The sequence below is a fragment of the Marmota flaviventris genome, chromosome 20, assembly GCF_047511675.1.
Source record: "Marmota flaviventris isolate mMarFla1 chromosome 20, mMarFla1.hap1, whole genome shotgun sequence".
In the NCBI taxonomy this organism is placed as follows: domain Eukaryota; kingdom Metazoa; phylum Chordata; class Mammalia; order Rodentia; family Sciuridae; genus Marmota; species Marmota flaviventris.
The window spans coordinates 22,264,341-22,408,519 of NC_092517.1; the positions used below are offsets into that span (position 1 = coordinate 22,264,341).

General features: G+C 36.9%; 1 protein-coding gene and 1 pseudogene across 1 annotated transcript; both read left to right on the plus strand.

Annotated features, from left to right (window-relative positions):
- The first annotated feature begins 30,090 nt into the window (after positions 1-30,090).
- On the plus strand, positions 30,091-82,015 carry LOC139703063 (zinc finger protein 431-like; annotated as a pseudogene).
- Positions 82,016-82,135: 120 nt separating this feature from the next.
- LOC139703065 (zinc finger protein 345-like) lies at positions 82,136-107,594 on the plus strand. The gene is given in 2 exon segments (XM_071605979.1): positions 82,136-82,216; positions 106,365-107,594. Coding segments are annotated over 2 exon segments (1,311 nt in total).
- Positions 107,595-144,179: the final 36,585 nt, after the last annotated feature.

A 144,179-nucleotide genomic window follows, 5' to 3' on the forward strand; every position in this document is an offset into this window, starting at 1 on the left:
AAGAGTTTTTATCTCACAAACCTTCTCTGTATACAAATTTTCCCTTACAATTTTTAAAATTTCTTACTCTTTTTTGGGTATAAATGACAGTAGAGCAAATTTTGACATATTATTCATACATTGGGTAATATTTTACTTAGCATTCCATTCCTGAGGTGTACATGGTGTGGACCTTCACTGGTGGTGTATTTATATATGAACATAGAAAAGTTGTGTTTGATCCATTCTACTGTCATCTGTATTCCTATTTCCCTTTACTTCCCTTCATTCCAACTTTGCTAATCCACTCAATTTTTATTCTCTCCCCCTCCCTTGTTGAGTGGTTTAGCATCCATATATATTATATATTATATGTAATGTCTGTTTCATTCTACTATCCTTCCTATCCCCATATCCCCTCCCTGCACTCCTCTCTAAATAATCTAAAGTAACCATTCTTCTCAACCCCCCATAGTGAATTAACATCCGCTTATCAGAGAAAATATTTGACCTTTGTGTTTTGTGTGTGTGTGTGTGTGTGTGTGTGTGTGTGTGTGTGTTGGCTTATTTCACTTAGAATGATATTCTCCAACTCCATCCATTTACCACCAAATGCTATAGTTTCATTCATCTTTAAAGCTAAGTAACATTCCATTGTTGGGGGGAATACATATAATCACATTTTATTTATCCCTTTATCTGTTGAAGGACACCTAGGTTGGTTCTATGGTTTAGCTGTTGTGAATTGTGGTGCTGTAGACATTATTGCGGCTGCATCCCTGTAGTATGCTGTTTTTAAGTCCTTTGGTATTGTCCAAGGAGAGAGATAATTGGGTCAAATGATGGTTTCATGCTGGTTTTGCAAGGAGTCTCCATACTGTTTTCCATGGTGTAACACAAATTTGCAGTCAGTCCCATGAGCAGTGTGTGAGTTTTCCTTTTCCCCCACATCCTCACCAACATTTATTGTTGCCTGTATTATTGATGATTGTCATTCTGCCTAAAGTGAGATAAAATCTTAAGTTTTGATTTACATTTTCCTAATTGCTAGATGTTAAATGTTTTTTTCATGTATTTGGTAATGGATTATATTTCTTCTATGAAGTATCTGTTCAGTTACTTAGCCCACTTGTTAATTGGGTTTTTTGTTAAGTTTTGAGTTCTTCATATACCCTAGAGATTAATGTTTTATCTGAGGTACGTGTGGTAAAGGCTTATATACAAATCTGTAGGTTCTTTCTTCACATTATTTTTTTTTTTCCTTTTGCTGAGAAGCAGCTTTTTAGATTGAATCTATCCCATTTATTGATTCATGATTTTTACTTATGGTGCTGTAGGGGTCTTGTTATGGAAATCAGATTCTGGACTAACAGTCACCTTAAATTTTTAAATGGCATCCCAAGTTCATGAATGTTTCACTTTTATTGTTTCTCTTACTATCTTGCCTTATAGATCTACATGTTCTAAAGAGTCATGAAATGATCTAGCTTCACATGCATGATTTTCTGATGACTGTTATTTTTCAATATGTTGCTGTGATTATTTAAAATATCTATCTACTATTTCAGACACTTGAATTAAAAAATCCATGGCTTGTGTAGGAAATATCCCATTAGTAGCTCAACATCAAATCTATATTACTTATAAAAGCCTGAATTCAAATGCCTGCACATCCACTCTAGAGCTTGGCCCATAATACTTATTCTATACTAGCTTTACATTTTAGAACCTCCATGAAAGTATGACCCAGACATTCTTTCTTTTGAGAGAGAGAGAGAGAGAGAGAGAGAGAGAGAGAGAGAGAGAGAGAGAATTTTTTAATATTTATTTTACATTTTTAAATTTTAGGCAGACACAATATCTTTGTTTTGTATGTGGAGCTGACGATCAAACCCAGGCCACATGCATGCCAGGCTAGCACGCTACTGCTTGAGCCACATCCCCAGCCCCCAGACATTCTTTTTTTTTTGGGGGGGGGATGATGAAGATTGAACTCAGGGACACTCAACCACTGAGTCACATCCCTAGTCCTATTTTATGTAGAGACAGGATCTCACTGAGATGCCTAGTAAATCTTTCCCTGAGCCTGGATCTGAGTGCTCTACTGTTGAGCTACAGCCACAGCCCCAGAGATTTTAATTTGTTGTTGTTGTTGTTAGTATTGTTAATGAAACTATGCTATGGACTTTGAAATACTTTGTTCACATTATATATGTTTTTTTTTTAACTATATAAAAGTAAGTATTAATGTGCCTATACTGTTCTGTATGGAATCATCATGTCACAGATATCAAACTATTCTACTTTATTAAATGTTCTTAGTAACAGATAGTAAAAACACACTATTAGGTAAATAGTGGCATGACATCTCTATTAATTATTAATTATTCAATTTATTTGGAGAATATTATTCCTATAAGTCATATTTTGTTCATTTTTTTCTGCTTATAATTATTGGAGAAATAGAGACAGGTGTAGATAAGGTATGGGGATAAGAAAGTAACTTCCAGATTTCTGTATCTTGAGTAACAAATTTTTAAATTTTATCCTGCAATTCTGGAGAGTCAGATAACCTCCCAAACAGGGTAATTATAAAGATCTCAAAAGAAGAGAGTAGCTGGTGCATATTTAGGGAAAAGGAGGGTCAATGGGGAGAAATACTCCCGATATTTTCAAGAGAAATGTGGTTAGTTACATGTTAATCCTTCCTGGCTCTTGACGCTTCATGTACAGAAACATTCTGAAAGAGTCAGGCAATCCCTAAAAGTAACCTCTGAGGATCTTGAGTGACTTCAAAGAATGTAGGAAAATATTTCCCCCAAATATTGACTTCCTATTTATTCTTGAATCCCTAGCAGGGAAATATAACCAGGAATGTGTACAATAATGTTGATAAGAAAGAGACATACCCATGGAGGACTTAAACCTCCCACACAATTTACTTAAGAGTCTCATGCTCTACCAACTGAGCTAGCTGGGCACCTCACAATTTACTTAATTAAATATCTTTGTACTTTTCCTACCTCTTTTATTGTACTTTATGATATATAATGGTAATTATACCCTTGGGATGGCAGGGCAGACAGTATATAGCATAAACTCCCCAAATTTCTCTATGAAAAACTATTCACAAGATACTATAAACTAAACCAGTCCCTTTTTTCATCTTACAGGGACAGGAGCAGTCCTCACACTGAGAAAAACAAAATTTTTATTCAGATAAGCTGCTAACTATGTTCAATCTTGCTCAAAAGTTAAAGCACATGATTACCCTATATTTTTTCATGTGTTAGTGCTTTGGCTCAAAAAAAATATTTCAAACGTTGATTTAAGTTGACTGGAGTATGTAAATGTTGCAATATAATGATCTATTTTAGCGATAAGAAAAACAAAGAAATGGTAATGATGTTTTTGTGATCCTTGAGTTTTGGTTTCAGATATGGATGTACCATGGTCATTCTTTTTTCTTCCAGGGGTCGTGCCCATACCTTTCCTCTTGTATTCATTCCATGTCATTTCGCACAGGATAACTTAGTTCTCAGGAGTCATTTTAGTTTTTTTTCTACAGAAAGTGTACATTGTAATTTGAGAGTCACTGGGGAGCTCTTGCGTTTTTAAATTTTCAGTCTCACATTAAGATGTGTTGTGGGGAGTCACACTGAATGACCACGCCTTCCAGTCCTGAAGCAGGAGGCTCTGACAAGTCACTACATTTGTGGTGAGTCGTGGGATATTACCCCCATACCACAGGCCTAATTTTGGGATTTAATGATTTAAATATGTAGTTCAGGTACTGCCGGGAGTGATTGATCCAAATTTTTGAGATGAGTTTAAAATTGCTGTGCAACCAGAACATGGCATCTGGCTCTCTACAAGAGACTATCATGTCATTTGAGTGATTTAATTAAGGGTTTACTCCTAGGGAAATAGAGGGAGATTTACAGGAAGAGTACCTACATGTAACCCAATCTCTCCAACAGAGATTAAATAATGCACTTAGCCCAAATTTTTGGAAGGTACCCTGACCTTATCCCTAACCCGGAGAACAGAATAATAATAATAATAATAATAATAATAATAATAATAATAATAATAATAATAATAATAATTGGCTCACAGAAGGGCAAATATGGGTTTGTTGGTGACCCCTAACAGGGGAAAAGTAAAAATAGCCCACATGTTAGTTGAGGAACAACTTCAGGCTGCTCATTTAGAGCCTATGCTCAGCCCTTGGAACACACCCATCTTTGAATTAGAAAAATATCTGGTAAATGGAGATTATTACAAGACCTGAGATCTATTAATTGTGTTATATAGCCCATTTGAGCACTACAATCTGGGCTTCCTTCTCCTGCAGCTATTCCTTTAGATTATTATTTGATAATAATAGATCTGAAAGATTGCTTCTTCTCTATTCCTTTGAACCCAGATGACTGTAAAGAGTTTGCCTTTAGTGTCTCAGCAATTAATTTTAAAGAACCAGTTAAAAGATATTGCTGGAAAGTGTTGCCTCAGGGAATGTGTAACAGTCCTACCCTATGGCAAAATATTGTGACACAGGTGATCACACCTGTGAGAGAGAAATTCCCTGATGCATATATTATTCATTTTATGAAAGACATACTTTTAGCTCATGATAATCAAGATGTACTCTTAAAACTTTTTGCCCAATTAGGAACATCACTCACAGCAATGGGTTTCTGCATTGCACCTCAAAAAGTGTTAAAGACATCTCCTTTTCAATATCTAGGTCATGTGATTAAAGAACATACAATCAGTCCTAAAATCTTACAAATGAGAAAGGTCAATCTCTTGTAGAATGAGCTCATTTATCTATTAAGATTCTTGGTTTTAATTCTTGTGCTATAGGAGTCTTATTAAAGAAGTTGGGGCCTAATCCTTCATGATGAAGATTAGGGCCTACTTTTGCTTCTGTTAGATGCAGAGTCTCTGGTTTGATTCCTATGAACTTGATCCATTTTGAGTTAACTTTTGTGCATGGAGAGACAGAGAAGGATTCAATTTCATCTTGTTGCATATGGATTTCCAGTTTTCTCATCACCATTTGTTGAAGATGCTATCTTTTATCCAGTGCATATTTTTGGAAACTTTGTCTAATATAAGGTAGTTGTAATTATGTGGGTTGGTCTCTGTGTCCTCTATTCTGTACCATTGGTCTACCAGCCTGTTTTGGTGCCACTATCATGCTGTTTTTGTTACTATTGCTCTGTAGAATAGTTTAAGTTCTGGTATAGGGATACCTCCTGCTTCACTCTTTCTGCTTAGAATTGCTTTAGCCATTCTGGGTCTCTTATTTTTCCAGATGAATTTCATGATTTCTTTTTCTATTTCTATGAGGAATGCAATTGGGATTTTGATCAGAATTGCATTAAGTCTGTATAGTGCTTTTGGTAGTATGGTCATTTTGATAATATTAATTCTGCCTATCCAAGAACAAGTTAAATCTTTCCATCTTCTAAGGTCTTTGATTTCTCTTTAGTGTTCCATAGTTTTCAATGTATAGATCTTTCACCTCTTCTGTTGATTCCCTAGTATCTTATATTTTTTGAGTATATTGTAAATGGCGTAGTTTTCCTCATCTCCTTCTCAGAGGATTTGTCACAGACATACAGAAATGCCTTTGATTTATGGGTGTAGATTTTATATCCTTGTACTTTGCAGAATTCTAGTTCTACAAATTTTCTAGTGGAGTTTTTTGGGTCTTCTAGGTACAGAATCATATCATCAGCAAATATTGCTAGTTTAAATTCTTCTTTTTCTATACTTATTCCTTTAATTTCTTTCATCTAATTTCTCTGGCCAGTGTTTCAAGAATTATGTTGAATACAAGTGGTGAGAGAGGGCATCCCTGTCTTGTTCCAGATTTTAGAGGGAATGCCTTCAGTTTTTCTCCATTTAGAATAATGTTGACCTGGGTCTTAAGATAGATAACATTGGATATGTTCCTGTTATCCCTTGCTTTTCTACTGTTTTGAACATGAAGGGGTGCCGAATTTTGTCAAATGCTTTTCTGCATCTATTTAGATGATCATATGATTTTTATGTTTAAATCTACAGATGTGATGAATTACATTTATTGATTTTCATATGTTGAACCAACCTTATATCCCTGGGATGTATCCCACTTGTTCATGATAAACCATCTTTGTGATATGTTATTGTACTTGGTTTGCCAGAATTTTATTCAGAATTTTTTCATCTGTCTTATAGAGATATTGGTCTGAAGTTTTATTTTTTGATGTGTCTTTGTCAGATTTTAGAATCAAGGTGATTTTGACCTCATAGAATGAGTTTGGAAGTGTTTCCTCTTTTTCTATTTCATGGAATAATATGAGGAATATTGGTGTTATTTGTTCTCTGAAGGTCTTGTATTAATTGAGTCCTGGCCTTTTTTGTTTGTTTGTTTGTTTGTTTGTTTGTAGGTGTCTTCTATTTCATCCCTTGAAAGTGATCTGTTTTGGGGCTGAGGATGTGGCTCAAGTGGTAGCATGCTTGCCTGGTATGTGCGAGGTGCTGAGTTCAATCCTCAGCAACACATAAAAATAAAATAAAGATGTTGTGTCCACCAAAAACTAAAAAAAAAATAAAATAAAAATAATAAAAAAATCTCTCTTTTTATTTAACTTGTGTATCATCTTCACTCAGTTTGGGTAAATTATATGACTCTAGACATTTGTTGATGTCTTCAACATTTTGTTTTATTGGAGTACAAATTTTCAAAATAATTTCTAATTATCTTCTATATTTCTGTAGTGTTCATGGTGATATTTCTTTTTTAATCACGGATTTTAGTAATTGGAGTTTTCTCTACTTCTCTACATTAGCATGGATAAGGGCTTATCAAATGTATTTATTTTTTCACAGAGCCAACTTTTCATTTTGAAAATTAAAATTAAAAAAATGGCAACAGAATGCATTACAATTCTTACTATACATGTACAGCACATTTTTTCATATCTCTGTATATAAAGTAGGTTGACACCAATTTTTGTCTTCATACATGTTATTTGGATAATGATGTCCATCACATTCCACCATCCTTGTTAATCCCCTTGCCCCCTACTTTCCATTCCCATCCCACTGCACTAAATAGAGTTAATCTATTCCTCCCGTGCTCCACCTCCCTACCCCAGTATAGTTAGCTTCCTTATATCAGAGAAAACATTCAGCATTTGTTTTATGGTGATTGGCTAACTTCACTTAGCATTATCTTCTCCATCACCATCCATTTACCTGCAAATGCCTTGATTTTATTTTCTTTTATTGGTGAGTAATATTCTATTTTGTACAAATGCCACATTTTCTTTATCCATTCAACTTTTGAAGGGCATCTAGGTTGGCTCCACAGTTTACTATTGTGCATTGTGCTGCTAAAAACATTATGGGTGTTTCTGTAGTATGATGTTTTTAAGCCCTTTGGGTATAGACTGAGGAGTGGGATAGCTGGGTCAAATGGTGGTACTATTCCCAGTCATTTTGTCAATTTTTAAAGTGCTTCTATTGTTTCAATTTTATTGATTTCAGCTCTGATTTTAATTATTTTCTTCCCTTTATTGCTTTTGGTGTTGATTCATTTTTCCCTAAGGCTTTGAGATGTAATTTTAGGTCATTTATTTGACTTTTTCTTTTTTTAATGAATGAACTTCATGCAATGAACTTTCCTCTTAGTAATGCCTTCATACTGCCCTAGAGATTTTGATATGTTGTATCTGTGTTCTCATTCACCTCTAAGAATTTTTAAATCTCCCCTTTGATGTTTTCTGCAACCCATTGTTCATTTACTAGCATATTATTTAGTCTTCAGGTGTTGGAGTAGCTTCTATTTTTATCATTGATTTGTAATTTCATTCCATTATGATCTGATAGAATGCAGGGTAGTATCTTTACTTTTCTGTATTTGCTTAGAGTTGCTTTTTTGGCATAATATGTGGCCTATTTTAGAGAAGGATCCATTTACTGCTGAGAAGAAAGTGTCTTCACCTGTTGAAGGATGAAATATTCTAGTATGTCAGTTAAATCTAATTTATTGATTGTATTATTGAATTCTATAGTTTCTGTTTGGCTTTTGTTAGGAAGATCTATCCAGTGGTAAAAGAGGTATTTTAAAGTCACTCAGAATTACTGTCTTGTTGTCTACTTGGCACCTGAACTTTAGAAGAATCTGTTTGAACATAGATGCTCCATTTTGGGGGGCATAAATATTTATAATTGTTATGTCTTGATGGTGTATGGTTCCCTTAAGCAGTATGAAGGGTCCTCCTTTATCCATTCTGATTAAATTACAATTGAAGTCCACTTTATTTTACATAAGGATGGAAACCCCTGCTTGCTTCCACAGTCCATGTGAGTGGTATGTTTTTTAATATTAATTTTTATAGATTGACACAATACCTTTATTTATTTATTTTTATGTGGTGTTGAGGATCAAACCCAGGGCTTCAAACACGCTAAATGTGCACTCTACCGCTAAGCCCCAGCCCCAGCCCAAGTGATATATTTTCTTTCATCCTGTCACCTTCAGGCTGTGGGTGTCTTTTCCTAAGAGATGGTCTCATGGAAGCAGCATATTGTTGTGTCTTCTTTTTAAATCCAATCTGCCAGTCTTTTGATTGCTGAGTTTTGGAAATTAACATTCAGGGTTATTATTGAGACATGATTTTTATTCCCAATTATTTTTGTTTATTTTTGGTATTTAACTTGATTTGGTTTCTCTTTGATAGGTTTTTCCTTTAGAGTGATACTTCCCTTTTCTAATTTTCAATTGCTCCTCATGGAATATTTTGCCAAGGATGTGCTGTAGTACAGGACTTCTAGTTGTAAATTCTTTTAACTTTTGTGTATCATGGAAGGTTTTTATTTTGTCATAAAAGTAACATCTAAATCAAAATTCAATTGCTAATCAAAATTGAATTTTGCTGGGTATGATTCTTGGTTGGCATCTGTTTCTTTCAGAGCTTGGTATATGTTGTTGTAGGATCTTGTAGCTTTCAGGGTCTCAGTTGAGAAATCAGAGATCCTGATTTGTTTCCCCCATATATAATCTGATTTTTTTTCTCTTGTGGCTTTTAAAATACCCTGCTTCTCCTGCATGCTAGGTGTTTTCATTATGATGTGCGTTGGTGTGGTCTGTTGTGATCTTGTTCATTTGGTGTTTTGTATGCTCCTTGTACTTAATTTTCCAATTCACTCTCCATGTTTTGAAAATTTTCTGATATTTTTTCATTGAATAGATTGTCAGTGTCTGTAGTTTGGACCTCAATGCCTTCCTCTATGCCAATAATAGTTAAATTTGTTTTTTTCATGTTATGTCATAATTCTTGAATCTTCTGCTCATGGTTTCTTACCATCTTCACTGGGGTCAACTATATTTTTCAAGATTATATATTTTTCCTTCAATGTTGGAGGTTCTGTCTTCCAAGTGATCTCTTCTGTTGGAGATGATTCCTATTTAGTTAGTAATTTGCTTTACTGTTTCCTTCATTTCAAGGATCTCTTTTTTTTTTTTTCAGAATCTCTATCTCCTTATTGAAGGAATCTTTTGCTTTCCGTATTTGCTTATGTAGCTCTTTATCAAAATGATCCTCTGCTGCCTGTATTTGCTCTTATATCATCCGTTAATTCACAGAAAATTATGTACCTCCTCCACTCCTTCTCTGTTATTTCTCCTGTTGTTCTGACCATGGATTCTAAAATGTAGCATCTTTGGGGCATATTCTGCTTGGTTTTTCATGTTGTTCATGCATCTTTCCTTCCAGCTCTGTGTTATCAAGGTGTTACAATTTTTACCCTATTGGCTTATAGTGTCCCCAACGGGTTCCAATACCTTTCGTTTTTTTAATTTATTTTAAATACATGACAACAGTGGAATGTATTGCAATCTTTATTACACCCAGAACACAATTTTTCTCTGTATATAAAGTATGTTCATGCTGATTTATGCCATTCTACATGTACTCATTTATTTCTTCATTACAACTGTTATATAACACAATTTTTCATATCTGTTTGTATATAAGGTATGTTGGCACCACATTCAAATCTTCATACATGTGTTTTTGAATAATGTTGATCATATTCCACCATCCTTGCTAATCCCCTCCCCCCATTTTCTGCTCACCCCTCTTCCCTATCTAGAATTAATCTAATCCTCCCATGCTGTCCCTCACTATCCCAGTGTGAGTCACCCTACATATATCTGAGAAAATACTTAGCATTTTTTTGGGGGGGGGGTTGGCTAACTTCACTTAACATAATATTCTCCAACTCCATGCATTTACTGGCAAATGCAATGTTTTTATTAGTGCTGAGTAATATTCCATTGTGTATATATACCACATATTATTTATCCATTCATCCACTAAGTGCATCTTATTTGGCTCCACAGTTTAGTTATTGGGAATTGTGCTGCTATAAACATTGATGTGGCTGTGTCCCTGTAGTGTGCTGTTTTTAAGTCCTTTGGGTATAGACCAAGAAGAAAAATAGCTTGGTCAAATGGTGATTCCATTCCAAGATTTCCAAGGAATCTCCATATTGCTTTCCATATTGGCTGCACCAATTTGCACCCCCACCAGCAGTTTATGAGTGTACCGTTTCCCCCACATCCTCACAAACAATTATGGCATAATGGCTGCCATTCTGGCTGGAGTGAGATGAAATCGTAGTTTTGATTTGCATTTCTTTAATTGCTATGTTGAACTTTTCATATATATTTTTGCTCATTTTTATATCATATTCTGAGAAGTGCTTGTTAAATTCTTTGGTCCATTTTTCGATTGGGTTATTTGGTTATGGTTGAGTTCCTCATATACTCTAGAGATGAGTGCTGTATCTGACGTGTGAGTGGTACGAATTTGCTCCCAGGATGTAGTCTGTCTCTTCACCTCATTTGTTACTTCTTTTGCTGATAAGCTGTTCAGTTTTGATCCGTCAACTTATTGATTCTTGGTTTTAAATTTTCTGCTATAATAGCCTTATTAAGGATGTTGGGGACTAATCCAACATGATGGAGATGTGGACCTACATTTTCTTCTCTTAGGTCCAGGGTCTCTGGTTTAATTCTCGTGTCCTTGATCCACTTTTGGTTGAGTTTTGTGCATGATGAAAAGAGGGTTTTAATTTTATTTTGCTGCATATGGATTTGCAGTTTCCCTAGCACCATTTGTTGAAAAGGCTATTTTTTTCTCCAATATGTTTTTGGTACCTTTGTCTAGTAAGTAATAACTGTATTTATGTGGGTTATTCTCTGTGTTCTCTATTCTGTACCATTGGTCTACTTGTCTATTTTGGTGCAGTACCACACTGTTTTTATTACTATTCCTCTGAAGTATAGTTTAAGGTCTGGTATAGTGATGCCACATGCCTTCCTCTTCTAAGGATTGCTTTGCCTCTTCTGGGTCTCTTTGTTTTTCCAGGATTAATTTTTATTTCTTTATATTTTTATTTCCATGAGGAATATCATTGGGATTTTGATTAAAATTGTATTAAATCTTTATAGTGCTTTTAGTATCATGGTCATTATGACAATATTAATTCTACCTATTCAAGAACAAGGTAGAACTTTGCATCTTTTAGGTCTTTTTTAATTCTTTTTCTTTATCATGTTGTACTTTTCTTTTTCTTTTTCTTTTTTTTTAGTTTGTTGCACTTGTCCCTTTTATTTATTTATTTTTTTATTGTTCAAAACATTGCAATGCTCTTGACATATCATATTTCATACATTTGATTCAAGTGGGTTAGGCACTCCCATTTTTACCACATGTACACATTGCAGAATCACATTGGTTACACAACCACGTTTATACATACTGCCATACTAGTGTCTGTTGTATTTTTCCGCCTTTCTCAATTCTCATTACCTTATTTTTCCCTTCATTACTACCCCCCAATATTCTCCTTCATCTATTTTATTAATATTCTATTTATTTATTAATTTATGTTTGATGCTCTCTACATATACAGGAAGGTGGAATTCACATTGGTATATTTTTATATACCCATGTTTTTTAAAATTCATTTGATATTCTCCTTTCCTGTCACTACCAGCCAATCTCTTTATACTCCAATAATCTTCTCTATATCTTTATGATGTCCAATTCTCCTTTCTCCTTTCCCTTACTTTTCTTTTTTTTTTTTTTTTTTTTTGCTGTAGGTAGCTATAACATGTGAAAGAAAACATTTGACCCTTGATCAGTCTGATTTATTTTACTTAGCATGATGTTGTTAATTTCTGTTCATTTCTGGACAAATGTAACAATTTAAATCTTCTTTATATCTGACTAAAAACACCATATTTTCTGTATTGCATTTTATTAATCAACTCATCTATTAACAGGCATGGGGACTGCTTCCATAATTTGGCTATAGTGAATTGGGATGCTAGAAACAAAAATGTGGCTCTATTAAAATATAGAATAAATTACAATTACAGATATCCAATATTCATGGCTACTCGAACATGCTTTACTGATACAAATATAAGTCAGGCATAAGAAAACAATCCACTCTTGATGATTATATATAGGCAGTAGCATATTGAAATAAATGTTTCTCATTATGGAAATAGTGTTATTTATTGGGCAAATATCACTTGCATTTTTATTTGCCTTTTTAATCTTTTATTTTTATATACTTATTAGTATTTTGCTATGGTTTTTACTTTTTTCTTGTGCCTCTTACAAAAACTAGTTTTTATTCTAGAAAAATATAAGTAAAATCTAATTTACCATTTTTGAGGTTACAATTCCATAGATTTTACAATAGTAACAATGTTTTAAAAGGATCACCAGTGTTTAGTTTCTGATATTTTCTTACATTAAAAATAAGTTCCTTCTAACACCCATTTACATTCTCCCAAAGAATTATTTTTAATTTTTGCATCCCTTGACATTTTTAAATCTGTTTTCTCACATTTTTAGATTTTTGTGCAAATTTTAATACTGTTTTGTTCACTAGACAACAAGGTTTAGAAAGATAATAGGCATAACAATTTGTTGCTTATGGCTTTGACTTTTTAGAACGTAGTGATACATGGGCTCATCTAGGGCAAGGATATCAGTGTAGATTCCCTAAAGGGGCTGTTTGTACATTTCAGCTAGAGTTTTTGGAACCATGGTGATTGAACAGGAGGAATAACTTGGGGATTTTATGAACACCAAAGTAAATAAATTGGGCACTAAGGAGAAACATAAGAAAAGTAAAAAATGAAAGTTTAAATAAAATTTATGCTTAAGGTACACTAGGCTCATGATTGATTGTTATAACTTAATGAGATTAGAAAATAAGGGTGATTGGTAAAAAATATTTCAATTAGAACTTTTCAGACATAGAAGGTTGTACTACATATAGGAGACACAGAAACCCACTGAATTCTGTGGTTTTCCAAGAAAATGTGTTAGAGTAGAGGCATGAAATATCTCTCAAATGTCACTATGTTATCATGGCCTTACTGGAAACGATTGCATTTGTTTTTGTGCTGCTGGTAATCAAAACCAAGGTCTTTCACATGCTGAACAAATTATGCACCACTTAATTACAACCATAGCTCCATAAACTATTATTGTGTAAATGTCTCTGTAAGTGAAAACCTTACAGGTTATTCTATATTTATGCATAAATTACATATAATTAATAAAATATAATCCATTATGTCATATAATTCATTAATTAATATGACTCATTATACTAAAGGTTTTTAATGATATATGCTTAAACTATGTAAATCTGCAGTATGTTATATAATTATAAATCTATGTAAGTACATATACAAACATCTATAGAAAAACAAATATAGATACACAAATCTTAATTCCATGGATCTGTATATATTTTTATAGTTTCTAATTATATTATTCTTACTATTGCTCCTTATGAGTTTCTAATAACATTATATGTGATACTGCTCATTTTAAAACTGGTTGTTTATATGCTCAGTTGTTTTTTTTAAAAAAATATTTAGTTATCAATGGACTTTGTTAATAATTTATATTGGTGCTGAAGATGAAACCCAGTGCCTGATACATGGTAGAAAAGCACTCTACCACCAAGCCACAACTCCAGCACCTTTTGCCAAGTTTTAAGAACTCATTGTATATATATATATATATATATATATATATATATATATATATATATATATATATATATATAGAGAGAGAGAGAGAGAGAGAGAGAGAGAGAGAGAGAGAGAGAGAGATTTTATTCCAGACCTTCATCACACATATATTTGGCAAATATTTCATCCAGTTTCTTCTCATTCAGTTAATAGCATACTTCAAAATACAGAAGACTTTTCAACAGAGTAAAAGTGTATTAACTTTCTCATTTATAGATCCTGCTTCTGGCTTTGAATGTTCATGTCAAGGACAAAGCCATATAGAATTTCTGTTATGTTGTCTGAAACAAGCTACAAATTTAACATTTTCTTTCAGATGAATGATTTCATTTTTTAAAAGTTGTAAGTTCTGCGTCTAATTCACTTCTTTGCATACAGATGCCAAGTTGTTCGTAATTCATAGAAAAGATTATATCATCTACAATGAAGTCCTGCCATCTCTTGTGTGTTTTTTGAGTTTATTTCTAGGTTTTCAGTTCTATTCCACTAATCTGTTTGTATACTCCTTGCCACATAGCTCACCTTTTGGGTTACTAGTAAATCTCAGTGTCAGATATTTCAGTCCTATAAATTTATTCTACAGAATTGTTGACCATTCTGTATGCCTGTTGTCTCCATATATCCTTTAGAAGGCCAGTTTTTTTTTTATATTTGTGCAATAGGTTGGTACGATTTTACCATGGTAGTATTTAATGCCTTTATTAGAGTTGTAGATAACTAATATCTTAATATTGAATGCTCCTTTCTATGTTTGGTGGTTGTAGGGTCCCCCAATTTACAGGAAGTTGATCAGCAGTGTAGATGACATTCTGGGACTTACAAGTGGTATCAGAATGAGGTGAAAGACTGCAAGTTTGAGACTTGAACTAGTGACATTTGTGCCAACCAATGTAAAAAATATGTTCTTTTTTAAAAGTATTTTTTAGTTGTTCATGTACCTTTACTCTTTATTCATATGTGGTCCTGAGGATCAGACCTGGTGCCTCACACATGTCAAGTGCTGTGCCACTGAGCCACAACCCCAATCTGATTTTCTGCAAATTCACACATTTTCTTTTAGAAAAATATTTTTTTAAAAAATATTGTAGGTGAGGACCTTAAGCTGACTCCAGCTATGTTTCTGTTACCTGGTGAGAATTGTGACTCTGGAAGACTAACCATTTCCTTTCGTTGCAAAAGGGATCTGAGGTGTATGGACTTTACAGGATTATTTTCTTACCTGCCCAGGATTACCTCACTCACTGCTTAGGAATGAGCCTCAGAAGGCTACAGTGTTACAGTGAGCTTGCTCCACAGTTTGGAAAATATATTTATTCTAACATGCCAGGATTTTTATTTTTTGCGTCTTGTGAACAGTGACTATAACCATCTACTAACATAATTTTTCATATTGTTGTTCCTTTAATAAAATCTTAATACCATACAATTCCAGTTGGATCAACTATTTAAATATTTTGCTATTGAAGATTTTAATTGGTTGTTTGTGTGGATGTGGTTGTTTTGCTCTGGTGTCAAGGTAATTCTTCCAATAAAGTAGCTATGTTTAAGTAATTAGGATCCCTCCACACTTAGAGTTCCCAAGTGGAAAACCTGTGTGAACACTTCTGGTGTGTCTTACTCATTTCCATTTTGCACACCGAGATGATGACAGTTCTGTGCCTCTTTTATCACTAATAATTTTATTATGTATTTCTCAAAGCCATCATTTTCCTTGATTATATTTCCTTTTTGTATGAGTTTTTAGTAACTTATTGTTACCATTATTATTCCATTACAATTATATTAAAATGTCATTTTTTATTAACAATTTCTTTGTCTCAGACTTTTGAACACATATGTGCTGCTGTCTAGGCCTCTATTGTACCAAATTTATTCACTCATTGAACTGCTTATTGAATTTGAAATATTTCAAGTCTGTCTTTTAACGAGGTGGAAGTGTCACTTCACATGTCTCCATACATTAATATTTTATGAATATTATACACATTGGGAATGTGTCATGGATGATACTTGAAACTACTTGTATTGGCGAGCTCAGTCTATTTCATGGATACAAAGCAGAGAGAATAACTACCAGACTGTTTTCAAAGTTTTTTACAACATTTTGTCTCCCTTGGGCACAATCACCTTACAAGAATATCTTTGACAAGTTTGATTTGCCTCTGGAATGTCCTCCAAATTTCATATTCACTGATGGCAGAAAAGTTAGGAGTTGAGCTTTTATTCAGTGTTTGGATTATGGTATATATCCTTCTCTGATATAGAATACATATACTCTTTTTGGACTTAAGTTTTTTCCTCTGAAATAGATAATGGAAAGTATCTTATTACATAATTAAAGTCACTCTCATATATGACCATCAGTTCTACTAACCCTTAATTCCAATTAAAAACTGAATAATGGTTTTGCCCATGTTCTGTTGATCTAACAATTTTTATTTCAGGACAAATTGACATTTGGGGATGTGGCCATTGATTTCTATGAGGAGGAATGGAATTTCCTGAATCCTGCTCAGCAGAATTTATATATAGAAGTGATGTTGGTGACCTACAGCAACCTGGTCTTTGTGGGTGAGCATAACTTTCCTTCAAAATTCCTATTTATCATTATTTAATTTTCTTCCTTTTAAGTATATCTTTTGGGTACTTCACCATTAAAAATGAGATTCAGATTCATGTTTTCAATAAAAAAGGTGGGGTAGTTCTTGATGCTGACAAGAAAATATTAATGATGTTTCTTTTTGTCTTTAATGTTTTCCTTTGTTGGCATGATATACATCCTTCACTTGACATATGGTTGACATAGAGGAATGCAGTGATGTCAAAAACTGTGACCCACCTATAGCACAGGGCATAGTTGAGATAGAGGAGGAAGCCTAAATTCAAAAAATTAATTTCATTTTATCCAGCAGAAAAGATTTTTGAGAAGCTTTGATTTCTTTCTCTTGTTATCATAGAAGAACCTGTCCTGTGTTTTGTGCTTGAAAATTATCTATTCTCCTGCTTTTCCTCCAGTAATGTCTCTGTACATGCAAATTAACAACAAAACACTCCTCTTACATTGTGAGTCTCAATATTATCTGACAGCTCTTCCACAATTTTTTAAAATATTTTTTTAGTTTTTAATGAATTTCCCATTTATCCATATATGGTGCTGAGGATTAAACCCAGGGCCTCATACGTGCTAGGCCAGCACTCTATGACTAGTCTACAACTCCAGCCCCTCTTCTATTATTTGCAGAAAATTTTTGCACGTTTCTGGAGACCTCTAGGTCAACCCGTTTTAATACATTACTATCATAAGTCAGTTTCTCTGATCTTATCTGTACATCTTTTTCAATAAAATTTCCTTCTCAGTCTTCTTTCTGATATGTGTAACGGATTTTCTGTGAAATTATCTGCCATGGAATGAATGTCAAGATAGACAATGACTGCTGTTTTTAGAGATGGTGTAAGTTGTAGTTGAATAAGAGGATTTGTAAAATAATACATCTTTGAATATTCACTATTTGGTTGGTTATTTTTTTTTCTTTATTTTTTTATTATGTACAGTAGGTTCCATGTTACAGACTGGGTTTCCTCATATCAGTTAATTGCTTCACAAATTAAGATATGAAAGTCTCTTGTTTGTATTGCTAATAATGTTATATGTGCTTTGGCTTGTATAAATATTAAGCCGTTTTTGTCCATTACTTTTGTATTTCATCTTGATTGGGTTTTCATTCTGCCCATGTACGTAGAAATTGAAGTTTCCTATATACAAATGTAATGGAGATTGATGGCAGTGATACTTGAATGCTGAACTACACCCTAAGCTCCTTTTCATTCATAGTTGGAGAGAGGTTCTCACTAAGATAATGAGGATGTCTTGAAATCGCAATTCTCCTGCCTCAGACTTCCTAGTAGCTGAGATTGCATGCATTCCCATCATTTGTATATTGATGAGTTTGCTCTTATTTGTAGGATAATGACCACATTATTTTAAATGTAGCTTTGAAAAATTTAGCAATTTTCTTTTATATGTTGTTTGTAATTTTCATTGTAATCAAAACCAAAAAATAAAACTGTCTCCAAAAATTTTAAATATACAGTTCAGTAACATTAATTCAAATTGTTATGCAATGTGTCTATAACACGTTTACATCTCAAAAAAAAAAAAAAAATCAATTCCTAGGAAGCAAGTGCTCATTTCGGTCTCCCCATCACACAACCATTCTCTTTTGTTCAGAAAGCTGCTCCTTTAGTTTAGAGATGTCATGTTCATAGAATTCTGCAGTGTTCTTTCTGTGACATTTCAGTTAACCTAGTGTACATAGATTTTGTAAAACATATAATTAGAATAAATTCTTTGACATCAAAGTTCTAGTTTCCATATTCAAAATTGGCTCATCGTTCTTTTCAAGGGATATTTGGGTTGCATACCCTATGATAGCTCTGTTGAATAACATTGCAACAACACTGGTGTGCAATGTTTTTAATTTGCTATTGATGTGAAGGTTATTTCCACACTCACTAAGAAGTCCGTCTACCTATCCATTTCTGCATTTACAATTGAATGCTGTAACTTTTAGTATATTTTTAAGCAGGGAAATAGTCTTATTTGTATTTTGGGGGATATTCATACAATTTAAAAAAATAGATTTCTCTGCAAAAAAAAAAAAAAAAAAAAAAAATTAACAACGGGAGTTTGATGAATACTACCTGGAGCCTCTAGTTAACTTTAAGTAGTGTAAACATCTTTTATTTTATCTTTAAATTCTTGAACAACAGCATGCTCAAGAGTGTTCAATAACTGACACATATTTAGGGATTTTTGAACATTTCTATCACTTTTGACTTCAAATTTTTATTCCATGTTGGTTACAAAATATCACTTAAATATTTATTAGCCTTTGTTTTAATACATAAAATTGGTCTATCCAACATAATATGCCACTTGCAAATAAGAACAGGGATTCTATAAGTCCAATAGTTTCAAAATATTTTCAAAGTCTTATGCTTTGCAGTTACCATTTTACTTCACTGTATTTCCCTTTTCAGTAAGTGGGGATTGATGTCTCCTAGGATGACAGTGATACTTTGTTTTAATTCAACTCTCTCAATCTTTTCTTTGTGTGTTTGGGAAGTATGATGTACATTGTGAATGTATTTACTCTTAATTCAGAACCTAGGGAAAGGTTCCTTTTCTCTATTTTATGTCTTTTCAAAGGCTTTTTTATATTTAAAACGTATTATGTGTCCTATAACTGTCTTAAATCATGTTTTGTGTACTATAATTTAGAAGTCCCAGGTTTTGTTCAGTCACTTTTGTGTGTGACATTCTTATATCCTTTTGCTTTCAATATGTGTGTGTCCTCAAATTTAGAGTATCTGTGGACTACCTACATTTGTAATTTTTAGAGTTAATTCAGATAGCAAAGGTTTGTTTGATCAGAATTTTGTAATCTTGAACTTGCCAACAAAAAAAATATCTAAAAATGAAGAATCTCCTACACATATTTTGTATGAGTATCAACTTGACTTCACTTTATTAAAAATTCAATATATTTGTGTCTTTTCAAACTATATTATTGTTACAGGTATATATGCCTATTAACAGTTTTGTTTTTATGCTTTTGTATTTCAAATTCTATTGCAAAATTACATGATTTGTGACCCATCATTACAATAAAACAGAATTGTTTGTGCCAAGAAATTTTTAGAATTTCATATGACATGTGTGGCTGTGCACACTTACATTTCAGTATGAAGGATTAACATTAGTACTTTTTGGAGAACAGATCTAGTGTTGATGAATAGTGTGTGCATTTATATCTTTAAATTCTTAATTTTCCTTCTCTTTTGAAAGATAGTAGCTGTGAATATAATTTTTTGGTTGACAATTTTATTCTTTCATCCCTTGAAAATAGCCCTGAATTCCTTTCTGTGTTGTGAAGTTTTGACAAAGTATTTCACAAGTATATAGTTACACATTTCTAGGTTACCCATCTTTTTATCTTGGATGTTCTGAATATTCTCTGTAAGTTTTAAAACTTGGATTAAAACCTGCTTTGAGTCTTTACAACTTGGAGATAATTGAGCTGCTTGGATGTTTTATTTTATTTTATTTTTATATTCTGAGATGCATTTATTAGTACTGGAAAGATAACTACCACTTTACATTTTTTACTTTGGCTGGCCTTGAAATTTTGATCCTTCTGGCTCTACTTCCTATGTTGCTATGTACAACCACCCCTGCCTATTTCAGACATTTTCTAATGAAAGTCTTTAAACACACATTTTCTGCTTCTTACTATTAACCATTCTTGACTACATTTTGTTCTTTTTTTTGTGTTGGTTTAGTTTACTAAACTTCTTTTAAATGATAATTTTCTATTCCCTTTGAGTAATTCATAACTTACTTTTCTTACAGTACTTTAGCCATGTTTTTTTTTTTTTTTTTTTTTTTTTTGTGTTGGTAAGCAGGAACATCTTTTTGAACAGTCCCCAAATATTCACATGTTTTATATTTCTTTTTTAATGAAACAGAAGAAAGTTGGTAGATTTTTTAAAATATATTTTGTAGGAGGAAAGGCTTTGTGTAACACAATGTATTTTCTCTACTATATTACTCTTCATAGTAATGTAGTCATCGTGTATACTGTGAGCAATAAGATGATTTGGGAAGTTCTCAAAGTAATTTTCTGTGTACATTTTTATTTGATTTATTTATATCTGCAGTACTGATGAACTTGGATGTAATAATCCACTCCTTTGCTGATGTTTCCTTATTGGTGTACTTTCCTATGTTTGAAAAATATACTCAGCCCAGTATAGTAAGGAAACATGATTGTTATTTTTATTTATTTCAGGCACGACTTATGATCCTCGAGAAATTTTAACAGAGCAGGGAATAAAAACCGGAGAGGGAAGATATGGAAAGTGTGACCTTGACTATTTACAACTAAGAAAACAATGGGAAAATATAGGTGAGAGTAAAGTTCAAAAAACGTATTATAATAGACAAAACCAAGTAGTAGTCCCTATTTATGACAAAAATTGTATGGTCAAAAGACACCAGAAACAATTAACATATGAAAAAAAATTCAATCTACTTGGCCCTTGAACTTGAGAAAAATCTGTTTACACATAGATGCTCCATTTTGGGTGGCATAAAAATTTATATTTGTTATGGATTGATGGTGTATGGTTCCCTTAAGCAGTATGAGGGTCCTCCTTTATCCCTTCTGATTAACTTACACTTGAAGTACACATTATTTTGTTTAAGGATGGAAACCCCTGCTTGCTTCCACAGTCCATGTGAGTGGTATGTTTTTTAATATTTATTTTTATAGATGGACACAATACCTTTATTTATTTATTTTTATGTGGTGCTGAGGATCAGACCCAGGGCCTCACACATGCTAAGTGTGCACTCTACCACTAAGCCCCAGCCCCAGCTCACGTGATATATTTTCTTTCATCCTGTCACCTTCAGTCTGTGGGTGTCTTTTCCTAAGAGATGGGTCTCTTGGAGGCAGCATATTGTTTGGTTTTCTTTTTAACTCAAATCTGCCAGTCTTTTGATTGCTGAGTTTTGGAAATAAACATTCAGGGTTATTATTGAGACATAATATTTATTCCCAATTATTATTATTATTATTATTATTATTATTATTATTATTATTATTATTATTTTGGTATTTAAATTCATTTGGTTTCTCTTTGATAGGTTTTTACTTTAGGGTGATACTTCCTTTTCTAATTTTCATTTCCTCCTCATGGAATATTTTGCCAAGGATGTGCTGTAGTACAGGACTTCTAGTTGTAAATTCTTTTAACTTTTGTGTATCATGGAAGGTTTTTATTTTGTCATAAAAGTAACATCTAAATCGAAATTCAATTGCTAGTCAAAATTTAATTTTTCTGTGTATGATTCTTGGTTGGCATCTGTTTCTTTTAGAGCTTGGTATATGTTTTTGCAGGATCTTGTAGATTTCAGGGGGTTGAGAAATCAGAGATCCTGATTTGTTTCCCCCATATATAATCTGATTTTTTTTTCTCTTGTGGCTTTTAAAATACTCTGCTTCTCCTGCGTGCTAGGTGTTTTCATTATGATGTGCGTTGGTGTGGCTCTGTTATGATCTTGTTCATTTGGTGTTTTGTATGCTCCTTGTACTTAACTTTCCAATTCACTCTACATGTTGGAAAAGTTTCTGATATTATTTCATTGAATAGATTGTCCATTTCTGTAGTTTGGACCTCAATGCCTTCCTCTATCCCAATGATAGTTAAATTTGTTTTTTTCATGTTATGTCATAATTCTTGAAACTTCTGCTCATGGTTTCTTACCATCTTCACTTGGGTAAACTATATTTTTTCAAGATTATATATTTTTCCTTCAATGTTGGAGGTTCTGTCTTCCAAGTGATCTATTCTGTTGGAGATGATTCCTATTGAGTTCTTAATTTGCTTTACTGTTTCCTTCATTTCAAGGATCTCTGTTTGTTTGTTTGTTTTTCAGAATCTCTATCTCCTTATTGAAGGAAACTTTTGCTTTCTGTATTTGCTTATTTAGTTCTTTATCAAAATGATCCTCTGCTGCCTGTATTTGCTCTTATATCATCCTTTAATTCACAGAAAATTATGTATGTCCTCCACTCCTTCTCTGTTATTTCCTCCTGGTGTTCTGAATATGGATTCTAATAATGTAGCATCTTTGTATGGGGCACATTCTGCTTGGTTTTTCATGTTGTTCATGCATCTTTCCTTCCAGCTCTGTGTTTTCAAGGTGTTACAATTTTTACCCTGTTGGCTTATAGTGTCCCCAATGGGTTCCAATACCTTTCTTTTTTTAATTTATTTTAAATACATGACAACAGTGGAATGTATTGCAATCTTTATTACACCCAGAACACAATTTTTCTCTGTATATAAAGTATGTTCATGCTGATTTATGCCATTCTACATGTACTCATTTATTTCTTCATTACAACTGTTATATAACACAATTTTTCATATCTGTTTGTATATAAGGTATGTTGGCACCACATTCAAATCTTCATACATGTGTTTTTGAATAATGTTGATCATATTCCACCATCCTTGCTAATCCCCTCCCCCCATTTTCTGCTCACCCCTCTTCCCTATCTAGAATTAATCTAATCCTCCCATGCTGTCCCTCACTATCCCAGTGTGAGTCACCCTACATATATCTGAGAAAATACTTAGCATTTTTTTTGGGGGGGGGGTTTGGCTAACTTCACTTAACATAATATTTTCCAATTCCATGCATTTACTGGCAAATGCAATATTTTTTATTAGTGCTAAGTAATATTCTATTGGGTATATACACCACATATTATTTATCCATTCATCCACTAAGTGCATCTTATTTGGCTCCACAGTTTAGCTATTTGGAATTGTGCTACTATAAACATTGATGTGGCTGTGTCCCTGTAGTATGCTGTTTTTAAGTCCTTTAGGTATAGACCGAGAAGAGGAATAACTTGGTCAAATGGTGGTTCCATTCCTAGATTTCCATGGAATCTCCATACTGCTTTCCGTATTGGCTGCACCAACTTGCATCCCCACCAGCAGTGTATGAGTGTACAATTTCCCTCACATCCCCACAAACACTTATTGTTTATATGCATAATAGCTGCCATTCTGGTTGGAGTGAGATGAAATCTTAGTTTTCATTTGCATTTCTTTAATTTCTATGTTGAACTTTTCATATATATCTGTTGCTCAATTTTATATCATATTCTGAGAAGTGTTTGTTAAGTTCTTTGGTCCATTTTTTTATTGTGTTATTTGGTTGTGGTTTTTTTGTGTCAAGATTGTGTTCTTCATATACCCTAGAGATGAGTGCTGTATCTGACATGTGAGTGGTAAGAATTTGCTCCAAGGATGTAGGCAGTCTCTTCACCTCATTGATTAATTCTTTTGCTGAGAAGCTGTTCAGTTTTGATCCATCCACTTATTGATTCTTGGTTTTAAATTTATGGTATAATAGTCTTATTAAGGATGTTGGGGCCTAATCCAATATGATGAAGATGTGGACCTACATTTTCTTCTCTTAGGTCCAGGGTCTCTGGTTTAATTCTTGTGTCCTTGATCCACTTTGAGTTGAGTTTTGTGCATGGTAAAAAGAGGGTTTTAATTTTATTTTGCTCCATATGGATTTGCAGTTTCCCTAGCACCATTTGTTGAAAAGGCTATTTTTTTTCTCCAATATGTTTTTGGTACCTTTGTCTAGTAGGTAATAACTGTATTTATGTGGGTTATTCTCTGTGATCTCTATACTGTACCATTGGTCTACTTGTCTATTTTGGTGCCAGTACCACACTGTTTTTATTACTATTCCTCTGAAGTATAGTTTAAGGTCTGGTATAGTAATGCCACCTCCCTTCCTCTTCTAAGGATTGCTATGCCTCTTCTGGAACTCGTTGTTTGTCCAGGATTAATTTTTATTTCTTTTTTTTTTTATTTGCATGAGGAATGTCATTGGGATTTTGATTAAAATTGCATTAAATCTGTATAGTGCTTTTGGTATCATGGTCATTATGACAATATTAATTCGAGATCAAGGTAGAACTTTCGATCTTCTAGGTCTTCTTTAATTCTTTTTCTTTAGCATGATCTAATTTTCTTTTTTTTAATTCTTTTTTTATTGGTTGTTCAAAACATTACAAAGCTCTTGACATATCATATTTCATACATTTGATTCAAGTGTGTTATGAACTCCCATTTTTACCACATATACAGATTGCAGAATAACATCGGTTACACATCCATGTTTTTATATACTGCCATACTAGTGACTGTTGTATTCTGCTACCTTTCCTATCCTCTACTATCCCCACTCCCCTCCCCTCCCATCTTATCTCTCTACCCCAACTGCTGTAATTCAATTCTCTCCCTTATTTTTTCCCTTTCCCCTCACAACCTATTATATGTAATTTTGTATAACAATGAGGATCTCCTATTTCCATGCAATTTCCCTTCTCTCTCCCTTTCCCTCCCCCTCTTGTCCCTGTTTAATGTTAATCTTTTCCTCATGCTCTTCCTCCCTGCTCTGTTCCTAGTTGCTCTCCTTATATCAAAGAAGACATTTGGCATTTGTTTTTTAGGGATTGGCTAGCTTCACTTAGCCTAATCTGCTCTAGTGTCATCCATTTCCCTGCAAATGCCATGATTTTGTCATTTTTTAGTGCTGTGTAATACTTCATTGTGTATAAATGCCACATTATTTTATCCGTTCATCTATTGAAGGGCATCTAGGTTGGTTCCACAGTCTAGCTATTATGAATTTTGCTGCCATAAACATCGATGTGGCAGTATCCCTATAGTACGCTCTTTTAAGGTCTTCAGGGAATAGTCCGAGAAGGGCAATAGCTGGGTCAAATGGTGTTTCCAGTCCCAGCTTTCCCAGGAATCTCCATACTGCTTTCCAAATTGGCCACACCAATTTGCATTCCCACCATCAATGCACAAGTGTACACTTTTTCCCACATCCTCGCCAGCACTTGTTGTTGTTTGACTTCATAATCGGTGCCAATCTTACTGGAGTGAGAATGGTATCTTAGGGTAATTTTGATTTGCATTTCTCTGACTGCTAGAGATGGTGAGCATTTTTTCATGTACTTGTTGGTGGATTGTATGTCCTCCTCTGAGAAGTGTCTGTTAAGGTCCTTGGCCCATTTGTTGATTGGGTTATTTGTTATCTTATTGTTTAATTTTTTGATTTCTTTGTATACTCTGGATATTAGGGCTCTATCTGAAGTGTGAGGAGTAAAAATTTCTTCCCAGGATGTAGGCTCCCTATTTACCTCTCTTATTGTTTCTCTTACTGAAAAAAACCTTTTTAGTTATAGTAAGTCCCATTTGTTGATTCTTGTTATTAACTCTTGTGCTATGGGTGTCCTATTAAGGAATTTGGAGCCCAACCCCACAATATGTAGATCAGAGTCAACTTTTTCTTCTATCAGATGCAGAGTCTCTGATTTGATATCAAGCTCTTTGATCCATTTTGAGTTAACTTTTGTGCATGGCGAGAGAAAGGGATTCAGTTTCATTTTGTTGCAAATGGATTTCCAGTTTTCCCAGCACAATTTGTTGAAGATGCTATCCTTCCTCCATTGCATGCTTTTAGCCCCTTTATCAAATATAAGAAAGTTGTAATTTTGTGGATTGGTTTCTGTGTCCTCTATTCTATACCATTGGTCCACCCGCCTGTTTTGGTACCAGTACCATGCTGTTTTTGTTACTATTGCTCTGTAGTATAGTTTGAAATCTGGTATCGCTATACCGCCTGATTCACACTTCCTGCTTAGAATTGCTTTTGCTATTCTGGGTCTTTTGTTTTTCCATATGAATTTCATGATTGCTTTCTCTATTTCTACAAGAAATGTCGTTGGGATTTTGATTGGCATTGCATTAAACCTATAGAGAACTTTGGGTAATATCGCCATTTTGATGATGTTAGTTCTTCCTATCCATGAACAGGGTATATTTTTCAATCTTCTAAGATCTTCTATTTCTCTCTTAGGGTTCTGTAGTTTTCATTGTATAAATCTTTCACATCTTTTGTTAGGTTGATTCCCAAGTATTTTTTTTTTTTTTTTTGAGGATATTGTGAATGGGGTGGTTGTCCTCATTTCCATTTCAGAAGATTTGTCACATATACAGGAATGCCTTTGATTTATGTATGTTGATTTTATATCCTGCCACTTTGCTAAATTCATTTATAAGCTCTAGTAGGTTCTTTGTAGACCCTTTTGCGTCCGTTAGATATAGAATCATATAATCCACAAATAGTGATAATTTAAGTTCTTATTTTCCTATTTTTATGCCTTTAATTTATTTTGTCTGTCTAATTACTCTGGCTAGTATTTCGAGAACTAAATTGAATAGAAGTGGTGAGAGAGGGTATCCCTGTCTTGTTCCAGATTTTAGAGGGAATGCCTTCAGTTTTTCTCCATTTAGAATGATGCTAGCCTGAGGCTTAGCATATATAGCTTTTACAATGTTTAGGTAATTTCCTGTTATCCGTAGTTTTTCTAGTGTTTTGAACATAAAGCGATGCTGTACTTTGTCAAACGCTTTTTCTGCATCTATCAAGATGATCACGTGGTTCTTATTGTTAAGTCTGTTGTTGTGGTGAATAACATTTATTGATTTCCGTATATTGAACCAGCCTTGCATACCAGGGATGAATCCTACTTGATCATGGTGCACAATTTTTTTGATATGCTTTTGTATTCGATTTGCCAGGATTTTATTGAGGGTTTTTGCATCTAAGTTCATTAGAGATATTGGTCTGTAGGTTCTTTCTTTGAAATGTCTTTGTCTGGTTTTGGGATCAGGGTGATGATGGCCTCATAGAATAAATTTGGAAGAGTTCCTTCTTTTTCTATTTCTTGAAATAACTTGAAAAGTATTGGTATTAATTCTTCATTGCAGGTTTTGTAAAAGTCTGCTGTATACCTATCTGGTCCAGGGCTTTTCTTGGTTGGTAGTTTTTGATGGCTTCTTGTGTTTCCTCCTTTGTTATTGGTCTGTTTAAATTGTGTGTATCCTTCCTGACTCAATCTGGGCAAATCATATGACTTAAGAAATTTATCTATGTCTTCACTATCTTCTATTTAATTGGAATATAGGATTTCAAAATAATTTCTAATTATCTTCTGTATTTCTGTAGTGTCCGTTGTGATATTGCCTTTTTCATCCCATATGTTTGTAGTTTGAGTTCTCTCTCTTCTTCTCTTTGTTAGCATGGCTAAGGGTCGGTCCATCTTATTTATTTTTTTGAAGAACCAACTTTTAGTTTTATCAATTTTTTCAATGTTTTTTTTTTTTTGTTTCAATTTTGTTGATTTCCACTCTGATTTTAATTATTTCTTGCATTCTACTACATTTGCTGTTGTTTTGCTCTTCCTTTTCTAGGGTTTTGACATGAAGTGTGAGCTCAATTATTTGTTGGCTTTTTCTTTTTTTTTTTTTTTTTTTTTTTGAGGAATGAACTCCAGGCAATGTATTTCCCTCTTAGAACCGCTTTCATTGTGTCCCATAGATTCCGATATGTTGTGTCTGTATTTTCATTTATCTCTAAGAATTTTTTGATTTCCTCCTTTATGTCTTCTGTAACCCATTGATCATTCAGTAACATATTGTTCATTTTCCAGGCGATGCAGGATTTTTTTCTTCCTTCTTTTATCATTGATTTCCAGTTTCATTCCATTATGATCAGATAAGATATATGGTATTATCTCCACACCTTTATATTTACTAAGGGTTGCTCTATGGCATAATATATGGTCTATCTTTGAGAAGGATCCATGTGCTGCTGAGAAGAACATGTATCCACTTGATGATGGTTGATATATTCTATATATGTGGATTAAGTCTAGGTTATTGATTGTGTTTTGAGTTCTATAGTTTCATTATTCAACTTTTGTCTGGAGGATCTGTCCAATGGAGAGACCAGTGTGTTGAAGTAACCTGTAATTATTGTGTTGTGGTCTATTTGACTCTTGAACTTGAGGAGAGTTTGTTTTATGTACGTTGTAGCACCATCATTTGGTGCATACATATTGATAATTGTTATGTCTTGTTGAAGAATGGTTCCTTTTAACAGTATATAGTGTCCTTCTTTATCCCTTTTGATTACCTTAGATTTGAAGTTGATTCTATTCGATATGAGTATGGCCACTCCTGCTTGCTTCTGAACACCATGTGAGTGGTATGATTTTTCCCAACCTTTCACCTTCAGCCTGTGTATGTCTTTTGCTATCATATGAGTCTCCTGAAGGTAGCATATTGTTGGATCTGTTTTTTTTTTTTTTTTTAATCCAGGTTACTAGCCTATGTCTCTTGATTGGTGAATTTAAGCCATTAACGTTTAGGGTTACTATTGATATATGGTTTTACTTCCAGTCATGCTTATTTATTTATTTATTTTAATTTGGCTAGTTTTTCCTCTTTGGTTATTTCCCCCCCTTTACTGAGGTACCTCCCACTGTTAGTTCTGGGTGTTGTTTTTCAATTCCTCTTCTTGTAGTGTTTTGCTCAAAATGCCTTGCAGTTCTGGTTTTCTGGCTGTGAATACTTTTAACTTTTGTTTATCATGAAATATTTTAATTTCATTGTCAAATCTGTGTTGGGGTTTGAGTGTGCAGAGTTTAGCTCCCTCAGGCCAGACATTTTGCAAGAGCTGTGGCTGCAATTTAGGTCAGCTGAGGCAAACCTCAGTTAGGAGGAGGAAACGTTCTCTTCCCCTTATCACAAGTCACAAGTTCTACATGGTTTGGCCAAGAGGAAGAAGCTTCCTGCATACTTGTCCTGGGAACAGTACATTCTGAAGAAACAAATGCATCCTCAGGGGATTAGATAATGTCTACAAAGAACTTTAAGAGGGTACTTATCAAATAAACAGGAACGATCTGAATTTAGCTCTGTGTATCCGCTGAGGCATGATATTTGGGCAATGTGGGTAAAGTGTTATTGAAGAATTGCTTGCTTTGTTAGAAGAAGAATATAAAAGGAACATGCAAATAAACCTCAGCATGCAGTTGCAATTGCTGCCTTTGCTCTGCATCCCCTGTGTCCTGGTTATTTCGCGACCCTTACCCAGGGACCCGAATGCTCTAGACATTCACAATTGGTGCCCGAACAGGGACCCTGCTGGATTGACAGGAAGGGTAAGTTCTTTTTCTTTATATTACAGGGTGATGGGACAATCTTCATCTTCTCCTTTTTTATGTATTCTTAGGCATTCACTTGCCTTCTATGGTATTAATATTTCCCATTCTGATATAGAGATGTGTCTTAAGGTGGTCAGAGAATGGAATCCCTTGTTCCCAGAGGAAGGATCTATGGATGTGGATAATTGGAAACGGGTCCGTCACAATGTTGAAAAGGCTATGAGGCAAGGCGAAAAAATTCCTATTTGGTTTTGGTCTATCTGGTCTATTTTATATACAATGTTTAAAGCTATGGAGGAAGAAAGGTTGATTGGCAATTTACAAAAGGAGCTAGCTCCCTCTATTCTAGATCTCCCTCTGGATATTAGTGAAAAAGAAGAGGTAGTAAAAGATACGCAAAAATTGACTCATAATTCTTCACAAAATTCTGCTGATTTAACTGGTAATGATACGGAAAAGAAAACGAAAGTAAAAACGATGATCGATGATCGCTCCGTTTCGGAGCAATTCAAACTTGTTATGGAGGAAATTCTGGGATGTCTTAATAAATTAGAAGCTAAAATGGACCCTAGGCCTTTATCGGGAACCAGGCCCTCTGCCCCTCCGGCCACCAACCCTTTTTTGGCAGCTTCTTTAAAGGCTGTCCAGGAAATGGACTCAGAACCTTCTGACGATGAGGACGAAACTCCCTTCTTTGCTTTTCCTATAATCAGGCCTGATCCAGCTAATGGAATGGCACAGCCACCTCGGTATGAGGGGATTGATATTGATCATATTGGCAGATTAAAAAAGGAAGTGACAATGTACGGACCTCAATCCCATTATGTAAAATAATTGCTTAATGCTTTTGCTACTCATTACAATAATTTTGCTCCTGAGGATTGGAAGATTGTGGGCCGTGCTCTTCTACGGGAACCTGAATATCTTCAATGGCACATGTGGTTTTTAGAAGGATGTGCCACTAAGGCTAGAGAAATTGGTAACAGTCAAAACCCTGTTATTCGTGCCATAGGATACCCTATGTTATCTGGCACTGGTATGTATGATGACATTCAACATCAAATTAATATTCCTCCTGAGATTCATGAGCAATTGATGGAAATAGCTTTAGAAGCTTGGGACAAAATTAGACCTACTGGAGAACATTATGGCTCATGGACAAAAGTTTCACAAAAACCCAATGAACCTTATGTAGAATTTTTGTCTAGATTAAAATTGACAATTGAACGAACTGTGGTAGGAGAGGCTGCCAGGCAACAATTACTACGTTTGCTGGCTTATGAAAATGCTAATGAAGATTTAAATGAGCCATTTTACCGATTAAAGATACAGGAGATATTCATATGTACTTAAAGGTGTGCAAAGATATAACATCAGAATCGAGAAAGATGCAATTATTTGCTGAAACCATGGTCTCTACATGGCATGCTTTGCAGAATACTAATCGAAATTTGGCTAACATTAAGTGTTTTGGGTGCGGCCAGACTGGGCATCTGAGAAAAAATTGTAAGCAAAAGAATGAAAAGGAAACTAGGGGACCTGGAATATGTCCTAAATGCAAAAAAGGTAAACATTGGGATCGAGAATGTAGAACAAAAAATGCAGCCATTCTTGCAATTCAGGGAAACGGTCCATCGGGCCGGACCCCAGGCCCTGGACAAATAAACGGGGGCAACCCACAATCTTTTCCCTACAACCCGCAACCCAACATAGTGCCGCTGTGGACATCCCAGCCTTAAGTGATTTTGATCTCCAGGGTGGTGCTATGCCTAAAAGAATACCTACAGGAATATTTGGGCCACTACCTCCAGGGACTTTCACTTTGCTCACAGGACGCTCCAGCCTTAATGCTAAAGGTATTACTGTCCATTTAGGCATTATCGATGCAGACTATGAAGGAAAAATTCAGATTTTAATGTCTTCTCTTGCTGATGTTCATTTTTCCAAAGGAGAAAGAATTGCCCAACTTCTCTTATTACCTTACCTCCCTATAGGGGATTCCTCTAATCAGAGGCAGGGTGGATTTGGCAGTACTGACACACAAAGTGTTTTTTGGGCCACACAAATTACTAAAATGCAATCCCTTATAAAAGTGAAGCTAGGGACTAAAATGATTAGTGCTTTAATTGATACAGGATCTGATATTACTATAATAAAAAGTCAAGATTGGCTGTCTAATCTTCAGTATCAAATTATACCCTGTCAAATTAAGGGGGTTAGCTCGGCTCCCGTCCAAAGTATTGGCCAAGCTTTAAACCATATAACTATTCAATCAGAGGATGGACAAATAGCTGTATTAAAACCCTACATTCTAGAAGTTCCTCTTAATATAATCGGAAGGGATATTTTAGAACAATGGAGAGCTTATATTCAATTTTAACTAATTCTAGATGGAGCCACTGAAAATTATGTGGAAATCCAAGGACCCTTTATGGATTGAACAATGGCCCTTAACAAAAGAAAAGTTAGATGCTGCTCACCTGTTGGTCAAGGAACAATTACAACAAGGTCATATCGAATTCTCTACATCTCCATGGAACTCACCTATATTTGTCATAAAAAAAGAAGTCTGGTAAATGGAGATTATTAACTGATTTAAGGGAAGTGAATAATTCCATGTACCCCATGGGGGCTTTACAACCTGGAATCCCCTCTCCCGCTATGTTACCAAAAGATTGGCATATTGTAGTTATTGATTTACAGGATTGTTTCTTTACCATTCCTGTTCATCCTGTTGATCGTAAGCGTTTTGCTTTTTCTTTGCTGCAAATTAATCATAAAGGACCTCATCTTCGGTATCAATGGAAAGTATTACCCCAAGGAATGATGAATTCCCCTACGATGTGTTAAATTTATGTCGATGCAGCATTAAAACCTATCCTTAAAAATTGGCCTCAGTTATATATTTCTCATTATATGGATGATATTCTCTTTTCAGGACCTGATAAGCAGGAACTTGATGATTTATTACAAAAATTGCCAATTTATTTTCAACCTTATGGGTTAATAATTGCCCCTGAAAAGATACAGAAAGAGGATGTCATTAATTACTTGGGATATACAGTTACTAGGCAAAAGATAATTCCTCAAAAATTATCAATCAGGAGAGATAATTTAAAAACACTTAATGACTTTCAAAAATTATTAGGGGATATTAATTGGTTACGACCTTCTTTGGGGATACCTACTTATCAATTAAGTCATCTGTTTTCATTGTTACAAGGAGATCCTGCACTTAATAGCTCTCGTATAATTACTAAAGAAGCCTCTGATGAATTGACCTTTGTAGAACAACGCATTAAAAATGCATTCCTTCAGAGAATAGATTTACAAGCCCCTATTTCTCTTTATATCTTAAATACATTTCAATACCCTACTGCAGTTCTGGGACAGCATGAGCTTCCTTTAGAATGGATTTATACAAAACATAGATTCTCCAAAAATATTATGCCATATGCTGACCAGATCGCATTATTAATTGAACAAGGAAGACAGAGAAGTATAACCTTGACGGGCAATGACATTTCTCACATAATTACCCCATTACCTAAAGACCAATGGACTTACTTGGTACAAATGACTGAAATGCTACAAATAGCGTTGGCTGAATATACCGGAGGTATTTCCTATCATTTCCCCAAGGGCAAATTATGGGACATGCTAAAACGTCAACGATTTGTAATTAATAATATTATTAGTGAATATCCTTTAGGCAATGTTGTTACTGTGTTTACTGATGGATCAAAAACTAAAAGTGCCTATTGGACAGAGAATCAATATTGGGTTCAAATAACAAACTATCAATCTGTCCAACAAAATGAATTATTTGCAGTCATTCAAGTTTTAAATGATTTTGATAATCAAGACATTAACATTCTTACTGACTCTGCATACACGATGGGAGTAGTTAAAAATATATTTACTGCAGTAGCCTATTCTAATAAACCTGCTCTACAAAATCTTTTTCTTACCTTACAAAAACTTTTACAAGCTCGTAATGCTCACATATTTATAGATCATATTAGATCACACTCTAAATTACCAGGATTTTTGACATATGGTAATGCTCAGGTAGACAAATTAGTGATGTTCAAAACTCCTCAAGAAGAACATAGTCTGTTTCATTCTAATGCCAGACATTTACACATTAAATATAAGATTCCATATAAACAAGCAAAACAAATTATTAAAAATTGCCCAGTTTGTCGACCTTTACATCTTAGGATTGTACCTTCCGGAGTAAATCCCAGAGGGATTCAACCTAATGAATTATGGCAAATGGATGTTACACATGTTCCCTTGTTTGGACTTTATTCTTGTGTTCATGTTACTATTGACACATACTCTAAATTTTTGTGGGCTACCGCTCAAATTGGAGAAACCACCCGTCATGTTATTCAACACTTAGTGGAAACATTTGCTATTATGGGAATTCCCGCTATGATTAAAACTGATAATAGTCCGGCTTATACTAGTAAAAATTTTAAAGATTTTTGCAAATTATATGATATTATTCATCTAACCAGAATAGAATATAATCCACAAGGACAAGCTTTAGTAGAACGTGTACATGCTATGCTTAAAACACAAATTAAAAAATTAAAAAGGAGGAAAATGACAGATTTAAATATGCACTTGTTTAGACATTTACAAAATCAACCTAAAGCATTGTTACATCAAGCCTTATTTATTTTAAATTTCCTTAATCTTCCACAAGGAGAAATATTGACAAGAGCAGAACGAAATTTTGAGCAAAAAACCTTAGAAACAGTTCATGAACTAATTTGGATAAAAATTGTGGCAGATGCTGAATGGCAGCCAGGGACTTTACTTTATAGAGGAAAGGGCTATGCTTATGTTTCAACAGAAAATGGACACCGGCAGTGGCTCCCAGGGCTGTGGATCCAGACCTGTCACAATCAGAACGGCACCAAGGGGGGCACCCTATCCACTACCCCAGCTGAGGAATCAAGATCCTGAGTTTGATGTTCCGGTGGCAGCAATGGTGTGTCTTCATCTTGGGGCCCGACGTCGTCGACGTCCTAATTTCTCTCCCTTACCTACGTGGGGTCAAATTAAAAAGCTGAGTGGGGAAGGGCAAAAGGTGCTGCAATGAACAGGGAAGAGTTGCACCCCAGAAAATTTATTTCTGGCCATGTGTGCATTATTGACAGTGTCTTCCGCTTCTGAGGTACAAAATACTAATACTCACTATTGGGCCTATATTCCCAATCCACCTTTGTTGGAACCTGTTACTTGGGTGACATGGATATTACCTTATATACTTCCCTTGCTCTTTTATCTCCCCCTTGGAACAATTTAACATATATGAATATTAATGATGGAACACCATTTAATTTCACTTATAAGAATAATAACAGTAAACCTATATGCTTGGGCATTCCTCCTTGCTTACAATTAGATTGGCAACATTGGATACTAGTTGGAATTTGGAGTAATGGTTCTCGAACCCGTTTACAACGGTTGACTGCATGGTCCGTCAATATGACCTGGGATAATATAACTGAACAAAAATACCCTATGTTCCCCGAGTGCCCCGATTTTACTTATCAAGACTTGAGATACTCCCCTTTCATATGGCAGGAATGTTTAGGCAAATTTGGGAAGATATTTCAGAATATTATCATGTGGGGCCCTTACGGGATGTTCTTAAAAAATTGTTCAGAATAGAATATTACTGCTTGTGATTTATCTTCTACATACAGAATCCCGCCAAAAGAGAGATGGAATGAAACCATTCGGAACGACAAATTGATGGCCTAGGATGATGGCGGAATTGCTGACCCACGCTTGGCTTCAGTGCAGTACCCTCATCATTTACAAACACATTTATGGAAAATTGCTGCTGCAACTAAAACTGTAATTTTGTCTAATGGCTCTTTCTCTGGGACTAGTCAATCTGCTGCTTCTTATAATTTTACTGTATTTAAAGAATATAATATAACCACATGTGTGCCCATGCCATACTTGTTCTTTTACTTTTGATGAGGGAATTTTATGCTTTAATTGTAAATTGTATACCTGTATTAATACATCTGTTTCTATTCCTTCTGGTTATTCCATTGTGCTGTTACAACAGCGCTCTCACATTTGGCTTCCTGTGAACTTACAAAGACCATGGTCCCAAGATCCTGTAAATACTTTGGTTCTGGAATTTTTTAGACAATTGTTAAAACGTACTAAACGGTTTGTGGGAGTTGTTGTTGCTGTAATTCTAAGTCTTATTGCAGTGGCTACAGTTGCTACAGTTTCAGGGATAGCTTTACATACTTCTTTACAAACAAAACATTTTGTTGAGGAATGGCATAAAGATTCGCATGAGTTGTGGCTATCCAAGGCTCAAATTGATTCTAGACTTCAAACTCAAATAGATATTTTAAAACAGCCAGTTAATTGGTTAGGAAAAAAAGATACTCACCTTAGAACAAGAAATTAGATTAAAATGTGACTGGAATTCAACTTCTTTCTGTATAACTAATGTACAATTTAATCAAAGCTTACACGAATGGAGTGCCATACAAAATTATCTCGATGGTAATGAAACAGCTCAATTAATGATTGATTCTTTACAAAAGGATATATTTGAAATTTTTGGAAAAGGGTTTCAACATGATGATGCTGCACAAATAGCTGAATTGTTTTTAAAACAGTTAGAGGGATTAGATCCCAAAGGAATTGCTCAAAGTCTTACCCATATGGCTGGAGGAGTGGGAATAGTGTTATGCTTAGTTATTATCCTGTTTGTAATTATATATTGCATGTGCATAAGACCATCTCAAAATTCTATATTATCTTTGTGGAAAACTGTTTTAGAAAAACAAAATAAAAAAGAAGGAATTGTTGGGGTTTGAGTGTGCAGAGTTTAGCTCCCTCAGGCCTGACATTTTGCAAGAGCTGTGGCTGCAATTTAGGTCAGCTGAGGCAAACCTCAGTTAGGAGGAGGAAACGTTCTCTTCCCCTTATCACAAGTCACAAGTTCTGCATGGTTTGGCCAAGAGGAAGAAGCTTCCTGCATACTTGTCCTGGGAACAGTACATTCTGAAGAAACAAATGCATCCTCAGGGGATTAGATAATGTCTACAAAGAACTTTAAGAGGGTACTTATCAAATAAACAGGAACGATCTGAATTTAGCTCTGTGTATCCGCTGAGGCATGATATTTGGGCAATGTGGGTAAAGCGTTATTGAAGAATTGCTTGCTTTGTTAGAAGAAGAATGTAAAAGGAACTTGCAAATAAACCTCAGCATGCAGTTGCAATTGCTTCCTTTGCTCTGCATCCCCTGTGTCCTGGTTATTTTGCGACCCTTACCCAGGGACCCGAATGCTCTAGACGTTCACAAATCTGAAGCTTAATTTTGCTGGATACAGGATACTTGGTTGGAATTCATTATTTTTCAGCTTTTGAAATGCGTTTCTCCAGGATCTTCTCGCTTTCAACGTCTGTGATGAAAAATCAGCCATTAACCTAATTGGTTTACCCCTGAATGTAATCTGCCTCCTTTCTCCCATAGCTTTTAATATTCTCTTCATGTTCTGTATGTTTGATATCTTTATAATTATGTGTCTTGGAGTTGGTCTGTTATGGTTTTGTATGTTTGGGGTCCTGTAGGCTTCCAGGATTTGGCAATCCATTCCATCTTTCATATCTGGGAAGTTTTCTAAGGTTATTTCATTCAACATATTGTTCATTCCTTTGGTTTGAACCTCTATACCTTTTTCTATCCCAATTACTCTCAAGTTTGTTTTTTTATGACATCCCATATCTCTTGGATGCATTGCTCATGATTTCTTACCATGCTTTCTGCGTTGACTATATTCTTTTCGAGTTAATAAACTTTGTCTTCATTATCTGATGTTCTGACTTCTATTTGATCTAGTCTATTTGTAATATTCTCGTTTGAGTTTTTAATTTGGTTTATGGTTTCCTGCATTTCTAGGATTACGGTTTGATTTTTTTAAAAATCTCTGTCTCCTCCTAGAGTTCATGTTTTGCTATTTGAATTTGTTTATGCAATTCGTTTTCAAAGTACTCTTTCATTTTTTGGACTTGCTGTCTAATGACTTCTCTAAGATTCCATTCCATCTGAGTCAGGTATGCCTTGAGTTCTTTCTCTGTCCATTTTTCTGATGCCTCTAGGTTCTCCTGTAAATTTAAGTTGTCCTGCATTGTTTGTAATCCTTTTTTCCCTTGTTTTTTCATGGTGTTCATGTTACTTTCCAACTCTTTTTACTGCTGTGTTTTCGTTTTCTCCTATAAATTTGTTTTGGTTTTGTATATCTCTGTGGTCTCTCCTTTGTGGTGGGAGACTATGCCTAGAAATGTTGGGCTTTATTGTACTTTAAAGCTGATTCATTCAATTCAAAGAAGGCTTATGGATTCTGTATGCATAAAGTGATTTGTTGTTTGGTCTTAGGACTTTGTTTAGGTTAGGTGCTATGATGGTATGAAGGTCAGTATGTCTTGGCTACTTTGGAAGATTGCTCTACTGAAGGGGGATATTAACAGGCGATTTCCACAGGGTATTTGGTAATAGCTAGGTATTTAGGAGCCTTATAGACTGCCTCGAAACAATCACCTACTTGCATTTAGACAATTACACTTAATGGAAGACGTAATGCTTGGGATGAAAGTTGGGGGGAAGGGGAAGGAAGGAGCTCTTAAAAAGAAAGAGGGAGAGAGAGATAGGTAGAATAGAGGAGAATGGAAAGAACAATAAAACTTGAAAAGGGAAAGAAACAAGTAGGAAAAGAGGAAAAAAAACTAATAAAATAGAAAATAAAAAATTAGAAATTAAAAAAAAAATGAAGTCTTAGAGATCTCTTTTCTTCTCTTCCCGTAGGCAGAGCTGTGCCCTCAATGTGCCGGTAGCAATCCCTGTAAGGCAGCTCCTGGGAGGCTCTCAATCCTGTTAGTCCAGAGCTGTTTCTCTTCTCCTGCCCCTCCCCCCCTTCTTCATGTCAGACAGCTGGAGAGCCGCTCACCGGAGGTTCTCTCCAAGGATCTGGTTACACTTACAGCCCCACTGCTTGACGTATTTCCCAAACGACTGAGCACTCTCTCTGTCATTCATCCAAGTCCCAGTGCTGTGGAGTGGTGATCTGGGAACCAATAGTTTAATTTGTCCGGATCCCTTTGGTGGGCACACCCCTGGGAACTGGTGGCTAAGACCTTGGGTGTCGCCGCTGGTGGTAAGGGGAGTTGGGGATCAAGAATCCCCTCTGCTTCCCTCGGCCCCTACAGTCACACCCACGCCACTGGCGGTAGTGGGAATTGGGGTCGGGAGTCTCCTCCGTTTCCCTCTGCCCCTACAGTCATGCCCACGGAGCTCTGGGTGGAGATTTTTGAGGTTTCCTGGATGTATGTATCTGGTGGGGGTGGGAGTCACACACCTGCTCAACCTGATTCTGCTGGGAAGGAATCCCACCCGCCGACCTCTGGTGATGTCACCTCTCTGCTATGGCAGGCCCCAGACTCCTTGCAGGAGTGTCTGAAGGAAGGGGTGGGTCTGGCCTGTCTCTGGTCTGACCCAGTCTCGGTTGGTTTCGGTTCCAGTTTCCTGTTTCATGAAGGCTTGGTTAGCGACCTCTTCATAGGGTCCCTGTGTCGAGCCTGCTGAACCACCTCTTACTGTGCTGGTCACTACGCAGCAGTGGTGGGTGGTGGGTCTGGATCTCCATGCCACGTGGCAGAGATTCACTCATCTGGGGCAAACTGTCACCTCCAATAATCCTACAAATTCCCCAGCAGGTCTCACTTCAGCAGAATTTTGCTAGAAGTTTCTCAGCAGGTAGAATCTGAATGTATTAATGCATCTTTCTGACCCTGTTATTGAGGAGGTACTGAAAGTGCTGCCTCCCAGCCCGTTGCCATGTTGGATCGGAAAACAAAAAATATTTTCAATTTTTTGAAAAGTATTTTTTGTTGTTGCTGTAGTTGTGCACAATACCTATTTATTTATTTTTATGTGGTGCTGAGGATCAAACCTAGGGCCTCTCATGTGCTAGGCAAGCACTCTACTGCTGAGTCAGAATCCCAACCCTACTATTTCCATTTTTAGATATAGTTTTTCTTAAGTTTACCTCCAAAATACAGTAAAACATGCCCTAAGTTTCATAGAATTTACTGAAAAGCTTAGTGTTTTTTCAGAGAGTTTAGATCATGGGAACATTCAGTCTTCTTTGTGAGAAAGTGTGGTGTCTTTCCACTGAATTTGATGTGTTTTTATGCCTCTAATTGTGTACATTTTGTATTATAATCATTTTTATCTCTCATTACATGTATTTTACCAATCTACTCTCCAGCCCAACAGAATTGTATTGTAGACTGTTGTTTATTTTTTGCTTACTTATTGAGTGATGGGAATTGATGCCATGGATATGCTCATGCTTCGTTATCTTCCAGAAATAAATTTCAATTTGTGAGCAACGTTCTGGAGTTGGGCAGGTGTTTTACTGGGGAATAAACCTACAGGCACTCAACCACTGAGCACATCCTCAGTCCTTCTTCTTCTTTATTTATTTTTTCTTTTTCTTTTTTTTTATATTTTGTATAGTTGTAGATGGGTAGAATACCTTTATTCTATTTATTTTTCTGTGGTGCTGAGGATCATACCCAGTGCCTCACACATGTTAGCAAGTGGTCTGCCATTCAGCTACAGTCCAAGACCCCCTTTTTATTTTTGATGAAGACCAATCTCACTAAATTTCTGAGTGTCTTGCTATGTTACTGATATAGGCCTCAAACTTTTGCCATTTCCCTGCCTTGACCTCCCCAGTGGCTGAAATTACAGGTGCACACCACTACACCAGCAGTTGGAATGCGTTTTGAAGACTTATCATCCAATTTTTTCCAGATGAAAATAGTATTGAAAATCAGTTTTCTTGCTTTTGTTCATATTTTTGAAATTTGTAACTATGACTTTCCTCTTTGCTTTACTTTTGCATTATTATGATAAAGGTATTTAGCATATTAATATTGTTTCTTATGTATACATTTTTAAAACTTCATGGCTTGGTAGTTTATTTACTTCTTTATTAGATAAACTTTGTTTTTATAAGCAATTTTAGGCTTACATAGTTTATTAGTCAGTGTTCTCTAGAGGAAAAGTATCAAGAGGAAGTATGATTATCAAAGGGGATTCATTAGATTGGCCTACTTGACGTGAAGGTGGATGTCCACAGTGGCCATCTGCAGGCTGGAGAGCTTGAGAAGTAGTAGCTGCAGAGTCCCAGAGGCTGAAGCCTCAGAACAAGGGGGATCAATGGTGCTGCCCTAGTCCAGACTAAAGATTCTGGAAACTCCCTGGAGAATCACTGGCAGAGTCCACTTTGGGAGAGTGAAGAAGGCAGAGTCTGATATCCTCAGGCCACTGCAGGAGCAATCAAGAACCCATTTGAGAAAAAAGGAGCTTGCTCTGCTGCTGCTTCCTTCTTCTTCCAACTTTTGTTCCACCCAAGACACTGTCCTATTGGATGGTGCTGCCTAGCTTAAGGAGGTTCTCGAGTTTGGCTCACTATCCCATATGCCAATCATTTGTAGACACACCCTCATGGACACACCCAGAAGCTCATTAATCATCAGCATCCTTTAATTCAATCAAGGTGACAATTAAATGTGCCATTACACATAGTATCAAATACCTCTTCTCTCCAGCTTATAGTCGCCACTGTTTTCAACATGTTGCATTGGTGTAGAGTGTTTGTTAGTTACTAAACCAGTGTTGAACATTTGATAAAGAGAATGGATGAAGCAACATGTTAGGATAAGCCAAAGTTCATCCTTTACCTTAGGGTTCCTCGTCTGTGTGATGTGATTGTGTGTGTCACGTCGTATACAAGATAATGTCATACAGAAGAGTTTCACTGCTCTGGGAATCCTGTGTTCCACATGTTCATCACTCCTCCTCATTCCTTCCTCCTATCTGCTCCCTAAGTCCCTGGCACCCATCAGTTCTGCTAGTGCATCTATAATGTTGTCTTTTCCAGAATGTTCTTGACATGGAATCTTACTGCACTTGGCCATTTCAAACTGGCTTCTCTCACTTAACAGTCTGCCTTTAAGCGTGCTGTATCTTTCCAGGCTGCAGAGCTCATTTTCTGGGTGATGCTCTTTGGTGTGGTTAAACTTCAGCTTGTCCACTCAGTATTGAAAGGTGCACCTTCCTTGCATCTAGTTTTGGGCAGTTCTGGATATGGCTGCTGTAGTCACTGCAGTGAGGGTTCCTGTGCCCATAATTTTCACATCATTTGCATAGACACCTGGAGTGTGATGACTTAATTGTACAGTTTTTTTGCATTTATGATTAAATTTTGTATTTATGATTATGAGCATCATTCATAGTTTTCTTTTCTATTTAATAATTTTATTTATTTAATTTTGATAATATGGTAACTTATGCCTCAGGAAGACTTAGGAGGTGTTAACTGAGCTTCTATCTTCTGGAAAAAAAAAATAGAAAATTGGTGGCAGTTCTTATGTGTCTCATGGAAGCCTGTTTGAGATGTCAGAGCCTTGCCTTGCCTTTTTGGGAAGTAATTAGTTACTGAGTATGTCTTTTTCAATAGCCATAGGCTCATCTATTTTGTGTATTTACCCTGGTATGTAAGTTGTAGGAGATTGTCTCTCTCAAAGAAATGGTCCAGTTTCTGCAAGTTGTCTAATTTGTGTCAAGCACATTTATGATAATCTTGAAGTCCCAATGCATTGTTGATGATGACACTTTTAAATCTGTTAGTAGGTTTTCAGCCCTCGTTGCTTTTTTCTTTAATATCATTGTATATTTTACACTTTTATTTCTTTATTTTTATGTGGGAGTGAGGATTGAACCCAGTTTCTCCCAAGCACTAGGCAAGTACTCTTCCACTGAGCCACAACCCCAGTCCCTGTCCTCTGTATTCTTAGCCTTTTGTCAGTTAATCAGTGATGCTGATGTTCATGAAGAACTTGATTTTGCAGACTGTGGATTTCCTGATTTTGGTTTCATCAACACCTACTCTGTTACCTCCCTGTGGTTAATTTAGGTTTACCTTGCTCTTCTTTCTCTGGTTTTTTGAAGCGGCAGTTTCATTGATTGCTTTTAGCTCTTCTTTTCTGAAATGTGTGTTGGATGACTTAGATATCAATACAGCACCACCTCTGGTGTTCTCTATAAATTTCCTATGATGGACTTTTACATTTTTTTCTTTCAAAATGGTCACCTTTTCTCTTGAGTCACCTCTTTGCCCTGTGTCTGTTCAGAGCCCTGTGTTTCATGTCCCCTTCCCTGGAAGCTTTTCACTTTCTTCTGATCTGATTTCTGCTTTAGCTATCATGTTCTTTGAGCATACATGGGATTTCACTGGTGGTGCACTTGTAGGGGTATGGTTTATGTCCTGTGGAGTGTTGCTGTGACCCTGAGACCTCACTGTGCTTCCCGTTTGGATGAAGGTTCATGAAGCCCTCCTGTCTGCATCATTGTCCTGACAGAGTTGGGCTGATGTCTCTGAGTGTAATTGTGGAATCTTCATTGTTTGAGGTGGTTCTGTATGTTTTCAGTCCTTGAGTATGCTTCTGTGTAAGTGGCAGGGACATTTTCTTTTTGTCTGTTCCATCACTGTGCAGACATCATAGCATGCTTATAGATGTGAATGGTGGCCTCTTTCACACGCAGACTGTGTGGGATAGTTCAGAATTCTGGGCTACAAACTTGTTGCTTTACCACACTCTGGAAGAGCTTCTGCCTTAGGTTTGTTTACACCACCATTGCTACAGGCAAGATGAATCTCTTTCACAACAGACAACCATTGCATATGTGGCCCAACCTTGATCAAAATGTCCTTGAGCAGAATATTGGTATGTGTCTCATGACTGTACATTATGGTAGTCAACCTGCTGCTGTTAAGAAGAGTTTGACAATCATTGGATATTCATTGTTGCAGTGAGACTAAGAAAAGTAGTGCCTACGGTTTATTAAGAAGATTGTTTTGAGAGTTATAAAACTTTGTAAGGCTGTTATTTAGACAAGGTGACATTTTTGGGTCATTGAGTTATTTATAAGACACATGCCATCTTTCTACTTACCCCATTCTGCTTTGACAGTAACCACAAGAAATTTTCAAATTGTTGTGTTTATTAATAAATAAATTAACTTAATCAAATAGAGAACTCATGTTTCTTTTGGTCATTTAATAGTAAGCTAGTTGACTAAATTTGTTCTGGAGTAAAGCACCTGCAAACTTCTAGTTGTTCTTGGTGTAATCACACAGAATGAGCTCAATCTCCAGTTAACACTTTGTGACCACCTGTGTGAAATGTTGTCTAAATGTTGCCTATGAAGGAGTCTCCTTAGTGACCCCATGCCCAGAGGATGGGAGTGGGGGCTGGTTCTAGGCATTTTTTTAAGTATAGAACGATAGACTTTCAGAGGAAACAAGACATCAGTAAATACCATGTTGCCTATATTAAACTTGTAGGTACAGGGAGCCATTGTAGTAGGCAGAATCTCTCTCAAATGCTTAGTTTCGTGATTCCTGCATTTTTCTACTCATCACCTTTCGTTTCTAAAGATAAGTACTATCAGAAGTGCTTATATTAGCTCTGTACCACACAGGACGTTTCTAGGACATGTAATAGAGGTGCAACCATTAAAGAAGTTAGGAGAGATATGGAAGCCTGTCTTGCTTCCTGTGAACTCACCAAAGGAAGGGTATAAATCACTATGATGTTTGCCTTCTGAGTACCCAATTTCTAGTGTTGGAATGGGTGTAAGAAATTGAGTGCAGTAAATATTTGATGGACCAAATTGTGGAATTAATCAGGAGGCCAGGGAATCGTGTGAACATCATGTATGTTGAGTGCAGATTTCTCATGCTGTCAATCTCTCCTGGCCTCCACTATACATTTGTGGTATATTTTAGATCTCAGTGACCTTTGAGGATGTGGCTGTGAACTTCACCAAGGAGGAGTGGGCTTTTCTGGATGCTTCCCAGAAGAGCCTTTACAGAGATGTGATGCTGGAAGTCCTCAGAAACCTGGCTTCTATAGGTAATAATGTTGGTTTTAAAATTAATCAAATAGAGAACTCATGTTTATTTTGGTCATTTATGTAGAAGGTGAAAAGGAAATCAGTTGGTGAATTATTGAAGCATAAATGCACCTACAATTTGGCAAAGCACTTCTAGCTCCTAAATATTCATAAAGATTGTTATGTTCTCTCATTTTAGGAAACAAGTGGCAAGACAAGACCACTGAAGATCATATTGAATATTCTGGGAGTAACCTAAGGTAACTGTACTCACAAGAGGAATTCGTGAGGGAATCTGAGAACTGTCATATAATTTTTAAAGCAAAGCAACAGAAGAAGAATGCATAATTTGAAATGTATTTATTCTTATAATATTTTTTACCAGAAATATATACTTATCTCTAACAGGTATTCAGTCTTTTCAAAGGATTTGACATGCAAAAAGTACTGTGAAATTGCATATTTAAATATCACTATTTGAATAATAGCCATAGAGAAGCTGTGTTGCAAAGGACTGTTTCCTTTCAATCTGTTTATTTTCAGGCAACTTTAACAAGTCAGAAAATCTAGCCTTTACCTGATGTTGGTAGAAATGTAAAGACCTATAAATAAATAGAAAATTGTGAATGAGTTAGGTATCAATTATGTGCTAGTCACTTCTTCTTCAAAGAAGTCCTATGGTAAACTTCAAACTTTCCCCACAGAATAGTGTGGGGAAACCTTCAAATTGATTCCAATTCTTAATCAAACAAACAAAAATTTTAATAGAGTATATCCATGTGACTTCATTATGTGTGCAAAAGATTTCATATGTCCTTCATTCCTTCATAGGCACATCACATCTCACTCTGGACACAAATACTATAAGCATGAGGAATGTGAAGAGAAGCCATGTGAATTTAAACAATATAGGAAATCTCTGGTTTCTCTCAAAAGTGTTCACACACAAATGTTGTTACAAACTGGAGAGAGACCATATGAAAGTACACTATGTGGGAAAGTCATCAGTTGTTCCAATGACATTCAAAGACATGAAGAAACTCATACTGGGTGGCAACCCTATGAATGTCAACAATGTGGTGAAGCCTCTTCTTCTCTCCCAGGTGTTCAAAGACACATGATAACACACAGTGGAGGTAAAACTTTTCAATGTGAGGTATGTGGGAAAGCCTTTCATTTCTCCTCTTTATTTAGAAGACATGAAAGAACTCATTCTGGAGAGAAACTCTATGAATGTAAACAAGATGGTCAAACCTTTATTTCACACACAAGTCTTCAAAAGCACAGGATCACACACACAGGGAATGCACATTTCAAATGTAAGGTATGTGGGAAAGACTTTGCTTATCCCAGATTACTTAGAACACATCAGAAAACACATACTGGAGAGAAGCCCTATGAATGTAAGCAGTGTGGCAAAGCCTTTGATAGATCTGGTGGCCTTCACATACATGAAAGAACTCATACTGGAGAGAAGCCCTATGAATGTAAGCAGTGTGGTAAAGCCTTTGCTAGATCTGGTGACCTTCACACACATGTAAGAACTCATACTGGAGAGAAGCCCTATGTATGTAAGTAGTGTGGAAAAGCCTTTGCAACATCCCATCAGCTTCATACACATGGAAGAACACAAACTGGAGAGAAGCCTTATGAATGCAAACAATGTGGAAAAGCCTTTGCTATGTCCCATCAGCTTGACAGACATGGAAGAACACACACTGGAGAGAAGCCCTATGAATGTAAGCAGTGTGGAAAAGCCTTTGCTACATCTAGTTACCTTCAGATTCATGGAAGAACACATACTATAAAGAAACCCTTTGGATGTCAACAATGTGGAGAAACATTTGCTTCATCCCATCATCTTCACATACATGGAAGAATGCATACCAGAGAAAAGACGTATGAATGTGAACAATGTGGAAAAGCCTTTACTACTGCCTCTTACCTTCAGATACATGAACGAACTCATACTGGAGAGAAGCCTTATGAATATAAGCAGTGTGGGAATGCCTTCACTCAGTCCTCTCACCTTCACTCACATGAACAGAGTCATACTGGAGAGAAGCCCTGTGATTGTAAGCAGTGTGGCAAAGCCTTTGCTAGATCCAGTGAACTTCAAATACATGGAAGAGTGCATGCTGGAGAGAAGCCCTATGAATGTAAGCAGTGTGGCAAAGCCTTTGCTAGATCTGGTGACCTTCACATACATGAAAGAACTCATACTGGAGAGAAGCCTTATGAATGTAAGCAGTGTGGCAAAGCCTTTGCTACATCCCGTCAACTTCATAAACATGGAAGAACACATACTGGAGAGAAGCCCTAGGAATGCAAACAATGTGGAAAGCCTACACTAGTGCCTTTTACCTTTGGATATATAAACACATTCATACTGGAGAGAAGCCCTATGAATGTAAGCAGTGTGTCAAAGCCTTCACTCAGTCCTCTAACCTTCACTCACATGAACAAAGTCATACTGGAGAGAAGCCCTGAGAATGTAAGCAGTGTGGAAAAGCCTTTGCTAGATCCAGTGACCTTCACAGACATGGAAGAATGTATACTGGAGAGAAGCCCAATGAATGTCAACAACGTGGAGAAGCCTTTGCCACATCTTGTCTGCTTCACACATGTGAAATAACACATACTGCATAGAAATCATATGCATGAAAACAATTGGTAAACTCTTCTGTTATTATTGTTTCACTCATATACATATAGGAAGTTTACTGGAGAAAAATCCTTTGAATGTGAAATATGGTAAATCAATATTTCATGTCATCCTCAAAGACAAGAAAGGGCTCACACCACTGAAAATGTGTGTGTGTGTGTGTGTGTGTGTGTGTGTGTGTGTGTGTGTGTGTGTGTGAGAGAGAGAGAGAGAGAGAGAGACAGACAGACAGACAGAAAGACATGGAGACCCACTGGGGATTTAGTCTGGTGGTGCTCTGCCACTGAGCTACATTCCAGTTCTTTTTTACTTTTTATTTTGAGACAGGGAATTGATGAGTTTCTTAGGGTCTTCCTAAGGTGCTGAGGCTAGCCTCCAACATTGATTCTTCAGAATCAGCCTCTCAAGTCTCAGGAATTAAAGGCATACACCACCACATCCAACTGAATAACTCTTTTAATGTGAAAAATATCACAAATCATTCCATTTTCCCTGTTGCCTTCAAAGGCATTTAATTCACATTGAAAAACAAACCCTCTGAATTTGGGGGATTTGCTACATTTTGTCAGCTTCGTTTCCTTTCTTATATATGAAAATACTCATGCAGAGAAACCCTGTGAATGTGAGAAATGTGGGAAATCTTCTAGTTTCCTCATTTTTTTCCCTAAAGACTGGGAATATTGTTTTGGAATAAAAAGAATAAATCCTATGCAAGTAAGAAATATAAAGGGTTCAGCCATTCTAGTTTTGTTCAGTTGTATGAAAGGACTCATACTGTAGAAAATGCTGAGGATAAGCCATGTGGGGCAGTATTCAGCTTTCAGAGTTTTCTCCAAAGGCATAAAAGAATTTACATCGGTGAAAATCCTTTTTCTCTCTTTAAAAATTGCAGTAACACTTTAAACTTTCCAGGTACCTTTGAACAGCATTTAAGAAATCACACTGGAGAAAAGTTGTGTATGTAGAAATGTGTTGAGACCTTTGCTTGTTTCAGATCCATTTGAACTTGTTCAGACTTGAGGTAAATTTTATTGTATTTCATTTTATTTATTTATTTTGAGATAACCACTGTAGGTGTGTGAAAATGGTGTGTGCCTTCATTTCTTTTTTCTTTTATCTATTCAGAGGTAACAAAAATTCACCCTGGGTTGGAGAGGAGCATTGCATCAGCATGAAGATTTGAAAGCAACATGTTTTTTGCTGGGTTAAATCTCTCTTATTGTTAGATTCCATTTTCCTGGGTTAAATCTCTCTTATTGTTAGATTCTATTTTCCTGTATTTTAAGTCTTTTGAGTCTAATGTTTAATTACATATTGTGTATGTTAGTTTAGACCTCTCCACTCCAGCCTTTGGTACAGATTGGTGAAATGGCTCTTCTGAACTTCTTTCCTCTCTTTCTTTGTTCACATTTCACCCAGGAGTGCTCTACCACTGAGTTTCTCCATAGTCCTTTTACTTGTTATTTTTTGAGATGGGGTGAGGCTGGCAGCTGGGACCATAGGGATGTGTCTATGTACCCTGTAGCTGGCCTCTTCCTTTTCCTTGATTGCTTATTGATCTGTTGATGACTCTGGGACCACCACTCTTGTCACTTGTGCTTGTTCTAAGGCTCATGTATTGTGCTGTATGTAGGCACATTAAAGAGCATTATAAAATAATGTCATTTGTGTATATTGTTTGGAGAGGCACTTTCTCAAAATATATTTTGCCCTATACTTGAGTTGCATTCTCTTTTCTTTTCCCAGTTCTGGGGACTGAATCCTGCCTTGTGCATGCTAGGCAGGCATTCTAGCACTGAACGCTCCATAGCTCAGGTGGTGAGTTTGCTGCTGCTGTGAGTGTGGACCCCACTGATAACCACATCAGCAGATGTAGCTCTGCTGGTGTTTCCTCCACAATTGCAGCTAATCTCTTCCTTCTTAAAGGTCTTTTATACCAGTGAATTTAAAAAAAAAAACTATATCCAACTTAGGTTTTCTCCCCATGAATAATACTTAGGTGGAATATGCCAGAAAACCCAGGCTTGATTTCTCTCTGTGTTTAGAGTACCTCAGTAGTCCTGGGGAAATTGTGTGATGGTTTTCTTAATACACACTACATGACCAAAGGCTTGGTAAGGAGCATCCCAGTCTGATGTCCTAATATAGCGGCACTCCCTTCTCCACCAAATAATCTTAAAAAAGCTTCTCAAGAGACCTTCACTATAATTTTCTTTCAACAGAATGTCAGGAAAAAGATTTTGCAAAGATCTCAATGTGGGTTATAACAGACTTCTGCTTTTGTGGCAAAGCTTGGAAGACCTCTGACCAATCTTACAATTCATACACAAAGCACTTTCTGTGAACTAATCAAAACAACAAAAAAACACCTTTATGTATACCCCTACAAAAAATATAAACCTCCATCCCTGTCCCACTGGATGTAAATAAAGATCAATGAAATTCCAAGCAGTGATCCAAAAAAAATTAAGTGATACCCCTCAGAACCCTGCAGCTAATCAATGTGCTCCTGGAACATTCCTTGGGTGTCTATCCTCATGTGCCCTACATCACTAATAAAGCTACAGCCTCCAATCAGGTGATATTGTGCTGTACTTGCTGTGGAGAGGGCTGTTTCTGCTCATGCTAAAGGATTCAGTTACTTATCCTAAGGATTCAAAGAATCCTGAGCAAAACCTCACCTACAACCTATTCAGGTGCCATGGATCTTGTGTGATCATTGGTAAGAGTTCCTTACATACTTGTGTCCAAATATTGAAGTTTGCCAACATGCCAAAGATGGGTTGATTGTCACTGCTATCTATGTTCCAGGCTTTTGCTGTGTCTCGGTGTTCATTTGGAGAGGAAGGCCAAAAGAGTGTGCTGTGGCCCTTCTGTTTTTGATAAATACAGCGTAAGCCATCCAGTAAAACTTCATCTTTAAAAGATAGTTTTAAATGCTTCCCAGGATTTCCAAAAATTTTCTTTGCAGCTAATGAGTCAGTGTGGCAATTTCCTAGTTTTACATTTTTGATTTAGTAGAAATATTGCATAGAGGTGTGTGAGCACTTGATGCAGTCTGGACTTCTTTGTAATAAATCCATTTGCCAAAGTCAGTAGTTGCAGGCTTGTTCCTGGGCAGTGTGAGGGACTGGAGTGAATGCAACTCTCCTGGGGTGTGTGCATTCTTTGTAGGAGTTCAGTCTTGGTGAGTACATCAGTGTAGGAATCAGACTCCTAGGAGGGCTACAGAATCTCCTGATAGGACCTGCCTGTCCCTTTTGGACAATAGTGTTGTCATGTGAGCTGGCAGGTGGATGGCTACCTTCTGATGGATTCGGGTTTGTAGCTGAGCAAATAGTGAGGATGTACAGTGATTATATGAGAATTAAAATATTCTTTGTCATACCAAAGATATAATTTGGGGGCCAAACATAGTAACAAGTAACCTCTTGGACCTTGAATCACATATTTTCCTTCATGTATGCATTTTATTACAAACTTTTGTAGTGTGATGCTTATGTGGAACAAACTGAGATAAACATGGAGAGGTTTATTTAATGGTACAGTGTACTAGAAGTTTTAAAGGCTTGCAGCAGGCTTAGATTCCACTATTGTTAAAATTTTATGAAAGACTCTGAAATTCTCAAAATTCTTGAGAATCCCCAGGTGCTGTGGCATACACATGAAATACCAGTGGCTCAAGATTCTGAGGCAGGAGGATTGTGACTTTTTTTCACTTTTTTTTAAAGAGAGAAAGAAATTTTTAATATTTATTTTTAGTTTTCAGTGGACACAACATCTTTATTTTATTTTTATGTGGTGCTGAGGATTGAACCCAGCACCCCACGCATGCCAGGTGAGCATGCTACCATTTGTGCCACATCCCCAGCCCATCTTTTCATTTTTATTAAAAATTATATATATTTTCCCTATGAATCAAACCCAGTGCCTCACACATGCTAGGCACATTGTCAACCACTGAGCCACAACCTTAGCCCAAGGGTTGTGATTTGTAAGGTGGCCTCCCTGGATAATAAGGAGTAAAGAACTCAGTGAGACCCTGTCTCTAAGAAGTAACTCAAATAATAAATAAAAAAAGAAGGCTGGGAGGTGGCTGAGTGGTTGAGTTCCACTGAGTTTAATTCCTAGTACTCCAAAGAAAAATGCATTAGGAACCAAGTTTTAATAAACCGTATGATGGGTGGATGGGCTTGTCCATTATATTGTTTTCTTCTTTGGATTCTCAGGCATGGTTTATTAATTCAAGAACTCTGTAAAATTCACCAATTCAATACAAATCAAGTGTATGGTTTAAAAAAAATAATATAGCAAGGTCCATGAGGAGCAGCTTCCTGCTCTGGGAACCCTCAGTAATTCGTAGTCATCACAAGTGGCCATAATGTCCTTATCATAAAGAGTTTGTGAAAGCTTCTATTGTGCAGGAGTTTCTGAAGGTGATAAAAGTGCCTGTCTTTTCAGAACCTTTGGGTGGAGGAATTCCATATGGAGGTCTCTGATTTGTAGATGATGTCATTGGGGAGCTCAAGTGAAACTGATAAGTGAAGAACACGTTACCACCTGGTCCAGTGCAGTCTAAAAGATGTCAGATTTTCTTGTCTTCAAGGAGTGTGTCAAGCAAACTTGGAGGAGGATGTCAGCAATTTATGATGTGCTCCTGCAAAAATGTGATACTGTGAGTCTCTGCTCAGGTTATTTGTGAGAAGCTGATGAGTAGTCTGAAAATTTATTTGGTCCTGTTAGTGATAAGGACAATTTGCATTAGAATGCTTTTGAAGTAGAGAAAACAGAAAATATTAGCCAATTCTGAGGCCAAAATATATACCAGTTGTTGATTAGATAGGATTAGTAATTTTCATTATATTTGGTATTGGGTATGGATACTTACAGATGGGACCAGATCATCAAAGTAGCAGAAATCTACCCAAGGCAAATGTTGAGATAGAGAATATCTGTGTTTCTGTAGTTGGTGTTTTATTTTTTCCTCTGTGATTATCAGTGACTGTGTTTAAACATTTCAGGATGCCCAGATAGAACTCTGATTTTTCCATATTTAACGAATTAGAAAATGTTAGACTATTAAATATTCTGAGAAGCACATCAGATTTTATAGGAATTTTTAGTTTCCATATACCTTGTTTTAACATATCAAAAAACATATGAAGTGATTTAATTAGAGATTGATGGTGTTTATTTATTTATTTTTGCTACTGGGGATTGCTGTGACAAGCGTGAGCAAACTAGCAGGTTCTGGCAAGGTTTGATGGGACATTGGAAAAAAGAAAGAGTCACACACGCAGAAGATACAACATCTGGGATCGGGTGGGGCACTGCTCTATGATGGAGCAGCAGGTCTAAAGAATTATCCTGGGGGGGGGGGAGGTGGGGATGTAGCTCAAGTGGTAGCGCGCTCACCTGGCATGCGTGGGGCACTAGGTTTGATACTCAGCACCACATATAAATAAAATACAAGATGTTGTGTCCACCAAAAACTAAAAATATAAATAAACAAATATTAAAAATCCTCTCACTCTCTCTAAAAAAAAAAGAATTACACCAGCAATCTTTATTTTATATCTTTCATTGATCACATTAAAGACTATGCAAGCATTATTCTTTGTATTTATGAAAGTTACACAGTTAGCAACAGTATGCAGCTATTTCCTGAGTTACACTCTATAGTTGGAATGTGCAATGTTATAGCACTGTGCAGCTCTCAAGAAAGTCCATCCTTTAAAGTTAGTTTAAAGCATCCTTTAAAGCAGTGGAACTGGTGAAACATTGTGGTTGACTTAGCAAGGAACTTTGTGCCTGAGAATAGGGTCAAAGCTGAAAAGTCTCCCACAACAGAGTCACCCCCATGGAGAGCATTGCCATAGCAACCAGGAATCCTATACTTTTGCATAGAAACTTTTCCAGTCACCTAGCATGCCACTGCCATTACATCATTAGAGACCTCCATCTCAGAAACTTGTCTCCCAATCACTGTCACTGGTCTCCAAAGGGGATTGAACCCAAGCCTGTTTTACCACTGAGCTACACCCTCACAAGGCTCACCCCTTTTTTTTTTCTTTCTTGAGACAGTGGTGGACTCGGTTGCCCAGGCTGACCTCACACTCATCTAATACTGGAGGAATGTTGTGTCTGAACCGTTACCCCAATGGCAGTCACATTTGATGGGAACTCAGCTGAAGTGGTTCAATTAAAGTAACGACTTTGGAATTCTATAGGATGTGACTACTGTTTCCAACCCATTCTACCATGCCTGGTAGAAATTTGCAAGTCCATTTTTATGTCTTCAGATCATAAGAAAAATATTTTTTTTTCAAATTTTCACAGATGGACAAATATCACACAGACCCTAAGTACTTGGTAATGAGGGCAGGGATTATGGGAAACTTGTTGGAATTGTGTGGATCCATCCTGCCTTCTGATTTGTCTTCCCTATTTTCTCGCTCACTCATTTTAGTACAAGGGGTTCTTAACCACTAAGCCACATCCCCAGACCCTTTTTCATCCCCATGACAGTAGAATGCATATATATATATATATATATATATATATATATATATATATATATATACACTTTGGTATATCATACTTGGATGGGATATCATTTCTCATTTTTCTGAGTGTACATGTTGCAGAATCATATTAGTCTTGTAGTCAAATATATACATACAGTAATGATGTCTGTTTCAATCTACTACTATCTTTCCTATTCCCACATCCCTCTCCCCTCCCTCCCATCACTTCCCTCAACCTAATGTAAGGCAAAGCTATTCTGCCCCAGTGCCCCCTCCCTCCTGAATTAACATCAGCATAATAGAGAAAACATTTGTCTTTGGTTTTGTGAGACTGGCTTATTTCACTTAGCATGATATTCTCCAACTCCAACCATTTACCAGAAAATGCCATAATTTTAGCCTACTTTCAACCTGACTAATATTCCATTGATTATATATACCACATTTTCTTTATCCATTCATTTTTCGGGAACCACCTAGGTTGGTCCATAGTCTAGCTATTGCAAATTGGGCTGCTATAAACATTGATGTTGCTGCTGAGGAGGTCATACATGTGAAAATATTAAAAAAAAAAAAAAAAAAAAAACAAGTTGCTGTGCAGGAGAAAATATTTTACGTTACATATTTAATTATTTCATAGTATTCAGACTATAAAAGGAACTCTAGTGACTCCATAATAAAATGATCAACAAATTAAAAAAAATGAATTCCGAATTGTGAACCCCTCAGATATTTCTGCTACTCTTTATGGAGTTTTCTGAGAATGATGTTCAAAATGCCAATTGTTACTTTTTTCTCCCAGTCATCTGGAAGTTTCTAGAGAAAGGGCACCCCTTTCCTGCACTAGGCCTAAGTTCCAGTGGTTTTGCTAACTTCTGTTGCTGGAAGAATTGCTTCTCTCTCAACTCAATTATAGGTACCAAAGGGGAAAATTAAACAAACTACCGATAGACTCAATAATATTTGAGCACTTTATGAGGCCTGACCTACCCTTGTTCACTCCAGTAATAATTCCAGGCCTTCCAGTTGTTTTGAGAAGTAGTTTCTCCATGTACTGAGCATCTAAAATTAGTGACTTCTGTTCCAGGGAGTATATCCTAAACATCCAATTTCTATAAGCAACAGAGACTGAGCATGTGCAAATATTCATACATTACAAATAGTTGGATTTACATTGTTTGTAACTACTTCCAAAAACTAAAATTTGCAGCAGTAGTGTTAAAAATGTGTTAGAAATCACAGATTCCTGTTTCACCATAGAAAATACAGTACACTCTTCTTCTAGCTACTTGGCAGCCTGGAATATAACACACTTGCCTCAGAAATTTAATGCATCAGTCAAATGAAAACTTTACTTCACCCTATGCAGTCTTGTCAGAATGCCTATAATAAAAATCTGAAAGATAGGGGCTGGGGTTCTGGCTCAGTTATAGAGTGCTTCCCTAGCACATGGGAGGCACTGTGTTCAAGCATCAGAACCACATAAAAAACAAATAAATAAAATAAAAGTTATTTGTCTATCTATGACTAGTAAATAAATAAGTAAAATATTTAGAAGTAAAACATAAAAATCTGAAACATAGTAGGTATAGTAGGTAATCCAGAGCATATGAGCATGGATATAATGATTCACTTGTAAAAATGCTGGTGAGAATATAAATTGAATAAAGCTATTTTTGAAAGTAGTATTAAGGTTCTTCAATAAGTTAAAATAAAAATGTCATATGATTCAACAGTAGTAATTCTGGGTATGTATCTAAAAAATTGGACTCATTAGTTCATAGAAAAGACTACATTTATATTTTCCTTGTAGTATTTTTTACAGAACCTGGTAAAATAACTGAAGTACCTTTAAGGTATATGGTAGGTTGGGCATGGTGCCACATACCTGAATTCCCAGCAGCTTGGGAGGGCGAGACAGGAGAATCATGAATTTAGAGCCAGTCTCAGCGAAGTTTCAGCCAGGCACTAAGCAAATCAATGAGATCTTGTATGTAAATAAAATATAAAAAAGGAGCTGGTGATGTAGCTCAGTGGTTGACTAGCTCTGATTTCAACACACAGCATAATAAATAAATAAATAGGCTCAACACATTGACACTATGCTTTATTTTCCAAGAAGAAATTTACTTGCACCCTTTCTGGATTAACTGGACAGGATGTGTTACATTATTTGACAAACTATTATCTGCAGGAGAAATGCAGTTTCAAAATAATGTTTGTAAGAGGAACGCAAGTTACACTAAAGGGGAGACTTTCGTGATCTTGTTAAAGACCAGATTCTGGAACTCAGGGAAATAAAGATAATTCCTACTAACCATAAAATCTGCAAGCGTTTATTATTAAGAATTCAATTATAAATCATGAACATGAGGCTAATTAACCTAAAGTTTTCATGGCACTGGATACTTGAGAGTTTGATATTATCCTGCTGTCAGTCCAAAGTCAAGAAGTGTACCTGGGCAGGATTCTTTAGAATGTTTTTTAGATCTCTAATAAAATTGGAGAGAAAGAGAGCCATGCTCTTCTCTTTACAGAGATGACACATTCTCTCTCTTTAAAGTGTCACCTTTTTCTTCCTTCATGTCATTTTTAATAAACTCATTGTGTCTGCTTTTTTCTCATGTGAAATGCTCACAAAGAGAAAGCAAAATCTATAAACTGCCATCCAGTTCTTGGAGGAAAAATTAGAAATACTGCATCCATTTGAAATATAGCATAAAAATAGTTGATAAGGCAAAGAGGGATGCTGGCATTAAAATTGTGAACAGAGCTGAGTGCAGTGGTGCACTCCTGTAATCCCAGGGTCCTGGAAGGGTGAAGCAGAAGGGTCATGAGTTCAATGCCAGCTTCAGCAAGGGAGAAGTGCTAAGCAAATCAGTGAAAGCTCTTTCTTTAAATAAAATACAAAATTCTGCTGGGGATTTGGCTCAGGGGTCGAGTGAGCCAATAAGTTCTAGAATGACTTGTTATCCAGTGACAATTAATTGACCCACTATAGGCTGGAACTCAAGATTCAATCACAAGTTCCACAAAAGTCATATGGAAAATAGCTGGTGTCTTATAGATAATGTGGTTAAGTTTTTCCTGCACCCTCTGTCTGACAGGGTCACAGCATGGGGGATGCCATGGCAGAGCTACACCATTTGGAAACTGAAACCATGGGGAAGGTTAAATGTATTGTTTATGATACTCATGATATGGATAATAGGGTATACATCAATCAATAATAAAAGTACACATTGACTGAAATGGCAGGAAAATTCCCAAAATGAGACTAAAGATACAATTAAGGCATGCCTGGAGATGTGTTTTAATATCTCTCAGGATACAAACAGTAGTGTTATTTCTCAAGAATTTATGAAGAAAATATTACAGATCTCAAGGTTCTTGAGAAAAACTTAACAATTTGCACTAAGCCTCACATTCTAAATCTACAATCTGTGCAACATACATTTCCCCCCACTAACAGGCCCTCCTTTGCCTTTCACAGGAATTCATGATAAACATGGAAAACACATTGTTAATATTAATGGTAAATGGGTTGTGTTGAAGAGCCTGCTCTTTTGTTAAATATTACAAAAACATAAGAATAGTTGTATTTGGGGGCTGGGGATGTGGCTCAAGCAGTAGTGTGCTCGCCTGGCACACGTGCGGCCCGGGTTCGATCCTCAGCACCACATACAAACAAAGATGTTGTGTCTGCCGAGAACTAAAAAATAAATATTAAAAAATTATCTCTCTCTCTCTCTCTTTCTTTAAAAAAAGAATAGTTGTATTTTGAAAAAATATCAAAGAAACTCTTAAAGAAAGAAGTTAAATAGGTCATATGAAAAAGAAAATTACCTTTGAAATTAAAAATAGAATAATATAAAATTAATATACATACATTTTAGAAGCACTTCAGAAAAGTGCTTTTAAGTAATAGGCTATAACTACTTTAAGTGTTTTATTGGGTCTTGAGAAGTAAGAAAGCTTACCAATAATCATAGGTATGCTTTAAAGTTAAAGGTTAATGATATAATTATACGTATGCTTTAAAGTTAAAAGTTAAAAATAGGTCAAGATACATATAGTTGAGTTGTGTATTCCAGCACTTATTGATTGAGGTGAAAATGTAAAAGTTTAATCGTGATTGGCAAAGGTTACAGGAAAATATTTTAAACAATGTACTCAATATCTTAGGTAATTCATATATGTCTGAAAATATTGTAACTCTTAAAAATTACGTAAATCAAAGAAATTTTGAGCTTTGAAGCTATCTGTTAACTACATGAAAAAACACTTGTAAAAAATGTTTAAAAATAAAGGCCCCTCTAGGGGCAACAGGTACTTCTGAAGGCTGCTCATAACTTGCAACTATAGTCCTGTCTCCTCTTCTTTCACCTGAGCCACTCATCCTTCAGGAACCCTGGATCTCTGGTAGCTAGGGCTTGACCTAAACAATAGAGATTTTTTTTTTCTTTTAAATTTAATGTTTAGTTTGTTGATGGGCTGTATTGAAATATGTATAAATCTGTGATTTGTGCTCATATTCTCATAGTACCCCATACCATTGGGGGGGGTAGACATCATAATCCTACCACTATGCTCAAGGCAAAATTGCCAATAAGCCTGTTTTTAATTGCTTATACTCCAGAGTCTAGAGATCTGGCACCCTCCATCTCTTTTTCATTTTTATCGTTAATACTAGAAACTTTAAATTTTACTTGTACTTTTCAAGTACAGCATAAGGTGTGGAGAAATGGTGGGTATATTTTGGACTGGTCTCCTAAAATTGACAAAAGGCAGTTATGCAAGGGTAATGCCATGAATCCTGGAGGATTTGTTAGTAGCATCCTTACCTTCAGGGAAGGTGGCATTCAGAAAGATGTTTGGCACTTAATTGTTGCCTCAGAATTCTTACATTTTACTGACAAACCTTTACCAGACTTTGTAGGCAACAACTGTAACAGTAAGGTTCTTGCTATGGCTTATGGGCCTGTGTTCAATTTCCTTATGTTTTAATTACAGGAAATGTAAAAGTTAAAAGGGAAGATGATAGATATCTTGTAACATATAGTAAATATAATTTAACTAATTGTATCACCAGAAATAATAGAGAAAAAGGAACGATGATGATCCATCAGCCCTCCTTTGTCTTATTACCAGGAAATTTTTCAGAGCCATGGTAGGCTGATGCTGCTTTTCAAGTCTTACAACAAATACACGCCCAGCTACCGAGACCTAAGTGTCCTCTTGGACTCATAATAGTGAGAGTTGTTCCCTTGGTTTCTTTTATTGCTTCCATGGTGACAGTTTTAGTGGCCATATCTCAAATATTCAACATGCAAATTTTCATAATTATTTGGCTCAGAATACTTCCAAGGCTCTTCACAATCAAATAAATGTTGATGAAAGGAATGAGACCAAGCTAAATGCCTTAGAGACTGCTGTCATGAATATAGATAATGAACTTTCCACTTTGAAATTCAAGGAAAGACTTAAATGTCATGCTAGCTCTAAGTATGTGTGTGTTACTGCTGCCAAATGCAATGCTTCTTAATGGTATTGGAAGAAGCTTCAAAACCATTTGTTGGATATTTGGCAGAATAATGCTTGGATCTTTTGGAGCTGCATCATCAGATTCAAGATACAAAAACGTAAGATTCATTTTTCAGATCCTACTTCTTTAGCTGATCAAATAGTCAAAGAATTAAACAGCTTTAACCCTGGAAACATTCTTAAACACTCTGCATGGTATATCCTTGTATTGTTCTCGTTGCTACTTATTCTCTCTTGTGTTGTAATTGTAGGATGTTGTGCCCCTAGAAGAAGAATTCAGGGACTCAAAATAATGACCCATCACCTGCTTTTTCAAAGAAAGGAGGACGGATATGTGGGAAGCCCTTCGGAGTGACCCATGCCTTTCAGTCCTGAAGCAGGAGGCTCTGACCAGTCACTACATTTGTGGTGACTTGGGCGTTGTCCCAGCTTAGATCGAGAGGCAGGTCTTCAGATGTAGGCATTACTCATGATGGTTGACTTACCCTCTTGGTCCTTGTAACCCTGCTCCTCTGGCCTTTTTTGAATAGAACTTTCTAAGAACAAGAGTCCTCCAATAAAAGCTCTCTTCTGAATGTGGTCACTTTCTCACCAGCCTCTAGTGATTTTTCTCTTGCCTTCCCTTTTGGGGGGGCTGAGGCCAAGAGCAGAGAAGAAGTCCTAAAGCTTGTGTAAAGGTAAAGTGTGTCTATGTTTTATTTTGTGTCCCTGGAAATTCACATGGGTGCCCTTAAGTTAAGCTGACTTTGCAGGTTGTGGGCCGCAATTTGTAAATGTGTGGGCAGCAATTCGCCTGACCTGCATGGGCAGCAATTTGTAACTGGTGTTCAGAGGGATTACACACACACACACACACACACACACACACACACACACACACACTGCTTATATTTTTCAAGAGTAAAAGCTAAATCAAAAATGTCCCTGAGATGACTAGATATCCACAAGAAGAAAAAATGTATTTGGATACGTACCTCACATCATATACAAAAATAAAATTTAAAAAAGGATCAGCGTCCTTTGTGTAATAGCTAGAAGAATAAAAGTCATAAAAACATTTGAGGAAATTTTCATTACTTTGGATGTGGTTATGGCTATATAATATTTGTATTTATTTTAATCATGCCACTCAGATAGAATAATCCCCATTTAAAAGTGGTATGATTTCATGTCAAAATAAACCTTAATGTTATGTGTAACTGAAATTCAAAAATAAAAAATAAAATTTAAAAATGAAGAAAGGCACTGGAGATGTAGCTCAGGAGTAAAGCACCCCTGAGTTCAATTTTCAGTACCAACAAATAATTATTGAAGGAACAAAGACATTTCTCAATGTAATAGGCTTAATCTTGACTCTGTTGACACTTCTGTAAGTTCGGTGAAAATGAGAACCTTTTCATGATAATTAATAATTTGTTAAAAAATATGCCCACAAAATTATAAGATTTCTCTTTTTTTGAGTCAACAATACATTCATGAGTACATGAAGAAGCGACAAGTATACAGATGTTATTTGGGGTCAGAAGTTAATTAGTTAATAGCCCTTCAGCTAATATGATTCCACACAATGCTATGGATCATTTGGCTCCAGAGGAATAATCTTTACTCTTGGGAAATTTCAATTTTATTTAAGTGTATAGATTAAGAAAAATGGATGTCCAGGTTTGACTTATACAAGGTAAATGTGGTTGGAGTTTTTCTGATAGAAGCCCCCATTGGGGACAGTGAAATTTGAAATTTCAAATAGTATATATGGAAGCCTAGATGAAGTCTATAGTTAAAAAAAAAAAAAAAACATATTGGCTAAATTATAAATATATTTTTCTTTACCCTTCACAAAATTTATTATGCCATATCATAAACCTCATATCTAAAATCCTGTAGATACTTTCTAAATATGTGGCATTATAAGCAGTATCTTTTGGCACATGCCTATAATCCTAGCAGTTTGGGAGGCTGAGGCAGGAGGATCACATGTTCAAAGCCAGACTTAGCAATTGGTCTTTAAGTAAATTTTTTTTAAAGGGCTGGGAATGTTGCTCAGTAGTTAAGCTCCCCTGTGTTCAATCCCTGGTACCAAAAAGAAACAAAGAAAATTTGTCTTTTCTAAGAATCTTTTGTTCAATTCAGGGTTTTGAGATTTTTACATGTTTTCTGCCAAGAATCTTGTAGTCCCAATTCTCATATTTACACTTTTCTTCCATTTAAAATTAATTGTGTAAAGTGTGAGATAGTGTTTGAGATTGTGTTCCAAGTTTTATATGGATAGTTGTTCCAGATGATATTAAAACATTTTTCATATAATGTTTTGGCATTCTCCTTGAAAAATAATCGACCATAAATATAAGGATATATTTCTAAATTCTATTCCATTTACTTATTTCTTTTTGCAGTAATGAATTTGAATCTAGGAACTCTCTACCACTGAGATTTATCCCCAGTTTATTATTATTATTATTATTATTATTATTATTATTATTATTAGTTTTGAGACAATATCTTGCTATGTTCCCAAGGGTGACCTCAAATTGTCAATTCTCCTTCCTCAGTCCCCTGAGTTGCTGGTACTATAGGCATCCACAACCACGCCTGGAATGTTATTCCATTTAATCATTTTGTAAGTGTGACTCAGTACTGATTACAGTAACATTTTGAAAATAGCTTTCATGAAGATGTACTATATATACATAATAAAGGGTCTCTGCATGGTATTTTAACACATATGCCACATCCACTGATGAAATCCCTTTCTCATTTCCCACCTCCACTTTTTAACCTTTAAAAATCATCAACCTAAATTCAAGTTTAGCCTCCCCTACATTAGGGACAGCATGCAGTGTTTGTATTTATGTGTCTGGTTTTGTTTCATTTTACCACTCTACCCTCCAATTTCACCCAATTGTTTGCAGGTGGCAGGATTTGATTTTTATGGATGTATGCATACGTATATGCCATATTTTCTTTATCCATCTGCCCCAGAATTCCTAGGTGATTCTATATGTTTTCAATTGGGATGTGCCTCAATAAACATGGGCATCCAGGTATCAGATGAAGGTTTCATACTTGTTCATTACATACTCCCAAGTGGGATACCAGAATCACAAGGTAATTCTATTTTAGTATTATTTAGTTGAGATACAAAAGACTTAACCAAAGGCTCATGTGCTTGGCAAACATTTGACAATTAGACTACATCATAGTGCCTTATTATTATTATTATTATTATTATTATTATTATTATTATTATTTTATTTATTTATTTTGAGAGAGCATTACATTAAGTTTCCTATCCTCGCAGCAAATTTAGGATCCTCCTCCTGTGGTCTCCCAAGTTGCCTACTTTACAGGCATTTATCACCATTCCTGGCCTCCAGCATATTTCTTTTTTATTGGAGACAGGGTTTTGCACTGTTTGAACTTGAACTTGCACAAGCTGGCCTTAAACTTGCAATCCTCCTTCTTTAGCTTCTTAAATATATGGGATTAGTCATGTGCCATGATCCCAGCTATTGTTAGTTTTTTGAGTAATATGCACAGTTTTTCATATCAGCTACCCAATTTACTTGCACACACCCGTGCATAAGTGTTGATTTTTTTCCATGTCCACATCGTGTTTGTCACTTTTCTAATTTATCCATTCTTACTGGGATTGATGATACCTCATGTATTTTTTTTCCTCTGGTACTGGGGACTGAACCCAGGGTCTTGCACATGCAAGGCAAGCACTCTACCTACTGAGTTATTTCCCCAGTCTTCCTCATTGTATTTTTTATTTGCATTTTCCAGAAGGCTAATTATATTGAATATTTTTCTTCATGTTTGCTGGAACTTTTTGTTTCTTTTGAAAAACTGTCTACTTCGTTTGCCCACTTGAATGGCATTACTTAGTTTTTGATTGTTTGTTTGGTGTTATGATTTTTTTTTGTTCTTTACATATTCTAAATATGAAGATTGTATCAAACACATACTGGGCAAAGATTTTCTCCCATTTTATAAGGATTCCCTCCCCCCCCCCTTTTTTTTTTCTTTGCTGTTCGTCAACTTTTTAGTTTAATGGAATTTTTAATTTTTATTTTTTTGTGATTTCAATATTCTGTCCAAAACATTTGTTGTCCTTACAAGAGTCTTAAATTGCTTTCCCTTGTTTATTTTGTAGTTTCACAGTCAGGTCTTTTACCCATTTTGAATTGATTTTTAACAGGGTGAGGAATAGGGATCCAGTTACTTTGAGTACTGAAACTTTATAATGAGCTTTAAAATTGGGATGTATGAGTCTCCCAATTTTGTTCTTTATATTTTTATTGAAAATAAACAAACAAACAAACTGTATTTGGTATTTGAGTTTGACTGAACTTTCATATTCACTTTAGGCTTACTATTACATCTTTTTCAAAAATGGCATGTGGGAATTTTGGTAAGGTTTACATTGGTATGTAAATCAATTTGCATTTTACCATTTCAGCAACATTAATCTTATCAATAAATAGTCAATGCCTATTTATTCTTTTAAACTTTTTCTATAGTATTTTCTGTTTACAAGACATATTTGTTTGTAAATTTTTTGCTATGTATTTAATGTTTGATACTACCAAAAATGGAATTTTTTAAAGTAATTTTGCTTTGAATATTTATTGTTCAGGTACAAAAATTGTATTGATTGATTGGTGATATATCCTGCACAAATGCTGAACTTTTTTACTTAAATCATTCTTTCATAGAGACCTTAGGATTTAATTCATGCAAAGCCATCTATCTGTTTTTAGAGTTAGATATAGTTTGATAGTTTCACTTCACATTTCTAATATGGAATTTTGTTGTTGTTGTTGGGTACCAGGGATTGAACTCCAGGGCCCTTGACTCCTGAGCCACATCCCCAGCCCTATTTTGTATTTTATTTAGAGATAGGGTCTCACTGAGTTGCTCAGCACCTTGCTTTTGCTGAGGCTGGCTTTGAACTCACGATCTTCCTGCCTTGGCCTCCCAAGTCACTGGGATACAGGTGTACACCAACCATGACCAGCTCTGATATGGATGTTACTATTGTGTTTTTTTTTACTGATTCGATCTCTAATTAAGTCTTTTGAGATTTTCTATGTCTAAGTCAGTTTTGATGGATGTTATGTAAAAAATTTTTTCACATTCAGTTGTTCATAATATGCCCTTAAATTTTTCTAATTTTTTTGTGGAGTCTGTTTTGATGGTCTCACTTTTTTTTGTTATTTATTAACTTGAGTTCTCTCTCTCTCTCTCTCTCTCTCTCTCTCTCTCTCTCTCTCTCTCTCTTTTGCTTGGTTAATTGAACAATCAATTTTGTAAATCTTTTGAACAATCCAGTTTGTTTTCTTAATTCTTTTGTCTATTTGTTTTATGCTTGCTCTATTCTTTATTAAAATTTATCCTCTGTGCAATTTGATTACAGCTTGCTTCTCTTTCTCTAGTTACTGTGTAAATTTAGGTTTTTGTTTGGGCAGTTTTTCTTTTACAATGTAGGCCTTTATGGTTATGAATTTTTTTCTCAGGGCTGCTTTATCTGCAACTCATCAGTTTTGCCATGTTTGCTTTCATTTTTCATGTTTGATTTTCATTTTTATCCACCTAAACTAGTTTCTATTTTTTTTCTTTTCCTTCTTCCTAAAGAGTACACTGTCTATTTACTACATGTTTGTAAATTTTTAAATTTTCTGTTTTATTAACTTTAGTTCATTGTAGTTACAAAAGATACTTGTCCTAATTTCAGTGCTTTAAAATTCATTGACATTTTTATGGCTTTAAAATCGCAAGCTCTGTACAATGTTTCCTACACACTGGAGTAAAAAGTGTATTCTACTCTTCGGGGAAGAATATTCTATATAGTCCTCTAGACCTAGTATAGTTATATTGTTGTTCAAGTTGTTTTATTTTGTTTTACATGGACTTTCTGCTAGACATTTCATTCATTCTTGAAAATGGGATACCACAAATTATCCACCCCTTTTTTGAGATATTTTTCTTCCTTTAATCCTGAGAGTTTTCACTTCACATATTTTGGAGCATTGTTTTTTTGACATGTATACATTTATAACTTAGTTTGTGAGATTGCCCCCTTTATTGATATGTATTATATATTTTAATTTTTATCATAAATATGCATATGTATATATATTTTAATATATGTAATTACAAGTATATATCATGTTCTTGACTCTATCTAACAATTTCTGTTACAGCTGATTTTGTCTGACATGTGCATAGCCCTCCAGCGGTTTTCTTTGTTGTTTTTTATTTGTTTTTACTTGTACTGGGGTTTTACCCAGGAGAACTTTACCACTGAGACCTATCCCCAGCCATTTTTATGTTGTATTTTGAGGTAGGGCCTCACTAAGGTTCAAGGAGCCACCTGTGAATTACTTGGGGGTCTTCTATTTATCCACTTAAACTATTTTCTTGTTTTTTTTTTCTTTTTTTCTTTCTAAGAATACACTGTCTAATTGCTACATGTTAGCAGTTTTTTTTAAATTTTATGTTTTTTTAAACTTAATTTCATTGTAGTTACAAAAGGTACTTGTCATAATTTCAGTGCTTTTAAATTTATTGACATTTTTATGGATTTAAAATGGGAAGTCCTGGACAATGTTTCCTACACACTGGAGTAAAATGTGTATTCTACTCTTTGGGGTAGACTATTCTATATAGTCCTAGAGATTTAGATTTAAACTTGGGAACTATTGCAGCTCCCTGAGGCACATTAAATTGTCCAAGGCACATGACCTCTAAAAGTTACTAGGTGATATTCATTGGCTGTGACCAACTTTAAAACTAGCCACTGCAGATTTGTGTTGTTTGTTTTAGACTTCACAGGAACATTCTTCTCTACCTTCTCATCAACTTTGTCAGAAGAAAGAATTGCCATGAAAAAGTTGAATCTGCCATGATTACTGCACAGCTTACTAGAATTAATCCACAAAAACCTATATATTGATTGACATTTCCCACTCTTCATACTCCTACAGGAGCAATATGGCAATATTTGGGAATTATTGAGTGGCCTTGCCTACCTCATTCTCCTCAAAAGTCATACCATGGCCTTTATTGCTCATTTAGTTACTTAAGGAAGAACACGAGTTTTGCAGATAGTTGGGTCATAGCCTAATATTATTGTTGCACCTTTTTCTTCTCAAGAGCATGATTGGCTTTGGTAATCTTCTAATACTTGGCAGATAGCTTTTGCTAATTTCCCTCGCCAAATGGAAAGCCATTACCTTCATGAGAAAATTATTCAGTTTACTCTGTGACTACATTTATTTTTCCCAAAACTGTATGTGTTAAAAAATAGTTGGATAACTAACAGTATTTGCTGATGGATTGAGTTCAGGAAAAGCAGGTTTCTATAGCCATGTTTATACAGAGATAATACAGACATCATATACTTCTGCAGAATGAGCAGAAATTTAAGCTCTCGTTTGTGCTTTAATTCATTTTGCAAATGAGCCAATCCATATTTATTCTTATAGTTTATGTTGCAGTTGGAGTCACAAAAAATATTGAAACATCAACTACTGGGAACACACCATTGCAAGAGTTATTTAATTTGTTTCAGACCTTATAAAAGACAATTCAAATGTGTCACCATCCATGTTTCATTAGCCATATAAGGGCACATTCTAATCTTCCAGGTCTTTTAGAATCAGGTAATGATAAGATTGATAAACTTGTTGCCATTTGTGAATAAATATCTTTATATGATTGTGCACAAGGGTCACATTTTTTACATCATCAGAATGCTTCTACTTTACATAAAAAAATTAATATTCCTGGGGAAAAACTTGTCTAATTGTTCATCAAATCTCACAATATTGTATCTTCACCAACCGGGGTTAATCCCATGGTTTATGACCAAATCAGTTATAGCAAATGGATGTAACTCACATCGGTCCACTTGGCAAACTGTGTTAAGTTCATGTTATTGTTGATACTTACTCTAGATTCCTTTTTGCCACTGCCTGTGTAAAAGAAAATACTCAGCATGTTATTTATCACTGTCTAGCTACTTATGCAGCATTAGGATGTCCTTTACAGATTGAAATTGATAATACTCCAGCTTATATAATTTTTCTTTTCAGCAGTTTTTCCATCAATTTTGTATTGATCACAAAACATGATAAAAAATGGCCTCAAGGTCCAGCCATTGTAGAATGAGATCATTTATCTATTAAGCTACAATTACAAAAAGGGGGGAATAAGGCCTCATAAAATAACATTAATCATGCTTTGTTTTAATTTTTTTTTAAATTGTGACTCTGAAAGTCACACTGCAGCTGAAAGACACATCTTCCACGACAACAGGTTCCTTGGTCCAAGTTTGGTGGAATCATTTACAAACATAACAACAGAAAGGATCAGCTTAAGTGATAATGTGGGGTAGAGGTCATGCTTGTGTTTTCCCAGAAGGTGCCTCTCATCCTATTTGGGTACCTGAACGTGCTATTAGTCATGGAGGACCTAGAACCAAAGTTCAGATGACTGAAGATTGATCCAGAGATGTCAGCCCTGACCCCCAGCAGGAAGTGAAAGCTACAAAAGAGGAAGAGGAAGAAGAAGGCCCGGAGAGACTGAATGTTGAATCTACCATCATGGAAACAACAGGAGAATCTAATGCTACAACCTGAACAGATAGTTCGATACAAGGAGGAACTAAGTCTGCAGCCACAATGTTTGTGGCCATGTTAGCTCTGTTGAGCTCTCCGGTAAATGAGGTTCAGAGAGAAACCAATTGGACATATTTTCCAGACCCACCTTTGGTACACCCAGTGGTGTGGCCCAGAGAATTCATCCCAGTATTTACCAATGATACTCATGTAATGTGTGGTTTTACAGATACTCAGATTACACCCATCCCTATGACTGGATTTAATTATACTGATTACAGTGGGCAACTACGTATATATTGGTCCCATGATAATATGCTGGCTATCTCGGTGTATCTTTTGAAGAAGAAAATAGCATATGGGGGGTCTAGACCAGCCAATCGTACTGAACCCTGGGACACTAAGCAATATGTCCAAACAGTTTATAAAATGGGACTTTCTCATAACAAGCCAGTCATTGCCACAGACTGTCTGCCAATATGTTGCTGTCCTAATCATTCTGCAATAGAATTTGGCACCTTTCCTAAATGAATAGACTGTGCAAATATCTTGCCAGTACATCAAAAATCTTCTAGAAGTAGTAGATATATTTTAGCCTGGTCTCCAAGAATTGACAAAAGACAATCACATAAGGATGCCATGATTCCTGGAGGTTTTGTTGGTAATATCCTAACCTTCATTGAAGGAGGTCTCCAAAAATATGTTCAGTGCTTAATTGCAGCCTCCCATATTTCTTATATTACATTGAGAGCCCTATGCCTGACTTTGTAGGCAGAAGGTGTAAAGACAGTTCCTGGTAAGGCCTGCAGGCCTGTGTTCAATCTCCTTATGCATCAACTACTGGAAATGTAAGAAGTTAAGAGAAAGGATGATAAATATCTTGTAGCGAGTAAAAAGTGCAATTTACCTAATTGCATCACTAGATATAACAGATGGAAAGGAACATTTATCCTCACCACTCTTCCTTTGTCTTACTACCAGCCAACATTTCAGAGCCATGGCATGCTGATGCTCTTGTTGAGGTTTCACAATAGACACATGCTCAGGTGACCAAACTTAAGCGAGCTCTTGGACTCATAATTCTTGGTTATAATTTTTATAATTTCATTTAATTTAATTCATCACTTCTATGGTTACAGCCTCAGTGGCTATATCTCAGAACATTCAACATGCAAATTTTCTTAATAATTTGGCTCAAAATACTTCCAAAATACTACCTATATGTTTTTGGTTCAAAAAGACCTCAATAATCATAAATATTGATGGAAATATAGAAACTAAATTGAATGCCTTAGAAACTATTGCATACATATTGGTAATGAGATTTCTGCTCCCAAATTTAAGGAAAGGCTTAAATTCCATCTGACTATGAACATCTGTGTTACTGCAGCCAAATATAAGCCTTCCTAATGGGATTGGGAAAAGTTTAAATCATCTAATGGGCATTTGGCATAGCAAATAATAATAGCCTGGATCTTATGGAGTTACAACACAACATCCAGGATATTCAAAAAAGCAAAATCAATCTTATGGATCCTACTTCTCAAACTGGAAATACTTCAAGAATGGAATGGCTTTAACCCTGAAAACATGCTGAAACACTCTGCATGGTATATTATTGGGATGAGATGTTTGCTACTAGTTCTTTTTTGTATTGTGATAATAGGTTGTCACCCTCTCAGAACAAGAATCCAGGAACTTGAAATAACAGCTCATCATTTTCTTTTGCAAAGTAAAAAGGGGGAATATGCAGGGTGCCACCCATGAATTACTTGAGGGTCTTCTCTGGGTATGGAGCCATGAAGATTTAGGTCTAACCTTGGGAAATATCCATATCTCCCCAGAGTGCACTAGATTGCCCAAAGCACATGACCATCTTGTTGCCCCAGAGTTGGGCATAACCCATTGGGAACGGCAAAGCCCACCTTCTACCTTATTTGGCAAAGAAGATTCCATGGAAAACCTTTGATATTCCCTGATATAAATAAAGCAAACAGGGGCTCCATTTTGCTCTTTTGATTGTGGAAGCTTCATCCCTAAGATCAGCTAGCCCATTCCACCCGCTTTTAAAATTACTTTCTGTATCCTGTGGGTTTTTTCACCCCTGCTTTACCTTTCTTAGCTTTTATTTTGCAGCCAGACCATTCCACCAAGAGGAACTCTATTTTTACCACCTGCAGTTTTGAATTCATGATTCTTTGCCTCAGCCTCCCAAGTCACTGGGATTACAGGCCTACACCACTGTATTGGGCTCTTGATTGCTATTTTTATATTTTTTTATATTTTAATTTTATTTTCATCCCGTCTTTGTTTTGGAATCTAAAGTGAATCTGATGTAGACAGCAGAACAATTTTGTTTCACTGTAGGTTTTTACCCAAGGGTGCCTTAACACTGGGCTACATCCCCAGCCACTTTTTAATATTATTATATTTTATTTTCAGACAGTGTTAACCTAAGTTGCTGATGCTAGCATCAAACTTGTGATACCCTAGCCTCAGTCTCACAAGGAGCTTAGTGACAGCATTGTACCACTGTGCCCAGATGATGATTACTTAGACAGGATCTCCATAAGTCACCGAGTTTGCCCTCAAACTTGGAGTCCTCTTACCTCAGCCTCCTGAGTTTCTAGAGTCACAAATGTGTGCTTCATGTCCAACTTGATCAATATGTTTTCTAAAATTGGAACAAATTGGATCTATATGCAGTAATAGTCATGAAAAAGTAATAGTAATTAACCAAATGCTTCTTCTATATCGCCACTTGTTTTCTACCTATATGTTTTTGGTTCATCAATTTCCCATTATTGCCTATTAATGATTCATTTTTCTTGTGTACCATTTTTATTTTATTTTCTTCTTTTGGCACATGTTTAGTTTTTCCTTAGTGATTGTTCTGGGAGTTCTAACATCTTAAATTCATGACAATCAGTTTTTATTCATGCAAATCAGTGTCAATAGTATAGAAAAATTTTGCTAATCTTACAGATTTGTCCCTCAGTCCTGGTTTTTATCATTGTCATAGACTATAAATTCATGCATCATGTGTCTTCTATGGCTTGGATATCATTTCTCCCCAAACAAGCTTAGGATTTGGATACTTGGTCATCATTATGGTAGCACTGAGGCATGGAAAACTTTCAAATGTGCTGTCTACTGGGCATTAATTCAGTCACTGGGGACACCACCCTCAGGAGGAATGGATGCTAGTCTCTTGGAATGAGTTTTTGAGAAAATGAGTTGTTATGAAAAATCAAGACTGACCCTCTGTGGTCTGTGACTCAAATTGGTCCATATGGTTTTTCCTCTTCCACTTGTCCCCACTCTGATGACAGCCACCATGCTGGAATAGAGCAAAGTGGGTACTCCCAAGAAGCGAAGTGGATGGGATACCTTTATCTTGGACTCTCAGACGCTAAAATTCTGATCTAAAGGACTTTTTAATCACAAACTACTCAGGCTTAGGTATTTCCTGATAGCAATGAAAAATGGAGTCTTGTAGTAATTCCACATCAATCTTTGTTTGGTTCTAAGTGTCATTTTCGTGTTCTAAGTGATCTAAGTGTTACTGTTGCACTCATTTATTTAAAAATATTTTTTCAATTTTATTTTTTATTACACAACAGTGAAATGCATTGCAATTCTTATTACACATATAGAGTACAAATTTTTACACTTATATTTTTTTAAAAAAACAAAAAAAAAATAGAAACTAAATACTCCATGGTACTGGCTATACTTAGCTACCATATTGAACTACTGAGCTACATCTACCATTATTTCTCATTATTTTATTTTGGGCTCAAGGATCTGTCTTTTTTCATGTCCTTTAACCTTAATGGCTCTATTGGCATTTCTTGAAGAGTTGTTTTCTCACCACAAACCTTTCCTTGTACAAATCTCCCCTTATCTTTTGAAGCACAGTTTAGCAAGGTATAAAATTATTGATGGTTAATAAACAAGTTTCTTCATGTCCTCCCACTGCCTTCCAGCTTCTTGGATTCTCCAGAGAAACCCACTAAGGCTGTCTTGTACCTGAACAACTGTTTCTCTCTGACCACGCATGAGATTGCCTCTTGTTATTTTTTTTACAACAATGCAACTCTCATAGTTCCTCTTATCTGTGGTTTCCCTCTCAGTAAGCTGTAGAAAATTCCAGATTGAGCAACTCATGAATTTTATGGTACAAAGTGTTCTGAGTAGCATGATGCAATCTCACACCTTCACACCCTAGACATCCAGGGCATAAGCCTCTGCCTTCTCCAGAAGTTTCCCAATTGATATACTGTTTTTGTAATACCTTCCTGTTGGTGGCGAGTTGCCATCTTTGTTTGGAGACTGACTGTCATGATAGTGCTCCACTTGTGTAGAAGAGAACATCTCTCCAATTTCTCATGCACCAAATTCTGCTTGTGTCCATGTTGCATTGTTAGCACTTTGGACCTTAAGAATAGAAAACACACCTTGATCCTCTTCTAATGGAAAACATGATTTCCCATAAGACTATGACCCAAGAAGTTGAGATGTGTTTAAAAAGCTTAGGATGAACCTCTTTCACAAATAATCTCAAGAGAAAGAACCAGTGACTAGGAAGTCTATTCTACTTCATTTTAATGCTAAAATGTCCACCAGGAAGGAAGTTGAACTTCATTTCCATAGTGTATGGTTGTATGCCAAAGTGTCCTTAAGAATGGCTCAAGTGTAACCAAGGCAGTCTGGTGCATGCCTAACTCCCAGCATGGAACCTGATTTCATCTGACAATGCAAGGTAATCCCCTACCCCACAATGGCACCATGATCTGAGGCCAGAGGTATCAGTCCCTGGGCATAATGAGGAGCCAGTGGAGGCCCTTGTTCTAGCCAAAAGGAAAATGCTATAGTCATCATCCATAGAAGAATTTAAGCCTCATTCTCCTACCATGTAATGCATGCAGAAGCACATATTTCTCATGGTCCTGGGCTAACATTTCCCAACCTCCACTGATTACTAGGCTGTGAGAGTCTGAAAGCTCCTGAGAAGGAATTTCGGTTGTAAATTCTACTCATTATTTATTTATTTATTTTTGGCACCAGTGATTGAACCCAGGGCTGCTTAACCACTGAACCACATCCCCAGCCCCTCCCATTTTTTAAATATGTATTTTATTTAGAGACAGGGTCTCACTGGGTTGCTTAGTCCTGACTAAGTTTCTGAGGCTGACTTTGAACTCATGACCCTCCTGCCTCAGCCTCCCAAGTTGCTGGAATGATGGGTATGCACCACTCTGCCTGTCTCAGTTAATTTACCTTATTGATGAAAATAATTATTGCTTTTGATGATAAGGGTTGAAGTCAAGAAGTCAAAGAGAAGTTGTTTTTCTTTTGTTTTGCCCACCACCAGTTTAAGCAAGAGCCAGTAAGGGTCTGTACCAGTGCTGAATGAGAAGAGCATTACAGAAACACTTCCATGTGAAGTTGATTGCAAGTAATAGAATGGATAGCTGGCCAAGGACAAGGAGTCACAGGCTACTTCTAAGTCCTTGGTGACAAAGTGTGAGAACCTAGGTTAAAAAACATGTTTGTGGGAGGAGAAAAATGAAGACTGAGTCCAGAAGTAGAGATGTCTTGCAGTTTTCATTCAGCATAGGTGCATGACTTGATCCAGGCCAGCAATCCCCAAACGATTGCAAAGTGCATCAATTTATGTATACAGTTTGCAGACAGCCTATTCACCTCCTTTGATAATTTAAATAATCTCTGGATTACGAGTACAATTTGCTACAAGGCTGGGGCTGGGGCTCAGTGGAAAGAGTGCTTGCCTAGCACTTCTGAGGGACTGGGTTTGATCCTCAGCAACACATGAAAATAAAAAGAAAATAAGGTATTGTGTCCATCTACAATTAAAAATATTTTTTTAAAAAACTGATAAAAAGTAACCACTATATAAGTAGCCATTATACCATTGCCATTACTTGGGAGAAAGTCTGTACATTTACTTGGTACATGTGCAAATCATTTTCCAATCCTTCCCATCAACCAGGGTTTGAGACCTTGGGTGCAGAATCCATGCATATGGCCACAAATATTTCCAATCCCTGGAGAACACCCAGGGCAGGTTGTCTGGAAAAGGCTTAGAAATATGTTGTAGGAATTCCAATAACATCTGGACCAGAGAGAGAGGCAAGTAGATGGTCAGAGATGACACCTGGGAAAGCAGGGTTTGACAGGCAGAGCCATGAGTGTTGGGGTTGCAAAGAGGACAGGCAGAACCTCTGGGGACACAGGGGCAGTGGGCTAATGTTGAAACAGAGAAACACTGAATTCTTGGGGAAGCAGATGGAGAAAAAAGATGTCACCATTAATAAAATAATAAAAAAAAAAAATGGGAGAGAATAGATTTAGAAGCTAAGGAAGTCTTGACCTTCAAACGCCTCCTCCATTCCAGAAGACAGCATTCCCCTTTCTGAGCAGAATGCACAGTGGATTTTTTTTTTGTTGTTGTTGTTTTCTGTTTGTTTTAGAAAAGTGGTAAAAGTGTTCACTGGTTTAGAAATATGATTTATGGCCCATGAATAAGGTTTTCTCGAGTTTCTGGTCACACAGTATTGGTCTCTACTTTTTTCCATTTTCTATGAATATCTAACACCTGGCCTACCAGTGGATACTAAATTTTATAAGCCAGTGATTTGTGGTGAGCCGTTCCAATAGACTGTGGCCGCCATTAGAAGATGGTGCCGGCTTCCACTGTGGCCTGTGATAAACAACTCCTTTTATGGAGAATTGGCGCGCAATCCCTGACCACCCTATGAGAAATATCCACGTGGCGGCTTAAGATTGGTATGCTGGAGGCTTTATTAGGCTATGCTTGGGCGCTCGGCGGGGGGTCGCTAGAAGATGATACTTGAATCAAGGCCTGAATAAACTGCTGAAAGAAGAATCCTGTGTCGTGTTTTCCCTTGCCGGCGAGGGGTCGTGACAGTGATTGTTTTTTTAAAATGCAAAATTATTAGGGAACTCTATGGGGTGATTCATAATTGGTTCTCAAAGATACAGCTCATCCCTGCCTTGATCGATAGATCGATCGATCTATCTATCTATCTATCTATCTATCTATCTATCTATCTATCTATCTAACTATTTATTTATTTTCAGTGCTCCTGGTGGATCTATCACTCAGCTATATATTGATAGTGATGGGTAGGATGCAGACGTGATTGATGGGATCATGCAGGTCAGGGAGTCATTCTATGAACCTGGCCCACTGTGCAGAGACCTCCACATGTGTTTTCTTAGAAAAGTAATTTTCCTAGAGCCCTGCCTGAGCCAAGTCAATGTGCTATATTCCATCCCTCAGCCAACAACCTGTGATTTCTTTGAGCAATATGGGTCTTCTCTGCCAGTGAGAACACAAGTTAACCTGGAGGGGACAAGTTCTGGGACATTTTCACAGACTGTATTCCAGAATTCAAGGAGATAGGATGATTTCACCTAACCTTTCTATATGTAAGAACCTTTCCAGCCCAGCATGGGCCACAGAGACCTAGAGTTGTCCTGGATCTTTGGCATGTGAACTTCCTGTTCCTGTCACTAGTGTGCATCTGCTATCTACTATTTCTATCAGGCATTAGTTTATTTAAAGACATAGGAAAGGTAAAGAGGGATGCTCTCAAGAGGGAGTGTCCTCTCTGATAATATGTTGTGCCCCTATTTCCTACTGGTCCCAGTAAGAAATAGGGGCACAAATCAGTGCAGACCAAAGTGAATTAAGTGTTGCATTTATATATTTAAAATATCATGTTAAAATTTTCATAATTTTTTTAGAAAAATACTAAATGACAGCAGAATGCATTTCAATTCTTATTACACATGTAAAGCACAATTTTTCATATCTCTGTATATAACATATGTTGACACCCAATTCAAGTCTTCATACATGTATTTAGGATGATGATGTCCATCACATTCCACTATATTTACTAATCTCCTGTGCCCTCCCTTTCCCTCCCACCCCTTTTCCCTATCTAGAATTCATCTAATCCTCCCATGCCCCCCCTGCCTACCCCACTATGAGTCAGCCCCCTTATATCAGAGAAAACATTCAGCATTTGTTTTGGGGGGATTGGCTAACTTCCCTTAGCATTATCTTCTCCAACGCCATCTATTTACCTACAAATGCCATGATTTTATTCTCTTTTGTTGCTCACTAAAATTCCACTATGCATATATAATGCATATTTTTTCATCAGTGCATTCACTCAAGGCCATCTAGGCTGGCTCCACAGTTAAGCTATAGTGAATTGTGTTGCTATAAATATTGATGTGGCTGTGTCCCTGTAGTATGCTGTTTTTTAAGTCTTTGGGTTTAGACCAAGGGGACGGATAGCTGGGTCAAAGGGTGGTTCCATTCCCAGATTTCCAAGGAATCTCCATACTGCTTTCCATATTGGCTGCAGCAATTTTCAGTCCCACCAGCAGTGTATGAGTGTGCTTTTTTCCCCACATCCTCACCAACACTTATTGTTGTTTGTCTTCATAGTAGCTGCCATAATAAAATTTTTATTATAGTAAAATTCACACACACAAACACACACACACACTCAGGATTTGCATTGGTGATTCTGGACAAGAACATGTGGTGTAGGAGCCTACAAATGCGATGTCATCCTAATGCCAGTTAAGAACTAGGAATTGGTCCAAGGGCAGGCCTCTGCAATCACCCACAGCATCTCCCATAAACTTGAGGATCAAAGTGGTGTGAGGCCTAGAGATGTCAGAGAAGCCTCACTGTTTTCCTCCCACTTTCTTGATAGTGATTTCTGGGCCAATAAACTTTGCTCTACTTTGATTACATTTTATGTATTATCTAAAAATCCTCTCTTGCAAGAACACAAGAGCCAAGAAACACAACCTAACTTCCATTTCCCTCGGATCACAACCAGTAACAATGTCAGATCTTTTATTGCTTTTACTTATTTGCTCACTTCATTTGATCCATTTATTAATACAGGTGGGCACCAGCAACTGCTCTAGGTCCTGTTGGAAGGTAACAGTCACATACCTACACACAACATCCTAAGGGGAGACTGTTGAAACAGGAACTCTGACCCTTTAGTGTTCATGAAGACTCACCCAATGTCAGAACTTTGAATATTTTATTTTGAGGCAGGGTCTTTCTATGAGGCCAACTGTGGCCTCAGACTTGAGATCCTCCTGAAACAGCCTCCCAAATCCCTGGCCTTTAAGGACATGTGCTACCAAACCTTGTCTTTACTTATTTAAAAAAAGTGCATAGCTGCTGGTTACCTCCCTCCAGTGATATATGTGATATCAGACCTTAAACAATAAAAAGCCCACAGAATTCCAAAGCTCAAGTCTGACTCTGGCTGTGTGAGGTTGTGTAATGGGAAGGGATTCCATGGAGAGAGAGGGACATCAGCTCAGAAAAGGTAGGTTCCTTGGTATTCAAGGCAGAAAAGGATTTCCTCATTGTCAGGTGCATGAACAGACCTATTTAGAAAACAGATGCAAATTCAGGAAAGAACGTGTGGGGCCGGGGATTCAGTGATTGCCTTGCATGCACAAGTTCCTAGGTTCAATACCCAGCACGAAAAAAAGAAAGAAAGGAAAAATGTGAGAAAGCTCTAAAGGGAAAAACAGCAAATGCATGGTCTGAGGTGTCGCTATTTGGAGAGGGACATTTCCGTGGGGCTAGACTAGACATGGGGCCAGAGCAGAGTCCTGTATTTTCTCACCCGTTTTTCTAAGCTTGCTCTTGTCATGCTAGTATTTGGGGCTCCAGGAAGCTGGTCTAGGAGAAATGCTGCATTGCAGGGAGTTGCTTTTTTATTTTAAATCTGATCTTTATTTTTAAAAAATAGTTTTTAGTTTGACAGGAAACCTTTATTTTATATATTGCTTTTTTATGTGGTGCTAAGGATTGAACCCAGTGCCTCACAGGTGCTAGGTAGGTGCTCTGTCACTGAGCCACAACCCCAGTCTCTTGTTTTTAATTTCAATTTTTTGTTGGCATTCCTGCATTCTGGTGATTTATGAACTTTCTCCTTTGAGGTTCAGTGAAACTTTCTTCTTGGTATCCCAATATTTCTGCCCCAACAAGACATGTTCCACAGTTCTTTATGGACCTCAAGGTTTGCTAGAGGAATGACTAAATGATAATTAAGTTATCAAAGCAAATAGGGCAGTGTTTTCTGGAAGGAAGTATTAAGAGAATGCTCATAATTAGATTTCTATTTTTACTTATCTATTTAGCCATGGACTCATGTGGTTTTTGCAGTCATCCACAATTGTGGTCCAGAAACCAGCAGATTTCAGAAACTTTTCATGTTGACAGCTCTTTTCAAATGGTTGCATTCTGATTGAGGCACATTTGACTGAGTGTAAACATTAAGATGCTTTTAAAGTGCTTGTGAATTTTCCTGTCTAGAATATTGCAGAGGGTTTTACCAGTTTTCTTGCCACATTGTTTATCTCATTGGTGTTGAAAAACCTCTCAAATGCAAGGAATGCACCCCAGAGGCAATCTCCTGCAGCTGTCTACCCACAGAACCCTACACCCACCCATCCAATTCTCCATCCCCCTTTACTTGGGTGTCAGGTGCTGTTGGATTGTTAATTATTGGTCAAAACCCAGTGTTTTATCCCCAAGAAGCCCAATGTCTAGCTTGTTAGTTTTGTCTTTTTGTCACAAGACAAAAACCATTGGGTTGGTTTTTACTTTTCCTTGCCTCTCAAGACAAATCTGAGCTCCATCCAGGGACCTATATCTAATGGCACTGGTAGTTTAGTAAAATTTCTAATTTTCTTTAAGAAAACTAACAGCAAGAATAATTTCCATCATGGGGGATGGAGGGGTTCTGGCCCCAAGGTGTCACCAGCTCTTTCCTTCTTCTCACCCACATAATCTTCTCATCATGCACCAGACAACCATGTACTGCAAATCCCTGGAATCCTGGGTATGTGCCTTGACCTTCTAAGTCTTCCTTCAAGAGAAATGTTCCCATTTCACAAATGCAGGAAAACTGGTCCCCCAAATACCTGGGCTGCTGTTCCTGAGAAGCAAAAGAAAAAAATACTGAAGATGGGGACCGGGGCTGGGGCTCAGCCATAGAGCGCTCGCCTTGCACGTGCAAGGCCCTGGGTTCCATCCTCAGCACCACAGAAAAATAAATGGATAGAATAAATTATTGGGTCTGACTCCAACTAGAAAAAATATTTTAAAAAAATACTGAAAAGGCAATGGATCTAGCACTTAGGGAAATGCAAATTAAAACTGCACTGAGCTTCTCTTTCACTCCAGTCAGAATGGCAATTATCAAGAATACAGTAACAATAAATTGGTGAGGATGTAGGGGACAGGGAATGCCCACACCTTGTTTGGAGAAACTGCACATTGGTGCAACCCCTCTGGAAAGCAGGATGGAGATTCCTTAAGAAACTAGGACTGGAACCACGTTCTGACTCAGTTATCTTACTCCTCAGCATAAAGAGGATAAAATCAGCATACTACAGGGACACAGCCACATCAATGTTTATGATAGCATGACTCACAATAGCTAAGCTATGGAGTCAGCCTAAATGCCCATCAACAGATGAATAGATAAAGAAAATGTGGTATATATACATGGTGGAATATTACTCAGCTTTAAAAAAGGATAACGTCATAACATTGGCCAGTAAATGAATAGATCTGGAGATTATCATGCTAAAGTAAAATAAGGCAATCTCCCTAAACCAAATCTATATCACAAGGAAGGTGGGGTCAAGAAGTAAAGTTCAGTAGATGAGGTAAAAGAGAGCAACAGGAAGGGAGGGGAGATAAGAACAGAAAAGACAGTAGCATGAAGTGACCATAATATTTCTATTTAAATATATGAAAATACCTAAGTGAATCCACCCATAATGATCACCCACAAGAATGGGGTCCTAAGGAGAATAAGGTATATTTTATGTTTGAATAAGTTTACCACAATGGAATCTATGGTCATGCATAACTAAGAAGAACCAATAAAATATAAAAAGATTTAAAAGTACTGAAAAGGACCATGGGACCAAATTGATAACATCATAGCCAGATGAGGAAATGTCTTTAGGTACATTCCAGAATTTTCTAAACCACTCCCCCATTGGATGCTGCCAAAGGTGTTGGAGCCTGTGGGAAGGAGGAGGTTCAAGGCTCTGCGTTCATCTCCAGTGCAGTGATCCCAGGGGAAAGGTAATCTCGAGGCCTCCAGTTAACTAAGGCAGAGAGGAGGAGGGTGCATTGGAGTCTATGGAGTTATTTACCAAATTAGAAAAACCTGAAATTCACCTTTCTGGACTCCCAATCAAACCCAAATTGTTTTTCCTAAAGAGACAGACCCTTGAGCCCTTCTTAAGGAGAAGTCTTCTCTGTATTATGTGACTTTTTGTACCACTGCATTGGGGGGACAAGACCAGAGCTCTCCTTGGAAACACATTGGATTTGTTTGCATCAAGACAAGCAGGTAGGGTCTGTCGTTTTTCTTTTTCTTTTTTCTTGCCAAGTGCAGAGTATTCAGCTGATACTAAGGATGCACACTTGGGCAGGGTGTCTCTGGTTTTTGGAGGAGGCAGGATCCCATTGCCTGGGATCCAGGGGACTGGCAAGAACCAGGAAGAGTACCCAGTGTGGCCTTGATTTGTGCAAGGCTGTTATCCTGTGGCCACTGCAGGTATTTCTCTCAAAAAGAAAGAAAGGAAAAAAAGTGGCACATGTCTGTCATTCCAGCAGCTGGGGAGGCTGAGGCAGGAGGATGGCAAATTCAAAGCCAGCCTCAGCAAAAGCAAGGTGCTAAGCAACTCAGTGAGGCACTGTCTCAAATTTCATGGAAATGGAAGGAGACCCTCAGGGTTATACAAAATTACACACAAGAGGAAGTGAGGGGAAAGGGAAAAAATACAAGGGGGAGAAATCAATTACAGTAAAGGGGGTAGAGAGAGAAGAGAGGAGGGGTGGGGAGGGGAGGGGGGATAGTAGAGGATAGGAAAGGTAGCAGAATACAACAGACATTAGTATGGCAATATGTAAATCAATGGATGTGTAACTGATGTGATTCTGCAATCTGTATATGGGGTAAAAATGGGAGTACATAACCCACTTGAATCAAAGTGTGAAATATGATATATCAAGAACTATGTAATGTTTTGAACAACCAACAATAAAAATTAAAAAAAAATAAAATAGGGCTGGTGGAGGGGCTCAGAGTTGGAGTTCTGAATTCATCCCCCACGGCCAGAGTGTTAGATAGCCCAGTGCTGCTGGGGTTTACCCAGGTCTGCGCTCTTCTGCGTCTCTTCTGTGCTGATCTCCTTATTCTGCCTCCAGCTCAGTGTGGACTCAAGATACAGATTCAACTCAGCTGGAGGAAAATCAGCTCTCATGCTGCCAACCCGGTGGGAGTCTCCTCCAAGCGCCTGCCAGGCCCACTGTGAGCCTCTACCAGCAGTTCCCAAGGGGCATAATGCCAATTCTGCTTGGAGAATTTTGCACAGATAAACAGAGGACAAGTCAGCATCCTGAAGATGTTCTGGGAGGTCTTATTGTAGGAGGAGGCCCAGGTGATGAAACTTTCAAAAATTGACTTCAATTTCCTACCATCAAAACCCAACAGAACCTAGAATTCTGGTCACCCTAACCCTGACCCAATGCCCATACCTCAAAAGGAAAAGAAAAAAGAAAAAATCCCTGCCATTCTGGTTTCCTCCTTGCCTGGAGCAGATATCAACCCCCTGTCACTCAAAAAGAAGGCTCCCAGGGCTCAGGCTGGGCAGAGCGGAGACTGATTGATGCCCTGTCCAATCAGAAGCCCCTGTGTTGAGCGTTGTCCAATCCTGAGCGCAGGCAGAGACCAGGGGGCGGGCTTCTGCGCTCGGGATGGGATCTATTTCTCCTGGGTTCGGTTTCATGATTCCTGCAGTTGGACTCCAGGCTTCGCTCCATGCCCAGGATCCCAGGTGGCCCTGTCATGCAGGGGCTGAAGCTCTCCAGGGCAGGCTTGGCTGCTGGGCACCAGGAAATGGTGAGTGTGTACTGACACCTAGTCCCTGGACAGGGAGGCTTGAGAGGGAGGTCGGGCAGGGAGGCCGTCTGGCAGGATTGGCTGTGGGGGGAACCCGAGCTGGCTGACCCCAAACCCAACTCCGGGCGATCTCTGCGTCCACAGGCCTTAGCCCCTCGGGGAGAGCGCCCCTCAGTCCCCCTGGACAGCTGGGTGGGGAGCGTGACAGTGGCGGAGACCCCTCGCAGCCTCCCCATCCCCTGGGGCAGCCTCAGCCCCTGCCCGAGTCCTGTCTGGCAGGTGAGCGCGACTACCCAGCGTCTTCCCGGGCTGTGGTGATTGACAGGTGGGACCATTAGAAATCCAATCTCCAAGTTGGGCCATGGTACACACCGGTCATTCCCAGTGCCTGGGGCTGGGGCCTGATGCAGGAGGATTGCGAGGTCAAGGCCAGCCTCTTCAAGTTGGCGAGGCACTTAGAGACTCAGCGAGACCCTGCCTCGAAATAAAATGCAAAATAGGGCTGGGGATGGATCTCAGTGGTGGAGCGCCTCTGCATTAAATACCAATAAATAAATAAATAAGAATAATCAAACCTCCAAACATGGTTTTCCTGCAGGAGGGGAGGTGAGGTTTACAGGGACCTCTCTTATTCCTGTGGACTTTATTTTTGTTTGTTTGTTTGTTTGTTTTGGTAGTTAACGGAAGGGTGCCTTACCACTCAGCTATGAGCCTGGTAGTTTTTAGTTTTTATTCTGACTGAGGGTCTAGCTAAGTTGCTGAAATTGGCCTGGTTAGGGTTTGATTGATAATAACTTTTGCATTGCAATTAAGTGTATGATTTTTACATCCTAGTGGGTTCCTGGGTGGACTTTGTTGACATCATGATTCCTTGATGACAATTGTAATAGTACAGCTTCACAATGCACATGTTAGGTAATAAATTCTTTTGTTTTTCCTCTTATAATTTTTTGCTCTTATAATTCAAAAGTTTCTTGGTTAAGTTTACATATATTTAACTTTGTGGATGAATTATAGGACTGGATGCTTCCATTAAGAGTAAAGCATGCTGGATTTTTTATTAGTGCGTCATATTTATACATAATACCACATGCATATGGCACCCAAGTAAAACTTACCCATGGTATTTTATACTATTTTTAATCTGAATATCCCATGACTATTAATGTATTATTCTGGTCCTATGAACTGAGTGCAGCAAGACCCTGAGGCTGGGGACTATCATGTGTCTTTAACAGCAAAACAGTTTCCACAAATAGTTAAGAAGCAGTTAAACTCCTTGAGTTTGTTAGAATTCTTTTGTTTCCTATCTTCATTGATACTATTTAATTTTCTCTCTGATAGGGTTTTACTTTACATTTCTTGGGTTTGTAAAGATGTTAGATTCTTTTTATTCTTATTACTGAACACATGGGTATCTCCTGTACAAATTGGAAGCTCAAGTCTCCTCCCTGAATTTCTACTGTGGTGGATTTCAGAGTGTTGGGACCGTGAGAATCACCACTCAGTGGGCCCTTTTCAAACCTAAGGGGGCTGGGATCTGCAGGGGTCTCAGGTTTTGCTTCCTCCTGAGATTTTGTTTCTTTTTGGGTGGCACGGGGGCATAGTGGATTGAATGCAGAGCTCCTTTCCAACTGAGCTACATCCCTCACACTTTTTATCATTTAGCTTGAGACAGAGGCTGAGTCTGGCCTTGAACTTGTGCCTCAGCTTCCCGAGTGGCTGGGATTACAGGTGTCGGCCTCCTGCCTGGGTCCTCCTGAATGTTCTAAATGTAAGGGAAGCAAAATGTCAGATCCAGAACCCAGTCTCCCAGATGAAACTTTTACACGTGTATCAATGAATTCCTAAAATTCAAGTCCCCTGTCCCCATTTCCAGTGACAATTTTCCTCCCCAGTGTAATAAAATAAGAAGCAAAAGTTTTGTTTTCTGTTTGAGCATTTCACATGAGAGAAAAGTACACTAAAAACCACTTGACATTTGTAAAAATGTGTGTGTGTGTGTGTGTGTGTGTGTGTGTGTGTGTGTGTGTATTTTCCCTTCCTCTCCCAGGCCAGGCACCTTGTCAGAATATCTTTGGGCTGAGTGTCCCCCCTGTGGACTGCATGTCCTAGGGGTCTCAAGCCCTCTCTGAGATTTTCCTGGTCCTGTTTTGGCTCTGCCTGACATGAGGATCCCACATCTGGCACATTTGAGGTCTCTTGAGCATCTGGTAAATATCAGCCACCTGTTGACCTATTAGCAGGTGCATTTAGGGGTAGTAGTTTCTCAGGGGAGTAGGTGATGTCCCTGTGACTGGGAGGAGTCTCCTTATCCAGAAGCCACTTCAGATGTTCCCTCCTCCTGGCTCCTGTGGATCCTGGAGTAGCGATGGGCATGCAGCCATTTATTAACACACTGGTTCAAGTTCCTTTGGACATGCGTCCAGAGTGGTTGTTACTCTGTTAGCTTTTAAAGAACTCCATGCTATTTTTTAAAAATTGTCTGCACTAAGCTTATATTCTAGCCCCATGTCATCAGCATGTCTCTTGCTCCATATCTATGTCATTGTTCCTTCACCTGTTTGATAGGAGCCTTTCCCACAGCTGGGCTCAGGCTGAGAAGCTGTCCTACTTGGCTGGTGACTGAATTCCTGATGCAATTGGTTAGAACCCAGGCTGCCTGTGCTTACTGCAAGAAGGTGGTGTGAGCCTATTCTAGAAAGAAACATGGAGCTGTGGTTTTCATCCTTTTCCTTCACTCCGGGGTGGGGGGGTGATAGTAGTCCCTGGAAGTTTTTGAACATCAATGTGAAGCCACTTGTTTTTGATGCAGGGAGATTTGCACATGCACAGTTGCCATTACTCCCAAAGCTTGGTGGGTTAGGATGGAGTCCTTGGAATGGAAAAAAAAAATGTTGGGACCCTGAGTGCCTGGACATACTCCTTCCAGAAAGAACTGGTCAGGACTGGAGTTATTACTGAGGTAATGGTGAGAGGGCTCAGGCAGGGCTGCTGGGTGGACTGCATTTCTCCCGTCTACACTCAGGGACTGGCTAGAGTGGAGCTCCACTGTTAGCAACCACAGTTTGCAGATCATGCGGTGCAAATCCCTTCTAGGGATAAACTGGGACCCTTGATCTCACTCCCCTTCTGCCCTGGTCCCATGGATAAATATCATGACTCATCACAGCCATAGAAACCACCCCCCCTTTTCTCTACTCCTGATACTTGTGTATATCCAGTTCGTTCTTCTATGAGCACCAGACAAATTGTGTTTCCAGCGACAAGTCATTTAGTGTCCAATGTGCTCCATTTGTGACCCCAATAAGTCTTCATCTACTCTGGGTGACACTGGATTGGGATATTCTGTCCCAATTATGTGGCACATTGCTCAAGGCAGGTCTAATGCCCACGTGTCCCCCAACTTTGCCTGCCCTTCAGATGGTAGAGATTTTCTCAGTGGTCCAATGCATAGGTCTCTCAACCCATGTATAACTTTATTTAAGAGGGACTCCAAACAGAAGTAGGTGTTTATTTGGTGTAGTATAATCCAGTACCATGCGCATACTGCACCCAAGCCCTACCAGTGCTCTGCGCCTCCAGTTCCCACACCTCCCTTCACGTTGGGTTGTCTTGTTCATTCACATCAAATCCTCTGCTGGAGATGGCTGCATTTGTCTATGCTTTTTCATTGCACTTCATAATAAAATTGACATTTACATACATATGGAGTCATCTATGAAATTTCTGCATTGTGATTTTTTTTGGTCCTCAAATTACTGCAATATGAAAATTTTATAACACGCATTAGTGCCTGGTAATGATAGCTCCTGCTTTTGCACTTAGAGTTCAGAATTCCTGGCTAATTTCATATCAATTCAACCTTCCAGGATAATTTTCAAACTGTTTGCTTTGGTCCCTTCTTCAATGAAAAGAAAATCATGGTGAAATTTTGATGGGGTGTTGTCATAAATGAACCTGAGGGAAGCTGTCCTCTTTATAATGAGGAGTCCTATCATCTATACCCAGGATGTGTAATTCAGCCTTTATGTGCTTATCTGTATTTGTATTTTTTCAAATTCATTTTCAATGAATATCTAACACCTGGCCTACCAGTGGATACTAAATTTTATAAGCCAGTGATTGTTCTTTAAAAATTATTAGGGAACTCTCTGGGGTGATACATAATTGGTTCTCAAAGATGCAGCTCATCCCTACCTTGATCTGTTTGTCTGTCTATGTATCTATGTATCTATCTATCTGTCTATCTATCTATCTATTTATTTATTTTCAGTGCTCGTGGTGGATGTATCACTCAACTATATATTGATAGTGATGGGTAGGATGCAGACGTGATTGATGGGATCATGCAGGTCAGGGAACCATTCTATGAACCTGGCCCACTGTGCAGAGACCTCCACATGTGTTTTCTTAGAAAAGTAATTTACCTAGAGCCCTGCCTGGGCCAAGTCAATATGCTATATTCCATCCCTCAGCCAACAACCTGTGATTTCTTTGAGCAATATGGGTCTTCTCTGCCAGTGAGAACACAAGTTAACCTGGAGGGGACAAGTTCTGGGACACTTTCACAGGCTGGATTCCTGAATTCAAGGAGATAGGATGATTTCACCTAACCATCAAATATGTAAGAACCATTCCAGACCAGCATGGGCCAAAGCGACCTAGAGTTGTCCTGGATCTTTGGCATGTGAGCTTCCTGTTCCTGTCACTAGTGTACATCTGCTAACTACTATTTCTATCAGGTATTAGTTTATTTAAAGACATAAGGAAGGTAAAGAGGGACACTCTCAAGAGGGAGTGTCCTCTCTGATATTATGTTGTGCCCCTATTTCCTACTGGTCCCAGAAAAGTTCCAATTAGAACCCATCAGTGCAGACCAAAGTGAATTAAGAGTTGCATTTATATATTTAGAATAACATGTTAAACTTTTCATAATAATTTTTAAAAAAACTAAATGACAGCAGAATGCATTGCAATTCTTATTACACATATGAAGCACAATTTTTTGTATCTCTGTATATAACATACTGACACCCAATTCAAGTCTTCATACATGTATTTTGGAAGATGATGTCTATCACATTCCACCATCCTTACTAATCTCCTGCCTCCTCCCTTTTCCTCCCAACCATTTTCCCTATGTATAATTTATCTAATCCTCCTATGTTCCCCCTGCCTACCCCACTATGAGTCAGACCCCTTATATCAGAGAAAACATTCAGCATTTGTTTTTGGGGGATTGGCTAACCTCCCTTAGCATTATCTTCTCCAACGCCATCCAATTACCTGCAAATGCCATGATTTTATTCTCTTTTGTTGCTGATTAAAATTCCATTATGTATATATAATGCATATGTTTTCATCCGTGCATTCACTCAAGGCCATCTAGGTTGGCTCCACAGTTATAAATATTGATGTGGCAATGTCCCTGTAGTATACATTTTTTTAAGTCCTTTGGGTTTAGACCGAGGAGAGGGATAGCTTGGTCAAATGGTAGTTCCATTCCCCAATTTCTAAGGAATCTCCATAATGCTTTCCATATTAGCTGCAGCAATTCTCAGTCCCACCAGCAGTGTATGAGTGTGCTTTCTCCTCACATCCTCGCCAAACTTATTGTTTTTTGTCTTCATAGTAGCTGCCATAATAAAAGTTTTATTATAGTAAAATTCACATACACACACACACACACAGGTTATTCTTTGGTGACTCTGGACAAGACCATGTGGAGAAGGAATCTACAAATGTGATGTCTTCCTACTGCCAGTTAAGAACTAGGAATTGTTCCATGGGCAAACCTCTGGTATCACTCACAGGATCTCCCATAAATTTGAGAATCAAAAGGGTGTGAGTCCTAGAGATGTCAGAGAAGCCTCACTGTTTTCCTCCAACTTTCTTGATAGTGATTTCTGGGCCAATAAACTTTGCTCTACTTTGATTACATTTTATGTATTATCTAAAAATCCTCACTTGCAAGAACACAAGAGCCAAGAAACGCAACGTAACCTCCATATCCCTGGGATCACAACCAGCAACAATGTCAGATCTTTTATTGCTTTTACTTATTTACTCATTTCATTTGATTTATTTATTAATACAGGTGGACACCAGCCACTGCTCTAGGTCCTGTTGGAAGGTAACAGTCACATACGTACACACAGCATCCTAAGGAGAGACTGTTGAAACAGGAACTCTGACCCTTCATTGTTCATGAAGACTCACCCAGTGTCAGAACTGTGAATATTTTATTCTGAGGCAGGGTTTTGCTATGAGGCCAACTGTGGCCTCAGACTTGAGATCCTCCTGAAGCAGCCTTCCAAATCCCTGGCCTTAATGACATGTGCTACCAAACCTTGTCCTTTGCTTATTAAAAAACAATTGCATAGCTGCTGGTTACCTCCCTCCAGTGATATATGTGATATCACACCCCAAACAATAAAAAAACCCCACACAATTAAGTCTGACTCTGGCTGTGTGAGGTTGTGTAATGGGAAGGGATTTCAGGGAGAGAGAGGGATATCAGCTCAGAAAAAGTAGGTTCCTTGGTTTTCAAGGCAGAAAAGATCTTCATCATTGTCAGGCGCGTGAACAGACCTATTTAGAAAACAGATGCACATTCAGGAAAGAACGTCAGGGGCCGGGGATTTAGTGAGGTTGGTAGTGTGCTTTCCTTGCATGCACAAGTTCATAGGTTCAATACCCAGCACCACAAAAAGAGAGTAATGAAAAATGTGAAAAAGCTCTAAAGGGAGAGACAACAAATACGTGGTCTGAGGTGTTGCTATTTGGAGAGGGACATTTAAGTGGGGCTGGACTAGAGATGGGGCCAGAGCAGAGTTCTGTAATTTCTCACCCATTTTTCTAAGCTTGCTCATATCATGCTAGTATTTGGGGATCCAGAAAGCTGGTGTAGGAGAAATGCTGCATTGCAGGGTGTTGCTTTTTTAATTTTAAATAAGATCTTTATTTTTAAAAATAGATTTTAGTTGGTTAGGATACCTTTATTTTATATATTTCGTTGCAATGTGGTGCTGTGGATAGAACCTAGTGCCTCACAGGTGCTAGGCAGGTGCTCTGTCACTGAGCCACAACCCCAGTCCCTTGTTTTTAATTTCAAATTTTTGTGGGCATTCCTGCAATCTGGTGACTTATGAACCTTCTCCTTTGAGGTTCAGAGTAACTTTCTTCTTGTTATCCCAACATTTCTGCCCCAACCAGACATGTTCCATAGTTCGTTATGGACCTCAAGTGTTGCTAGAGGAATGATTAAATGATCATTTAGTTATCAAAGAAAATAGGGCAGAGTTTTCAGGATGGAAGTCTTAAGAGAATGCTCATTATTAGATTTCTATTTTTACTTATGTGTTTAGCCATGGACTCATATGGTTTTTGCAGTCATCCACAAATGTGGTCCAGAAACCAGTAGATTTCAGAAAATTTTCATGTTGACAGCTCTTTTCAAATGCTTGCATTCTGACTGAGGCACATTTGACCGAGTGTAAACATTTAGATGCTTTTAAACTGTTTGTGAATTTTCCTGGCTAGAATATTGCAGAGGGTTTTGCCATTTTTCTTGCCACATTGTTTATCTCATTGGTGTTGAAAAACCTCTCAAATGCAAGGAATGCACCTCAGAGGCAATCTCCTGCAGCTGGCCACACACAGACCCCCCAAACCCACCCATCCAATACTCCATTCCCCTTTAATTGGGTGTCAGGTGCTGTTGGATTGTTAATTATTGGGTAAAACCCAGTGTTTTATTCCCAAAAAGCCCAAGGTCTAGCTTGTTGTTTTTGTCTTTTTGTCACAACAAGACAAAAACCATTGGGTTGGTTTTTACTTTTCCTTGTCTCTCAAGACAATTCTGAGCTCCATCCAGGGACCTATATCTAATGGCACTGGTAGCTTAGTAAAATTTCTAATTTTCTTTAAGAAAACTAAGAGCAAGAATAATTTCCCTCATGGGGGAATAAGGGGTTCTGGCCCCAATGTGTCCCCAGCTCTTTCCTTCTTCTCACCCACATAATCTTCTCATCATAGGCCAGACAACTGTGTACTGCTCATCCCTGGAATCCTGGGCATGTGCCTTGACCTTCTAAGTCTTCCTTCAAGAGAAATGTTCCCATTTCACAAATGCAGGAAAACTGGTCCCCCAAATACCTGGATTGCTGTTACTGAGAAGCAAAAGAAAAAAAAAATACTGAAGATGGGGATTGGGGCTGGAGCTTAGTCGTAGAGCACTCACCTTGCATGTGGGAGGCCCTGGGTTCCATCCTCAGCACCAGAGAAAAATAAATGGATAGAATAAAGGTATTTGGTCCAACTCCAACTAGAAAAAAAATATTTAAAAAAAAATAAATACTGAAAAGGCAATGTATCTAGCAATTAGGCAAATGCAAATTAAAACTGCACTGAGATTCTCTTTCACTCCAGTCAGAATGGCAATTATCAAGAATACAGTAACAATAAATTGGTGAGGATGTGGGGTACAGGGAATGCTCACACCTTGTAGGAGAAATTGCACATTGGTGCAACCCCTCTGGAAAGGAGAACGGAGATTCCTTAAGAAACTAGGACTGGAACCACCGTCTGACTCAGTTATCCCACTCCTCAGCATAAAGAGGATAAAATCAGCATACTACAGGGACACAGCCACATCAATGTTTATGATAGCATGACTCACAATAGCTAAGCTACAGAACCAGGTTAATGCCCATCAACAGATGAATAGATAAAGAAATTGTTTTATATATATATATATATATATATATATATATATATATATATATATATATATATATATATATATATGAATATTACTAACCTTTATAAAAGGATGACTTCATAACATTGGCCAGTAAATGAATGGATCTAGAGAATATCATGCTAAAGTAAAATAAGGCAATCCCCCCAAACCAAATCTATATCACAAGAAAGGTGGGAGGCAAGAAGAGAAGTTCTGTAGAGGAGACCAGGGGAGCAATAAGAAGGGAGGGGAGATAAGAACAGAAAAGACAGTAGCATGAAGTTACCATAATGTTTTTATTTAAATATATGAAAATACCTAAGTGAATCCACCTATCATGCCCACCTACAAGAATGGGGTCCTAAGGAGAATAAGGTATATTTTATGTTTGGATAAGCAATCACATTTTGCAGATCATGCTGGCAAATCCCTTCTAGGCTTAAACTGAGAACCTTGATCTCATTCCCCTCTGCCCTGGTGCCATGGATAAAGCTCATGACCCACCACAACCATAGAAAAACACCCCTTTTCTCTAATCCTGGTACTTGTGTATATCTGGCTCTTTATGTGCACCAGAGATATCGAGTTTCCAGCTACAAGTCATTTAGTGTTCAATGTGCTTCATTTGTGACCTCAATCAATTTTCCTCTACTATGGGTGACACTGGATTTGAGTATTCTGTCCCAATTATGTGGCACATTGCTCAAGGCAGGTATAATGCCCAGGTGTCCCCCGACTTTGCCTGCCCTTCAGATGGTAGAGATTTTCTCAGTGGTCCAATGCATAGGTCTCTCAATCCATGTATAACTTTATTTAAGAGGGACTCCAAACAGAATTAGGTGTTTATTTGGTGTAGTATAATCCAGTACCATGCACGTCATTCACCCAAGCCCTACCAGTGCTCTGCGCCTCCAGTTCCCACACCTCCCTTCATGCTGGGTTTTCTCATTCATTCACATCAAATAATCTGCTGGAGATGGTTGCATATACACAGGCCTTTTTGTTGCACTTCATAATGAATATGACATTTACGTACATATGTATTCATCTATGAAATTTCTGCATTGTGATTTTTTTGGGTCCTCAAATTACTGCAATATGATAATTTTATAATTGTATTAGTGCCTGGTAATGATAGCTCCTGATTTTGCTCTTAGAGTTCAGAATTCTTGGCTAATTTCATATCAATTCAACCTTCCAAGAAAATTTTCAAACTGTTTTCTTTGGTCCCTTCTTCAATGAAAAGGAAATCATGGTGAAATTTTGATGGGGTGTTATCATAGATGAACCTGAGGGAAGCTGTCCTCTGTATAATGAGGAGTCCTATCTATTCCCAGGGTGTGTAATTCAGTCTGTTATTTGCTCATCTGCATTTGCATTTTTTTTCAATTCTGAAGATGTACTTTGTATATATGAGTATGTGTGAAATGCAGCATTTATGTGACAGCTATATAAAACTGACATGGTGTTTCATAGTATTTGTCAAACTGTATGCCAAATGGCAAACAAAATGTGGCTGATTGCCAGAAATAGTTATTTTCCATAGTTTATTATTTATTCCCAAATGGACATCCTCTGTCACCAGGCCCCAGTTCTCGGCTCTGGAGGAGAATGCTGTGTCCCCATATAACAGGTGCTGTAGTGTCCACATATGTTTCTGGGGGCCACGGATTCTCCCTAGCAAACATATTCACAAATGAATAGTGGGGGGCTCAGACTCCATCTTCCCTTCATGATAATACCACATGTTATTCAACACTGTCTCAATTTGTGTTTACAATGTGAGTTTATTGTACAGTCTCTCCTTTCTAAAGACGTTGATTTCTTTGTTAGGATGGGACATTTAGATACCTGCTATTTGAAGGGGCTGTTCAAGGCTCTTGCCTGCATTTCTCTCACAGTCTGTTCTCCTTTCTTGCAAGTTTTTGGTTAAAGGTGAGGCAATTGGTTTCTTATCCGTCACTTCTCCTTGTACTCTTTTATGGAGTCTTTTGATGAATAGAATTTTTGTTTTCATATATACAATTATTTATAGATTTAAAATATTATTTTCTGTAACTTTGGAAAAAAACTTTCTTGTTGTTGTTCTTTTTCCTTTTGTAAAACTGGGGGTTGGAACCAGGGTGTCTATTACTAAACTATATCTTCAGCCATTTTTATTTAAAAATTTTAAATGTTTTTCTTAATTTTTTAAAATTACTACTGCCTTTTTTTTAATTGAGGCAGGGATTCACTCCGTTTCTGGGGTTAGCTTCACAATTGTGATCCCCCTGCCTCAGCCTCCAGACCACTGGATTTATCAGGTGTGTAGCACCACACGCATCCTATCTCACAATTTCTTTCTTCCTTTCTTTCTTTTTTCAGATGCTTTTTAGGTCATTATTTATTTATTTATTTATTTATTTTTATATATTTTTAAAGTTTTTATTATTTTTTTTTCAATACACGACAACAGGGGAATGCATTGTAATCTTTATTACACACACACAGCACGATTTTTCATATCTCTGTATATAAAGTATAGTCACATCAATTTATGTCATTATACATGTAAGTTTTTTTGCATTATAATTCTTAACACACATATCACAATTTTTCATCTGTATTTGTATATAATGTATGTTGACACACGATTCAAACTTTCATACATGCATTTTGTATAATGATAAACATCACATTCCACCATCCTTGCTAATCCCCTGCCTCCTCCCTTTCAATCCCACCCCTCTGCTCTATCTAGAACTTATCTATCCCTCCAATGCTCCCCCTCCCTAACCACTGATTCAGCCTCCTTATATCAGAGAAAACATTGGACATTTTTTTCTGGGGAAGGGGGGATTGGCTAAATCCACTTAACATTATCTTCTCCAATGCCATCCATTGATGTGCAAATGCCATGATTTTGTTCTATTTTAGTGCTGAGTAATATTCCATTGTGTATATATTCCTCATTTTTTTTAATCCATGCATCTAGGTTGACTCCACAGTATAGCTATTGTGTGTTGTACTGCTATAAACATTTATGTGGCTGTGTCCCTGTAGTATACTGTTTTTAGGTCTTTGGGGTACAGTCCAAGAAGAGGAATAGCAGGGTCAAACGGTGTTTCCATTCCCAGCTTTCCAAGGAATCTCCATACTGCTTTCCATATTGGCTGCACCAATTTGCAGTCCCACCAGCAATGTATGAGTGTGCCTTTTTCTCCACATCCTCACCAACCCATATTGTAGTTTGTCTTCATAATAGCTGCCGTTCTTACTGGAGTGAGATGGTATCTTAGAATAGTTTTGATTTGTATTTCTGATTGATAGAGATAAACGGATTTCATGTTTGTTGATTGATTGTGTATCCTCTTCAGAGAAGTGTCTGTTCAGATCCTTGACCCATTTGTTGATTGGGTTATTTATTTGTGTGTGTGTGTGTGTGTGTCTGTGTGTGCGCGCGTGCCTTAATGTATGCATTCTTGTGTGCTTTTTGAGTTTTTTTAATGTGTCTTCTATTTCATTGCTTGATAAATGATCTGTTTACCTTGTGTATATCATCCTGAATCAGTTTGGTTAAATCACATGATTCTAGACATTTTTTTGCTATCTTTGATATTTTCTGTTTTATTGGAGTATAAATTTTCTAAATAATTTCTAATTATCTTCTGTATTTCTTTAGTGTTCATGGTGATATTTCCTTTTTTATCATGGACTTTAGTAATTTGAGTTTTTCTATCCTCCTATACAGTAGCAAGGATAAGGGTTTATATATTTTATATACTTCTTCAAAGAGCCTACTTTTCATTTGGTCAATTTTTAAATTGCTTCTTTGTTTGAATTTCATTGATTTCAGCTCTGATTTTAATTATTTTTATGTACTTCACTGCTTTTGGTGTTGATTCATTCTTTTTCTAGGACTTTGAGATGCAATTTAGGTCATTTGTTTGTTGACTTTTTCTTCTTTTAAGGAATGTACTCCATGCAATGAACTTTCCTCTTAGTACTGTCCTCATAGTGTCCCAGAGATTTTGATATGTTGTATCTGTGTTCTCATTTACCTCTAAGAATTTTTTAATCTCCACTTTGGTGTCTTCTGAAAATCATTGTTCATTCAGTAGCATATTTTTTAGTCTGCAGGTGTTGGAGTAGCTTCTATTTTTATCATTTATTTTCTTTCTTTTTTTTTAAGAGAGAGTGTGAGAGAGAGAGAGAGAGAATTTTAATATTTATTTTTTAGTATTTGGCGAACACTACATCTTTGTTTGTATGTGGTGCTGAGGTCAAACCCAGGCTGCACGCATGCCAGGCGAGCGCCCTACCACTTGAGCCACATCCCCAGCCCTATCTTTTATTTTCTAATTTCATTCCATTATGATCTGAAAAAATGCACAGTAGTATCTCTACTTTTTTGTATTTGCTAAGAGTTGCCCTGTGACATAGTATATGGTATATTTTAGAGAAGGATCCATGCGCTGCTGAGAAGAAAGTGTATTCACTTGTTGAAGGATGAAATATTTTATGTATGTCAGTTAAATCTAAGTTATTGATTGTGTTATTGAGTTCTATAGTTTTTCTGTATAGCTTTTGTTTGGAACATCTATCCAGGAGTAAAAGAGGTGTGTTAAAGTCACCCAGAATTATTATCTTGTGGTCTACTTGGCCCTTGAACTTGAGAAGAGTTTATTTGAACATAGATGCTCCATTGTTCGGGGCATAAGTATTTCTAATTGTTCTGTCTTGTTGGTGTATGGTTCCCTTAAGTAGTATGCAATGTCCTTCTTTATCCCTTTTGATTAACTTTCACTTGAACTCCACATTATTTGATATAAGTATGGAAAACCCTGCTTGCTTCCACAGTCCATGAGAGTGGTATGTTTTCTAATATTTATTTTATGTAGATGGACACAATACCGTTTTTTTAATTTTTATTTTATTTATTTTTATGTGGTGCTGAGGATCAAACCTAGGGCCTCACATATGCTAGGCGAGTGCTCTACCCCTGAGCCCCAGCCCCAGCCCAAGTGATATATTTTTTTTTTCAACTTGTAACCTTCAGTCACTGTATGTGTCTTTTCCTATGAGATGAGTCTCTTGGAGGCAGCATATGTTGGGTCTTCATTTTTTACAAAATCCAATCTTTCATTCTGTCTTCTGATTGCTGAGTTTTGAAAATTAACTTTCAGGGTTATTGAGTCATGATTTGTATTCCCAGTTATTTTTGTTTAACTTGACTTGGTTTCTCTTTGATAGGTTTTTCCTTTAGAGTGATACCTCCCTTTTCTGATTTTTATTGTTCATTTTCTCCTTATGGAATATTTTGCTAAGGATGTTCTGTAGTGCAGGCTTTCTAGTTGTATATTCTTTTAACTTTTGTGTATCATGGAAGGTGTTTATTTTGTCATAAAAATAACATATCCAAATTGAAATATGATTTCTAATCAAAATATAACTATGTTGGGCATGATTCTTGGTTGGCATCCATTACTTTTATTGCTTGGTATATGCTATTGCAGGATCTTGTAGCTTTCAGGGTCTCAGTTGAGAAATCAGAGATCTTAATTTGTTTTCCCCATATGTAATCTGATTCCTTTCTCTTGTGCTTTTAAAATTCTCTCCGTATCCTGTACACTAGGCTTTTCATCATGAAGTGACTTGGTGTGGATCTGTTGTGATTTTTGTACATTTGTTATCCTGTAAGTATCTTGTATTTGATTTTCCAATCCATTATTCATGTTTGGATTTTTTTATGATATTATTTCATGGATTAGATTGTCCATTTCTTTAGTATGGACCTCTGTGCCTTCTTCTAGCCCAATAATTGTTAAATTTGTTTTTGCCTGTTATTCCATAATTTTTGAATGTTATCCTCATTGTATCTTACCATCTTCACTGTGTGGTCAACCTATTTTTTTTAAGATTATATATTTTGTCTTTATTGTCTCAGGTTCTGTTTTCCAAGTGATCTATTCTGTTGGAGATCCTTTCTATTGAGTTTTTAATTTGGTTTTTTGTTTCCTTCATTTAAAGGATTTCTATTTGTTTTCTTTTTTTTAATTTGAGAATCTCTATCTACGCATGATTTTTAAAATTCATTTGATATTCTCCTTTCCTGTCACTCCCACCCAATCTCTTTATACTCCACTAATCTTTCCTATATCTTTATGATATACAATTCTCCTTTCCCTTTGTTTTGCAGTAGCTGCTGCATGTGAAAGAAAACCTTTGACAGTTGATCGGTCTGATTTATTTCACTTAGCATGATATTTTTAATTTCTGTCCATTTAAATTGTGACATTTCTCAATAAATCTTATTTATAGTTGACTAAAAAACTCCATTGTGTGTATCATATTTTATTAATCAATTCATCTATTGGGATGTACTTCCATAATGGAAACTGCTTCCATAATTTGGCTAAGGTGAATTGGGATGATAGGAACCAAAATGTGGCTCTATCAAAATATAGTATTAATTACAATTACAGATAGCCAATATTCATGGCTACTCGGACATGCTTTTCTGATACAAATATAAGTCAGGCATAAGAAAACAATCCACTGGTGATCATTATACATAGGCAGTAGCATATTCACATAAATGTTTCTTATTATGGAAATAGTGTTATTTATTGGGCATATATCACTTGCATTATTGTTTGTCTTTTTAAATCTTATTTTTACGAATTTTATTATTATTTTTGCTATGGTTTGACTTTTTTCTTGTGCCTCTTACAAAAACTTTTTTCTTCTTCTGGCAAAATATAAGTAAAATGTAATTTACTATTTTTAAGGTTACAACCCAGTAGCTTTTACATTAGTGACAATGTTGTAAAATGATCACCAGTGTTTAGTTTCCCATTTACATTCTCCAAAATAATTATAGAATTTTTAATTTTTGCATCCCTTGTCACTTTTAATCTGTTTTCTCATTTTTACATTTTGTATAAATTTTAATACTGTTTTGTTCACTATACAACAACCTTTACAAAGATAAAAAGCATAACAATTTGTTCCTTTTGGCTTTGACTTTTAAGAACGTACTGATGCATGGGCTCATCCAGGGCAGGGCCATAAGTCTAGATCCCCTAAAGGGGCAGTTTGTACATTTCAGCTAGAGTTCTTGGAACCATGGTGATTGAACAGGAGGAATAATTTGGGGACTTTATGAACTCCAAAGGAAATAAAGCTGGGCATTAAGTAGAAACATAAGAAAAGCATAATTTTTATTTAAACTTTCATTTTTTACTTATGACCTTAAGGTACACTAAGGTCATGATTGATTGTTTTAAGTTAATGATATTAGAAATTAAGGGGGATGGTAAAAATATTTCAAGTAGAACTTTTCAGACATTGAAGTTTCTTCTACATATAGGAGACACAGAAACCCCCTGAATTCTGTGGTTTTCAAAGAAAATGACTTTAGAGTAGATTCATGAAATATCTGTCAAATGTCACTATGTTATCATGGCCTTAGTGGAAACTATTGCATTTGTTTTTGTGCTGCTGGTAATAAAACTCAAGGTCTTGCACATGTTGAACAAATTCTGCACCACCTAACTACAACCGTAGCTCCATAAAATATTATTGTGTGAATGTCTCTGTAAGTGAAAGCCTACAGGTTATTCTGTATTTATGCATAAATTATGTACCGTGAGTCATTAATCAATGAATTATAATAAAGGTTTTTAAGATATATGCTAAAACTATGTAATTCTGCAATATTTTATATATCTATAATTATAAATCTATGTATGTCCATATACAGATATCTATAGAAAAACAGATGTAGATAGATACACAAATCTTATCTCCATGTATCTGTATATATTTATTATAGTTTCTAATTATATTATTCTTACTATTGCTCCTATTGGGTTTCTAATACTATTATATGTGATAGTGCCCATTTTTAAACTGGTTGCTTTCTTGCTCAGTGTTTTAATAATTAGTTATCAATGGACCTTTATTTATTATTAATTTATATGTTGTGCTAAAGATTAAACCCAGTGCCTCATGCATGGTAGAAAAGTGCTCTACCATTGAGCCAAAACTCCAGCACCTTTTGCTGAGTTTTAAGAGTTAATTGTACATTTTTTTTTTTATTCCAGACCTTTATCATATATATATTTGGCAACTACTTAATCCAGTTTCTTCTCATTCAATTAATAGCGTACTTCCAAATACAGAATAGTTTTCAACAGAATAAAAGTTCATTAAGTTTCTCATTTATAGATCCTGCTTCTGGCTTTGAACGTTCATGTCAAGAATGAAGCCACATAAAATTTCTGCTATGTTGTCTGTCACAAATTTAACATTTTCTTTCAGATTAATTATTTCATTTTTTAAAAGTTGTGAGTTCTGTGTCAAATTCATTTTTTATTTTTGCATACAGATGCCAAGATGTTCATAATTCATTAAAAATATTATATCATTTCTAGGGAAGTCCTGCCATCTCTTGTGTGTTTTTTTGAGTTTAGTTCTAGTTTTTCAGTTATATTCCACTAATTTGTTTGTATACTCCTTGCCACATATCTCACCTTTTGGGTTACTGTAAGTTCATAGTTAATCTCAGTGTCAGATATTTCAGTCCTGTAAACTTATTCTACAGAATTGTTGACCATTCTCTATGCCTGCCTTCTCCATATATCCTTTAGAAGCCAATTTTTCTATATTTGCACAACAGGTTGTTAGGATTTTATCATGGTTGTGTTTAATTCATTTTTAGAGTTTTAGATAACTAATATATTAATATTGAATGCTCCTTTCTATTGAATGCTCCTTTCTATGTTTGGTAGTTGTAGTTCCCCCAATTTACAGGAAGTTGATCAGCAGTGTATATGACATTCTGGATTTATAAGTGGCATCAGAATTAGGTGAAAGACTGCAAGTTTGAGACCTGAAATAATGACACTTGTGCCAACCAGTGTCAAAAATATTCTTTTTTAAAACTATTTTTAGTTGTTGATGTTCCTTTATTTTTTATTTATATGTGGTGCTGAGGATCAGACCTTGTGCCTAACACATGTTAGGCAAGTGCTCTGCAGCTGAGCCACAACCCCAATTTGATTTTCTGCAAATTCACACATTTTCTTTTAGAAAAATATTTTTAAAAGGACATTGTAGGTGAGGACCTTAAACTAACTCCAGGTACGTGTCTATTAACTGGTGAGAATTGTGACTCTGGAAGACTAAGCATTTCCTTTCTTTGCAAAAGGGATCTGAGGTGTGTGGACTTTATAGAATCATTTTCTTAGCTGCCCAGAATTACCTCACTCACTGCTTAGGAATGAGACCTAGAAGGCTACAGTGTTACAGTGAGGGTGCTCCACAGTTTGGAAAATGTATTTATTCTAACATGTCAGGATTTTTATTTTTTGTGTCTTGTAAACAGTGATTATAATCATCTACTCACCTCATTTATCTTGTTGTTGTTCCTTTGATAAAATCTTGATACCATACAATTTCAATTGGCTCAAGTATTTAAATATTTTGCTATTGAAGATTTTTAATTGATTATTTTTGTAGATGGGGTGATTATGCTCTGATGTCAAGGTAATTCTTCCAATAAAGTAACTACGTTTAAGTAATTAGGATTCATCAACACATGGAGTTCGCACGTGGAAAAACTCTGGACAATTCTGGTGTGTCTTACTGATCTCATCTTCCTTTGTCACACAGAGATGACAACAGTCCTGTGCCTCATTTATGACTAATAATTTATTATGTATTTCTCAAAGCCATCATTTTCCTTGTTTATATTTCCTTGGTTGTATGAGTTTTAAGTAACTATTGTTACCATTATTATTTTTCAATACAATTATATTAAAAGGTCTTTTTTCTTTTATTAACTATTTCTTTGTCTCAGTCTTTTGAACACATATGTGCTGCTGTCTGGGCCTCTATTGTACCAAAATTATTTACTCATTGAACTGCTTATAGAACTTGAAATATTTCGACTTTGTCTTTTTATGAGTTGGAAGTGTCATTTTACATGTCTCCAAACTTTAATATTCTATGAATATTTTACACATTAGGAATTTGTCATGGATGATACTTGAAACTAATTGTATTGGAGAGCTCAATCTATCTCATGGATAAAAAGCAGAGAGAATAACTACAGGACTGTTTTGAAAAACTTTTTTACCACTCTTTTTGCCTCCCTTGGGCAGCATTAACACATGAGAATATTTTGACAAGTCTGATTTGCATCTGGAATGTCTGCCAAATTTCACATTCACTGATGGAAGAAAAGTTAGGAGTTGGGCTTTTATTCAGTGCTTGGGATTTGGTATATATCCTTCACTTCACTCTGATATGGAATATATATATATATACTGTTTTTGGACTTTTGTATTTTCCTCTGAATTAGAAAATGGAAAGTATCTTATTGCATAATTAAAGTCACTCTCCTACATGACAGTCAGTTCTACTAACTCTTAATTCAAATTAAAAACTGAATAATGGTTTGGTCGATGTGCTATTGATTTACCAATTTTAATTTCAAGAGCCATTGACATTCGGGGATGTGGCCATTGATTTCTCTGAGAAAGAATGGGAATGCCTGGATCCAGCTCAGCAGAATTTACATAGAGAAGTGATGTTGGAGAACTACAGCAACCTGCTCTTTGTGGGTGAGCATAACTTTCCTTCAGAATTCCTGTATATCAGTATTTAATTTACTTTCCTTGAAGTATATCGTTTGGGAACTTCTCCACAAGAATGAGTTTCAGATTCATGCTTTCAATAAAAAATATGGGGTAGTTCTTGGTGCTGACAAGAAAATGTTAATGATCTTTCTTTTCATTCTTAATGATTTCCTTTGTTGGCATAATATATATCCTTCACTTGACATGTTGTTTCCATAGAGGAATGCAGTGATGTCAAATACTGTGGCCCACATATAGCAGAGCACATAGTTGAGGTAGAGGAGGAAGCCTAAATTCACAAAGGTTGATTGAGACATTATCCAGCAGAAAAGAATTTTGAAACACTTTGATTTCTTTCTCTTATTATCATAGAAGAACCTGTCCTGTGCTTTGTGCTTTGAAATTGTCTAGTCTCCTGCTTTTTCTCCACTAATGTCTACGTACATTCAAATCAACAACAAAACACTCCCCTTGCATTGTGTCAATAGTATCTGACAACTAGACCATAATTTTTAAAAATATTTTTAGTTGTTAATGAATTTCCCATTTATTTATATGTGGTGCTGAGGATTGAACCCAGGGCCTCATACATGCTAATCAAGACCTCTACCACTAGTCTACAACTCCAGCCCCACTTCCATTATTTGCAGAAAACTTTTGCAAATTCCTGGAGATCTCTAGGTCAACTCATTGTAATACATTACTATCATAAGTCAGTTTCTCTAATCTTCTTTGTACATATTTTTAACTAAAATTTCCTTATCAGAGTTCTTCCTGAATATGTGTAATCGATTTTCTGTGAAATTATCTGCCATGGAATGAATGTCAAGATGGACCAAGACTGCTCTTTTGAGAGATGGTGTAAGTTGTATTTGAATAAGAGGATGTTTAAAATAATACATCTGTGTATATTTACAATTTGGTTGGTTATTTTTTTTTCTTTATTTTTTCATTGTGTACAGGAGGTCCCATGTTACAGACTGGGTTTCTGCATGTAAGTTAATTATTTCACAAATCAAGATATGCATGACTCTTTTTTTTGTATTGCCAGTAATGTTATATGTGCTTTTGCTTGTATAAATATTAAGCCTCTTTTGTCTATGACTTTTGTATTTTATCTTGATTGGCCTTTCATTCTGCCTGAGTAAATAGAAATTGAAATTTTCTATATGTTAATGTAATGGGGATTGATGGCAGGGATACTCTAATGCTGAACTACACCCCAAGCTCCTTTTCATTCATAGTTGAAGAGAGGTTCTCACTAAGTGATTGAGGATGTCTTGAATATGCAATTCTCATGCCTCAGACTTCCTAGTAGCTGAGATTACATGTATGCCCATCATTTGTATACTGATGAGTTTGTTATTATTTACAAAATAAAGACCACATTATTTTAAATGTAGCTTTGAAAAATGTTGCAGTTATCTTTTATGTGTTGTTTTTAATTTTCATTATAATCAAAACCACAAAATAAAACTTACTGTCTCCAAGTTTTTAAATATATAGTTATACAGATTATATACAATTATACACATTTTTAAATATACAGGATATTTGGTTTGTATCACCCATGATGGCTCTGTTGAGTAACATTGTCAGTTTATTTTAAGGGATATTTGGTTTGCATCCCCCATAATGGCTCTGTGAGTAACATTGTAACAACACTGGTGTGCAATGCTTTTAATTTGCTCTTGATGTGAGGGCTTATTACCACACTCACTCCAAACTCCATCTACTTCATTACATGTCTGCATTTACAATTGAATGCTGTAACTTTTAGTATATTTTTTTTAAGCAGGGAAATATTCTTCTAATGTTATTTGTATTATAAGGGATATTCATACATTTCTAAGAATTATTTTTTGCAGAGAAATCTAACAACTGGAGTTTGAATATTACTTGGAGACTCTAGTTAAAATTAAAAGATGTTTATGCTACTTAACATTATGTTTCAATTCTCGAACAACACCATGCTGAAGAGTGTTCAATCAACTGACACATATTTAGGGATTTTTGAACATCCCTACCACTTTTGACTTCAAATATTTATTACATGTTGGTTACAAAATAACTATAACTTAAATATTTATTAACCTTTGTTATAATACATAAAATTGGTCTATCCAACATAATATCCCAATTGAGATTAAGAACAGGGATTCTATAAGTCTACAATAGTTTCAAAATATTTTCAAAGTCTTATGCTTTGAAATTACCATTTTGCTTCACAGTATTTCCCTTTTCAGTAAGTGGGGATTGATGTATCCTAGTATAACAGTGATTCTTTGTTTTCATTGAACTCTCTCAATGTTTACTTTGTGTGTTTGGGAAGTAGGATGTATGTTGCTAATGTATTTACTCTTAATTCAGAACCTAGGCAAAGGTTCCTTTTCTCTATTTTGCCTCTTTTCAAAGTTTTTTAATTTAAAATGTCTTCTATGTTGTGTAACTGTCTTCAACTATGTTTTGTGTACTATAATTTACACAGCCCAGGTTTTGATTGGTCACTTTTGTGTGTGTCATTCTTATATCCTTTTGCTTTCAGTATTTGTGTGTTCTTAGATTTAGAGTATATTATGGCCTACCTACAGTTGTAATTTTTAGCGTTAATTCAGATAGCCAAGGTTTGTTTTGATCAGAAATTTGTAATTGATTTTTCCAACAAAAAATATCTAAAAACGAAGAATCTCCTACTCATACTTTGTATGAGTATCAACTTGACTTCACTTTATTAAAAATTCAATATATTTGTGTCTTTTAAAACTATATTATTGTTACAGGTATATATGCCTATTAACAGTTTTGTTTTGATGCTTTTGTCTTTCAAATACCATTGCAAAATTACATGTTTTGTGATCCATCATTACAATAAAATAGAATTGTTTGTGCTAAGAAATTTTTAGAATTTCACATGACTTGTGTTGCTGTGCACACTTACATTTCACTAAGAAGGATTATCTCTAGTACTTTTTAGAGAACAGATCTAGTGTTAATGAGTAATGTGTGCATTTATATCTTTAAAGTCTTTATTTTTCTTCTCTTTTGAAAGATAGTAGCTGTGAATATAATGTCTTGGTTGATAATTTTATTCTTTCATCCCTTGAAAATGGCCCCAAATTCCTTTCTGTGTTGTGAAGTTTTGACTAAGGATTTCACAATTATAGAGTTACACATTTCTAGGTAACACATCTTTTTTTTTTTCTCTTGGATGCTCTGAGTATTCTCTGTAAGTTTTAAAACTTGGATTAAAACCTGCTTTGAGTCTTTACAAGTTGGAGATAATTGAGCTGCTTGGATTTTTTTTGTTTTTATTCTCTCAGATGAATTCATTAGTACTGGAAAGAGAACTACCACTTTGCATATTTTACTTTGGCTGGCCTTGAAATTTTGAACCTTCTGGCTCAACCTCCTATATTGCTGTGTACAACAACCCCTGACTCAGACATTTTCTAAATAAAGTCTTTAAACACATTTTCTGCTTATTACTATTAACAATTCTTGACTATATTTTATTCTATTTTTGTGTGTTGGTTTAGTTCAGTAAACTTCTTTTAAATGATAATTTACTATCCCCTTTTAGTAATTCATAACTTACTTTTCTTACAGTACATTTAGCCATGTTTTTTTCTGTTGATAAGCAGGAACCCCTTTTTGAACAGCCCCCAAATATTTGCATGTTTCATATTTCTTTAATGAAACAGAAGAAAGTTGGTAGATTTTAAAAATATATTGTGAAGGAGGAAATGCATGTTTAACACAATGTATTTTCCTTTACTATATTACTCTCCATAGGAATGTACTCATCTTGGATACTGTGAACAGTAAGATGATTTAGAAAGTTCTCAAAGTAATTTTCTGTGTACATTTTTATTTGATTTATGTATTTCTGCAGTAATGATGGGCTTAGATTTAATAACTTACTCCCCTGCTGATGTTTCTTTATTTCTGTAATTTCCTATGTTTACAAAATATACTCAGCTCAGTACAGTAAGTAAACATGATTGTTATTTTTATTTCAGCCATGATCTCTCATCATCCTCGAGAAATTTTACCAGAGCAGGGAATAAATGAGAGAGAGGGAAGATCTGGAAAGTGTGACCTTGACTATTTACAACTAAGAAAACAATGGGAAAATATAGGTGAGAGTAAAGTTCAAAATCGTATTATAATGGTCAAAACCAATTGGTAGTCCCTATTTATGATAAAAGTTTTATGGCCAAAAGACACCAGGAACAATTAATATCTAAAAAAAAATTCAATTTATTCCACTTACTTTTGAGGAGCTGTATATTTCTTTAAGATTATATCCACAGCCATTTTTGAAATGAAAGTTAATGTGGAAAATTTGAAATCTGTTCCAAGCATTAGTTTTTAACTTGGCCAATTATAAATATAACAGTTATTTAAACTTCCAGTCAAACATTTGCACAGAGAATATATTTCTAAAAGTGATATTTATGAGAGTTTCTTTACAAAATATCCATTTTCTGCAATTTATAAAGTGTGGCAAATTCTTAAAAAATTCTTCAACTTTTACTCAACACCAAAAAAATTATTCTGCAGAGAAGACCTACCAATGTGAAGAATGCAACACACTCAAAAATTTTACTCAACATCACAGTGTTCATACAGGATATATGCCATGCAAATGCAAAGAATGTGACAAAACTTCTAATAAAATTTTTAATCTTATTTGTCACCAGTGGACACACACTGGGGAGATGCCCCATATATGTAAACAATTTTGCGAAGCTTTTGTCAAAAACCAATCCTTAAGAATCACGAGAGAATTCATACTGGAGAAAAGCCTTACAAAAGTAAAGTGTGTGGCAAGAGTTTTAATACAAACTCACATCTTGATTGGCACAGCAGAAGTCATACTGGAGAGAAGCCCTACAAATGTAAAGTGTGTGGCAAGAATTTTAATGCAAACTCAAATCTTTATCACCACATCAGAATTCATACTGGAGAGAAGCCCTACAAATGTAAAGTGTGTGGCAAGAATTTTAATACAAACTCAAATCTTGATTGCCACTACAGGATTCATACTGAAGAGAAGCCCTACAATTGTAAAGTGTGTGGCAAGAGTTTTAATCAAAACTCGGTACTTACTCGGCACCAGCAAATCCACACTGGAGAGAAGCCCTACAAATGTAAAGAGTGTGGCATAGCTTTTAATAGCATCTCACAGCTTAATTGTCACAAAAGGATTCATACTGGAGAGAAGCCCTACAAATGTAAAGTGTGTGGCAAAAGTTTTAATACAAACTCACAGCTCATTCGCCACAACAGGCTTCATACAGGAGAGAAGCCCTATAAATGTAAAGAATGTGGCAAAAGATTTCATTACAAAGCATCACTTATTCAGCACCAGAGAATCCACACTGGAGAGAAGCCCTACAAATGTAAATTGTGTGGCAAGAATTTTAATACAAACTCACATCTTGATAGCCACAGCAGGATTCATACTGGAGAAAAGTCCTACAAATGTAAAGTGTGTGGCAAAAGTTTTAATAGAAACTCGAATCTTTATTGCCACAACAGGATTCATACTGAAGAGAAGCCCTACAAATGTAAAGTGTGTGCCAAGAGTTTTAATCAAAAGTCATCACTTACTCAGCACCAGCGAATCCACACTGGAGAGAAGCCCTACAATTGTAAAGAATGTGGCAAAGCTTTTAATAGCATCTCACAGCGTAATTGGCACAAAAGTATTCATACTAGAGAGAAGCCCTACAAATGTAAAGTGTGTGGCAAAAGTTTTAATACAAACTCACAGCTCATTTGCCACAACAGGCTTCATACAGGAGAGAAGCCCTATAAATGTAAAGAATGTGGCAAAAGTTTTCATTACAAAGCATCTCTTACTCAGAACCAGAGAATCCACACTGGAGAGACATCCTACAAATGTAGAGAATGTGGCAAAGATTTTAATCAACAATCATCACTTACTCAACACCAGAGAACCCATACTAGATAGAAGTCCTATAAATATGAAGAATGGTAGAGCTTTTAAAATTGAAGATCACATCTTACTAAACATTTAGATTTTATACTGCAGAGAAGTTTTACATGTGAAAACATAGCATCAGTGTCTTTAAGGATAAATCAACCCTTATTTCACAGTAGTTCAACACTATTTCATACCAGATATATGATAGCACAGAAATTGTACAAGTGTAACATAGGTGACACAGTCTCCAACAGTTGTTCACACCATACTCAACACCTCAGAATTCATATGAGTGAGAGGACATGTGGAAAAAATTTTGAAAGCTTTTGGCCATTGATCAAACATTTTTAAAACACTGGAGGATTTCTAGCATATAGAAACCCAAAGAATGTGTCCAAGACTGTATTCAAAATTCAGACATTTTTCAATTCTGACCTCATATCTGTAGCAAGTGTGGAATAGCATCTGTCCAAAGTGTGTACCTTAGACAACAGCAAAATATTCATAAGAACACCTTGACCAATATAAAGATTGTAGTAAGTTTCTTATCTATAGCCTATCCCTTGAAGTATTTGGGACCTAGGAGGGGAAAAAATCATTTAAATATAGAAAATGGGTAATTGCTTTTCATACTTGCTGAAAATTTTCTTAACATCTTGAGGTGATATATTTATAAATAAGGAAATAAAAGTATAGAATAGTGCATCCCTAAAAGGATATAATTTTAGTGTAAATAAACAATTACTAAAGAGTCTCATTTTTCACAACTGGAGAAATAATAATACTCAGAGTTGATTATTTCAGAAGTCTCTTATGATTATATGAAATTTAAAATTTTTCATTTCTATTTTTGTACTTAAACTTAGGGGTACTTAATCAGTAAACCACATGCCCAGATTTTTGTTTTCATTTTTTTTTAGAGATAGGGTTTGCTAAGTTGCACAGGTCCTCACTAAGTTATGAACCCTGGTTTTTAACTTGCTAAGCTTCTCACGTCCCTAGGATCACAGGCATGGACCACCATGCCCGTTTTACAGAGAATTTTTATTTATATTTCATTATGGATGCAATTTGTTACTAAATAAAGTGTGAATTTCTTAAAGTTAACCTTGTCATGAATTTAATGATGTTATTAGGTCACACATCTTCCACTATTCACTTTGCTAATGGATCGATGAAATAGTAAAATATTCTATTGGGTAAATAATGCTCTAACGTCTCCATTAATTTTTTCATATGTTTAATCAAGTTTTATTTGGGGAATATTATGTATGTAAATTATAGACTATCTTGTTTGTAATTATGGAAAAATTAAAACAGTTATAGGAAGGACCATGGTTCTGGAATAAAGAGTTGCTGTTTGAATCTACAAGCTGTGTGGTGGCTCGTGATTGTGTGCCCAGCCAGACTGCGGCATTTGTGCCCAGCCAGACTGTGGCATTTGGTGGTCTGTGCGGGGAACGTCTAAAGCTTGGAGGTAAGTGAAATTGCTCGTCCCTGAGGAAGAGCAAAAGAATGGGTGACCAATTCAAAAAACAATATGCTCTTGTTTTGACTTATTTTGTTTTTATTTCAAGTTGCCTGTTCCTAGAACTTTCTCAGGCAAACTGGGGAAAATGGTTGACTCAAGGTTTGAAGTTGTTCGCCTCCGAGCAAGAGAACTTGTTAGAGGAAGGAGGCACCCCAGTGAGACCAAGAACAATTAGGGCATATGTTGATACAATACAAAAATGTAGCCCATGGCTTTTTAAAGATGAGTTATTAAGTATATCAATGGGACCATCATGGTATCCTGTAGAAGGATTTTTCTTCAAGAAAGAGATGACTAGTTCTGTTTACTACATTTGTCTAAGATCTTGGTTTTTACAGACATCTGATTAATTTACAAAGCTAAAGTGTTAAAATATCAACCACTAAATATGAAATCAAGTACTCTTTACTTATTAAGTTCCATAAGGTAATATATTTAAACATTATGTGTGTTTTCATAAATTGGTAAATGGAAAAAGGTTTAATATTGCTTTGTGTCTGTGTCTTTGCTAAAACAAGGTTACTAAGTGTTAAGATTCTATCATGTGTAATTTATATACAAAGAGTATAAAAATTTTCAGTTGGGTTTCAATTATAGTATTATAGCATCATAAAAAACATGAAAGTCTTTCATCTTATTAAAGTGGAGTAATTTGTCTAAATCAGAAATTTTATAAGAGTTGTTTCAAAATGTGAATTTATAAAAAGGGTTAACGGTTAAAAAAGAGATAGAAAAAGATTCAAGATGTGGAAATATATTTTAATATAAAAGGTTAAAGGAGAAAGAAATGTTTCTAGATGAGATAATCTCTGTGTGGTAAAGTAAAAAGTTGTAAAATGTCATTTAAAAAGATTTTGAGGAAACTAGACTTACTTTAAAAGCTTGAAAGGAAGAAAGAAGAAAAAGGTATTTGTACATGGCAGATTGAAACAAAGCTTCTCAATGGAGTTAAAAAAAAAGCCTTTGGTTGAAGGGCAGCCATGTAAACTAACATTAAAGCGATTTAAACGAAATCTAAGCCTCGTTTAAAAGAGTGAAGTTGTAGGTGGTGAAAAAGTACATTTAAAAGTACAGTATAGATGATAATTAAAATGCTTTAAAAGGTTAAATTGAAGGTGGTCGAGATACCTTCATGGCGGAAAAAAGATTGCTTTATTGCATCATTCGAAGCCTAGTTAATCTTAAAGGCATTACTTGAAAAAAAATGGGAAGATAATAGGATAAAAGATATTTAGATAAAGAAGATTAAAAATTTAAAGTGAAAAACTTTAAAGACAGAAGTATAGAAAGTTAAAAAGAAAAAAAGATAAAGAAGATGTAGAAAGATAGAAAAGATGTAGGAAGACAAGAATTTTAAACCCACAAAATAGAAAAAAAAAAAAAAAAAAAAAACTAGGAGGAAAAAAAAGCAACTAAGGGTGAATGTACTAACCTTAAAGGAAAACTAGAAGATAGAAACAAGATTAAAAAATGGTTAAAAATGTTAAGCAAAGGTATTTCAGATAAAAAATGCAAAAAGCTAAGACAACTATTAGATACAGACATATACTTATTAAAGCAAAAAGAGGGAATTGGAAGGGGGTATATATCCCCCAAAGATAAACTTAAAATAACGCTTTTTACTCTAAACTTTTTAAATTTGGATTCATCAGGACTTAGTGCTGCGGAAAGGCATATGTATCCAAAAAATGTACATAAGCCTAAGGCACTTTGGAAAGATATTCTAACAGGACAATGGAAAGGTCCTGACCCAGTGATTGTCTGGAGTCGGGGTTTTGTTTGTGTGTTTCCACAGGGAGAACAGCAGCCGATTTGGATTCCAGAGAGATTAACTAAAACAATTTCTACAGATCGAAAAGAAGATGATTTGACTCAAATCCATAACAGCTGATATCCAGAACTCCAGCTTGGCCATTCTTACATCTGCGACAGTGATTAACTAGTGATGCAATTTTTATTTCCTTGCCAGAGCACCCCATGTTAATTGTGGTAGTGCTGACATATCTTTGCTGATGGTGTCACCAGTGATGCAATTTTTTCCCAAGGAGCCGTCAATTGGCTTGGTGTCATGGCATTTCTGTATCCTCCTCCCTTCTGCTAGTGATGGTCTAAAATTTGGGGGCCAATGGCTTATGCTGGACCGGTAGTCAGTGACGGGTATGATCCAATTGCAGTGGTATCAACCTAAGACAGGAAGGCTGACGCCTAAATGTCAGTTTTCCGATGACGGGTAAGAACCATATGTTGAATTGGACAACCTACCAGGCACGGTCCATAAGCCACTTTAACCTCACTCCCCCACTGGCACCAAGGCCAAATTTGGGGGCCAACAGAGGTGAGGCAAAGAACCTCACCCCCCCACTGGTGCATAGACCTATCCACAAGTATGGCTGTATGCTGGACCGGTAGTCAGTGACGGGTATGATTCAATTGCAGTGATATCAACCTAAGACAGGAGGCTGACGCCTAAAGGTCAGTTTTCCGATGACGGGTAAGAACCATATGTTGAATTGGACAACCTACCAGGCACGGTCCTTAAGCTACATTGCTTGTTGTTTAATTAATCAGAAGGGGGGAGATGCTGGGAGCCATTAGCCAAGTAGGTATGACAATTTCCTTGCCAGCATACCCCATGTTGCTGACATGTTGCAGCAACATTGAATGTAGGTGACCTTGCTCAAGGACCAAGGCAGATTAGGGTGTTCCCGGTTTAAGATAATCGTGTTTAGGGCGTTCCCAGTTTAGGTTCCAGGTTTAAGGTTTAAGATTATTCCTCCTGGGAATAGGGTGTATCCTGCTGCCTGAGTTCCCCTTGAGTTCTCAAGGGATTCAGACAGTATATTTTGGAGATAGAAGCCCAGTGGAGGTGGATTTGGGCAGAGAATGTGGATTTCCCCGGAACGTGATTGTAGACGGCCGGTGTGAGTTCGGGAATAAAGAGTTGCTGTTTGAATCTACAAGCTGTGTGGTGGCTCGTGATTGTGTGCCCAGCCAGACTGTGGCATTTGTGCCCAGCCAGACTGTGGCAACCATGGGATACTAAAATAATGCCCAGATATCCCTAGTTTGAATTAGGACTTTAACATTTCACCTTATAGAGGTGCAGTACTCCCTAAGGGATCTACAACTCTGGAGAGTTACAAGCTTCCAATCAGGGAGAGGTAAAAGACCCAAGAGACTAGGAGCTAATGTATATATTCAGGTAAAAAAGGAGGGTTGCTGAAGGAGAAATAGTCTCAATGTTTCCTGTGGAAACCACGTGTTCCACAGGCCCATCCTGACTGTTGAACTGAAGAAACCATGCAGTTCCTCATGAATAAATGACATTCATCACTGAGGAGACTGAACTGACCTCAAGTGTAGGAAAAACATCCCAATATAGGACCACCAGTTTAGTCTTGGATACCCAGTAGAAAAGTGTAACCAGAAACATGTAAAATGATGAAGGTAAAAAGAAATAGACATACTATAGGAGCATTTATGCCCCACATTTTTATTTCATTATATATTTGATTTTATAGGTTTTTTTTGTTCTACTTAATGACTTACATTATAATGTTTGTTATACTTATTGGATTTTATGGTAGAGAGCATGTGTCATGGTCTCTGAGACCCCTCTGCAATCCATTAATTATAAGATAGTATAAATGAACCCTCTTCCTCTTCAGATCTTACAGCTCCAGGAGCCCATGACATCACAGAGAGAGAACACAATTTTGATTGAAATAAACCTCTAGACTTTCATATACTAGTCCTGTTCAAAAAGTAAAAACAAAATATACTCTTCATATGTGAGCCCTTTGGGTCAACAAAACACCACCTACAAATATTTCATTTAACTTTATTTGGGAAAATAAATATTGAAATATAATGGTAAATTCTAGGAGAATAATATTCACACCATTTATTATTCCAAAGGGTAAATATCTAGGCTTCATGCTTGTCTCCACTGCGTGTTATTTTACACAGAAAATGGCTTCATTTTACATATGAGAGTTTTAACTATTTATAAGGCCCAGAGGGAAGATTCAGTACCAGAGATCTAAAAAAAAATACTAAAGATCTTCCCTTTCCATGGGCCTGCATGATGTCTGCATATCCTTGATGAAACAGCTAAAGGATGCTGATTTATCAATGCATTTGGCTTGGTGGCTCTCTCATTGGAACTTCAATTTATTTAGTCATCTCAAGGCTATCACTCTCTACTCTGGGATCTGACCTGTTCTTGGGAGGATGTAGTGTTCTTCATGGGATCACTAGGTCATGAAAGCTGTTAGGATGAAGCTTTCTTTGTTCTAACTTGAATTTATTCAACCCCACTTTAAATACAAGTTATAACAGGACTTCAGACTCTCACCTGTGGAGAGGATGCTCTGCCTAGGACTTCCCAGTCAGGACCCTGAAAAGCTGTTTCGGTCTCTCTAGGACATAGTTCAGTGTTGTGGTTTTCTTAGTCTGGCAATAAAATTGCCTGTGTCCATTTCTTTTGCTTTCTCTCTTACTTTCATAATAATACTAAAAGAAACACTGTCTTGTGTGAAGAGAGTGTCTTCCTTATCTATTGGATCTGACCTGCCAAGTTGAGCAGCTGCCCACATACTTAATGTAACAAACACATGTATGTGTTATCTAAGCAGTAACTAGCATATCTTTCAACTGCATGATTTTTAATTGCATGGGGGAGGAAATTGAGAATGCTTTCTTTGAGTGAACACAGCACTATTAATAGTATTCATAACACTGCTATGTAATATTTCCTCTCTGCTCAACTTGTAAGTATTTCTCTTGTGCTTGTTTGTAAGTCAAATAGAAAAGAATTGTAAATCAAAAATTTTGTGATAATAGATAATTACACAGACTGACTTGGCAACTCTATTTACCATTGTTTATTATTTTGTATGGGCTCAAGGTAGTCTTTTATAATTTTATTTAACCTTAATGGCATTAGCATTTATTGAAGAGTTTTTCACTCACAATCCTTCTCTGTATACAAATTTTCCCTTATCATTTTTAACATTTGTTACTCTTTTTAAGTATACATTACAGCAGACAAATTTTGACATATTATACACGGAGTAAAACTCATTTTAGTTAGCATTCCATTCTTGAGGTGTACATGGTGCGAACGTTCACTGGTGCTGTAGTTATATATGAACAAAGAAAAGTTGTGTCTGATTCATCCTACTGTCATTTGTATTCCTATTTCCCATTTCTTCCCTTCGTTCCAACTGTTTCTAATCCACTGAATTTCTATTCTCTCCCCCTCCCTTGTTGAGTGGTTTAGCACCCATATATATTATGTGTTATATGTAATGTCTGTTTCATTCTACTGTCCTTCCTATCCCCATATCCCCTCCCCTCCCTACACTCCTCTCTACTTAATCTAAAGTCACTTTTCCCCACCCCCATTGTGAATTAGCATACACTTATCAGAGAGAACACTTGACTTTTGGGTTTGTGTGTATGTATGTGTGTGTGTGTGTGGGGGGGCTTATTTCACTTAGCATGATATTCTTCAACTCCATCCATTTACCAATGAATGCCATAGTTTCATTCATCTTTAAATCTAAGTAATATTCAATTGGTGGGGGATATGTGTGTGTGTGTGTGTGTGTGTGTGTGTGTGTGTGTGTGTGTGTGTGTGTATCACATTTCATTGATCCATTTATCTGTTGAAGGACACCTTGGTTGGTTCTATGGTTCAGCTATTGTTAATTCTGCTGCTATAAACTTTGGTGTGGCTCATTCCCTGTAGTATGCTCTTTTTAAGTCCTCTGGGTATAGTCCCAGGAGAGGGATAGCTGGGACAAATGGTGGTTTCATGCTGGTTTTGCAAGGAGTGTCCATACTTATTGACATCCTGACCTTCAGCGAAGGTGGCATTCAGAAAGATGTTTGGTGCTTAATTGCTGCCTCAGAATTCTTACATTTTACTGACAAAACTTTACCAGACTTTGTAAGCAAGTACTAGAAGGAGGGTTCTTGCTATTACTTATGGGTCTGGTTCAATCTCCTTATGCTTTAATTACTGGAAATGTAAAAGTCAAAAGGGAAGATGATAGATATATTGTAACATGTAGTAAATGCAATTTAACTAATTGTAACACCAGAAATAATAGAGAAAAAGGAATGATGATACTTCATCAGCCCTCCTTTGTCTTATTACCAGGAAATATTTCAGAGCTATGGTAGACTGATGCTGGTTTTCAAGTCTTACAACAAATACATGCCCAGCTAGCAAGACCTAAATGTGCTCTTGGACTCACCATAGTGGGAGTTGTTGCCTTGGTTTCTTTTATTGCTTCCATGGTCACAGTTTTGGTGGCCATATCTAAAATATTCAACATGCAAATTTTCTTAATAATTTGGCTCAGAATACTTCCAAGGCTCTTCACAATCAAATAAATGTTGATGAAATGATTGAGACCAAGTTAAATGCCTTAGAGGGTGCTGTCATGAATATAGGTAATAAACTTTCCACTTTGAAATTCAAGGGGAGACATAAATGTGCTGCTAGCTATAAGTATGTGTGTGTTACTACTGCCAAATGCAATGCTTCTTAATGGTTTTGGGAGAAGGTTCAAAACCATTTGTTGGATATTTGGCAGAATAATGATAACAGCTTGGATCTTTTGGAGCTGCATCATCAGATTCAAGATATACAAAAAAGTAAGGTTGATTTTTCAGATCCTACTTCTTTAGCTAATCAAACACTTAAATAATTAAACAGCTTTAATCCTGGAAACATTCTTAAACACTCTGCATGGTATATCCTTGTATGGTTCTCATTGCTACTTATTCTCTCTTATTTTGTAATTGTAGGATGTCATGCCTCCAGCACAAGAATTTAGAGACTTGAAATAATGACCCATCACCTGCTTTTTCAAAGAAAGAAGGACAGATATGTGGGAAGCCCCTCTGAATGACCCATGCCTTCCAGTCTTGAAGCAGGAGGCTCTGACCAGTCACTACATTTCTGGTGACTTGGGCGTTTTCCCAGCTAAGATAGAGGGGGGAGGATCTTCAGATGTAGGTGTTATGCATGAGGGTTGAGTTATACTCATGTGTCTCTTGTAACCCCGCCCCTCTGGCCATTTTTGAATAGAACTTTCTAAGAACTAGGATCCCCCAATAAAAGCTCTCTTCTGAATTTGGTCACTCTCTCACCAGCCTGTCATGGCTTTCTCTTGCCCTCCCTTTTGGGAAGCCTGAGGCCAAAGCAGAGAAGCTGTCCTGAAGCTTGTGTAAAGGTAAAGTGTATCTGTGCATTATTTGATGTCCGTGGAATTTCACACGAGTGGACTTAAGTTCAGCTGTCTGTGCAGGTCAGGGGTGCAATTTGTAACTGTGTGGGCAGCAATTTGCCTGACCTTCGTGGGCAGCAATTTGTAATTGGTGTTCAGAGGGATTACACACACACACACACACACACACACACACACGGCTTATATTTTTCAAGAGTAAAAGCAAAAGCAAAAATGGCACTGGGAGACTAGATATCCACAAGAAAAAAAATGTATTTGGATAGATACCTCACATCATATAGAAAAATAAATTAAAAAAATAGATCAAAGGACTTTTTGTAACAACTGGAAGCAAAAAATCTCATAAAAAACAGTTGAGAAAATTTTCATTACTTTGGATGTGGTGATGGCTATTTGATATTTGTATCTATTTTAATCATGCCACTCTTCTCATTTAGAATAACAGCCTTCTAAAAGTGCTATGATTTGATGTCAAAATAAACCCTAATGTGATGTGTAGTTAAAATTCAGTATAAAAAATAAAATTTAAAAGTGTACAAAGGTACTGGAGATGTAGCTCAGGGGTAAAGCACCCCTGAGTTTAATTTTCAGTACCAACAAATAATTATTAAAGAAACAAGACATTTCTGAATATAATAGGCTTAATCTTGACTCTGTTGAAACTTCTGTGGGCTTGGAGAAAATGAGAACCTTTTTCATGATAATTCATAATTTGTTAAAAAATATTCCCATAAAATTATAAGATTTTTCTTTTTTGCGACTCTTAACAATACAGTCATGACTACATGAAGAAGCCACAAGTATAGAGATGTTAGTTTGGGGTCAGAAATTTATTAGTTAATGTTATTTGTTTGATAGCACTTCAGCTAATATGACTCCACACAATGCTAGGAATCATTTGGCTCCATAGGAATAATCTTTACTCTTGAGAAATTTCAATTTTATTTAAGAATATAGATTAAGAAAAATGGATATCCAGGTTTGACATTACAAGGTAAATGTGGTTGGAGTTTTCCAGTTAGAAGTCCCCCTTGGGGACAGTGAAATTTCACATAGCATATACAGAAGCCTAGATGAAGTCTATATCTTAAAAAAATAGTGACTAAATTGTAAATAAGTTTATTATAACATTCAAAAATTTATTATGCCACATTATAAGCCTCATATCTAAAATCCTGTAGATATTTTCCAAATATATGGCATTATGATAAGTATCTTTTGGCATATGCTTATAATCCCAGCATTTTGGGAGGCTGAGGCAGGAGGATCACATACTCAAAGCCAGCCTTAGTAATTGGTCTCTAAATATAATTGTTAGAAGGGCTGGGAATGTTTCTAAGTGGTTAAGCTCTGCTGGGTTCAATCCCTGGTACCAAAATTAAAAAAAAAAATAAAAATTGTCTTTTCTAAGAATCTATTGTCCAATGCAGGGTCATGAGATTTACATGTTTTCTGCTAAGAATTTTGTTGTTCCAATTCTCATATTTACACCTTTCTTCCATTTAAAATTAATTGTGTAGAGTGTGAGATAGTGTTTGAGATCTTGTTCCAAGTGTTATATGGATAGTTGTTCCAGATGTTTTGAAAACATTTTTTTTTTCTATAACATCTTGCCATTCTCCTTGAAAAATAATTGACCATAAATATAAGGATTTATTTCTAAATTCTATTCAATTTACTTATTTCTTTTTGCAGTAATGAGTTTGAATCTAGGAACACTCTACCACTGAGATTTATCCCCAGTTCTTTTTTTTTTTTTTTTTTTTTTTCTGGTTTTGAGACAAGATCTTGCTACATTCCCAAGGGTGACCTCAAGATGTCAATTCTCCTGCCTCAGTCATCTGAGTTACAGGTATGTAGGCGTTCACAACCACAGATGGCAATATTATTCCACTGAATCATTTTGTAAGTGTGAATCGGTACTGATTACAGTAACATTTTAAAAATAGCTTTGATGAAGATGTACTAAATATACATAATAAAGGGTCTCTGCATGGCATTTTAACACATATGCCACATCCACTGATGAAATCCCATTCTCATTTTCCACCTCCACTCTTTAACCTTTAAAAATCACCAACCTAAATTCAGGTTTAGCTTCCCCACATGAGGGACAGCATGCAGTGTTTTTATGTCTGTGTCTGGTTTTATTTCATTTTACCATGCTATCCTCTAATTTCACCCAATTGGTTGCAGGTGGCAGGATTTGATTTTTATGGATGTATGCCTACATATATGCCATATTTTCTTTGTTCATCTGTCCCAGAATTCCTAGGCGATTCCATATCTTTTCAACTGGGAAGTGCCTCAATAATCATGGACGTCCAGGTATCAGATGAGGGTTTCATTCCTTTTTATTACATACCCCCAAGTGGGATACCTGAATCACAAGGTAATTCAATTTTATTATTATTTAGTTGAGATAATGAAGACTTAACCAAATTCAGGATCCTCCTACTGTGGTCTCCCAAGTTGCCTACTTTACAGGCATTTATCACCATTCCTGGCCTCCAGCATATTTCTTTTTTATTGGAGACAGGGTTTTGCACTGTTTGACCTTGAATTTGCACAAGCTGGCCTTAAACTTGTAATCCTCCTTTTTTAGCTTCTGAAATATATGGGATTGGTTGTGTGCCATGATTCCAGCTATTGTTAATTTTTTGAGTAATATGCACAGTTTTTCATATCAGCTACCCAATTTACTTGCACACACCCGTGCATAAGTGTTGATTTTTCTCCACATCCACATCAATGTTTGTCACTTTTCTAAGTTATCCATTCTGACTGGGGTGAGGTGCTACCTCATGTATGTATGTATGTATGTATGTATGTATGTATGTATGTATTTATTTATTTATTTATTTATTTATTTATTTTGTGGTGCTGGGGACTGAACTCAGGGCGTTGTGCATGCAAGGCAAGCACTCTACCAACTGAGCTATTTCCCCAGCCCTCCTCATTGTATTTTTGATTTGCATTTTTCTAAAGGATAATTATATGGAACATTTTTCTATGTTTACTGGAACTTTTTGTTTCTTATTTTGAAAACTGTTTACTTTGTTTGCCCACTTGAATGGCATTACATTGTTTGGTGTTATGATTTTTTTTTTCTTTACATATTCTAAATATGAAGCTAGTATCAAATGCATACTGGGCAAAGATTTTCTCCCATTTTATACAGATTCCACTTTTTTTTCTTTGCTCCACATCAGAATTTTAGTTTAATGCTATTTTTATTTTTTTTATTTTTATTTTTTGTGTGTGTGTGTGTGATTTTGAAATTCTGTCGAAAACATTTGTTGTCCTTACCAGAGTCTTAAATTTCTTTCTCTTGTTTATTTTGTAGTTTCACAGTCAGGTCTTTTACTCCTTTTGAATGATTTTGAACAGTGTGAGAAATAGGGTTCCAGGTTTTTTGAGTACTGAAACTATACTGAGCTTTAAAATTGGGATGTGTGAGTCTTCCAATTTTGTTCTTTATATTTTTCTTGAAAAAAAAAAAAAAAAAAAAAACCTGTATTTGGTATTTGAGGGTGACTGAACTTTCATATTCTCCTTAGGCTTACTATTACATTTTTTTCAAAAATGGCATGTGGGAATTATGGTAAGGTTTACATTGATATGTAAATCAACTTACATTTTACTATTTCAGCAACATTAAATCTTATCAATAAATAGTGGATGCCTACTTCGTCTTTTAAACATTTTCTATAGTATTTTCTGCTTACAAGATATTTTTGTGAATTTTTTGCTATGTATTTAATGTTTGATGCTACCATAAATGGAATATTTTTAATAATTTTGCTTTGAATATTTATTGTTCTGCTACAAATATTGTATTGATATATTGGTGCTATATCCTGTGTAAATGCTGAAATGTTTCATTCAAATAGTTCTTTGGTAGAGACCTTAAGATTTAATTCACATAAAGCCATATATCTGCTTTTAGAGTTAGATATAGTTTGATAGTTTCACTTCACACTTCTAATAGGATTTTTTGTTGTTGTTGTTTGGTACCAGATATTGAACTCAGGGCCTTTGACCACAGAACAACATCCCCAGCACAATTTTGCATTTTGTTTAGAGACAGGATCTCTCTGAGTTGCTTAGCACCTTGCTTTTGCTGAGGCTGGCTTTGAACTCATGATCCTCTTATCTCAGCCTCCCAAGTCACTGGGATACAGGTATGTGCCAACCATGCTCAGCTCTGACGTGGATGTTTTTATTGTGTTTTTTTACTGATTAAATCTCTTATTAATTCTTTTTAGATTTTTTATGTCTAAGTCAGTTTTGATAAATGTTTTATAGAAATTTGTTCACATTCAGTTGATCATAATATGCCCTTAAATTGTCTAAATTTTTTGTGGAGTCTGTTTTGATGGTCTCACCTTTACTTTTGATATTTATTAACTTGAGTCTCTCTCTCTCTCTCTCTCTCTCTCTCCTCTTGGTTAATTGAACAATGAATTTTGTAAATCTTTTGAACAATCAAGTTTGTTTTCTTAATTCTTTTGTCTATTTCTTTTCTTCTTGCTCTACTCTTTATTAATGTATGCTTTGCGCAATTTGATTACAGCTTGCTTCTATTTGTCTAGTTACTGTATAAATTTAGGTTTTTGTTTGGGCAGTTTTTCTTTTAGAATGTAGGCTTTTGTGGTTTTGAATTTTCTTCTGAGGGCTACTTTAGCTGCACCTCATAAGTTTTGGCATGTTTGCTTTCATTTTTATCCACCTAAACTATTTTCTTCTTTTTTTTTTTTCTTTTACTTCTTCCTTAAGAGTACACTAATTGCTACATGTTTGCAAATTTTTAAATTTTCTATTTTTTAACTTAATTGCATTTTACTTATAAAAGGTACTTGTCCTGATTTCAGTGCTTTTAAATTTATTGACATTTTTATGGCTTTAAAATGGCAAGTCCTGCACAATATTTCCAACACACTGGGGTAAAATGTGTATTCTACTCTTTGGGGCAGAATATTCTATATATTCCTCTAGAGCTAGTATAGTTATATTGTTGTGCAAGTCGTTTTGTTTTACAGGGACTTTTTGCTAGTCATTTCATTCTTTCCTGAAAGTGGAATATCACAAAGTATCCACCTCTTTTTGGAGAAATTTTTCTTCCTTTAATCCTGATAGTTTTCAATTCACATATTTTGGAACACTGTTTTTAGACATGTATACATTTATAACTTAGTTTGTGAGACTTCCCACTCTATTGATATGTATTATGTATTTTAATCTTTATCATAAATATGCATACATATTTAATATATAATTTAATATATGTAACTACTAGTATATATCATGTCCTTGCCTCTATCTAACAATTTCTGTTTCAGCTGATTTTGTCTGACATTTCCATAGCTCACCAGCTGTTTTCTTTATTGTTTTTATTTGCTTCTTTTTTCTTGTATTGTGGATTTTACCCAGGAGCACTTTAGCACTGATACCTATTCCCAGTCATTTTTCTGTTTTATGTTTAGGTAGGGCCTCACTAAGTTGCAAGGAGCCTCCCATGAATTACTTGGGGGGTCTTCTCTTGGTATAGAGCCATGTGGATTTAGATTTAACTTTGGGAACTATGGGCAGCTCACCCAAGCACATTAGATTGCCCAAGGCACATGACCTCTAAAAGTTATTAGGTGATATTCATTGGCTGTGACCAAGTTTAAATCTAGCCACTGCATATTTGTGTCCTTTGTTTCAGATTGAACAGAGGGATCCTTCTCTACCTTCTCATCAACTTATGGCAGAAGAAAGGATTGCCATAACAAAGGTTGAATCTGCCATGATTACTGCACAGCTTACTAGAATTAATCCACAAGAGCCTATATATTGATTAACATTTCCCAATGTTCATACTCCTACAGGAGTTATGTGGCAATAATTGGGAATTATTGAGGGGCCTTGCCTACCTCATTCTCCTCAAAAGTCATCAACTCCATTCCATGGCTTTATTGCTCAGTGAGTTATTAAAGGAAGAACACAAGTATTTCAGATAGTTGGGTCATAGCCTAATATTATTGTTGCCCCCTTTTCTACTGAAGTGCATGATTGGCTTTGGCAATCTTCTTATACTTGGCAGAAAGATTTTGCTAATTTCCCTCGTCAAATGGAAAGCTATTACCTTCAGGATAAAATTATTCAGTTTATTCTTGTGACTACATTTATTTTTCCCAAAATTGTACATGCTTAACCAATAGTTGGAGCACTAACAGCATTTCCTGATCGAGTTCAGGAAAAGCAAGTTTCTATAGCCATGCTCATACACAGATGATACAGACATCGTATACTTCTGCACAATGAGCAGATCTTCAAGCTCTCATTTGTGCTTTAATTCATTTTGCAAATGAGTCAATCAATATTTATTCAGATAGTTTACATGCAGTTCGTGTTACAAAAAATATTGAAACATCAACTACTGGGAACCCACCATTGCAAGAGTTACTTAATTTGTTTCAGACCTTACAAAAGACAAGTCAAATGTGTCACCATCCATGTTTCATTAGCCATAGAAGGGCACATTCTAATCTTCCAGGTCCTTTAGCATCAGGTAATGATAAGATTGATAAACTTGTTGCTGTTTGTGAATAAATATCTTTATATGATTGTGCACAAGCCTCACATTCTTTACATCTTCAGAATGCTTCTACTTTACATAAAAAAAATTAATATTCCTAGGGAAAAACTTGTCAAATTGTTCATCAAATCTCACAATGTTTTATACATATTTTATCTTCACCAACTGGGATAATCCCATGGTTTATGACCAAATCAGTTATGGCAAATGGGTGTAACTCACATCCCTCAATTTGTCAAACAGTGTTAAGTTCATGTTATTGTTGACACTCTAGATTTATTTTTTACATTGCCTGTGTAAGATAAAATACTCAACATGTTATTTCTCACTTTCTAGCTACTTTTGCAGCATCAGGAGGTCCTTTACAGATTGAAATTGACAATACTCCAGCTTATACTAATTTTTCTTTTCAGCAGTTTTGCCATCAATTTTGTACTGATCATAAAACAGGTATTCTTAGAAACCTCAAGGTCAAGCCATTGTTGAATGAGCTCATTTATTTATGAAGCTACATTTGCAAAAAAGGGAGGGGAATAAGACCCCAAAAATAACCTTAATCATGATTTGTTTTAATTTTTTTAATTGTCACACTGCAGCCAAAGGACACATTTCTTCTACTGCAGGCGGTCCCTTGAGCCAAGGTTGGTGGAAAGATTTACAAACATAATAACAGAAAATATTAGATCCAGTGAAAATGTGGGGTAGAGGTCATGCTTGTGTTTTCCCAGAAGGTGCCTCTCATCCTATTGGGGTACCTGAATGTGCTACCAGACATGGAGGACCTAGAACTGAGGTTCAGATACTGATGATTGACCCAGAGATGTCAGACCTGTCCCCCAGCAGGAAGTGAAAGCTACAAAGGAGGAAGAGGATGAAGAAGGCCCAGAGAGACTGAATGTTGAATCTACCATCATGGAGACAACTGTAGAATCTAGTGCTACATTTTGAACAGATAGTTTGGCACAAGGAGGAACTAACTCTGCAGCCACAATGTTTGTGGCCATGTTAGCTCTGTTGAGTGTCCAGTAAATGGGGTCCAGGGAGAAACCAATTGGACATATTTTCCAGACTCACTTTTGGTACACCCAGTGGTGTGGACCAGAGAATCAATCCCAGTATTTACCAATGATACTCATGTAATGTGTGGTTTTACAGATACTCAGATTACACCCATTCCTGTGACTGGATTTAATTATACTGGTTACAGTGGACAACTACATATATATTGGTCCCATGATAAGCATGCTGGCTATCTAGGGGTATCTTTTGAAGAAAATAAAGCATATGGGGGGTCTAGACCAGCCAATCATACTGGACCCTGGGACTGTAAGCAATATGTTCAAACAGTTTTTAAAATTGGACTTTCTCTAACATACCAGTCATTGCCACAGAACGTCTGCCAATACCTTACTGTCCTAATCATTCTGCAATAGAATTTGGTACCTTTCCTAAATGGAGAGACTGTGCAAATGTCTTGCCAGTACACAAAAAGGTTCTAGAAAGAGTGGATATATTTTAGACTGGTCTCCAAGTATTGACAAAAGACAATCACATAAGGATTCAATGATCCCTGGAGGTTTTGTTGGTAATATCCTTACCTTCAGTGAAGGTGGTATCCAGAAAGATGTTTGGTGCTTAATTGCAGCCTCAGATTTCCTATATTACACTGACAGCCCTATACATGACTTTGTAGGCAGGGGATGTAAAGAGGAGTCCTGGTATGGCCTGCAGGCCTGTGTTCAATCTCCTTATGCTTTATTACTGGAAATGTGTAGTTAATAGAAAGGATGATAAATATCCTGTAGCCAGTAAAAAGTGCAATTTACCTAATTGCATCACTAGATATAACAGAGGGAAAGGAACATTAATCCTTCTCCAGTCTTTCTTTGTCTTACTACCAGCCAACATTTCAGAGCCATGGTATGCTGATGCTGGTTTTCAGGTTTTACAACAGACACTTGCTCAGGTGACCAGACTCAAGCAAGCTTTTGGACTAATAATTCTTGGTTATAATTTTTCAAATTTTATTTAATCTCATTCATCAGCTTTAGTGGCTAGATCTCAGAACATTTAACATGCAAATTTTCTTAATAATTAGGCTCAAAATACTTCCAAGGTCTTCAATAATCACAAATATTGATGAAAGTATTGAATCTAACTTAAATGCCTTAGAAACTTCTGTCATAAATATTGGTAATGAGCTTTCTGCTCTCTCGTTTAAGGAAAGGTTTAAATGCCATCTGACTATGAAGGTCTCTGTTACTGTAGCCAAATATAAGGCTTCCCAATGGGATTTGGAGAAGGTTAAATCATCTAATGGGTATTTGGCATAGCAGTAATAATAGCCTGGATCTTATGGAGTTACATCACAACATCCAGGATATTCAAAAAAGCAAAATCAATCTTTTGGATCCTACTTCTCTAACTGGAAATACTTAAAGAATGGAATGGCTTTAACCCTGGAAACACACACACTGCAACACTCTGCATGGTATATTATTGGAATGAGATGTTTGCTACTAGTTCTTTTTTGTATTGTTATAATAGGTTGTCACTCCCTCAGAACAAGGTTCCGGGAACTTGAAATAATGCCTCAACATTTTCTATTGCAAAGTAAAAAAGTGGGGGGGTATTCAGGGTGCCACCCATGAATTACTTGAGGGTCTTCTCTGGGTATGGAGCCTTGGAGATTTAGGTTTAACCTTGAGAACTATCCGTAGCTCCCCAGAGTGCACTAGATTGCCCAGGCATATGACCCTATCTCTGCTCTACTAGGAAGACCCCTCATGTAGCTTTGGAGTTGGGCATATCCCATTGGGAACTGCAAAGCCCACCTCTACCTTATTTGGCAAAGAATATTTCATGGAAAACCTTTGATATTCCCTGATATAAATAAAGCAAACATGGGCTCCATTATGCTCTTTTGCCTGTGGAATCTTCATCCCTAAGATGGGTTAGCCCATCTCGCCCCTGCTTTTAAAATTACTTTCTGTATCCTATGGATTTTTTTCCGTGCTTTACCTTTCTTATCTTTTATTTTGCAGCCAGACCATTCCATCAAGAGAAACTCTATTTTTACCACCTGCAGTTTTGAATTCATGATCCTTTTGCCTCAGCCTCCTGAGTGACTGGAATTATAGACCTGAACGACTGTGGTGGGCTCTTGATTGCTATTTTTATTTAGCACTTTTTATTCGTATTCCATCTTTGTTTTGGAATTTAAAGTAAATATGATGTAGACAGCAGAATAATTTAGTTTGGTTCTAGGTCTTATACCAAAGGGTATAACACTGGGCTACATCCTCAGCAACTTTTTAATATTTTTATATTTTATTTTCAGAGATTGTTACACTAAGTTGCTGTTGCCAGCATCAAACTTGTGATACCCTAGCCTCAGTCTCACAAGTAGCTTAGTGACAGCATTGTGCCACTGTGCCCAGATGATGATAACTTAGACAGGCTTTTCATAAGGCACCCAGTTTGGCCTCCCACTTGCAATTCTCTTACCTTAGTCTCCTGAGTTTCTAGAGTCACAGAGGTGTGATGCATGCCCAACTTGATCAACATACTTTCTAAAATTGGAACAAATTGGATCTATTTGCAGAAAAAGTAATAGTAATGAACAAAATGCTTCTTCTATGTTGCCACTTGTTTTCTACCTACATGTTTTTGGAATATTAATTTTCCCATTGTTGCCTGTTAATGATTCATTCTTCTTGTGTACCATTTTTATTTTATTTTCTTCTTTTGGCACATGTTTTAGATTTTCCTTAGTGATTTTTCTGTGAGCTCTAATATTTTACATTTATGACAATCAGTTTTTATTAATGCCAAATTAGTTTCAATAGTATAGAAAAGTTTTGCTATTCTTACAGATTTGTCCCTCTCTCCTGGTTTTTATTTTTGTCATAGACTCTAACTTCATGCATTGCATGTGTTCTATGGCTTGGATATCATTTGTCCCCAAACAAGCTTATGTTTTGGACACTTGGTAATCATTATGGGAGCACTGAGGCAGGGGAACCTTTCAAATGTGCTGTCTCCTGGGAGTTAATTACGTCATTGGGGACACCACCCTCAGGAGGAATGGACGCTAATCTCTTGGAATGAGAAAATGAGTTGTTTTCAAAAATCAAGACTGCCTCTCTCTGCTCTGTGGCTCATATTGGTCCATATGGTTTTTCCTCTTCCACTTGTCCCCACTCTGATGTCAGCCACCATGCTGGAATACAGCCAATTTTATACTCCCCAGAATCCAAGTGGATGGGATCCCTTTATCATGGACTCTCAGACAAAAATTCTCATCTACATGACTTTTTAATCACAAACTACTCAGCCTTAGGTATTTTCTGATAGAAATGAAAAATGGAGTCTTGTAGTCATTCAGCATCAATATTTGGTTCTAAGTTTTATTTTTGTGTTCTAAGTGTTAGTTTTGCACTCATGTTTATTGATTTTAATATTATTTTTTAAAATACACAACAGCAGAATGCATTGCAATTCTTATTACACATACAGAGTACAATTTTTACACTTATACTTTTAGAACAAATAGAAAAAAGTTAGAAACTATACACTCCATGGTACTGGATATATTTTGCTACCATATTTAGCTACTGAGCTATATCTACCATTATTTCTCATTATTTTATATGGACTCAACGTTCTGTCTTTTGTCATTTTCTTTAACCTAGATGGCTCTATTGGCATTTCTTGAAGAGTTGTTTACTCACTACAAACCTTTCCTTGTACAAATCTCCCCTTATATTTTGAAGCCCAGTTTTGCAAGGTATAAAATTATTTTAAAAAAGTTTCATCATATCCTCCCACTGCCTTCCAGCTTCTTGGATTCTCTAGGGAAACCCACTAATGCTGTCTTGTACCTGATCAACTGCTTCTCTCTGTCCATTAACAAGATTGCCTATTGGTATTTGTTTTACTGCAATTCAATTATCATAGTTCCACTTCTCCATGGTTTCCCTTTCTGTAAGCTATAGTAAATTCCAGAATGAGCAACTCATGAGTTTTAAATTGCAAAGTGTTCTGAGTAGTATGATGCAATCTTTTCTCAACCCACCCCAGCCCCCAAGGGGCACGAGCCTTTGCATTCTCCAGCAGTTTCCCAGTTGATATACTGGTTTTGTAGTGGCTAGTTGCCATCTAGTTGAGAGACTGACTGTTGTGATAGTGCCTGGCTTGTGTAGAAGAGAACATCTCTCCAATTACTCATGTACCACATTCTTTTTGTGCCCATGTTGCATTGTTAGCACCTTGGAGCCTAAGAATAGAAGACACACCTTGACTCTCTCCTAATGGAAGATATGATTTCCCATAAGACTATGACACAAGAAGTTGAGATGTGTTTAATAAGTTTAGTTGAACCTCTTTTACAAATAACCTCAAGAGAAAGTACTAGTGACTAGGAAGTCTATTTTACTTCATTATAATGCTAAAATGTCCACCAGGAAGGAAGTTGAACTTCGTTTCCATAGTATATGGTTGTATGCCAAAGTGTCCTTAAGAATGGCTCATGTGTAACCAAGGCAGTCTTGTGCATACCTGACTCCCAGGATTGAACCTGATTTAATCTGACAATGCACGATGATCTGAGGGATGAGGTATCTGTCCCTGGGCATAATGAGGAGCCAGTGGAGGCCCTTGTTCTAGCCAAAAGGAAAATGCTATAGTCATCATCCATGGGAGAATTTAAGCCTCATTCTCATACCATGTAATGCATGCAGAAGCTCATATTTCTCATGATCCTGGGCTAACATTTCCCAACCTCCACTGATTACTAAGCTGTGAGAGTTTTAAAGCTTCTTAGAAGGAATTTCAGTGGTCAATTCTGCTCATTATTCATTATTCATTATTATTATTATTTTTGACACCAGAGATTTAACCCAGAGCTGCTTAACCAATGAGTCACATCCCCAGCCCCCCCCCCCCTTTTAATATATACTTTATTTAGAGACATGGTATCACTGGGTTGCTTAGTCCTAAGTTTCTGAGGCTGATTTGAACTCATGATCCTCCTGCCTCAGCCTCTCAAGTTGCTGGGATCATGGCAGGCACCACTCTGCCTGGCTCAGTTAATTTTCCTTAATGATAAAAATAATGATTCTTTTAAATGATAAGGGTTGAATTCAAGAAGACATAGAGGAGTTGTTTTTGTTCCCTCTTCCCCCACCAGTTTAAGCATGAGCCAGTAAGTGTCCATACCAGTGCTGGATGAGAAGAGAGTTACAGAAAAACTTCCAGATGAAGTTGATTGCAAGTAATAGAATGGATAGCTGGCCAAGGACACGGAATCAAAGGCCACTTCAAATTTCTTGGTGACAAAATATGAGAACCCAGAAAAAAACAAGTTTGTGGGAGGAGAAAAATGAATACTGAGTCCATCAGTGGAGATGTCTTATATTTTCATTCAGCATAGGCGGGTGACTTGTTCCAGGCCAGCAATCCCCAAAAGATAGCAAAATGCATCAATTTATGTATACACCTTGCAGACTTCCTGCTCTCATCGTCCTGTAAGTTAAATGATCTCTGGGTCACTAATACAATTTTATACAGGCCTGGGGTTGGGACTCAGTGGCAGAGTGTTTGCCTAGCACTTGTGAGGCACTGGGTTTGATCTTCAGCAGCACCAGAAAATACATAAATAGAAAAAAAGGTATTTTTTTATCTACACCTCAATAACACAATTAATAACCTAGACTTAACCGACATATATAGAATATGTCAACCATCATCAAGTGAATATACTTTTTTCTCAGCAGCACATGGATCCTTTTCAAAAATACACCATATATTATGCCATAGAGCAACTCTTAGAAATTATAAAGGAGTGGGAATAATACCATACAGCTTATTGACCATAATGGAATGAAATTGGAAATCAATGATAAAAGAAGGAAGGAAAAATACTACATCACTTGGAGAATGAACAATATGTTACTTAGTGATCAATGGGATACAGAAGACACAAAGGAGGAAATAAAAATAATTCTTAGAGATAAATGAAAACACAGACACATCATGTTGAAATCTATGGGATACAATGAAAGCAGTTTTAAGAGGAAAATTCATTGCTTGGATTTCATTCCACAAAAAAAGAAAAAAAAAAAAACAACAAATAAATGATCTCACACTACATCTCAAAACCCCAGAAAACGAAGAGCAAAACAACAGCAAATATAGAAGACAAGAAATAATTAAAATCAGAGGTGATATCAATGAAATTGAAACAAAAGAAACAATTGAAAAAATTGACAAAACTAAAAGTTGGTTCTTTGAAAAAATAAATAAGATCAACAGACCCTTATCCAGGCTAACGAAGAGAAGAAGTGAGAGAACTCAAATTAACAGTATACATGATAAAAAGGCAATATCACAACAGACACCACAGAAATACAGAAGATAATCAGAAATTATTTTGAAACCTTATATTCCAATAAAATAGAGGATAGTGAAGACATCAATAAATTTCTTAGGTCATATGATATGCCCATATTGAGGTAGGAGGATATACACAACTTAAACAGACCAATTTCAAAGGAGGAAATAGAAGAAGCCATCAAAAGACTACCAACCAAGAAAATCACAGGACTGGATGGGTATACAGCAGAGTTTTACAAAACCTTTAAGGAAGAACTAACACCAATACTTTTCAAGCTATTTTAGGAAATAGAAGAAGAGGGAGCACTTTCGAATTCATTCTATGAAGCCAATATCACCCTGATTCCAAAACCAGACAAAGACACTTCAAAGAAAGAAAATTACAGACCAATATCTCTAATGAACATAGATGCAAAAATCCTCAATAAAATTTTGGCAAATCGGATACAAACACACATCAAAAATATTGCGCACCATGATCAAGTAGGATTCATACCTGGGATGCAAGGCTGGTTCAACATACAGAAATCAATAAATGTTATTCACCACATGAATAGACTTAAAGATGAGAACCATATGATCATCTCCATAGATGCAGAGAAAGTATTTGACAAAGTACAGCATCCCTTTATGTTCAAAACACTAGACAAATTAGGGATAACAGGAACTTATCTCAACATTGTACCTATCTATGCTAAGCCTCAGGCTAACATCATTCTAAACAGAGAAAAACTGAAAGCATTCCCTCTTAAGTCTGGAGCAAGACAGGTATGCCCTCTCTCGCCACTTCTATTCAACATAGTTCTCAAAACACTGGCCAGAGCAATTACACAGATGAAAGAAATTAAAGGCATAAAGATAGGAAAAGAGGAACTTAAATTAGCACTGTTTGTGGATTACATGATCCTATACCTAGAAGACCCAAAAGGTTCTACCCAGAAACTTCTAGAGCTAGTAAATTAATTCAGCAAAGTGGCAGGATATAAAATCAACACGCATAAATCAAAGGCATTCCTGTATATCAGTGACAAATCCAATTAAATGGAAATGAGGACAACCACCCCATTCACAATATCCTCAAAAAAAATTAAATACTTGGGAATCAACCTAAGAAAAGAGGTAAAGGACCTACACAATGAAAACTACAGAACCCTAAAGAGAGAAATAGAAGAAGACCTTAGAAGATGGAAAGATATGCCTTGTTCATGGATAGACAGATCTAACATCATTAAAATGGTGATATTACCAAAAGTACTCTATAGGTTTTATGCAATGCCAATTAAAATCCCAACGGTATTTCTCACAGAAATAGAAAAAGCAATAATGAAATTCATCTGGAAGAATAGGAGAGCCAGAATAGAAAAAGCAATCCTAAGCAGGAAGAGTGAAACAGGCAGTATAGCAATACCAGATTTTAAACTATACTACAGAGCAATAGTAACAAAAACAGCATGGTACTGGTACCAAAACAGGTGGGTTGACCAATGGTACAGAATAGAGGACACATAAACCAATCCACAAAATTACAACTACCTTTTATTAGACAAAAGTGTTAAAAGCATTCAATGGAGAAAGGATAGCATCTTCAACAAATGATGCTGGGAGAATTGGAAAGCCATATGCAACAAAATGAAATTGAATCCCTGTCTCTCACCATGCACAAAGGTTAACTCAAAATGTATTAAGGATCTAGGAATCAAACCAGAAACTCTGTGTCTAATAGAAGAAAAAGGTGGCTCTAATGTCCACCTCGTTGGGTCGGGCTCCAAATTCCTTAATAGGACACCTGTAGCTCAAGAGTTAAAATCAAGAATCAACTAAAAAGTTTTTTTTCTCAACAATAGAAACAATAAGAGAGGTAAATAGGGAGCCTACATCCTAAGAACAAATTTTTACCCCTCACACTTCAGACAGAGCCCTAATCTCCAGAGTATGCAAAAAGCAAAAAAAATAAATAAATAAATAAATAAATAAATAAATAAATAAATAAATAAATAAAAATAAGAAAACAAATAACCCAATCAACAAATGGGCCAAGGTTTTGAACAGACACTTCTCAGAGAAAGATATACAATCAATCAACAAATACATGAAAAAAATGCTCACGATCTCTAGCAATCAGAGAAATGTGAATTAAAACCACTCTAAGGTACCATCTCGCCCCTGTAAGAAATGCAGTCATTATGAAGTCAAACAACAATAAGAGCTGGCGAGAATGTGGGGAAAAGGGTACACTTGTACATTGCTGGTGGTACTGCAAATTGGTGTGGCCAATTTGGAAAGCAGTATGGAGATTCCTTGGAAAGCAGGGAATGGAACAACCATTCGACCCAGCCATTCCCCTTCTCGGACTATTCCCAAAAGGCCTAAAAAGAGCATACTACAGGGATACAGCTACATCAATGTTCATAGCAGCACAATTCACAATAGATAGACTGTGGAACCAACCTAGATGCCGTTCAATAGATGAATGGATAAAAAATGTGGCATATATACACAATGGAATATTACTCAGCACTAAAAAATAACAAAATCATGGCATTTGCAGAAAAATTGATGGCATTAGAGCAGATTATGCTAAGTGAAGTCAGCCAATCCCTAAAAACAAATGTCAAATGTCTTCTTTGTTATAAGGGGGACAACTCAAAACAGAGCAGGGAGGTAGAGCATGAGAAGAAGATTACCATCAAACAGGGACGAGAGGCGGGAGAGAATGGGAGAGAGAGGGGGAATTGCACAGAAGAGGGAAGGAGACCTGCATTGTTATATAATATATATATATATATATATATATATATATATATATATATATATATATATATATATATATATATGAGGATGTAAGGGAAGGGGAGAAAAAAATAAGAGAAAGAGAGAGAAATGAGTTATGGTAGATGGGGTAGGGGGAGGGGAGGTGGGATAGAAAGGGGATAGGAAGGGCAGCAGAATACAACAGACACTAGTATGGCAGTATGTATAAATGTGTATAATCAATGTGATCCTGCAATCTGTACACGTGGGAATAATAAGAATTCATACTCCCTTTGAAACAAATGTATGATATATGATATGTCAAAGTCAATGTAATGATTTGAGCAACTAATAAATTTCTGATATTTAAAGAAAAATCTGGTACAATGTAACTGCTACATAAGTAGCCGTTATACCATTGTCATTACTTGGGAGAAAGTCTGTACATTTATTTGGTACACTAGCAAATTATTTTCAAATCCTTCCCATCCACCAGGGTTTGAGACCTTGGGTGCAAAATCCAGGCATGTGGCCACAGATCATTTCCAATCCCTGGAGAACACCCAGGGCAGGTTGTCTGGAAAAGTCTTAGAAATATGTTGTAGGAATTCCAAAAACATCTGGACCTAAGAGAGAGACAAGTCGAGAGTCAGAGATGACACCTCAGAAATCAGAAGGTGACAGGTGGAGCAGTGAGTGTTGTGGTGGCAAAGAGGATAGGCAGAACCTCTGGGGACACAGGGACAGTGGGCAGATGTTGAGAAAGGGAAACACTGAATGCTTAGGGAAGCAGATGGAGAAAAAATACGTCACGGTTAATAAAATAAAAAATGGGGACAGAATAGATTTAGAAGCTCAGGAAATCTTGACCTTCAAACTCCTCCTCCATTCCAGAAGATTGCATTCCCCTTTCTGAGTAGAATGCACAGTGGGCTTTTTTGTTTTTGTTTTTGTGTTTGTATTAGAAAACTGGTAAAAGTGTTCACTGGTTTTGAAAGATGATTTATGGCCCATGAATAAGGTTTTCTCGAGTTTCTGGTCACACAGTATTGATCTCTACTCTTTTTCATTTTTGATGAATATCTAACACCTGGCCTGCCAGTGGATACTAAATTTTATAAGCCAATGATTGTATTTTTTACATGCAAAATTATCAGGGAACTCTACGGGGTGATATATAATTGGTTCTCAAAGGTGCAGATCATCCCTGCCTTGTTTGGTTGGTCGGTCTGTCTGTCTATCTATCTATCTATCTATCTATCTATCTATCTATGTATATATCTATTTCTTTTCAGTGCTGGTGGTGACTCTACCGCTCAGCTACATACTGATAGTGATGGATGTGTAATATGCAGACATGATTGATGGGATCATGCAGGTCAGGGAGTCATTCTATGAACTTGGCCCACTGTGCAGACCCCCACTTTTCTTTTAGAAAAGTAATTTACCTAGAGCCCTGCCTTGGCCAAGTCAATGTGCTATATTCCATCCCCCAAAACAAAAACCTGTGTTTTTTGTGAGCAGTGATTTCTTCTCTGCCAGTGAGAACACAAGTTACCCTGGAGGGGACAAGTTCTGGGACACTTTCACAGACCAGATTCCAGAACTCAAGGAGATAGGATGATTGCACCTAACCAACAAATATGTAAGAACGTTTCCAGACCAGTGTGGGCCAAAGTGACCTAGAGTTGTCCTGGATCTTTGGCATGTCAACTCCTGTTCCTGTCACTAGTGTGCATCTGCTAACCACTATTTCAGACACACCCCTCACTCTATCTGGTATTAGTTTATTTAAAGACATAGAGAAGGGAAAGAGGGACACTCTCAAGCTGGAGTGTCCTCTGAAAGTATGTTGTGCCCCTATTTTCCTACTGAGAAGTTCCAATGAGAACTCATCAGTGCAGACCAAGATGACTTAAGTGTTGCATTTATATATTTAGAATATCATCTTAAACTTTTCCTAATAAGTTTTTTTCTATTGATTTTTTAAAAAACTAAATGACATCAGAATGCATTACAATTCTTTATTACATATATACAGCACAATTTTTCATTCCTTATTTGTATATAAAGTATGTTGACACCAATTTGTGTCTTCATACATTCACTTTGAATAATGATGTCCATCACATTCCACCATTCTTGCTAACCCCTGCCCCAACCTTTTCCCTTCCTCCCCTATTTCCTATCTAGAATTCATCTATTCCTCTCATGTTCTCCCTCCCTACCCCACTATGAGTCAGTCTCCTTATATCAGAGAAAACATTCAGCCATTTGTTTTGGGGGGATTGGCTAACTTCACTTAGCATTATCTTCTCCAACATCATCTATTTACCTGCAAATACCATGATTTATAAAAAATATTCTCTTTTATTTCTGAGTAAAATTACGTTGTGTATATATAACACACACACACACACACACACACACACACACATATATATATATATATATATATATATATATATATATATATATATATATATATATAATTTTTATCCATGCATCCACTGAAGGGCATCTAGGTTGGTTCCACAGTTTAGCTGTTGTGAATTGTGCTGCTATGAACATTGATATGGTTGTGTCCCTGTAGTGTGCTGTTTTTAAGTCTTTTGTGTATAGACTGAGGAGAGGAATAGCTGGGTCAAATGGTGGCTCCATTCCCAGAGTTCCAAGGAATCTCCATACTGCTTTCCATATTGGCGGCATCAATTTGCAGTCCCACCAGCAGTATATGAGTGTGCCTTTCCCCCGCATCCTCGCCAACAATTATTGTTGTTTGTTTTCATAATAGCTGCCATAATAAAAGTTTTACTACAGTAAAATTCACACACACACATACACACACACACACACACACAGGTTTTGCTTTGTTGTCGCTGGACAAGACCATGTGGAGTAGGAACCTACAAATACAATGTAATCCTACTGCCAGTTAAGAACTAGGAATTGGTCCATGGGCAGGCCTCTGGAATCACCCACAGTATCTCCCATAAACTTGAGGAGAAAAGGGGGTGTGAGACCTAGAGCTGTCAGAGAAGCTTCACTGTTTCCTCCCTCCCTCTTGATAGTGATTTCTGGGCCAATAAATTTTGCTCTTCTTTTGATTACATTTTAGGTAGTATCTATAATCCTTTCTTGCATGAACACAAGAGCCAAGAAACACAATATAACCTGCATATCCCTGGGATCACAACCAGCTACGATGTCAGATCTTTTATTGCTTTACTCATTTACTCACTTCATTTGATCTATTTATTAACACGGGTAGACACCAGCAACAGCTCTAGGTCTTTTGGAAGGTAACAGTCACATACCCACACACAGCATCCTAAGGGGAGACTGTAGAAACAGGAATTCTGACCCTTCATTGTTCATGAAGACTCACCCAATATCAGAACTTTGAATATTTTATTTTGAGGCAGGGTCTTGTTAAGAGGCCAACTGTGGCCTCAGACTTGAGACCCTCCTGAAGCAGCCTCTGAAAAATGGTCCCCCCAAATAACTGGGCTGCTATTACTGACAAGCAAAAGTAAAAAAAAAAAATACTGAAATGGGGTCTTGGGCTGAGGCTCAGCCATAGAGTACTCACCTAGCTCGTGCAAGGCCCTGGGTTCCATCCTCAGCACCAGAGAAAAATAAATGGATAGAATAAAGGTATTGGGTCTGACTCAAATAGAAAAAAAAATATTTTTAAAAATAAATACTGAAAAGGAAACATATCTAGCAATTAGGGAAATTCAAATTAAAACTGCACTGAGATTCTGTTTCATTCCAGTCAGAATGGCAATTATCAATAATACAGTAAAAATAAATTGGTGAGGATGTGGGGGACAGGGAATGCCCACACCTTGTTGGAGAAACTGCACATTGGTGCAACCCCTCTGGAAATCAGGATGGAGATTCCTCAAGAAACTAGGACTGGAGCCACCATCTGACTCAGTTATCCCACTCCTCAACATAAATCCAGAGGATTTAAAATCAGCATACTACAGGGACACAGCCACATCAATGTTCATGATAGCACAACTCACAATAGCTAAGCTACAGAACCAGCCTAAATGCCCATCAACAGATGAATAGATAAAGAAATTGTGGTATGTATACATGGTGGAATATTACTCAGCTTTAAAAAAGGATGACTTCATAACACTGGCCAGTAAATGAATGGATCTGGAGATTATTATGCTAAAGTAAAATAAGGCAATCCCCCAAACCCAAAAGTCACATGTTTTCTGTGATATGTGATATCTAAATCACAAGGAAGGGGGGCAGGAACAAACAGAAGTTCAGTAGATTAGAAAAAGGGGAACAACAGGAAGGGAGGGGAGATAAGAACAGGAAAGACAGTAGCATGAACCAACCATAATGTTCCTATTTAAATATATGAAAATACCTAAGTGAATCGGCCCATCATGCCCACTCACACAAATGAGGTCCTAAGGAGAATAAGGTATATTTTATATTTGGATAATTTTTACCAAAATGGACTCTATGGTGATGTATAACTAAGAAGAATGGATAAAACAGAAAAAGATAAAAAAGTATTGAAAAGGACCATGGGACCAAATTGATAGCATCATAGCCGGATGAGGAAATGTCTTTAGGTACATTCCAGAATTTTCTAAACCGCTTCCCCCATTGGATGCTGCCAAAGGTGTTGGAGCCTGTGGGAAGGTGGAGGTTCAGGGCGCTGCATGGAGAAGAAAGAACCCTCCCCCCCCCCCCCGCATTCATCTGCAGGTGCAGGGGTCCCAGGGGGCAGGTAATCTGCAGTCCTCCTCAGTTAACAAAGGCAGAGATGCGCCAGGTGCATTCCAGTCTATGGAGTTATTTACCAAATTAGGAAAACCTGGAATTGGCTTTCCTGGACTCCCAATCAAATGCAAATTGTTTTTCCTTAAAGAGAGAGACCCTTGAGCCCCTCTTAAGGAGAAGTCTTCTCTGTATTCTGTGCAGCTGGGGTTTACCCAGCTCTTCACTCTCCTGCTTCTCTTCTGTGCTGATCTCCTTATTCTGCCTCCAGCTCAATGTGGGCTCCAGATACAGATTCAACCAGCTGCAGGAAAATCAGGTCTCATGCTGCCAATGGGGTGGGAGCCTCCTCCAGGGTGCCTGCCAGGCACCCTGGTGAGCCTCCACCAGCGCTAGCTGTGATGCACTGGGCAGTTTCCAAGGGATGAAAGGCCAGTTCTGCTTGTAGAATTTTGCACAGTTAACAGAGGACAAGTCAGCACCCCAAATATGCTTTGGGTGGTCTTATTATAGAAGGAGGCCCAGGTGATGAAACTTTCAAGAAATAACTTCAATTTCTTAACATCAAAACCCAACAGAACTTAGAATTCTGGTCACCCTAACCCTAACCCAATGCCCAAACCTCAAAAGGAAAGGAAAAAAGAAAACAGCTCCACCCAAACCCTAGCATTCCAGCCTCCTTCTTGCTTGGAGTGGATATCACCCCCCTGTCACTCAGAAAGAAGGCACCCTGGGCTCGGGTTGGGTGGGGAGCAGAGACTGACTGATGCCCTGTCCAATCAGAAGCCCCCGTGCTGAGCTCTGTCCAACCCTGAGTGCAGCCAGGGAGCAGGGGGCGGGCCTCCGCCCTCAGGATGGGATTTATTTCTCCCAGATCCGTGCTTCTAGGATTCCTGCAGTTGGACTCCAGGCTTTGCTCCGTGCCTGTGATCCAGGGTGGCCCTGCCCTACAGGGACTGAAGCTCTCCAGGGCAAGCTTGGCTTCTGGGCACCAGGAAATGGTGAGTGTGCAGTGGCACCTGGTGCCTGGACAGGGAGGCTCGGGAGGGAGATGGGGCTGGGGGTCCTGCGGATCCTGGTGTGGTGGGAACCCAAGTTGGCCGACCGGACTCCAGGCGCTCTCTGTGTCCACAGGTCTGAGCCCATTGGAGACAGCTCCTCTCAGTCCCCCTGGCCATTGGGGTGGGGAGCATGACAGTGGTGGAGATTCCTCGCAGCCTCCCCATCCCCTGGGGCAGCCTCAGCCCCTGCTGGAGTCCTATCTATCTGGCAGGTGAGCGCGGCTGCCCGGCATCTTCCCGGGCTGTGGTGATTAACAGGTGGGACTACCAGAAGAAACCAATCTCCAAGCCCAGCGATGGCGCACACCTGTCATCCTAGCAGCTGGGGCAGGAGCGCTGATGCAGGAGGATTGGGAGGTCAAGGCCTACCTCCACAAGTGGGTGAGGCACATAGAGACTCAGGGAGACCCTGCCTCGAAATAAAATGCAAATAGGGCTGAGGATGGGGCTCAGTAATCGAGGGCCCCTGAGTTCAATGCCAGGTACCAGAATAAAATAAATAAATAAATAAATAAATAAATAAATAAATAAATAAATCTCCACGTTTTCCTGCAGGAGGGGACCTGTGGTGTACAGGGACCTCGCTTATTTCTGAGCTAGTTGGTGGAGTTTATTTGTTGTGTGTGTGTGTGTGTGTGTGTGTGTGTGTGTGTGTGTGTGTGTGTGTTTTGTTTTGGTAGTTAGCTGAGTGGTAAAGCACCCTTCTGTTATGTGCCTGGTAGTTTTTAGTTTTGATTCGGACCGCAGGTTTAGTTAAGTTGCTGAGGTTGGCCTGGTTAGGGTTTGATTGATAATGACTTTTCCATTGCAATTAAATGTATGATTTTCACATTCACGTGAGTTTGTGGGTGGACTTTGTTGACATCATGATTCCTTGATGACAATTGTAACAAAACAGCTTCCCAATGCACATGTTAGGTAATAACTTTTTTTTTTTTTTTTTTTTTTTTTTGCCCTTACAATTTTTGGCTCGTATAATTCAAAAGTTTCTTGGTTAAGTTTACATATATTTAACTTTGTGGATGAATTTTAGGACTGGATGCTTCCATTAAGAGTAAATAATGCTGTATTATTTATTAGTGCATCATAGTTATACATAATACCATATGCATATGGCACCCATGTAAAACTTACCCATAGTATTTTATACTATTTTTAAGCTGAATGTACCACGACTATTAATGTATTATCCTGGTCCTATGAACTGATTTAAGCAAGTCACTGTGGTCGGGGACTATTTTGTGTCTTTAATAGCAAAACAGTTTCCACAAATATTTAAGAAGCACTTAAACTCCTTGAGTTTATTGGAATTCTTTTGTTTCCTATCTTCATTGATACTATTTAATTTTATTTTACATTTCTCAGATTTCTAAAGATGTTGGATTCTTTTTATTCTTATTATGGAACACATGGTTATCTCCTGTGCAAATTGGCAGCTCAAGTCTCCTCCCTGAATTTCTTCTGTGGTGGGTTTCAGGGTGTCCGAACCGTGAGAATCACCATCTGTGTGCTCTTTTCCCACCCAAGGTGGCTGGGATCTGCATAGGTCTCAGGTTTTTCTTCCCCCTGAGCTTTTCTTTCTTTTGGGGGGTACAGGGGCATAGCGGTTTGAAGGCAGAACTCCTTTACCATGGAGCTACAACCCTCTTACTTTTTATCATTTATCTCAAGACAGATACTGAGTCTGGCCTTGAACTTGTGCCTCACCCTCCCGAGTGGCTGGGATTACAGGTGTGGTCCTCCTGCCTGGGTCCCCCTGAATGTTCTAAATGTAAGAAAAGCAAAGTGTCAGATCCAGAAACCCATCTCCCAGATGAAACCTTTACACGTGTATCAATGAATTCTTCAAATTCCAGTTCCCTGTCCCCATTTCCAGTAAAAATATGTGCGTGTGTGTGTGTGTGTGTGTGTATGTGTGCACGCCCGCGAACGCATGTGTATTCTCCCTTTCTCTCCCAGGCCAGACACCTTGTCAGAATATCTTTGGGCTGATTGTCCCCACTGTGGACTGCATGTCTTCGGGGTCTCATGCTCTCTCTGAGATTTTCCTGGTCCTGTTTTGGCTCTGCCTAACATGAGGATCCCACACCTGGCACATCTGAGGTCTCTTGAGTGTCTGGTAAATATCAGCCACCTGTTGACCTATGAGCAGGTGCATTTAGGGGAAGTAGTTTCTCATGCGAGTATGTGATGGCCCTGTGGCTGGGAGCAGTCTCCTTATCCAGAAGCCACTTCAGATTTCCCCTCCTCTTGGCTCCTGTGGATTCTGGAACAGCGATGGGCATGAAGCCGTTTATTTAACACACTGGTTCAAGTTCCTTTGGAAATGTGTCCAGAGTTGTTACACTGTTAGCTTTTAATGAACTCCATGCTATTTTTAAAAGTGGCTGCACTAAGCTTATATTCTAGACCCATGTGAGCGGGTCTCTTTCTCCATACCCATGTCATTGGAGGACTAGCTCCTTCACCTGTTTGGTATGAGGCTTTTCCACAGCTGGGATCAGGCTGCAGAAGATCTCCTACTTGGCTGGTGACTGAATTCCTGATGCAATTGGTTAGAACCCAGGCTGCCTGTGCTCACTGCAAGAAGGAGGTGTGACCCTATTCTAGAAAGGAAGAGGGAGCTGTGGTTTTGACCCCTTTTGCTTCACTCCTGGGGGGGGGGATTGTAGTTCCAGGGAAATGCCTGCATACCAATGTGAAGCCAGTCCTTTCTGAGATATGCACATGCACCGTTGCCTTTGCTCCCAAAACTTGGTGGGTTAGGATGGAGTCCATGGAATGGGAAAAAAATGTTGGGACTCTGAGTACCTGGACATACTCCTTCCAAAAAGAACTGTTCAGGCCTGGAGTTATTACTGAGGTGCGGGGGAGGAGAGCTCAGGCAGGGCTGCTGGGTGGACTGCATTTCTCCTGACTACTCTTAGGGACTGGCTAGAGAGGAGCTCAGCTGTTAGCAACCACAGTTTGTAGATTATGCTGGCAAATTCCTTCTAGGGATAAATTGGGACCCTTGACTTCACTCCCCTTCTGCCCTGGTCCCATGGATAAAGCTCATGACCCACCACAGCCATAGAAAACCACCCCTTTCTCTACTCCTGATACTTGTGTATATCCAGTTCATTCTTCTATGAGCACCAGACAAATTGTTTTTCCAGCGACAAGTTATTTAGTGTCCAATGTGCTCTATTTGTGACCCCAATCAGTCTTCCTCTACCCTGGCTGACACTGGATGGAGGTATTCTCTCCCAATTATGTGGAACATTGCTCAAGGCAGGACTAATGCCCAAGTGTCCTCCAACTTTGCCTGCCCTTTGGATGGTATATATTTTCTCAATGGTCCAATGCATAGGTCTCTCAATGCATGTATAACTTTATTTAATAGGGACTCACAACAAAAGTAGGTATTTATTTGGTGTATCCATGTGTGGAAAGAATCCAGGATCCGTCTATTCTGGTAGAATTTGAAACATAATCCTACTCAGTATATGCTTCTTTGGGGTGCTGGAGTATAATCCAGTACCACACATGTCCTTCACCCAAGCCCTACCAGTGTTCTACGCCTCCAGTTCCCACTCTTCCCTTCACGTTGGGTTGTCTTGTTCATTCACATCAAATACTCTGCTGGAGATAGTTGCATTTAGCTAGGCCTTTTCATTCCACTTCATAATAAAATTGAAATTTACATACATGTGGAGTCATCTATGAAATTTCTGCATTGTGATTTTTTTTGGTCCTCAAATTACTGCAATATGATAATTTATAACATGCATTAATGCCTGGTAATGATAGCTCCTGCTTTAATCTTAGAGTTCAGAATTCCTGGCTAATTTCATATCAATTCAACCTTCCAGGAGAATTTTCAAACTGTTTGCTTTGGTCCCTTCTTCAGTGAAAAGGAAATCATGGTGAAATTTTGATGGGGTGTTGTCATAAATGAACCTGAGGGAAGCTGTCCTCTTTATAATGAGGAGTCCTATAATCCATACCCAGGATGTGTAATTCAGTCTTTTATGTGCTCATCTGTATTTGTATTTTTTCAAATTCTGCAGATGTACTATTTAAGTATGCCTATGTGACATTTAAGTGACAGCTATATAATACTGACATGGTGTTTCATAGTATTTGTCAAACTGTATGCAATATGGCAAACAAAATGTGGCTGATTGTCAGAAATGGTTATTTTCCATAGTTTATTATTTATTCCCAAATGGACATCCTCTTTCACCAGACCCCGGGTCTCGGCTCTGGAGGAGTGTGCTGTGTCCCCATATGAAAATGTGCTGTAGGGTCCACATCTGTTTCTGTGGACCTTCATGATAACCCCACATGTTTTTCTTTTTTTTTTTTTTATTTTTTTTTTATTTTTTTTTTATTTTTTTTTATTTTTTTTATTTTTTATTGTGGGTTGTTCAAAACATTACAAATTTCTTGACATATCATATTCCACACTTTGATTCAAGTGGGTTATGAACTCCCACCTTCACCCCATACACAGATTGCAGAATCACATCAGTTACACATCCATTGATTTACAAATTGCCATACTAGTGTCTGTTGTGCTCCACTGCCTTTACTGTCTCAATTTGTGTTCAATGTGACTTTACCGGACAGTTCCTCCTTTCTAAAGACGTTGATTGCTTTGTGATGAAGGGACATTTAGATACCTGCTATTTGAAGGATATGTTCACAGCTATTGCCTGCGTTTCTCTTGTAGTCTCTGTTCTCCTTTCATAGAAGAGTTTGGTTAAAGGTGAGGCAATTTGTTTCTCTCATCTGTCACTTCTCCTTATTCTCTTTAATGGAGTCATTTGAGGAATAGAATTTTTGTTTTCATATATACAATTTATAAATTAATTTTTTTTTCTGTAACTTTGAAAAGGACTTTGTTTTTCGTTCTTTTTTTTTTTCTTTTGTGAATCTGGGGATTGGAACCAGGGTGTTCTATTACTGAACAATATCCTCAGTCCTTTTAAAATTTTTATTTAAAAATTTAATTATTTTAAATTTTTTAAAATTAATACTGCCTTTTTTTTTTTTTAATTTAGGCAGGGTTTTACTCAGTTTCTGGGGTCAGCTTCACAATTGTGATCCCCCTGCCCCAGCCTCCAGACCACTGGATATATCAGGTATGTAGCACCACATGCATCCTATCTCAGTTAGTTAGTTAGTTTCTTTCTTTTTTTCTAGATGTTTTTTTTAGATCATGATTTTTTTATGGTTTTTATTATTTTTTGAAATACATGACAGCAGTGGAATGCATTATAATCCTTATTTCACATAGAGCACAATTTTTCA